The sequence below is a fragment of the Mastigoproctus giganteus genome, chromosome 11 (genome assembly GCF_048544385.1).
Source record: "Mastigoproctus giganteus isolate SK-2022 chromosome 11, ASM4854438v1, whole genome shotgun sequence".
In the NCBI taxonomy this organism is placed as follows: Eukaryota; Metazoa; Arthropoda; class Arachnida; order Uropygi; family Thelyphonidae; genus Mastigoproctus; species Mastigoproctus giganteus.
Window position 1 is genome coordinate 89,616,941 of NC_143585.1, and position 121,896 is coordinate 89,738,836.

The 121,896-nt window shown below is 37.8% G+C and overlaps 1 protein-coding gene across 3 annotated transcripts; it reads right to left on the reverse strand.

Annotated features, from left to right (window-relative positions):
• Positions 1-43,472: 43,472 nt before the first annotated feature.
• On the reverse strand, positions 43,473-120,119 carry LOC150078244 (protein FAM204A-like). Of its 3 annotated transcripts, none has more exons than XM_090384774.1 (7): positions 119,807-119,909; positions 115,426-115,631; positions 106,351-106,508; positions 96,233-96,347; positions 78,283-78,372; positions 50,007-50,113; positions 43,473-43,960 (listed from the first exon to the last, which is right to left on the reverse strand). In XM_090384774.1, exons 2-7 carry the CDS (start codon positions 115,618-115,620, stop codon positions 43,918-43,920), a joined length of 708 nt encoding a protein of 235 aa, XP_090240900.1. In that variant the 5' UTR covers positions 115,621-115,631; positions 119,807-119,909; the 3' UTR covers positions 43,473-43,917. The 3 variants fall into 3 exon arrangements, with proteins under 3 accessions (XP_090240900.1, XP_090240899.1, XP_090240898.1); XM_090384773.1 differs by lacking the exons at positions 43,473-43,960; positions 119,807-119,909 and adding exons at positions 48,196-48,296; positions 120,049-120,119; XM_090384772.1 differs by lacking the exon at positions 43,473-43,960 and adding an exon at positions 48,196-48,296.
• Between the last annotated feature and the right edge of the window lie 1,777 nt (positions 120,120-121,896).

A 121,896-nucleotide genomic window follows, 5' to 3' on the forward strand; every position in this document is an offset into this window, starting at 1 on the left:
TTCTGTGACTCAAAAGGATACAGAACAGAGAAACTACTGGAAAATTTCAAGTGGGTAGAGCTATAACATTTACTCCACCAGAAAGGCTGTTTTTAAATTTGTAAATTTGTTTACTGTTAAATCGGCTACTGAAATTTATAAATATTTCATATTTATGGCTGTTATTTATGTAAAATAATAATAATTATAATTATATACTGTACATCGAATGGCATAATTATATACTGTACATTGAATTGAGTAAGAAAATACTTTTATCTAGACTCAAGTTATAATAGTGGTGGCTTTGGCCACCCACTACAGAGTATTCTTTTTCTATATTGTCGATCCTGACTAAACTTGTTGAAGTCGACATCTAGATCTTGGACGCGTGATAACATCTGCTGAGGAAGGAACCGAACCGACAGATGAAGGCGTGTTTGAAGAGGAAATAGCTTAGGATTTGCTCGCAGATGCACCACTGGGATGCTCCATGCACAGTTATCCCAGAAGGAGGGAGAGGAGATGAGACCATTAATGAATTTGACTATAATGATGATTCTTCTTTCATCAGGTTAATAAAAATAATTATTTACGCGGTTGCTAAATAAAATGATTATGTACAAATTTTATATGTGTATATTAAGCGTCCCTATATTAACATCGATATAAATTTTGTTGTCTTAGTCAAAACATCTTGCAACTCTAAACACAGAGGAACACAAACTTACAGCCCAGTGCTCATAAACGGTACATCTCATAACAATATTGTTAATTTTCACTTTTATACGTAATTTTTTTCTTACATTTGATGGATAAGATTTTAAAAAATGCTGAATCCAAATATGGCAACCATATTGCTGTAGCATCCACCAATTTTACGGGAGAAGGGATTAAAGTCAAAAGTTCCTAGTAAAAAAGATTCCAGGGTGTTTCAAAATTTATATTTAATGAACGACACGCGCCAATTTAATTTTCCTAAACTCATTTTGTAGATTAAAAATAGACATTTTTTTACAATAATTTAATTTTATAGATACTTCTAAAACGATGGAGAGTACCCAATTAAGTTTTGAAGGAAGAAAGGCAATTATAAAATGGTATAGGAAATATGAAAATGTTAATGAAGTTCAGCGTTCTTGCAAATCACGATACGGAACAAAAGCGCCCACACGTTTAACAATTACTCGTTTGAGAGATAAATTTGAGGAGCATGGAACCATTCAGAATATCAATAACTTAACATGTGCCAGGAAGAGGACATCAAGAAGTAATGAAAACGTTGAAGTTGTAAGAAATGCAATCTTGTGCATCCCAAGAAAATCAACAAGACGGTGTTCACAAGAGCTAGGTTTAAACCATACAAGTGTTTTTAGAATGATGAAAGAATTAAACTTTGTCATTTATACTTCGATTAGTGCATGCAATCCAAGAAGATGATTCGGGTCGACGATTGCAATTTTGTGAGCAGTACATTAAAAAAAATGGTGAAAATCATGCTTTTCAGGATACAATTGTGTGGTCAGATGAGACCATATTTTAAATGAATGGCCATATAAATCTCACAAATTATGTTTACAAAATCCACACATCACTCTGCAGAAAGATGTCAATCTACCAAGCATTACTGTGTGGATGGGGGCTCTCTTCACGTGGAATAATTGGTCCCTATCGATTGAACGTCACTGTTAATGGAAAAAATTACTTGGATATGGTGAGGGATTGTGCTGTAACAAACATCAGAGATGTTTGCAGACAAATTGGCATATTTTCAACAAAATGGTGCACCTCCACATTATTATACAGCAGTGTGAGATTATCTTGACAATGAATTTCATTATCACTGGATAGGTCGTCGAGGGAGTGCATTTGAATATCCTCCAAGGTCCCCAGATCTCACCCCCTTTAGATTTTTTTGCTTGGGGATACTTGTGGGTTTACAGTCACAAACCGCAAACATTGGAGAAATTGTGGATGAAAATTCAACAAGATGCAGAAAACATTTCGCCTGATTTGTGCATGCCAGTATGTAAATCTGTTGAAGATAGATGCCGCTCATGCATTAATGCTGATGGAAGACAACTTTAACAATTAAAGTTTTATTGTTGTAAAAAAAATAACGTGTTTTGTCTTCAAAGTATCAAAAAAAATTAAATTTGTGTATATTGCTCATTAAATATAAATTTTTAAAGTGTGTGTACGTAATTTTGAAACACCCTGTATTTAAAAAAATATATATTTAGACTCCATTTTCCCTGGTATTTTTTTCTATTTGAGAAATATCTTGGTGAAACCTTTCACGTGTTAATCGGAGACTGCTCCCAAGTTTTCAAGAAAAAAGTCTAAATGGGAATGTAAGAAATGAAGCTTTAACGACAGGTTTTAGTTTTCGGTCATTAACCTACGATATTTGAAAACTAGGGGTGATTAGAACTTTTTAAGCACATATCTGAGTTTTTCAACATATTTCCTACGAGAATCTTTTTTTTTTTAGTTCAGAAATATTTTGGAATGTTTAATAACTTTGCGTAACACCAAATCAATGTAAATTTTACTTCTTTCATTGATTTAAAGTATAAAGCTAAAAAAAACTTTGTTTTCGTGACTTGAAACAAAATATTTCAAATTAATATTACATCGCGAGAATTTTGTTAGTACGGGCAAATCGAGCGTGTTTCCTTTTAATATTTAAATGCATCAAAATATCGAACTGTAGATAAATACTAATTGGTGGAAAATTCTGCGGTACAGTTCAGCATGCTCGCGAAACATTGGTTTTGACTCTTCGTGGCTTTTCTATTGAAAGAGGACGCCTTGACAGGAGTACAAAAACATGTTTAGAATATAAGGAAATAAAAGAAATTTTTGCAAAAGAATTTTAAAATCCAGTCTCTTTCGCATCAAAGGAAGGGTGGCGGACAGCCGGGTTCTCACTTTGATGTGACACACGTGCGCCACGCAATATAACACGAGCAGAAACGAGCAATAACATCCCGGGGGATCTCACCGCAGTTCGATGAGCGGCCTGTAACATGATAGAGAGAGAGAGAGAGAGAGAGAGAGAGAGAGAGAGAGGCGCAAGCAATGACAAATGAGGAAAAAAGAGCTCGCATTGCTATGAGTGAGGGGGAAGGAGTACGCGAAAGGCTTAAAAAGGCTATTTGAAAGAAAAGATGAGGCTATTTGGAAACTTAATGAAGTCACATGCATCTCTCAGAAATCCTATTCGCTGATTTGGTAACAACAAATAACGCATAACTACGAAAACAGAAACTGCAGCTGTTGAAAAGTCTGTTCGTGTCAAAAAGCTGTTAGCAGAGAGTATAAAAATATCTACGAACGATGTGTCTATTCACGGAAAATTTTTTTTCATTCTCTTTCAATAATTGAGACGAGTTGCATTAGAAAGATGCTGAAATATTCATCAAAAGGGTATCCTGCTCTTTTGATCAATATATCCTGGAATTAGAATGGCGTGACTAAAAGATAATCTGCGTAAGTAAAAGAATTTCGGTGAATTAGACATAAACAATTCAAGTGTAAAAAAAAAAAAAAAAAAAAAAAAAAAAAATGCAAAAGAAATATAAATAGAAAATAACTTCAGCATTCTCTTCATATCTGAGTTCGGTGCATTTACCGTTGTTTAATTTTTAATGTTACGGCTTTAGGAACAGACCTGACCAGACCAGACCAGATCTACTTTAAGACCAGAATACCAGACCTGACAACATTTCAGTTTTCATGTGTATTTTCCAGTAATTTTGCTTTAATTTCAGATTTTATTCTTTTTTTTTTTTTTTTTTATTCTTCGAATAAGCTCATGAGTTTATGATGTGATGAGCTCAAACGGACCCAAAACGAAAAATAAAACTGTCATAGTAGAGTTACCCAAGAACAATCCCATTTACCCATGTATATTATGTCCATAAATTGCGTGTTTTCTTTTTCTCTACTCGGTTTGTCTGTTCTGCTGGACGAAAATCCCGAATTTCGGGGGGGGGGGGGTTAATCTTGTTATCTCGCCTGGGTGAGACAACTTAGCCACGGAGTGAAAAACGCCCCTAAAAGTTCCTCGCGTCACTAACAGCATTTAACCAGTACCTTTTTCTATACGGTGTAGAGAGGATGGCGTTTATAACCACTGAGCTACAACTGGCTAAGACAAACGAAAAGAGAAAAACGAGAAAGTTACATTCAAAAATTACTTTGCACCAGGCCTATTCTCATAATGATACGCCATTACACACACCGTTAAACCGTCGCCACCAGCCTGTATTGATAACTGGCAAGATGGGTCTATGGACAATATGCTGTTTTTGCTATATCCTGGTCCGCCTATAAGCAAGAAAGAGCTGCAGCCACATTCTTCACACCAAACGTTTTTCCAGTCCTCCAGTGTTTGTGTCCCTAAGCCCACCGTAACCATCTTCTTGTTTCTTTGCTGATGGAATTGTAACCCACTTCAGCCGATAGCGGCAACATCCCATCCAAGGTACGACGAAATGTGCGTCCTGAAATCCCTCTTGGGAATGAATCTTCTTAGTACTGGGTTATTATTTGACCGACTGTTAACCTGCAGAAGTCTTGTTAGTCTCTCGCATCAACGAGCTGTTTCCGACCACAGGATCTGTAGGCTGGATGTTACCTGGTTTTTGGACCAATCTCAATACGCCAAGACACAGTCGTAGGTGAAAATCCTATCAGGGCTGCAGTTTCAGAGATACCCATACTGGCGCCAAACGCTTAATACGATAGTTATAGACAAACTATCTCCACCGGCCAGGAATGGAAACTAGCGGGGGTATATTCTTGCTGTACTGAGCTTAGAGGTTGATCGTTTAACACGAACAACACAACACAACATCGCACCACGCAGACACGTTAACCACTTCACTCATCGGCTTTTCTGGGTACAGTACCTCAACATATATACCGCCCTCGCGGTAGCGCAGTTGGTAAAATCGCCGACCCCCGCATATTGAGTGCAAAAGATTTGAGTTCGAATCCAGTCATTGACATGAGGAATTTTTACTGGCGTGTTTCACAACATGGCTGAGTTAGTTGGTCTCAGACGAGGTTAGCATGGTTCTTTCTTCTGGAAACTCTGGTTTTTCGTCCAGAAACAGGCAAATCAACCACAGAACATACGCAATTTGCACACATAATATATACAGCGCAAATATGGCCTAAGTCGCTGATGCACCTAAACCCTACAGTAAACAAATAAACATACGCATGACCAGATTGCCATGGTCTGGCTCGGAAAATAAAAACGTCTTCAGAAATTAAATTTAAAAAAAATACTCATACCGGCGAATCTGGCTCCGACTACCATGCCACGTTCAAAGACACTTAAATCATTCTTCTTGTACTTTCTCTTACTGGATTACACATACATACGGAACTTTCTGCCCACCTCTTTTATAACACATATCATGAACATCTGATGCCGTTACAGAAGGAGCAGCACTCCATTTCACGAAAAGGTAGGTGTACCAAATAAAGTGGCCAGTTAGTATAAACTACCACTTCAGTTTTTTGTGGTATAGCAACCAAAAGAGCGTTTAATTGCGGACAAATTCTAGATCATAGGGATTTATGGGTGGTCCGATGGATTTATTGAAGCTAATACTTCTATTTTGTTGCAGTTTATGATGTTGATGGGTAGGGCCCATTTACACAGGCTCATTTAAGAGCTCTCGAGGTCCACGTCTGGGCACAATTTTGTAGTCTCAAGCTAGTTGCAATTATAGTACTTTAGTGTTGGGAGTGATTTTGGTTTTTATGGCGCATGAGCGACTAGCGCCAAGATGCGACAAGTCCATTAATCTTAGGATTTATCACGCAGTTAGTACACATGATACTATAAATCTCAGGTTGGAACGAGTTTTGGGTTAAAATTCACATCGGCAAAAGAATTTCCCTTTCGATCCTTGTGTATATTGCACTAATATATCCGATCACATTTTCCTGTGTATTTATTTTTTATTTAAATATTTTTCTTTTGCTCATAAAAGTTTCTATTCATTTATTTTTTTGTTTTTTGTAATGTAAATAATCGCAGTTTGGAGCCAGAACTACAGCTCCTAGTTCCCCTCTCAAATTTAATAGGCCCTGTTGATGGGTGTAATTATTTTTCAAATTTCAATTTTAAAAAAAATAATAATGTTTAGAAATGTACGTAGGTGTCGAGAGATGGCACCACTACCTCATCGAATATCTAGCTAGCTGATGCACAGCGTCGATCCCTTTTGTAATGCCGATTGCGACGATGACGTCGTTAATGCTCTATTACATATTTTGTAGAGTTTTAGGCGAATCAGCAACTTAGGCCATATTGCGACGTATATACACTGAGTGATTACCGCATTATGACCACCTACCTAATACTTCGTAGGTCCTTTTGCCCTCAGTACAGCAGCTATCCGAAGTGGCATTGATTCAACAAGATGTCGGAAGCGTTCGGGAGGTATGGCCAACCAAGCTGTGTGTAATGCGGCTAGAAATGCAAGTATGGAGGTGATTGGTGTATCTAGACGTCTGGTATGACTTTCCATAGTGTCCCACAAGTACTCTATGGGATTGATATCAAGGGAGTTCGGAGGCCAATCGATATGCCGGAAGTCAGAACTGTGTTCCTCAAACCATTCCTGCACAAGTGCCCGATGACTCGCGCATTGTCATCTTGGAAGACACCATCGCCATTCGGGAAAAAGTGTAACATAGCAGGGTGTACACAGTCAGCAAGCAGTTGACGATAGCGGAGACCACTGATACGTTGTTCCACATGCACTAGGGATTCAAGTTCCTGCCAGTGAAACATGCCCTACACCATACAACCACTTCCACCGGCCTGCACCATACAACCACCTCCACCGGCCTGCACTTTTCATACCATGCACGATGGATGAAGAGCCTCATGTTGTTGACGCCAAATCCGTATACGACCATCCACGACGGAGTAAATAACCTGACTCATCCTAGCAGCACACCTTGCAGTCTTCAAACGTCCAACTTGCATGCTCTTTGCACCAGGATAGCGTTTTACGACGATGAACCTTGGTTAGGAGAGGCGCCGTAGAGGTCGTCTGCTGGTATAGCCCATACGTGCGAGGGTGCGGTGCATGGTCATGCCAGATATTGTTCCGGCTTAGTCCTATTGTATTGGGTCGTCAACTCTTCAACAGTGCTGCGCCTGTTCGCCTGTACGAGTCGTCGGACCCGGCGCTCATCACTAACATCAACCTTTCGCTGACCTTTGCAGTCTTGCCGTCGGGTCGTTGTTTGACTATTTTGACGCCAGTTCTGGTACATTTTAACTATGCCGGCTCTCGAACACCCCACCAGTTCAGCCTTTTGGGAAATCGAGGCACCAGCTCGTCGAGCATCCACAATCTGTCCTTTATCAAAGTCCGATATATCTTTCCTTTTGCCTATCACGCTCGGAATTTTACTGCCTACTAAACGACTGACATGACACCTTATCTATTCTACGTAGGTCAACTAACTGCGCACTCTCGTACTTCACGTGGTCAACGGGTCTCATTCAGTTTTCATCATAGGGGTGGTCATAATTCAGTGATCACTCAGTGTAATATGTCTATAAATTTCGCGTGTTCTGTGGTCGATTTAATGATTTACTGGACGAAAAACCCGTGTTTCCAAGAGAGAAAAAACTATGCTACCTTGCCTCAGACCGACTAACTCAGCCACGTTATGAAAAAGGCTCATAAAAATTCCTCGTCATTGACGGGATTTTAACTCAGATCTTTTCCACCCAATCGGGGAGAACGGCGATTCTACCAACTGTGCAACCCACAATGGCACATATTTTGTGGACATTCAACAACGTAGCGCTTGCTTCCTTATTTAATGTCCACCTCGCTGACAGTTTTCTGTGATACAACTTCTCATTGATAATGTAGTCTGACCCATAAAAATACACTCGGTTTTGTGGTTTCATGTGGTATCAGCTATTTGGTGGCATTATTTGTATTAAATGTTTACAGAATGTTTACACTTACACTGTGCTGCCGCTTTATTAGGTACACCTACCTAGTAACATGTTGAGCCTCGTTTAGCCTTCAAAACAGCCTGACTTGGTCTAAGCATGGATTGAACAAGATGCTGAAAACATTGTGCAGGAATGGAGTACCATGCAGACATGAGTGTGTCACGCAGTTCCTTGAGATTAGACGGAGGTGCAGGCCTGCAGCGAACAGCCTTTCCAGCTCATCCCAAAAATGTTCAATAGGATTAAGATCCAAGGGACTGAGCAAAGCACTGAGCACTGCAGTAAAGAAAAGTCATTGTCATGTTCCTGGAACCATTCCATAGTGATTCGGGCTTTGTGCACCGGCGCATTATCTTGCTGGAAGTAACCATCTGACTGAGGATAAACGATCAACATGAACGGATGCACTTGGTCAGCAACGATGTTTAGGTACGATGTGGCATTCAGAAGTGAATCAATGGGTATCAGTGGACCCAACGTGTGCCAAGAAAACATTCCCCACACCATAACACTGCCCCCACCACCTTGCACAGTAGTCGTCAGACGTGATGGGTCCATGGATTCATGTTGTTTTCGCCAAATTCTGAGCTTTCCATCAAGAGGTCCCATTCAGGAACTTCGACCCGTCAGACCAAGCAACTGTTTTCCAATCCTCGATAGTCCAGTGCTAGTGTTGCTGTGCCCACAAGAGGCGTGCTCTCTTGTCCTTTATTGATAACAAAGATATGCGATGTGGCCGTGGGCTGTTGTAGCCCATTCGCGACAAAGTGCGACTAGTGGTCCGTTGCAATATTTTGTTCTGCACACCAACTTTGTATTCTGACGTGATGTGCGACATTGTGGCCCGTCTGTTTGCTTGCACAATCCTAGCCATCCTCCTCTGACCTCTTTCGTCAACAAGCGGTTTTCTTCCACAGGAGGGCCGTTGAGAGGATGTTTTCTGTTCATTGCACCATTCTCGATACACCCTTGAAACTGTGGTGCGCGAAAAGTTCAGGAGAACTGCCGTTTCAGAGTTGCTTTGTCCAGCACGTCTTGCACCTACTACCATGCCACATTCGATGTCCGTTAGATCACTCCTTTTCCCCATTCTTGCTACAGTTCGTACGCTTAACTGATACTAGAAAGGTTGTTCTACTGCATTTATATCCAGAACTATGGTCATGTGACTTGCAATGTTGTGGGGGGACAAACCATTTGTGTGCACGGCAGTACTTTATTAGGTACACTGGGTGTACCTAATAAAGTGGCAGTACAGTGTATGTCGGCATCAGTATTTTTCGTCCGTGAGGCGAAAACAAAGGAGGAGGAGTTTGAGTGAGATTTCAATTAAGGAAAGATTATTGCAGACTGCATATAAATAAATATGCCCTTAGTCAAATTAGAAGATATCACCTAAGCTTGTAAAAAAACTAAGCTTGCAAAGAACTTATGTACATTTAAACGAAGATTAGATAAATATTTGTAAGAAGTAGATAAAATATAAAATCTTTTGAGAAACATTTTATTTAATCTCATTTTAATTTTATTAGTGGTTTTCACTTATTTATTTTCATTATTATTTTATTTTATTTATATTTTTAAGGCACATGCTAAATAGCTTTGTTTCTTTGCACCATACTAATACTTGACCACTGCATACTTCGCCATTGTGTTCTTGTCATAGTCTTTCGATTGACGAAAGATTATGACTTTTTCTAGCGTTCGCTGAGGTTCTAGTTTGCCGATCTCAGGCGGAGGGAGTAGGGTTTCCCAAAAGTTATTCCGGGTTTTTTAGTTCGCACAATATGCAAATCGGTCCTTTAATACACTTAAACACACAATGGCGCAACACAAAAAAAAAAAAAAAAAATTCAAATTATTATATTATGGCTACCCGTAATTTCTTACATATACACACGCAATTTACAGACATATGTATTATGTCTATAAATTGCGTGTGTTCTCTGGTCGATTTGCATGTTTTGCTGAACAAAAAAAAACCTTGCTTTCTACGCCTGAGACCGACTAACTCAGCCATGGAGTGAAAAAGGCCCATTAAAATTCCTCGCGTCATCGACGAGATTCGAACCGGGCCTTTTCTACCAGGTGTGGGAAGGACGGTAACGATAACACTGTGTTACCCGCGCAGAGAATGGCGCAACACACGTGGACATGTGTTTTTGTAAAGGTCTTCTGGCCATCGGATTTCCAAATTTCATCATGACATAATGATGTACCTCAGCAACAAGACTTGCAATCAGCTTTTAAGAAGCTGTTGGTATACTGACAATACTGGCTGCCTTTTCTTTTATCTTTTGTACCTGATTTTAGTATTTCATTCTTTATTTATTTCTGGCGTTTCTTTAAACGAGTTTACCAACTGATGGCCACCTCCTTTTTCGTTAGCAATCGCTCATATTTTTCTTTTATTAGGCCTAAAATTTATGCATCTCTTAAATCATTCTTGTCGATTTATGTCTCCTACATCAATACTGTAGTCACTTTAGTTAATATTACGGTGCTTATTATGGTCACTTTTATTACGTTCCTGAATACAGGATACACTCACCAAAAAACGCAGGTCTCTGGTGGGTGTATTTTGTATTCCGGAACGTATAAAAATTATAATCACCAGAAATATGCATATTTCTCCAATAAACTTCCATGTCGCTTCGCTGAGGCTTAACTTTTATACATTATACATTCTGTTTTTTCCTCTTCGAAAACCATGCATGTTCCAGAATCCGATCCTAACTTTCTACTTGGGAGAAGATAACTGCTGGCATACATAGTAAGACCCCAATCTGGACTTTTATTAGGAACAGGGCTGGAAATGGAGGAAGAAATATGGGTGGACGCAGTTCCACACATTTCTCCATTTCCAGCCTTGATCTAAATGGGATCAAAATTCACCCCCCCCCTCCCCGGCCTCCAGTTCCAGAGTTGTCAACGCGTAAGCAATATTACTAGAAGTTTGTTCTATCTTACTAAGAGCTATATAAATAAACCTAATTTTGAAAAGAGAGTCCACATAGACCTTAAAAGCCATTTTTGATATTTCCACCCCCTGGTTTAGATGTGTATTCTCATTTGTCAATTCACCTCTTTCTTTTGAATTTCCTCTATTTCTACAAGCAGCTGTACTCTCGGTTTTTCTTTAACAATTTTTGCTCGTATTGCGTTAATTTTGGCCTCAACTACTGTATAATCATTCTTTTCCTCCTGCTAGCACTTTCTCAATCCGACTTCGGACCAGCAACCACAGAAATCACACAAAGATTCTATACATATTTCTATACCATACACGTTACTTCACAGTTTTCAAATAAAATTTGAGAAAACTATAATCTCTCTTTGTATAGCAAGTTTTTTCTGACACTACCAAATTTTCTATTATTAATTAGATACGTAGCATATAAAAGATAATGTTTGTTATTTTAGTGCATTTAATCAGGAGTAAGTCATAACTTACATCCTGTACATACTCCTCCAGCAACTTTAGATGTTTATTTAATGGAAGATGGAAAGTGCACGATTTTCACAAAGATCGCAAATTAAAAATCTCTCTCTCTCTCTCTCTGCACTACAGATGCGAATTTGATTAACTAATTATACGACCTTTGTTGTTATTCTGGGGACTGTTTAAATCATCCACTCTTTAATCATTTCCGGCTAGTTAATTTCGGGTCCCGATATTGTTCTATAATTAGGAGCAGATGAATGCAAACTGTGAATAAATTAAATTAGCCAAATTAACATGAAAATGAAATGAAGCGACCATTGTTATTATTCCAGTCAAGAATTCAAAAGGAGGGGTGGGTTCAGAGTTAAAATAAATAGAATGAAGAGAGCAAATGTACATCGTTAGTTTAGAGACGGGATTGCTTCTATCATGTAGATCTATTAAAAATTAGAAATATTTTTTTAAATTAATATCTTGAATATTAATATTAATTCTTAAGTAAACTTTCGCTGTGTACAGGACAGACAGCGTAATTGCCTTTTAGACATATGCAAGGCGAATTTTTTGAAAGATAAAATTTACATCAATAACCCAGCTTCGGAATTAAATTAAACTTGTGCCGTTACATTAAAGCTTGAACTTATAACCGTCTTCCGAAAAAAGTTTCTAACAAAAATCAAAGTTTAACATGACAAAAGGCATGTTTTATTCAAGCGAAAACTCAAATGGTAACAAAAAAGGGAAGAAAAAGTAATTAGTATAAGGGCCGTTTCTTATCCAAAGTTTATACTCATTTCACTCGCCTCCCTAGGTCTTTATTAGATCACAGGGGTTATACCGCCCTGGCGTAGTCACCTCCAGACGATTAAGGCAAGGCAGTAAAAACGTGTGGAAACGTTGACACGCAAACAAAACAATCAGCGAATGGCCATGTCAGAATTTGCAATGGCTTTAACACTGGTTCGTGATGCTGGAACGATCGGAGTTGCTCGCAACTGGCAGAGGTACGAACTCGGACACAATGCCAGGGCTCTGGTGGTATCAAAAAAGTGGCATAATAATGTTGTAAATATAGCGAATTGCGATATATCTGTTTCCGGTCGCTAGTCGGCAACAAGAAACAGTTCTGTCGCATGTGTCGAGGCTGACGTTTTTCTGGTTCCTGTCCGTTCCCATGTCGAGGAGCATTAGTAGCAGACAAGAAGTGTAGCTGCACTCACGCCGTCCGTTGCTTCATTTCTCTGGCGCCATCCCATTATTGTTAATGTCGGCACTGGCACAAGAACAGACCTTCTTGGTATCCAGTCGTGTTTAGTGAAGAATCAGGTTTCTATTTGGGATCCAGTGACGATGCACATCTGGAAACCTGTCGGTGTTTTTCCAGTAAATCTTATGGCCAGTCCGCCTCTGCACACAATGCTCCTAATGGTGGCAGGCACCTTATCTATTTATGTGATAAAAGTGCTGCTTCATCGGGTCTTGAGTTGGATCTATTTCACGCTGGGATATATTCGGTTCACTTTCTGGCATCGGACAGAACCATAAACTCTGATGTCAGAAAAATATGTGCTTGACCGAATTCTCTCAAATATTCTGGTGAATTAAAAAAAATACATAGTTTCATGAAGCATAATTATGAGATATGAAAACCAAAAGTTAAGGGCTTGTCTGTCCCAATTCACTGAGGCCTCCGTAGCCGAGTGGTCATGAGCGAGAGTGCAGTAGCACATGCTCTTCAAGTAGACCAGGGTTCAAGACCATGACTGCCTAATATGGTCGATCTGCCAACCAGCACTGAACCAGCATGGCAGATTATGTTCCACTTCCCTCAACATGAATTGTTGAGGAGGCTTCCATCCTGTAGTGTACAGTATTGATAATGGCTACAATTTGACTACCCTGATAGTCAAACCTTCACAATAACTCTCAACTTGTTTTCAAGGCTGATGTCTTTGCAGTAATAAATCTCTCCTCCACAAGGGCAGATCTCATAACATGATGGGATCAGGGAAGCCAGCATGCTCCACTTTTTCCTTACACCAAAGAACCCTAAGCATACGCAATTGAATTCTGGTGTGGAGATGTCTCATTCAACTGATCCCCATATCAAAGAGTATTATTTTTTAAAAAAAATGAATTTTCGTAAACTAAGGCTTCTTCAAAGCTTTAGTGTTAGTATTATGGCTAAATGATACAAGGAATTAGGATATTTCTGCACCCACCAAAAAACAAATTTTAAAAAATTAGAAAAAAAATTTTCATTCTCATCATTTACCCATTGCCAAAAAATAGCTATCCAATTCCACTTCAAACTTTATCAAATTCTGAGCCTCAACCAGTGCCTAACAATTGATTCTAATGATTTCAACATGCTATCAAAAGGTAAACTTCATTAGGTACAGTCTTTTGTTTCCCCCAGAAAACTTATATGCGACTCCTAGTCTTTGATTCTTCGATTAATGAAAACATGGCCCCTCATTCATTTTGCTGATACCCTCTCAAGGCCTTATACACCTCAATCAAGTAGTCTCCCCCCCCCCAAGAGATGTATAGTTGGCAAACTTAGCAGTTTGCTAAGTTTGCCAACTATACACTGCAGGATCATTCTATTGGAATGAGAAGAAGCCTGAAAAACAAGATTCAGGATATTTCAGAGACTGCTGGGAGTCATTGCGGTACAAGTAAACACATGGGTTGTGTTAGGGTAGCTAAGAATAGAAATAGGTCCATGTATACTTGCGTGTACACCAATGCTAGGAGTTTAGTAAATAAATTTGATGAATTTGAGGTATTGCTCAAAACATCAAAGGCAGATATTGTTGGGATATCAGAGACTTGGTGTCACACAGATATAAGGAATGCAGAACTGGAATTAGGGGAGTACAACGTCTACAGAAAGGATAGACTGGATAGGAAGGGAGGAGGGGTTATGCTATTAGTTAAGAAATACATAAAATCCAAGGAAGTGAAGCCAGTGGACATCACTGGACAGTGCAGTGTCGAGTCAGTTTGGTGTGACATAAGCACTGGGAGATCAAAATTGAGAGTAGGAGTGTGCTATAGGCCTAATGACTCTGATGAGTATAATAAGAAACTCTACAGGGAAATAGAGTGGGCCAGTAAATCAGAGAGTCTTATAATGGGAGATTTTAATTTCCCAGATATTGACTGGAATTTGGGGGCTGGTCACTCACACACTGGCAAGGCTTTTGTGGATTTATTGGATGATTGTTTTCTACATCAGCATGTTCGGGAGGCAACTAGAGGGAGAAATACTCTTGATTTGATTATCAGCAGTGATTCTTCATGCATTAAGAATCTGCAGTTAAATGAACCACTAGGTGGCAGTGATCACAGTGTGCTGAAGTGTGATTTACTCAAAGAGGTAACTACCATTAGGGGTAAAGGGAAGGGTTATTGCTTTCGTAAAGGCGACTACGATGGACTGAGACAGTATTTAAATTCTATACAGTGGGACCAACTGATGATGTTACCAACAGCAAATGCAAAATGGGAAGCATTCAAAGAACTTATCTTCGAAGCTACTAGGCTTTACATACCAACTAAGAAATATTGTTCAAGGTTTAGGCCTAAATGGATGTCAAATGAACTGATGAGGCATATGGCAGAGAAGAAACATGCATGGGATACATACAAATTAACACATGACACAGAAGCCTATGATAGATACAAGTTGATCTGTAACCAAGTTACAAAGAAGGTTAGGCAGGCGAAGGCAGATTACGAGAAATCTTTAGCAAGGGATGCAAAGAAAAACAGCAAAGAGTTCTTTACTTACGTAAACTCTAGAAGGAAGGGGATGAATCAGATTGGTCCACTTGATATCGATGGGTCAACTGTTGATGATCCTGCTCAGGTAGCTAACAAACTAAATGAATATTTTGCATCGACATTCACACATGAGGAGTTATTTAGCGAGGGGAAAGCCAGAGGTGTATTCAACTCTAGCAGTAAGCTAGAGAATCTTGTAATAACTGAGAGTAAAGTGGAGGAGAAATTGTTGAAGATAAACACAAGAAAGGCACCCGGGGTGGATGGGATCGAACCAGTTATATTAAAGGAGGCAGCAGAGGAAGTAAGCAAACCCTTAGCCATAATTATGAGAGCTTCCTTGGACTCAGGGGAGGTACCCACAGACTGGAGATGTGCAAATGTGACCCCAATTCACAAAGGAGGATCAAAGGCTGACACAAGCAATTATAGACCTGTGAGTTTAACTTCTGTTCCAGAAAAATTAATGGAGCATGGTTTTGTTAAGGGGAAGTCTTGCCTGACCAATTTGATTGGATACTATGATGCAGTCACAAAGGAACTGGATGCAGGGAATAATTTTGATATTATATACTTGGATCTTAGAAAGGCTTTTGATACTGTTGCACATGGAAGACTGCTGCACAAATTGGAGCAGTGTGACATTGGAGGCAAATTGCTGCTGTGGATAAAGGGGTGGTTAAGGGGGAGAAAACAGAGAGTGGTAATCAATGGACACTGCTCATCGTGGACTAATGTTATTAGTGGAGTCCCTCAGGGCTCAGTGTTGGGTCCATTATTGTTTTCTGTATTCATAAATGATATTGATGATGGTATATCAAGCTTAATGTCGAAGTTTGCAGATGATACAAAGGTAGGCAGGGTTGTCAAGGACACTACCGACACTATGCTGCTGCAACAGGATCTGGAAAGGTTCAGCAGATGTGCTGAGAGGTGGCAAATGAAGTTTAACACTGACAAATGTAAAGTACTACACATGGGAAACAGCAACCCCCAGAGCAACGTATCAACTCTGTGATACTACACTGACAGTGGTAGAGAATGGAAGGTTGTGCAGGCAGATATGAAGTTCTCTGAGCAGTGCAGACGGGCTGCAAGAGTAGCTCATGGTGTATTGTCAATGATATATAGGAATTTTTCTAGCAGGGATAAGGAGGTGATTATTCCCTTGTATAAGGCAATGGTCAGGCCACACCTAGAGTACTGTATACAGGTCTGGAGGCCTCATTTCAAGAAGGATGTAGAGCTGGTGGAACGAGTACAGAGAAGGGCAACAAGATTAGTGAATGGAACAAAGGGGTGCTCTTACGAAGAAAGCTTAAGTTTTGCAAATTACAGTGTCTGGAGACTAGGCACCAGCGAAGTGATCTGATAGAGGTGTATAAAGCATTGAATGGTTTGAGCATGCTCAATGCTGATGGGATTCTTCCTCTCACTCAGAATAATCACCTGAGAGGGCATAAATTCAAATTGAGGAAAGACAGATGTAGGATAGACATGCAGAAATTTGCCTTTAGCCAGCGAGCGGTTGGTTGGTGGAACAGACTTCCATCCCTTGTCGTGGAAGTTGATAGCCTAAATAAGTTTAAGGCTCAGCTGGACAGGTATTTTGAACGAACAGAGGGGTGAAGTGGAAGTGGTTTTTTTTTTTTTTTTTTTGGCTGATGCTGCATAAGCTTGCTTTCTTGCATCAAATGCCTCTACTAATGCTAATGCTAATGATTTCAACATGCTATCCAAAGGTAAACTTCATTAGGTACAGCCTTTTGTTTCTCCCAGAAAACTTATATGCGACTCCTAGTCTTTGATTCTTCGATTAATGAAAACATGGCCCCTCATTCATTTTGCTGATACTCTCTAAAGGCCTTATATACCTCAATCAAGTAGTCTCCCCCCCCCCAAGAGATGTATAGTTGGCAAACTTAGCAGTCCACATCTACATCATATACACCGATGAGCCAAAACATTATGACCACCTAGCTAATATGATGTTGGTCCTCCATGTGCAGCCAAAGCAGCTCGTACCCGGTGAGGCATGGATGCTACAAAATTTCTAAATGTGTCTTGTGGTATCTGGTACCAAAGGGTAACCAGCAGATCCTTTAACTCCTATAAGGTCTGTGGTTGAAACACCGCAGATGAGAGTTGCTGTTCCAACACAAACCACAGAAGCTCGATGGGATTGATGTCTGGAGAATTTGGAGGCCAGGGCAATATCTGGAAGTCTTCATGTTCTGCAAACCAATCTCGAACAATCCAGGTAGTGCGGCATGGCTCATTATCCTGCTGAAAGACGTCACTGCCAGAGGGGAAGACCATTGCCACAAAAGTGTTTTCATCCCACGGTACATCCAGGCGGAATCACATCCCCAGGTAAACAGCATCCACATGGTGTAACAGGAAACGTGATTCATCGGAACACATGACCTCCCAATCACTCAAGGGTGTTTCAATGCTCACGTGCCCATTGTAGGCACTGTCACTGATGAACTGTAGTTAGCATGGGCACTCAAAGCAGCTTGCGGCTAAATAGCCCCATTTTCAGCAAGGTTTGATATACTGTCTTGTGACACATTACTCCCATCACCAGCATTCCAATTACCGGCGAGTTGCACCACAGTTGCCCTTCTGTTGGCATGTACCATCTGGGAGAGCTTTTACTCACCTCGAGCAACAATGAGCTGTGGTCGTCCAAAACCACGCCAGCAGTTCGTGGGTTCCCCCTCCTGGGACCACTTTCAGTAAGTACTAACCACGGTTGATTGTGAGCATCCCATCAGCCATGCGGTTTCGGATATGCTCGTCTGCCCATTACAATTTGGCCTTTGTTAAACTCGCTTGTCCGCTGCCTTTCCCATCTGAAGAACAAGAGTAACATTGATTAACGGATCTCAGTATTAGGTGTTTTTTATTCCATGTCCCAACCCGCACATGTGCTGTAGTTCACCTACAGTTGCTTCGATCTGCATGACGACTTGCTGGTCATAATTTTTTGGTTAATCGGTGTAGATATCAACTTCAGTCCACTAACTGCATGAAAAATTTCTGTCTAATCGAATTGTAACCAGTCTTTTCATGAAGAACCATTTTAACTCTTCTCTCCCTTATAACTAACTCCTGAATTTCTGTTCCCTAGGTGAAAAACCTTACATTTTGAACAGTAAAGTTCAGTTGCCATTTTAAGATCATTTGTGCAACTAATCCAAATCATTTTGAAGAAAAATGGCCAGGTTCTGGTAGTTAACTGCCCTTTCTATTTTTGAATCAGCAAACTTCGACAACTTCCTCTACACTTCATTAGTATCATTCAGGAAGATGAGAAACAGAAGAGCTCCAATACTAATCCCCTGTAGGACTCGACTCACTAATAGTCCACACTGAAGAAAGCCCATTTATGGTTACTCCATCCTATTTTTGGCTAGCCTTTGATCAAACAAAGGATTTTACCAATAACCCATAGGTTTCAGGTGACTTGATTACAGACAAAATTAGTCTGTAATCAAGTCACAAAGGAGGATAGACAAGTTAAGGCACATTATGAGAAGTCAGGGGCAAAAGAATGCAAAGAACAACAGAAAATACTTCTATTCTTAAATTAACAGTAGAAGGAAGAGGTTGAATTACGTTAGACCACTTGATGTCAATGGGTTATCTGTTAATGACAAATTGAATAGGTATTTTGCATCTATATTCACAGTTCTTTAAGGAAGAGAATGCCAGAAATTTATCAAATGCTAATGGGGAGCTAAATGATTTTGTGATTACTGTAAGGAAAGTGGAAGAGAAATTGTTGAAGATAAACATACAAAAATGACTAGTGTGGGTGGAATAAATTTAGTTATATTAAGAGAGGCAGCAAAGGAGGTAAGCAAACCCTTAGCCATAATTATGAAAGCATCCTTGGATTCTGAAGAGGTCCCTATGGACTAGAGATGTGCAAATAAATCTCCAATTCATAAAGGGGGATCAAAAGGTGACTGAATAATTACAGATCTGTTAGCTTAATATCTGTTCCCGAGAAAATAATGGAGCCACTGGTTCAAAACGTAATGCAGAATCATCTAGACAAGAATGGAATTATACTGCAGTTGCAGCATGGATTTATTAAAGATTGGTCTTCTCTGATTGGATACTATAATGGGTGACCAAGGAACTGGATGCAAAAAAATAATTCTGATATGCAAACTATGGCATTAACATATCACATTGCTATATTACACTCAGGGTAGTGGAAAATGAAGACCTGGGGGTAATTGTAGGTGGTAGATGACTTTCATCAACCGGTGAAATACCACCACTTTGCTTATTGGAGGCTTGAAGAGGTGAAACCCATGTTTAGTCTCTAGAGCAAAGTTTCCGGCATCCCCCTCCCCCCATACTTCTCCTTCAACCCATGCACGGTACTAAGTACTATAGGTTTTGATATCTTTCGTGTTTGGGGTTTTCATAAAAAAAAAAATTGTGCAGTCAGATATGAAATTCTCTGAGCAATGCAGACAGGGTGCCAGCACAGCTCATGGGATTTTGTCAATGATCTACAGAAACTTCGCTAGCAAGTATAAGGAGGGAATAACCATTTTAACATAGTTCTGACCTCTTGTCACTGTTTCTTCATAGTTAGAAAGTCTTTCAGCTATAAAGATCATCACAAAGTACATTCCCACTCTCGTTAGTCTATTCCCTCTGTCTTTATTACAGAATATATTTCCAGTTTCCCTTGCAATGGAAACTTCCTGCTAAATCTACCTATGGAACCAGAGCTTTCTGTACTGAAAGATCATCCTGGGGTTGGATTCAGGAGAGTGACACCCAACAGAGAATTAGCAACTTGGGAATTGGAAATTTTTCTTTAGTGCATCAACTTGTGTTCTCAGAAACTGAATTTTGCCTAACAATAGACTGACTTGTAATTTAAGGTTGTCACACTCCATACATCTAACACGCACAAAAAAAAAAAAAAAAATCACCAGCTAAAGGAAGTTCTGCATACATGTGACAGCCAGTACAAGAAAAAAGGCCATAACTCATAGGTGAACTGCCAGCAACAATTTCTCCATCAGTCATGATATCGTGACATGTTATGCATATCTTAGTTCTGTTTAGGTAAAGATTTTTAAATGACAAAAATATCAAAATAAGCACTAATGTAATACCTTAAAATTATGACTAGTGCAGCATCACGAGTACTGTATAGAGTGCTATTAGGCTGCATCATGAGTACTGTATAGACTGCATCATGAGTACTGTATTAGGCTGCATCTTGAGTACTGTATAGATACCTGCAGGCCTCACTTGAGGATGCAGATCTGCTAGAATGGGTGCAGAGAAGGGCAACCAGATTGGTGAAGGGAACAAAAAGGTGCTCTTATGAAGAAAGGCTCAGTTCTGCAAATTGCAGTGTCTGGAGACTAGGCACCTGCAAGGAGATCTGACTGAGGTGTTTAAGGCCTTGAATGGATTAAGTAAGCTAAATGTTGATGGCATTCTTCCTCTTTCTTAGACTACGCCCACACACAAGGTGGAATCAATTCATAATGAGCAAGGACAGTTGCAGGATAGATGTGTAAAAATTTGCCTTGACAGTGGGTGGTTGATTGTCAGAACAAACTTCCATCTGTTGTTTTGGAACTGTGTGGTTTGAATAAATTCAAGGAAGAACTAGACAATTTCTTAGAGGGTATGGATGAAGTGTGTAATCATTTTTTTTTTTTTTCTGATGCTTTATAAGCTTGCTTTCTTGCATCATTTGCTAATACTGTACTAATACTAATACTTAACCCCAAGCTGCTCCAGTTTGTATTCATGGAGAACCATCTCAAAGGTTGACTAAAGTTAAAGTAAAGAATGTCAAAGTTGTTTCTTGCATGTAACTGTTCATCATAATAATTAACTAGGGTGGTCAGACAAGGCTTTCCCTTCACAAACCATGTAATGCAGTGGTCTCAAACTGGCGGCCCCCGAAGCAATTTTTCACGGCCCACAAATACATTTCAATTATGTATTTGTTATAAATACAATGCTTATATTCACTCTCATTTTGTTATAAAAAAAAAATCCGGCCTGTCAGCTGCTTTCAGATCGTGCATTCGGCCCACATGCAATTTGAGTTTGAGACCACTGATGTAATGCATTAAAGATACCATTCCTAGAGAGATAGTTCTACTTGTATACTTCACCACAAATTCCATGCTCTTTCTTACCACTGAAGTCAAACTCACTGGACGACACTTGCCCATAATGTCTTTTGTACTTCTTTGTGGATTGCAGACATTAGCACTTGTTAAGTCCAGAAATATTGTGCCATAGTGCAATGATAATGTAATTAACATTGTAAATGGATTATAATCTCACATGCAGCCTTTTTTAAATATAATAGGAATTATATATAATTCCTATTTAAATATAATGTATGCTGTCCACTCTTAGAGAATTAACTCTGCTCAGCTTCTGTAGTTTTTCTCAAAGTTCTGACCTCTTGTCGCTGTTCCTTCATAGTTTTAAAGTCTTTCAGCTATAAAGATCATCACAAAGTACATTCCCTCTTTCATTAGTCTATTCCCTCTATCTTTATTACAGAATATATTTCCAGTTTCCCTTGCAATGGGAACTTCCTGCTAAAATTACCTACGGAACCAGAGCTTTCTGCATTGAAAGATCATTCTGGAGTTGGATTCAGGAGAGTGTCACCCAACAGAGAATTAGCAACTTGGGAATTAGAAATTTTTCTTTAGGGCATCAACTTGTGTTCTCAGAAACTGAATTTTGCCTAACAATAGACTGACTTATAATTTAAGGTTGTCACACTCCGTACATCTAACACACACACACACACAAAAAAAAAAAAATCACCAGCTAAAGGAAGTTCTGCATACAATGTGACAGCCAGTACAAGAAAAAAGGCCATAACTCATAGGTAACTGTCAGCGACAATTTCTTCATCAGTCATGATATCATGACATGCATATCTTAGTTCTGTTTAGGTAAAGATTTTTAAATGACAAAAATATCAAAATAGGAACTAATTTTAAAAAATTTAAAACCTTAAAATTATGACTAATGCAGCATTTTGTCATAATCCCATCACAGAGTCTCCTTCCTGATATAAAAGATACAGGAGTGCTTCACATCCTCCCCAATGAGAATGCACACAGCATCAGTTTCAAGACAATCTCATGTCTCACACAGAGGTCCCTTTCCTAATGTCTTCTATGCAGTTTGTCTTGTAAGTACCATATTTATGACTCCTGAAAGCCAGAGGTGGGGGAGAGATTCCTGTCTGTCATCTCCCTGCAACATCTCCATTGTTAAGGACAGACAGCAATTATCCTGTGATAACTCTCAATTTGACTCTGAACTTGTTTTAGACTCCTTTCCTGTGCTTTTATTTGTTGTGCTGAAATACATATTGAAATTACCATTTTGACACATTTAAGGTTTTGGGCACCTCTGCTTGTAACTGTTTGCCATCATCTAGCCAATGGCCATCCACAACTCTGAATCTTCCAAACAGCTACATTACATTCTACAAAAAAGGAAGTCTAATTAGATGCATTTATATTATGTTAGATTAGGAATGGTGCTGAAATGACATTATGAATTATATTAAATTACATTAGAGTGTCAAATTTAATGCAAAAAATTAATTATTTAAAAAAGCATGGTTCTAGCTTCGACTTCTGACTAGCACATATTTCCCACAAATTTGTGAAAATATTCACAATTTCATAGGTTCATTGGTTCATATGTTCATTAAAATTCTCACTACATTGTAATTAGAATCTCACATACTTATTTAAATCATATATATAGATATCCACATAAGAAAATTGGCAATACTGGCAAGTATAGCCAATTTTCTGGTCAACTTTATCTACACCTCCCATAGAAAAGTTATAGTCACAAACTACTTTGGGTCTCTTAACTACTCCTGTTCAAGTTTCTATTTCACTGTGCTAATTTCCTTCAGAATATAAGCAATGTGAATTTTAATATGGCTTCTCATGAGTAACAAATACAGTATACACGATGGTAGCGAGTCAAAAATCTGTTAGACACCAACTTTGGGTAGTCCAATGCCTATAGGCCACCTACCAAGTTTGCAGTTAACTAATTATGATAGTCTCAGTTAAAATACTCCTGCAAAATTTGCCCTATTCAGAAAGTTTGAGTCAAAGGTTTGTTAATAAAAATAGCCTTGCTATCTAGATTTGGTTGTCAAGAGCTTTTCCAGTTTCACCAGAAGAAAAGATCTCAAGCATGGTATTGTTTCTTCATCTGGCTTAATATCCTCTCATACTCAGCATTTCTGTGAGGAACTAAAAGTTCCTCACAGAAATGCTTTCCTTGAGTTCATTAATTTGCCGTGTTTTCTAAACTTATTTTGGACCATGAACACTGGATCTCTACAAAAATCAGTGTTACTCACTAGTGGTTGCCTGTTATACTTTTCAATTTGGAAACTTTGAAAAGTGCTCATATGGCTTTTCTCATCACTTTTAACCTCTTCTTTAAATAGACCTGTCAGAGGTTGCCAATGTTCTAAGTCTAGGGAAATTTATCCAAAGAGAGCCAACATGTAAACACATGGGTCAAAATCTTTTTTTATTTCAATGGCATGCATTAATTGAAACTGTTTCAATCTGTCTTTCCTCTTATCATTTCTTTCTCAATAGTAGTAAATGTCCAAAAAATATTCATCTAGTTTCAGATGAATTTCCTCTTTTCAGCACACAAATTAGCCAAATGATATGGGCAGCCTATTACCAACCAGTGTTCTATCTCCTCTTTTAACCTCTTCCTGGAACATTTTATCCCTGAAAATGTGCCATAACGAATTGACTATTATTATTTTACAGATTAAAAGTATGCATCATGAGAATACTCATTGTATAGTGTTTTTTTGTGTTTTTTATAATTTTTTAATAGAAAATACATGGGAGTAATTAACCCACTTGGGCTAACCCAAACGGGTTAAGTTGTCTCAAGTATGCCAAAAAGTGTGAAAATTATACAGATTTTTTTTTAATAAATTAGCACTTGAGATAAAAAGAAAGGAACAGAAAAACACAAAAAAATGCAAACTTACTTTATTCTCTGAAAGACAAATTGAATTCCATAAAGGCATTCCATAAAAAAAAAAAAAAAAAAAAATGGCATTTCATGAAAAACAAACAGTAATTTTACTTGGTGTGGCAGGTCTTGAAGCAAGGAGTGATGCAAAGGCCAATTTCACATGTTTCACACATGTAGCATGTCTCCTTTCGAACTTTCTTGCCATCTCTGCTCCGCTTTTTGGAGTATACCCGACAAGTTCTAGTTGGAAACTTTTTCTTCTCGGTGGAATATCAATGGGGTAGTGGCCTGGTGAATAGCAAGTTGGGTGGGATGTTGAGGACAGTCTTCCCTTTCTAACTGGTGGAATTTGCAGGTGATATTTCTTGATAATTTCATTAATCAGGTCCAATCTGAAATCAAATATGAAAGAGCTTTTTGGCCATCTGAAATCGTGGCTTTATACAGTAGAAATGAATTCCACACAGCTAGGTCCATTAGGTAAAAGAAAACCTTCCTGTATTATTTTTTAATCCGTTTCCTGGGCAGGGGATAGTTCGCCAAATGCTGGTCAACTTTATCTACATCTCACATGGAAAAGTTATAGTCACAAACTACTTTGGGTCTCTTCACTACTCCTGTTTGAGTTTCTATTTCTTCCTGAGAAGGATTATGGACCATAGATAAAAACACTACATCTTTTTATCTTTCCAACGTAAGGCCATAACTTTCCCTCTCTGAAAAGCAGCAACCTGTTGCCTTTTCAGCTTTTCCATCTTCAGAATTTCGGGCATTTCCTTTCTGTTTAGTCTCAATGTACCATAAACATCAGTTTTCTTTATGATGAGAATATCAGCTAATTGGGGACTGGTATAATAATTGTCAACTGTGAGGTAATATCCTTTTCGAAACAGAGGCTTTATGAGAGTCAAAACCACTTGCGTAGACATTGGAAGACCAATAAAGTCTGAATCCATTTCTGTGCCTTTTCCTACATATATTATGAAAGTCCAAACATAGCCACTTTTTGATTCACACAAAATATAATACTTTATGCCAAACTTTGACTGCTTTAATGGCATGTACTGCACCCAACCAAGTCTTCCTTTGTACAGCATCAAGCCTTCATCTATTGTTATGTCGCTTTTAGGAACATAGAGACTTCTAAATTTATTAAAGAAGCAATAGACATCATAAATCTGGTTTAGTTTTGGATTTGGATACATATTTGCATCATATGACTCTATCTGAGAAATGAAGGCATTGTTTTATCTTTTTATAATGCCTAAAAACCATTGTAGTTCCAAACACTGGTGTCTCAAGTAATGGCTTTTTTGACAGTGCATATATTCTTCAGGCTTTACACAATACCTTGCAGCATTTTCAGAGCAAAAAATACTGTTATTTCAGCATGCATCACTGGAGTCCAACTAGAATCATGAGCACCACTTTGTTTTGCAAATTTATTAGTCTCAGAGAACACTAGATTGATTAGTTCTTCATCAAAAAATAAAGCAAAAAAGTCTATGGGAGTCATTTCATCTGTATTGCTTTCGATGCGCAAACCTGGCTATGCAACAAATGGAAATCTTGGAGGTGGCAGGGGGAGGTCTTTAGTGCAATCAATTTTGCAGCACTGTCTAGCATCTAAAACACTGACATCATCATCTTCTTCATCTGAATCAAAACCTGAAACAGATTTATCAGAATCGGATTCACCAGACGTTTCCAATTCACTATATGAATTGTCACTAATCTCTTCTTCACTACTCAATATATGTTTGTTATTTGGTTTTTAGGAGCATTAGCAACTAAAGCCATATTGCTCCGAAAATATGTGGTGGTCATTCCCTGACCTTTCCACATCCTCCGTATTTAGTGGTGACGGGCTTGAACCCCGGTCTGATCAAGAAGCAAGTGTTATGCACTGCTGCTCCTTCCCACCTGGCTACAGAGGCACCTACTCAATATATTGTCAGGGAAACGGGGAACATGCTTTGTAAAAAGGATAGGTGGAATAGGACCAGGGTATGTCTGCCAGGGGCAAAGGTTGATGACGTTGTAGAGCGGATATCATCTTTTAAGGGCACAAAAGGTGATATAGTTGTACATGTTGGCACTAATGATATTAAGAGTAGGAGACCGGCGGAATTACTTAGCAAGTACAGGTCACTGTTGAAAAAAAGCCGTGAATTAGGGTTGAACTTGAAAGTGTCTGCAATTCTGCCCAGACACGATAGGAGGGAGTATATGATGAGAGCCTTGTCGATCAATTCGGCCCTGGAGGGATTGTGCAAGGCTCAAGGGGTAGAATTTTTTTCAGCCTGGACTGTACTTGTTAACAGGAGAGATTGCTTCTACAGGGATGGGATACACTTAAATAGAAAGGGTGCAAGAATTTTTGCTGATGCTGTCGAGGCAGTGTTAGGTGGGTCGGAAAACTGCTAGTTGGGGGGGATACAAGGACTAATAGATTAACAGTAGCCACTGGCAGAGGTGGAAGTGATTCTTGCACTGCTTCTATTCAAATGAGCAGAAGTCTGAAAAACAAGATGCAGGATATTTCAGAGACTGCTGGTAGTCATTGCGTTACAAGTAAACACATGGGTTGTGTTAGGGTAGCTAAGAATAGAAACAGGTGCATGTATACCTGCGTGTACACCAATGCTAGGAGTTTGGTAAATAAATTTGATGAATTTGAGGTATTGCTCAAAACATCAAAGGCAGATATTGTTGGGATATCAGAGACGTGGTGTCACACAGATATAAGTAATGCGGAACTGGAATTTGGGGAATACAATGTATATAGAAAGGATAGACAGGACAGGAGGGGAGGAGGGGTTATGCTATTAATTAAGAAACACATAAAGTCAAAGGAAGTGAAGCCAGTTGACATCGATGGACAGGGCAGTGTCGAGTCAGTTTGGTGTGACATAAGCATAGGGAAATCAAATTTGAGAGTAGGAGTGTGCTATAAGCCTAATGACTCTGATGAGTATAATAATATATTGTACAGGGAAATAGAATGGGCCAGTAAATCAGAGAGTCTTATAATGGGGGATTTTAATTTCCCAGATATTGACTGGAATTTGTGGGTTGGTCACTCGCACACTAGCAAGGCTTTTGTGGATTTATTGGATGATTGTTTTCTACATCAGCATGTTCGTGAGGCAACAAGAGGGAGCAATACTCTTGATCTGATTATCAGTAGTGATTCTTCATGCATCAAGAACCTGCAGATAAATGAACCACTAGGTGGCAGTGATCACAGTGTGTTGAAGTGGGATTTACTCAAGGAGGTAACTACCATCAGAGGTAAAGGGAAGGGTTTTTGTTTTCGTAAAGGCGACTATGATGGTCTGAGACAGTATTTAAATTCTATACAGTGGGACCAACTGATGATGTTACCAACAGCAAACTCAAAATTGGAAGCATTCAAGGAACTAATCTTGGTGGCTACCAGGCTTTACATACCAACTAAGAAATATTGTTCAAGGTTTAGGCCTAAATGGTTGTCAGATGGACTAGTGAGACATGTGGCAGAGAAGAAAAATGCATGGGATACATACAAATTAATGGGTGACATGGAAGCCTATGATAGATATAAGTTGGTCTGTAACCAAGTCACAAAGGTGATTAGGCAGGCAAAGGCAGACTACGAAAAATCCTTGGCAAAGGATGCAAAGAAAAACAGAAAGGAGTTCTTTACATACTTGAACTCGAGAAGGAAAGGGATGAATCAGATTGGTCCACTGGATATTGATGGTTCAACAATTGAGGATCCTGCTCAGGTGGCTAACAATCTAAACGAGTATTTTGCATCTACATTCACGCATGAGGAGTTATTCAGGAAGGAGAATGATGTAGGTAAAGTAAACATTGGCAGTGAGCTGGATGATTTTGTAATAACTGAGAGGAAAGTGGAGGAGAGATTGTTGAGGATAAACATAAAAAAGGCACCTGGGGTGGATGGGATCTATCCAGTTATATTAAAGGAGGCAGCAAAGGAAGTATGCAAACCCCTAGCCATAATTATGAGAGCTTCTTTGGACTCAGGGGAGGTACCCATAGACTGGAGATGTGCAAATGTAACCCCAATTCACAAAGGAGGATCAAAGGCTGACACAAGTAATTATAGACCTGTTAGTTTAACTTCTGTTCCAGATAAATTAATGGAGGCACTGGTTAAAGAAGCACTGCAGGATCATCTAGACAAGAATTCAGTTATAGCTCAGACGCAGCATGGTTTTGTTAAGGGCAGGTCTTGCCTGACCAGTTTGATTGGATACTATGATGTAGTCACAAAAGAACTGGATGCAGGGAATAACTTTGATATTATATATCTGGATCTTAGAAAGGCTTTTGATACTGTTGCACATGGAAGACTGCTGCACAAATTGGAGCAGTGTGGCATTGGAGGCAAATTGCTGCTATGGATAAGGGGATGGTTGAGTGGCAGAAGACAGAGAGTGGTAATCAATGGACACTGCTCAACGTGGACTAATGTTATTAGTGGAGTTCCTCAAGGTTCAGTGTTGGGTCCATTGTTGTTTTCGGTGTTTATGAATGATATTGATGATGGGATATCAAGTTTAATGTCTAAGTTTGCAGATGATACAAAGGTTGGCAGGGTCGTTAAGGACACTACTGACGCTATGCTGCTGCAACAGGATCTGGAAAGGTTGAACAGATGGGCTGAGAGGTGGCAAATGAAGTTTAACATTGACAAATGTAAAGTACTACATATGGGTAACAGTAACCCCAGAGCAATGTATCAACTCTGCGGTACTACACTGACAGTGGTGGAGAATGAAAAGGACCTGGGGGTAATTGTGCAGGCAGATATGAAGTTCTCTGAGCAGTGCAGACGAGCTGCAAGAGTAGCTCATGGTGTCTTGTCAATGATATACAGGAATTTTTCTAGCAGGGATAAGGAGGTGATTATTCCCTTGTATAAGGCAATGGTTAGGCCACATCTTGAGTACTGTATACAGGTCTGGAGGCCTCATTTCAAGAAGGATGTAGAGCTGCTGGAACGGGTACAGAGAAGGGCAACAAGATTAGTAAATGGAACAAAGGGTTGCTCTTACGAAGAAAGGCTTAAGTTTTGCAAATTACAGAGTCTGGAGACTAGGCACCGGCGAGGTGATCTGATAGAGGTGTATAAGGCTTTGAATGGTTTGAGCATGCTCAATGCCAATGGGATTCTTCATCTTTCTCAGAATAATCACCTGAGAGGGCATAAATTCAAATTGAGGAAGGACGGATGTCGAATAGATGTGCGGAAATTTGCCTTTGGCCAGCGGGTGGTTGGTTGGTGGAACCGACTTCCATCACTTGTTGTTGAAGTTGATAGCCTAAACAAATATATAAATAAACTGAAAAAATAAAGTGGAACACACAAGCAATAATCATGAACTAACTACATTCTGACACACGGCCGCCGCAAATGAATAGGCTAGGTAAGTGTCGCTTACGGGCGGCAATTCAAGAGGGCACTGAAATATTTTTCAATATTGTTTTCTGATTGGTTCACGCTTATCAGTATTTAGGACGGCAAATTTTATTTTTCTTACTGGCGGCACATAGGAACACGTACTACTGTTCTGACATTGCAGTACAATATAAGTAAAATGAAAGCCAGTCATCTGCTGCGAGCCATAAGAAAATCCCGAGAAATCTCAGGCATTTATCTGGCTAATTTTGCATTAATTAGATAAATGCCCGAGAAAATATGTTTCAGTCCTAAATTTTGAGGTATTATTGTTTGCTTTTATCCCGAGATATTTCGTGTAGTTCTGAATAACTTTTAAAACTAAAAATGAGGTATCTCAGGATAATCTATGAAGGGGTTAATACCCTTGCTACTCTAGTCTTTAGGCCTATCATAATAGGGGAATTAACAATATTAAGTGCTAGACAATTTCCTAAAAGAATCCCAGGCTATCCAATACTGTAACCCAGTGGTTCTCAAAGTGGGTGCTACAGCACCCTAGGGTGCTGCAATCTTTATAGGGGTGCCACTATAAAGCATCAGTTGATTACATCGTGATTACATTGATTACATCAAATTTAGCATCGGCTGATTACATCGTGGCTGTCGCCACAAAAGGTCATTGAATTTCATGCAACTGTGTAAATTAGAAGTTGTCATGAAATAATTGCTGACCACATCAGTGTTTATGTACATACACCTACATATACAGAACAGCCAAGCCATCCATCGCGTACACTGTATTTGAAACAGCACCACCTTACAAAATATTCTGCCAGCACCCATTGCACCTGGTGCTGGGGGTGCTGAGAATTTTTCATAATGGATTTAGGGTGTCTTCACATTAAAAAGTTTGAGAACCACTGCTGTAACCCATAGAGCATATATGTCTTATATACAGTATTGTGTCATACTTCATTTTTAATTGGCCTTGCACTACACAAAAAAAAATATGGCAAATACTCCACGTAACTTTGAAGGGTTTCACATATTTCACACAACACAGATTAGCACACTTGATGACCAATTTGTTAAACAGCCAATGTTAACCAATTCAAAATAAACAGAAACTCATGGAATCCTTAAAATATTCTGAATGTAATGGCAAAGCTGTAGTATTTACAGCTATACTATTTTCATAAGAAAATGGCAGAGGAAAAACGACGTTATGATGAGAAGGGGTAAAAATGAGTAGAAAATACAAAATTTCTATCATAAAACTGGATAGTTGACATGCGTGAGGGTGTTTCGAAATTACACTAACAATTATAGGGACAGTTCTAGATACCTAAACACGTGGTTTATACGAATAAAAATTTTGTCAGTAATTTAGAAACACCCTGTATAATGCAGTAGCACAAACATTTGAGTGGGCCCATGGTTTGCCACCCATGTGACTGCTAGATATAGTTAACAATCACATTCATTGTTCAAATAAATAATTATAAACTCAACTGATCTAGTCATCAATCCAGAGTATAAATGTTTTTTTTTTTTTTTTTTTTTTTTAATTCCAATGATACTGGAATTTATACAACTATTATTAGGGGTGTTCAAATAGGGATCTATATACTGCTAAAACTAATACATATAGATTTCTAAATTTGTTTCAATTATATTTAAACAAATTTTCTATCAAACTCAATGAAGTATATTTTTGATTGCTACTGCAGATAGTTTGCTGTAGTCCCATGCTAGAATACATACACTGATGAGACAAAACATTATGATCAGTGAGTCGTTATGCACATCGAAGCAAATGCAGGTGAACTACAGCGCATGTGCAGGTCAGGACACAGTATAAAAAACACCTGATACTGAGTTCCATTAATCAGTGTTACTCTTGTTCTTCAGATGGGAGAGGCAGCAGACTTAAGCGAGTTTGACAAAGGCCAAACTGTAATTGCCAGACGACTCGGTCATATCCAAAACGGCACCGCTGGTGGGATGCTCACAGTCAGCCGTGGTTAGTAACTACCAAAAGTGGTCCGAGGAGGGGGAACCCACGAACCACCAGCAAGGTGTTGGACAACCATAGCTCATCAATGCTCGAAGTGAGCGAAGGCTCTCCCGGTTGGTACATGGCAACAGAAGGGTGACTGTGGCAAAACTCATCGGTAATTAGCATTAGCATTAGTAGAGGCATTTGATGCAAGAAAGCAAGCTTATGCAGCATCAGCCAAAAAAAAAAAAAAAAAAAAACCCACTTCCACTTCACCCCTCTGTTTGTTCAAAATACCTGTCCAGCTGAGCCTTAAACTTATTTAGGCTATCAACCTCCACCACAAGGGATGGGAGTCTGTTCCACCAACCAACCACCCGCTGGCTAAAGGCAAATTTCCGCACGTCTATCCTACATCTGTCTTTCCTCAATTTGAATTTATGCCCTCTCAGGTGATTTTTCTGAGCTAGAGGAAGAATCCCATCAGCATTGAGCATGCTTAAACCATTCAAGGCTTTATACACCTCTATCAGATCACCTCGCTGGTGCCTAGTCTCCAGACACTGTAATTTGCAAAACTTAAGCCTTTCTTCGTAAGAGCACCCCTTTGTTCCATTCACTAATCTTGTTGCCCTTCTCTGTACTCGTTCCAGCAGCTCTACATCCTTCTTGAAATGAGGCCTCCAGACCTGTATACAGTACTCTAGGTGTGGCCTGACCATTGCCTTATACAATGGAATAATCACCTCCTTATCCCTGCTGGAAAAATTCCTGTATATCATTGACAATACTCCATGAGCTACTCTTGCAGCCCGTCTGCACTGCTCAGAGAACTTCATATCTGCCTGCACAACCACCCCCAAGTCCCTTTCATTCTCTACCACTGTCAGTGTAGTACCACAGAGTTGATATGTTGCTCTGGGGTTGCTGTTTCCCATGTGTAGTACTTTGCATTTGTCAATGTTAAACTTCATTTGCCACCTCTCAGCCCATCTGCTCAACCTTTCCAGATCCTGTTGCAGCAGCATAGTGTCAGTAGTGTCCTTGACAACCCTGCCAACCTTTGTATCATCTGCAAACTTGGACATTAAGCTTGATATACCATCATCAATATCATTTATAAATACAGAAAACAATAATGGACCCAACACTGAGCCCTGAGGGACTCCACTAATAACATTAGTCCACGATGAGCAGTGTCCATTAATTACCACTCTCTGTCTTCTCCCCCTCAACCACCCCTTTATCCATAGCAGCAACTTGCCTCCAATGCCACACTGCTCCAATTTGTGTAGCAGTCTTCCATGTGCAACAGTATCAAAAGCCTTTCTAAGATCCAAGTATATAATATCAAAGTTATTCCCTGCATCCAGTTCTTTTGTGACTGCATCATAGTATCCAATCAAGTTGGTCAGGCAAGACTTCCCCTTAACAAAACCATGCTGTGTCTGAGCTATAACTGAAGTCTTGTCTAAATGATCCTGCAGTGCTTCTTTAACCAGTGCCTCCATTAATTTTCCTGGAACAGAAGTTAAGCTCACAGGTCTATAGTTACTTGTGTCAGCCTTTGATCCTCCTTTGTGAATTGGGGTCACATTTGCACATTTCCAGTCTATGGGTACCTCCCCTGAGTCCAAGGAAGCTCTCATAATTATGGCTAAGGGTTTGCTTACTTCCTTTGCTGCCTCCTTTAATATAACTGGATAGATCCCATCCACCCCGGGTGCCTTTCTTGTGTTTATCTTCAACAGTTTCTCCTCCACTTTACTCCCAGTTATTTCAAGATTCTGTAGCTTACTGCTAGAGTTGAATACACCTCTGGCATTCCCCTTGCTGAATAACTCCTCATGTGTGAATGTCGATGCAAAATATTCATTTAGTTTGTTAGCTACCTGAGCAGGATCATCAACAGTTGACCCATCAATATCAAGTGGACCAATCTGATTCATCCCCTTCCTTCTAGAGTTTACATAAGTAAAGAACTCTTTGCTGTTTTTCTTTGCTTCCCTTGCCAAAGATTTCTCGTAATCTGCCTTCGCCTGCCTAACCTCCTTTGTAACTTGGTTGCATATCAACTTGTATCTATCATAGGCTTCTGTGTCATGTGTTAATTTGTAAGTATCCCATGCATTTTTCTTCTCTGCCATATGCCTCATTAGTTCATCTGACATCCATTTTGGCCTAAACCTTGAACAATATTTCTTAGTTGGTATGTAAAGCCTAGTAGCTTCCAAGATAAGTTCTTTGAATGCTTCCCATTTTGAATTTGCTGTTGGTAACATCATCAGTTGGTCCCACTGTATAGAATTTAAATACTGTCTCAGTCCATCGTAGATGCCCGAGTATGTGTGCGTCGTTAATTGGAATGCTGGTGATGGGAGTAATGTGTCACAACACACAGTACATCGAACCATGCTGAAAATGGGGCTGGGTAGCTGCAGGCCACTCCAAGTGCCCATGCTAACCACGGTTCTTCAGCGACAAGCACCTACAATGGGCACGTGAGCATTGAAACTGGACCTTAAGTGATTGGAAGAAGGTTGCCTGGTCCGATGAATCACGTTTCCTGTTGCACCATGTGGATGGCCGGGTACATGTGTGGCATTTACCTGAATGGTAAATGCCGCACACACGGGGAAGTGATGGCACCTGGATGCACTGTGGGATGAAAACAAGCCGGTGGCGGCGGTGTCATGCTTTGGGTGATGTTTTGCTGGGATACCCTAGGTCCAGTCATCCATGTGGACAGCCGAGTATGTGTGCGTCGTTTTCCTGTGGAAGTGATGGCGAATGGATGCACCGTGGGACGAAAGCCGGTGGTGGAGATGTCATGCTTTGGGCGATGTTTTGCTGGGATACCCTAGGTCCAGTCATCCATGTACCGGGCACCCTGATGTCTACCACCTACCTAAACATCATTGCTGACCAGGTGCACCCTTTTGTGGCAACGATCTTCCCCTCTGGTGGTGCCATCTTTCAGCTGGATAATGCACCATGCCACATTGCCCGGATTGTTCGAGACTGGTTCGCAGAACCAGTCTCGAACAATCCCTGGCCTCCAAATTCCCCAGACATCAATCCCATTGAGCATCTGTGGTTTGTGTTGGAACAGCATCTGCGGCATCTCAATCACGGACCTTACAGGTGTTAAAGGATCTGTTGGTTACATGTTGGTATCAGATACCACTAGACACATTTAGAAAAGTTGTAGAGTCCATGCCCTGCTGGGTACAAGCTATTTTGGCTGCACAGGAAGGACCAACATCATATTAGGTAGGTGGTCATAATGTTTTGGCTCATCGGTGTATGCTAAAATAGTAAATGCACTGAGTATTTGAGCCCATAATTGCATAGCTCATGTTAACTGAGTTTTTTTTTTTTTTTTTTTGTTTTGTTTTGGTTTTTTTGGCGCATTAGCTACTAAGGCTATAATGCGCCAAGACCATGTCATTTATAAAAAAATTTAAACTTTAAACTTTCAGTGACCTAACTAGTTAGGTCACTATGTCAAGAAGTATAAGAAAAATGTAAATTTTATACACGAGTAAAAATATTTATTGATTTTAAAAATCTAAAAATAGCAGACACATTGTCATTGTCGGATAAAATCTGACTGAGTGTATACGGCTCAGTCAGATGATTAAAAGCAGTAAGACGGATATTGCTAAAATCTGGGCATTCAACTAAAATGTGTCTTATTGTTAAAATTGTGCCACAGGACACACACACATAGGAGGGTCATCAGCCCTCAGCAGAAATGAATGAGTTAAATGACTGTGTCCTATGCAGGTCCGGGCAAGAACAACTTCCTCCTTACGATTCCTGCGCAGACTAGACTGCCACGGTTCAATTACAGGCTTTATACAATATAGTTTATTTCCAGTCTGTCTATTCCACGAGTCCTGCCATTGGGAGTGTATGTTTTGGTGTATTATTTGCCTGTAGTCTGTATAAGGGACTGACAGGCAGCGGTTATTATTGGGAATTGCTGATTTGGCTGCGGCGTCAGCCAAATCGTTTCCCCTAATCCCAATGTGGCTGGGAATCCAGCAGAAGCGGATATCATATTCACGTCCGAGGAGGAAGTGAATCTTCTGCTGAATACTAGACAGAACTGGATGAGGATTATATCTTACAGATATTAAGGCCTGTAACACGCTGAGAGAATCAGAGTATAAAATGAACCGTTGGTATTGGCATTCACTAATGTGATCCAAGGCTAACTCTATAGCATGCAGCTCTGCAGTAAATATACTGCATTCAGAGGGAATCTGCTCCGATGTAGTGCTGGCTGTAAAGACAGCAGCAGATCCCACATATGATTCCGACTTCGAACCGTCTGTGTAAACTGGAGCGAAGTCAGAATGTTCAGCTCGGTGTGCTGAGTAAAGCTGCAGGTAGACAGACGATGGAGTGTCCGACTTTCGCCAATTTCTGAGGGACAAGTCACATGTTGGAACACGAGCATGCCAGGGTGGAAGGGGTTGCTTTGGTGTTTGGGCAACCTTGTCTACCTTAATATTAAGTTCTTTGAGTAGCTCTTGGAGACGAATACCAAAAGGACGATTGGCAGTCTTACGGGTGTTGTACAAATTTTCCCATCGTGGCTCAAAAACGAATGGACACGTAGGATGGTCTGGCAGGGATTTCAGTTTTAAAGCATACTTTAGAGACAACTGCTTACGTCGAAGCGATAACGGTGGTTCGTTTGCTTCGACGTATAAGCTCTGGACAGGAGATGTGCGATATGCTCCAGTAGCAATACGTAGGGCCTGATGATGGACGGGGTCCAGCCACCGCAGGACACTGTCTCGGGCTGAGGAATATACCTGGGACCCATAGTCTAGTTTGAATCGCACAAGTGCACGGTAAAGCCGAAGAATGGTACATCGGTCTGCTCCCCAAGATGTAGAGGAGAGCGAGCGGAGAATATTAAGCCCACGTGTGCACTTTGTGCGGAGTTGACGAATATGATCCAAAAAAGTTAGTTTTTTATCGAATATGAGTCCCAAGAATTTTGTGTTTGCTGCTACTGGAATAGCATTTTGTCCGAGCCTTAATTCGGGTTCAGGATGAAGATTACGCTTGCGACAAAAGTGTACGCAAACAGTCTTCTCCGGCGGGAACCTGAAGCCATTTGCAAGTGCCCAGGAATTCAGACTATCAATGGCTTTCTGCAGTTGTCTTTCAATAAACCTCATGTTGCACGACTGGCAAAAAATGCTAAAGTCATCAACATAGAGGGCACTGTTTACAGTTGGAGGAAGTTGTTCTGTGATGGAATTTATTTTTATGGCATAAAGCGTGACACTTAATACTGATCCTTGTGGTACTCCCTCCTCTTGGCTAAAGGAGCGAGAGAGTGAGGATCCCACACGAACTTGGAACGATCGATTGGCTAAAAAGTTTTGAATAAAAAAGGCAGATGCCCTCTTAGGCCTAGGCTATGTAAGTCTTTTAAAATGCCAAATCTCCAAGTTGTGTCATACGCTTTCTCCATGTCAAAGAACACCGACACCAAGTGTTCCCGTTTTAGGAAAGCATCAAGGATGGATGCTTCCATTCTAATAAGATGGTCCAAAGTGGACCGGTGCCTGCGGAAGCCGCACTGGATGCTGGAGAGAAAGTCATTTGATTCTAAATACCATATTAAACGAGAATTGACCATTCTCTCCAGGATTTTGCACAGACAGCTAGTCAGAGCAATAGGACGATAGTTGGTGGTGACTTTTGGATCCTTTCCTGGCTTAGGGAAGGCAAGAACGATTGCCTTTCGCCAGGAGTCCGGAAACTGCCCTTCAGTAAAGATTCTGTTATACAGAAGCAGCAGACAATCCATAGATTTTGGTGAAAGATGTTTAATCATTTCATAATGGATGCCATCTGCTCCAACAGCACTTGCTTTGGAAAGAGTGAGGGCTCTTTTGAGTTCCTCTATAGTGAACGCCCCGTTGTAGGGATAGAGGCCCTTGGTCTTAAAATTAAGTGCTTGTTTTTCCAATTTATGTTTCAGGACCAGGAACTCTGGGGAGTAGGAGGATGTTGCGGAGATGTTAGAGAATGTTTCCCCAAGAGCATTGGCTATTGCAGTTGGATCTGCAATAGTGCATCCATTATAATCTAGGATTGAAGAAGGGTGGGATGTATATTTTCCCTTCATTTTCCGGATTTTATCCCAGACTACCTTGGAGTTGGTAGACTGGTTAATAGATGATGTAAAACGGATCCACGATTCCTTTTAACTCTGACGACGGATGTAGCGTGCTTTGGCTCGTGCACGTTTGAAGGCTATAAGGTTGTTCGTGGTAGGATATCGGCGGAATATCCCCCACGCTTTGTTTTGAGCCTTTTTTGCTGCTGTGCATTGTGAATTCCACCAAGGTTTGGGAAATGGTGGAAACCGGGCAGATGTTTTTGGAATAGCATTTGCAGCTGCTTGGACAATATTTTCTGTGATGTACTTAACTGCATCATTGATAGGCTCTTGACTGACTGTGCTAAGATCAAAATTTGCCTGATGTTGGTAGGCAGTCCAGTCAGCCTGATCAATCTTCCACTGTGGTAACCTGAAGGGAAGACATGGTCTCCCGCTGTGTAACGAGGTTATCACAGGGAAGTGATCACTTCCGTATGGATTCTCCTCCACTTCCCAAGTGAGTGAAGGGAGTAGAGAAGGGGAGCAGATAGAGAGATCAATGGCAGAAAATGTACGGGTAGGCATGTGGAAGAAGGTGTTTATTCCAGTATTTAGAAGGGAAAGATCATTGTCATTGAGCATCCGCTCTATGACTCTTCCCCTTCCGTTGATGTTAGCACTACCCCACAGGGTGTTATGTCCGTTAAAATCCCCGAGAAGTAAGAAAGGGGGAGGCAGCTGCATTAGAAGATCATCAAGGTCTGCCTGGGTGATGTCAGTCCCAGGTGGCAAATAAATGGAGCGCACAGTTAATAAAAATCCCACTGAAAGGCGAATTGCAACAGCCTCTATGCTGGTTGTAATTAGCAAGGGATGCACTGGGGTCTGGTTACCCACAAGGATAGCCACTCCCCCATGTACAGAGCCATCCGCAATTCTATCCTTTCGAAAAACTGTGATGTTGTGCATAGTGGGATCATCATTTGCCTTTAGATATGTCTCCTGCAAGCAAAAGCAAACTGGCTCGTGCTTTTCCAGGAGGGCCTTGATGTCATCAATGTTTCGCCGGAATCCACGACAATTCCATTGTAGGAATTTAGCCATTATTTTGGCTTGGTGGGTCCATCAGGCGGCTTCCGAGGTGCTGAGGGCTTACTTTTATCAGTCTTGGATTTGTCTTTTTTGGGGAAGAATGGACGCTGTCCCGTGTCCATTTCCTCCTCCGCAAAGAGTTCCAAGACTGAATCTTCGGGTACCTCCTTCTGCTCCGCATTCATCTTTTCTTGGGTAGTAGGGGGGAATTCCCCTTTCTTATTCTTTTCTTTCATAATTATCTTTGTTACTTGTGGAGCATTAGGAGGTACCGATATAGGAGTGGCAGCTGATTGGTCCTTTTGTGCAGGTTTTTGAGATGTTAAGAGATACCGCGTGATGGGAGTGAAAGACTCCTTTGGAGGAATGGTCATGTCCGTCTGAGTTCCGACGGAACATCTCCCTGCTACCTTCTGGGCGTAGGTAGGTTTGTTGATATTCAGGGGTTTGACCGATTTCCTTGCCTCCTGGTATGATATATTTAGCTCTGCCTTCAGCCGTTGAATTTCTTTTTCTTCTTTACACCTCTGGCATGCTCGTGAGTAGGCCGGGTGTTCGCCCTCACAGTTAATACAGGTGGGTTTTGTGGCTGAACATGCTGCTGTTTCGTGGTCCTTTGCACCGCATCGAGCGCATGCAAGGACTCCACGGCAGGCCATTTGAGAATGTCCATACTTCTGGCATTTAAAACACCGCAAAGGGTTCGGAATGTATGGACGCACTGAACAGTTGATGTATCCAGCTTTTATCTCGTCAGGAGGTTTAGGAGAGTTAAAAGTCAGGATAACGCTCCTGGTTTTAACTATTTTTCCATCCCTTCGCGCAGTAATTCTCTTGACGGCAATAACTCCCTGGGGTTTTAATTCGGAGCAGATTTCCTCCTCGGTTACGTCGAGAAGGTCCCACTCCGAAATGACACCTCTCGATGAATTGAGTGTTCTGTGTGGTGTCACTGTTATAGGTATTCCTCCGATTGACGTTGTTCGGAGTAGATGTTCGGATTGCCTGTCATTTTTAGTTTCAATTAAGAGGTCTCCAGAACGGAGCCTCTTAACTGATTTGGGAGAACCTGCTAAACCATCTAACCCTTTTTGAATAAAAAAGGGCGACATTTTACCAATCGGTTTTTCACCGGTTGAGTGCATAATCAGGAACCTTGGAACAGGCCCTGATGGTACTTCTGTTCGCTGCCTCTTTGTACTAATAGTACTATCTGGGTCTTCGTCTATGTTTGCAGATAGGGACCGGGTTGGGGCCCCTGAAGAAATGAGTTTATCAGGATTCATAGAGTTTTTTTAATTGTTCAGTGCCCGGGCTCCCCACCCACCACGGAGCCCAAAGGGACGCCCACTACCCGGCATGCAATAAATGCGCTCAGGAGTGGGACGCCGGGGCTACCCAGACACTATACCCGCACCGCCGCCAGCCTGAATCCTGTCCCTCGGACCATGAGGGTAGGGGCGTGGAATTGACACGGTTGACCCTTGCAGGCGAGCCTACTAGCCGATTGATCCTAGCCGGGCCTTCCAGGACCACCCGTCTTGTCGAAGCAGGGGCCAAAGTGGTGTATTGAAGCTGGGCCCCTCAACCACCAGGATCCCCCTTTCCGAATTTCCACGGGTCGCAGCGCACGGCAAACATGCCGGATTCCATTGATGTAAGCCCGGAACCTAGGCTGTGGGCGTTGGATCCCAGTGATGCTAGTCTGGAAGTCCAGCAGCATCACTGGGAGGTCCCCTCACCACGTACAGGTGCCCACGTCGAGGGGTGTTAACTGAGTGCTAATGTAAAAACTGCTACAAAGTTATAAACTTTGGTGATGGTCGTCATCCCAGAGTAAATAAAATTTTAATTCTATGCGATTTGGAACACAGACAGCAAGAAATTATACATTCCTATAGGGAAAGTGTATACAGTCAGACTGTGTCTATTTAGGATTCTACTCTTATAGGGAAATAACAGAATGAATTTTTCTTAAATTAATTAGAAATAAAATGAAAATTAAATATAAATATTAGGTTTATTGATATCTATTTATTAGCAGCTATAAATTTTCACATAATTATAATATTTTTGAATTTACAAAAATTACAGAACAGAGTATCATTATCTTTTAAGAATACTTTATACAAGACAATGCCTCTTTTTCAATGTTTCTAGTTTCTTTATTTTTTCAATTCTGCCTGATTTCAAAACTATAAAAAAACTTTCAAGAAAAGCATACAGAAATTATATATCACATTAATCTAGAAGGAATTAATATCCATTTATTCATAATAATGAATTTATTCATTATTATAAATAAATGGATCCATTCCTGTAGATCCAACTTGAGGAAGAATGGATAAGAAAATATTTAAACAGTTAGCATAGTTTTTTATTACTTTAAGTTTCATTGTTTAGTCTACTATAACACAACAAGAGCTTATTGTTGATTCACAGTTCATTAAATTATCAGCTAGTTGTATTTAATTTTAAATTTTAATTTTTCTAAAATTCAAGTTTTCAAAAATCCAAATTTCCAATTTTTAATGAGAAACATATAGGGAATGAGTAAGAAAATCCTCTCAAGCTGGGTAGCAATGCAAGCTTAATTTTTAAATAGCAGAAAATAGGAAATTATTGCTAAAATCATTGCAAATAATTTCAAACATATTTCAAGACAATTGTTAGCATTTTACTAATCATCTCCTATATTCCACAGTTTGAGAATTGGAAGTCTGGATAATTACTAAGATAGTGGATTTCATGTGGTTTAAAAGGAAATACAAAACTGCAACATGAGAACTTTCTTTTATTATTATGAATTAAGGCTTTTTTAGATGAATTGGTTTGGGAGGCAGAATATTAATACCTGACTTTTCAGGAGCTGCCTTGCTCTCTTTGCTTATTTGAGCTATATTAAAGCATATGCTAAAACATACCTCCATGCAATATATTAAATGGATATTAAAAAAGTAAGTTATGCTATAAGGATTATTTGAATTAAAAGTAGTATGTATATATCTATACATGCATAAATAACTGCTGTGGTATAATGGGGATTAATGGAAATGGGGTTATATACTTTATACAGAACAGAGGCAATCTCATTAATAAATACAGTTCAAGAAATTCTTAATGTGAATCGAAAATCATCTAGCCCAGGATTAAAACTATTGGGGTATTTTAGTACAATAACACAAGAATATATATATTTCTAATATGATATAAGGGGGAATTTCAGCTTTTTCAAGATCTGCCCATAAGCGTAAATAGTATATAGTATTTGTAGACATACATCTTAAACTTCAATTACTCCGGTTACTGCCAAAACTCTTGAGGGGAGTGGAAGCATCACTGTGTACATGGGCAAATGTGGCCGTAACATAAAGAATACAAGAAATACCAAAACTCTCCACCAACAAGAATGTAAGACAGCCCCTGGGAGATGGAAGTGGCACCTTACCTGAGGATAGTTCTCTCCAGAGAATTCCCTATGACTTCCACATGATCCTCACTACAATTACCTTTGTTTCAGACATTCAAGGACATCAACATTCAAGCAGTCAGGCCTTCCCCCTAGATTCCTCTAGGTAAGAACTGTTCATATATCTTAATCAGGTCCAGCAGTTTTCCTTCCAACAATGTATAGCCTTCCTGTAGGAATACTATACATTCTAGCTTATCATCAGGCATGTTAAGAATTACTACCTACCCATGCAGGTAGTAATGCCAGGAATAAATGAATGCTTTCCATCCTCTATCAATAGCTGTTGGATTATTCAAATTTAAGATTTAGATCCATGAATACTTGAAATGTCTTTAAAAAGAAAATTTCCCTATATCACATTAGAAATATATCTCCATGTTATTGTATTTTAAAAATCCCCATCAGTCTGAGGTCCAGGCAAGTTTATTTTCATTCATATCATATTAAGAATTTCTTGTACTATATTTATTATGAGATTACAATACAGCAGTTATTTATGTTATTTATGCAAGTATATTACGTTATTACTTTTAATTCATATAATCATTCTATCTTAATTTGCTTATTAATACCCTTTAATATACTGAGGCCTCAGAAGAAGGGAGCCAGACAACTCTCAAAAGATGAGGTGCAAATAATCCCCCCCCCCATGTTCAAAATCAATTCATGTACAAAATCTTAGTTCCCAAATTTAAAAAAAAAAAAAAAAAAAAAAACTCCACTTAAACCATTTATACAATATATTTTATTGGATTTCTAAATTCTCCATGCCTTTTAGACAATAAATCCAAGGGGAAAAAACCACAAAGTTTTGTTTTTAATGCAAATTTATAAATTTGCATTAATTTATAAATATTTTTACCATTCACTGTAATTTCATCATTCACAGTATTTCTCTGTGAATTGTTCTATGCTCATGAAAGTATTTCCTAATACTTTTATTATTCTGGCAGCTATCTTTTGCATAAAAATTGCCATCATGGAAATTGTCAATTATAAAATATTAAGCAAACAAATTTTATTTCATTGGTTATTAAAATCTTTTTGAAGCCATGATATACATACTTATACAGCTACTCTTTCAAATAAATACTAATACTGTGAACTGTGTTCCGCTACAAGCAGTGATGTATACAGTAGATAGCCTTTCACTCTCACCAGTTTTCAACTTTGAACTTATTTGAAGTAATAAACAAATTTCACACAGTCAGAAAGAAGATAATCCACAAGAAAATTAAAGTATTTTTGTTTACATCTGTGAGTAATTGTACCAAAAGCCTTAACAAGGTAGTAGAGGAGGCCAAGGCTTCAAAAACTGTCTCACTATCTATCTTACCACTCAAATCTGACTTTGGAATTGCCTATGCAAGTTACAATGACTAAACAAAGTGCAAAGAAAAAAAAAAAAAACATTCATTATCTAATATTCAGCAACTGTTGTAAGTCAATACAAAAATAGAACTCAAATTTAATTCCTTAGATAATAAATTTGGAAAATCTTCACATATTTCCCTTCATTTCCCATCTTTGTTTGGCTTCAAATCTATAAAAAAAATATAAAAAATCATTCATTAACACCTATGCAAAATATTATGCTTCAGTAAGTTGTGTCCAATAAACTTTTTATTCTTTTTGAAAATATAAATGTGAAACATATACTTGCTTTATATTTCCATCTCCTGTTCCATTCATTATACTAAATGAACATTTTAGATCAGTTTGAAAATAAGGACAGACCTTCCATTTATAAACTTAACCAAATTCAACAAGTCATAAACACAGTTCTCAACTGAGGACTGTTGATCAATCTGCATTTACATCCCTAACAAACTACCATGTTATTATTTATGCGGTCTAACTCGGATTATTTTTATTATATTTCACCAAAATATTAGTTTTTGTTATTCTGCTAGCCTTGAAGTGGCAGTTATACAACTTTTTAAATCCCTTTCTCTTCATGGCTTGATTCCACAGCAAATCCAGAAACATCGCTCATTATTATATTTTAGTAAATCAAATCTATTAGGAAAAAAAAAAAAAAAAAAAAAAAAACACAAATCCCAAGCAGCATCTGTATACATACTAGTATGTGTGCGATAATTTTGCTTACTGATTATGCAAGTGATAACAACTACTGTAATGTGTTTGATGCTTTAAAATAACATTTATCATAAATAATAAAATATTTTATGCTACTTAAGAAGTTTTAAATGGAACCAATTATAATACAATTATAATATTAGTAACACATTACAACTATGGAAAGGCTTTCTGCAATTCGTATCCTAAGTCATTTGCATGACTTTTGCATTCTTGTGTCGTAGCCTGTAGTTTTATGTGGGGCTACAGTAAGAGAGAGAGAAAGAGGAATAGCTGAACTCCTAGCAGGAATATGTTGTGTATCATACTGCACTTAAAACAGAATAAAAATTAAGCTGCAAACAGAGCATTCCAGAAAGTTCTAGTTGTGTCTATGGAGACACGCATGACTGGAAGCACAAAATATCCAAGATAAATAAGCAGTTATAAAGCACTGTGCTTCAATGTCTACCAGGTGTCATGTGCATAATGTTGAGTAGTTTTTAATCTTCAAATTGACTGCTTTGGTATTTTATACATAGAAGTTCTACACTCATCAAATAAGGGATAAATAATTCACTGTGAATCTCACTATTACTAAACAACTGGATAGTTAAGTATTAATCAACGAATATTCCTATTATTGCAAGGTTAATCAATGTGAATAGAATTCCTGATTCTCTTAGTATTAGCATCTGTTTAGGACCTCCCATTAAAAAAAAAAATAGTTTTGCCATACCTATGTAATCTGTGATGGAGTGTTGTTGTTTTTTTTATATAGTGCCATTACCGTTTATTAAGTGAGGAAATGCTTTTGCCACATTGCAGTGTTCCGAATCATCACTTTCATGTTGGTTTTTCCACAAGACAATGCACTACTAGTTACCAGTACTGTGAAAACATTCACAGTGTAATCAGTGACCATGTGACTTTCATAGAAGAGAAGGTAATTATCAGGAATTTTTATAATTCCTGTAGATGTTTGGTTATGGGACTTTATTTGGAAAAACATTTATAGACATTGGCATTAGCAAAGGCATATGATGCAAGAAAGCAAGCTTATACAGCATCAGCCAAAAAAAACCCCACAAAAAAGCTACCCATTTCACCCATCCCTTCACTCCAAAAGTTTGTCTAGTTCTGCCTTGAATTTATTTAAGCTGTCAACTTCCATGACAGATGGAAGTTTGTTCCAGCAATCAAATATCCACTGGTTCAAGGAATATTTCTGCATATCTATTCTACAACTGTCTTTTTACAACAAAAATTTTTGTTGACATTCACTGGAAGACCTCATTTCCAAGTAATATTTCACTAAAAAAAAAACATTGCTCGATGGTATACGGCATGATGTTTTATCATCATCATCATCATCATCATCAGCATTTTCAGCCTCTCCAGCAACTTTCCAATTCCTTCTGCGAAATGGAAAATTTTTGTGAAATGGGCATCCATTTACTACCCACGAACTCAAGAATTTCACCTGTCCATCTCCGTTGTTGTCTTCCAGGTTTTATTTTAGCTCCTCCTCGCTATCATTCTGTTATTTTCTTAGTCCATCTGTCATCATGTCTATGAGCAATGTCTTGCCCCAGTCCATTTCAGTTCTTTAGTTTTGATAAGAATGTCCATTACTTGTGTTTGCTGCCTAATCAATGTGTTTCTCTTCTTATCCAACAGTCTGATTCCTAATATATTTTATTCCATTCTTCGCTGTGCAGTTTTCAGCTTCATTTCCATTCTTTTGGTGAGTGCCCAAGTTTCACTTCCATAAGTCATGGTGGGGAGTATACACTAGTTCATTATTTTAAGTTTCAGACAAATTGGGATATGAGTATGTGATTCTCATATCCCAATATGTGATTATATTTCCTGAATGCTATCCATCTGAACTTTATTCTTCTCTTGACTTCCAGCCATTTATCATTGTTACAGCTAATGACTTATCCAAGATAAGTATATGAATCCACCTTTTCAATTTCTACTCCTTCATTGATTAGATTCCTTTCTGTACCATATTTGTTCATCATTACTTTTGTTTTATCCATATTCATCTTTAGTTCAAAATCCTTACTACCTCTGCATAACTAATTAAGGTTTTCCTCTAATTTTTCGGGATCGTGGCTTATGATCACAACGTCATCTGCAAATCGTAAATGATTTAGTACTCTCCATTCACATTGACTCCTTTCCGTGACCAGTCCAATCTTCTGAAAGCTTCCTCAAGGGCAGCAGTAAACAACTTCGGAGATATTGTCTCTCCTTGTCTAGTCTAATAAAGGAGTCTTTGTCTAGTCTAATAAAGGAGGTAGCATTCTCATATATTTTCTTCAAAATCATAATGTGTAGGGTTTCTATGCCTTGTCTTTCCAGTGCCCGAAACAATACCTTATGCTGTATGGAGTCAAATACCTTTTTATAATCCACAAATGCCAGGCATAATGGTGTTTTATATTCATTTGCTTTCTCCGCTGACTGTGATATTATGTGAAGGTGATCCGTAGTTTTCTCATCATGTATTCTCATCAAGTATTCTTTCTAATCTGTAAGTAATGACCCTTGTGAACAACTTGTAGATGTGGGACAACAAGACCCATAATTTCCAATTTCTGATTTTCTTATGCGGCAAAATTATGATTGCATTATCGTCATGCCTTTCCTAATGTATTTTGTGAAGAGTCTTGTCAGTTTCTGTGTCACGTCTCTCTTCCTCCAAATTTTAACAACTCTAAAGTAACTTCATCTTCAACTGGGGCTTTCTGATTCTTCATTTTCTTCAATGCATATTCTATCTCATCAGGAAGGATATCAGGTATGTCATATAAGTTGCAAATTTGTGATTTCATCTTCTCCACTGCTGGCATCATTCCCTTGCTCCTTATACGCCCCAGGGGCTCACATCTGGTGAGTATGGGCTTGGCACACCCAGGGTCCTGAGCTGGATATCATCATTCTTCTCTTTCTTGGTCGCCAGATGTGAGCCCCTGGAGTAGAATAATATAATACTTTATAGTAGTCTTTTGGTATTCGAATTATGCCTTCTCTGCTATTTATAAGACACCATCACTATTCTTCAGATTCAGTATCATTTGTCTTTCTGTATTACTGCTCACAACTGCTGATTCAAGTCCTTTGTTTTTGCTTAATGCTTGTTCTGCTTTTCTTGTGTTAAATCTTCTTGTGTCCTCTCTGAGTCTCTTTCTAATGGCTTTGCATAACTCTGTATACTCAATTTTGTCCTTGTCGGTGTTTATCTTGCTCTTCGTCTTCGGTTCATCATGACAAGTGTTGTTCATTATTCCCTATTTATGCACTATATTATAAATTGTATTCCGTCTAAAGATGTCTCATTTGGTAGTATGGGAGGTGTTACAAGAAACTGACAATTCTGAAATTTTATTTTTTAAGTATAATATGAAACATTCCTGTTTAATATTTTTATTTTAAAGTACAGCATTATTAAAAACTACACTAATAGTGCATTCACCATTTAAGACATTCCATTTCATTCACTGATGTGAAATAGTAAAACTAAAAGAAATATGTGAAATAAAATTTGCTCATATAAAAATATTTGCTTAATAGGTTGTCTTTTAATCATTGTGTATTCATGTTAAAAAATTAAAACACACTGGCCAAATTTTATTTTTACCTATAACACACTTCACAATGTTGGTGTTAAAGGTGTCCATCGACACCTGCATTATGTCAAGGTGGCACTGTATCACAACTGAAACTTGAAGTAGGCAACCAATCTGTCAACAATGAAATCTGCATGACTTCTGGGACACTTGTAGTTACTGAAATGTAAATTCACTCAAAACTATTTTTCACAAAGACTGATTAAAAACTGTACACAACACCATTACAGTCAGGTATATAGTAAAACTTCATTAGTCTGAAGTATAATACAAGTTCAGAACATATCAGTATCAATCTAGAGAAATTTTTGGTCACTCTTATTAACACTGTGCAGAAATTTCATAATTGTCATTTAAAACAGACATTCATGAATATATGGCTAACAGGATAATAATTTAAAATGAGAAAGATAACAATTGTATTGTGAAGGAATTCAGTAAATTTCTTGCATGTGATAACAAGATTGCCAAGTTTTATTTTTATACATTGTACAGTTCAATGCATACAAGCTATGCATAAAAAAACAGTTTTATTTATCATGTATAATCTTACATACCTTCTAAAGAGAGAGAGAGTATCCATATTTTTGGATACTACCTGTACAACTTTCTGGGGGGGGAGAGAGAAAGAGAGAGAGAATCCATATTTTTGGATATTATCTGCTGTTTAATGCTTGCAATCCAAGCAAAAAGAAGTGACATCTTTCTTTTTTGCATTATCACTTTCAGTAAAATTTGTTAAGTGAAAATTGCTCTTACTATGGGAGCAAGTGATCAGCTGAGAACAGTAGAGAGAAAAATGCCCAGTCTGAGTACAGCTGAAAAATGTTTGATTACATTGGTGGAAGAGACTTCCATCTTTTGCTGTGGAAGTTGATAGCCTAAATAATTTTAAGGCTGAGCTGAACAGGCAATTGGAACGTCAATGGGAGTTTTTTTTTTTTTTTTTGGCTGATGCTGCATAAGCTTGCTTTCTTGCATCATATCCCTCTACTAATGCTAATTTCAGTTTCAAAAATAATAATTTCAGTTTCAAACATTGCAATTTACTGAAAAGATTAACCAAGAAAGCTGTGTGAAAGGAAAACACCACATGCAACTACATTAGCATTAGTAGAGGCACATGATGCAAGAAAGCAAGCTTATGCAGGAGGATCAGCCAAAAAAAAAAAAAAAGAAAAAAAAAACACTCCCATTTCACCCCTCCATTTGTTCCAAATACCTGTCCAGCCCAGCCTTAAATTTATTTAGGCTATCAACTTCCACAACAAAGGATGGAAGTCTGTTCCACCAACCAACTACCCGCTGGCTAAAGTCAAACTTCCGCACATTTGTCATACAACTGTCTTTCCTCAATTTCAATTTATGTCCTCTCAGGTGATTATTGTGAGCAAGAGGAAGAATCCTCTCAGCACTGAGCATGCTCAAACCATTCAAAGCTTTATAAACTTCAATCAGATCACCTTGCAGGTGCCTAGTCTCCAGACACTGTAATCTGCAAAATTTAAGCCTTCCTTCATAACAGCAACCCTTTGTTCCATTCACTAAGCTTGTTGCCCTTCTCTGTACTCGTTCCAACAGCTCTACATCCTTCTTAAAATGAGGCCCCCAGATCTGTATACAGTACTCAAGGTGTGGCAATATTTGGCAATATAATAGCGAAAAAAAGTTAGTGTTACATTCCATATATTAAAAATTTCATTATACTTCAGTTAGGTTCAACAGAACTAGCACATACATATGACATTAAGGAGTCTCAAGAAGCCTGGGGATTACTTACCTAGGTGTCTGTTACAGCAGGTTAAGAGAACAAAGTATTGGAACTGTTTATCAATGTGCATTAAAAGCATATAATTTATCATAACTCACCCCCAGTGAAGCTTTTTCATTTTCTTGGCTTTCAGAAAGGCTTCCTCTTCAGATTTTTTCTCTGCAGCTCTCTTTGCAGCAAAAGCATCTGCAATCTTAACTGCAAACTATAAAATGTTGATTAGATTAGCCCTGACTTTTATACAAATACAAATCCTTTAAAGTAAATTTAATCACTGTTTTAAGGAAAGGAGGTGAAGATTAAAAATAATAATAAGATATGCTTCCAAAAGCAATTGAGCAAAGAGAATGACAGTGTAGAAAGAGATGAATGTATGTACATGAATGAGAAGCAACCAGACTATAATGTACAGTACTGGACTACTTCTGGGCACATTATTATTTTATTCCAAATTTAAACATTTTTCTGACTTTTCAGTTATTTCATGTTTTGTACTTGACAGATATTATAATTGTAGTGCCAAATATATTTAAGGTTGATATTTACAACTATTATTTAAAAAAAAAAAAAAATGCTATTTAATGAAGCATATACAATTCTGGGTCAATATGTGTTAATTTACAATATTTTGTTCTGCTTGAAGTACACATTTAAATGACTGCAACCAACATAGCTACATGAAAATTGCCCATTTGTGCCATGATGCTCAATATCAAGCATACATAATTTACATTTGAGTGGTGCGCATTATTTTATGATTAGTTATGTGATATATCAATGCTACTGGCGTAAAATAATTCTTCAAATATTTTGACTGATTCTTGTGTAAGATTATAAAATGATACAAAAGGCAACTGAAAGCAGTGCCAGCCACAAGCACTTTCAACTGGTTCTGTAGAACAGGACCCCCATGCACAGATGGTCTAAATAATAATATCATCTGCATCCTTTCTGCGTTTCTATCAGCGAGTCTACTGCCATCTAAATGTCTAGTTACCTACATTTTTGCCATTCCAAGAGCACTTGTGCGAGTCAACTTGAAACTTGCTAGAAGTACAGTGTATACTTCATTCTCAATGTGAATGTTTTGCTTGATATCGAACATTTAAAAAAATTCCGTAGAACAAAGAAATTTCCATATAACAAATGGATTATGAGAGACTTAACTGAAAACGCATTGTTTGCACCTCTGGCCTTCAGGCAATTGAGGAAATTAGCGCTGATGCTGATAAGTATGAATTAAGAGTCAAAGGGATTAACATTGTGCAAGTTAGTCATATAGGCAAAACTTATCCAACCACCTGTCCCACATACCCAGAAGTCGCACTGGAAATCTGATTGGTTAACGTTTACCAGTATTCAAAACGGCAGGCAAATAATTCATTTGAAATAAATATAGTAAATGAAATTGAAGACTTAAGCTATTATGTTAATTGTCTTATTATCTAGACCTGTGTTTCATATTTATATTTTGCAGTTACAAAATTGTTTGTTTATACCATATATTCTAAGAGTGAAGTGGGAAATTACCGGCCAGTTAGTCTAACTTCAGTAGTAGGGAAAATGATGGAAACAATTATCAAGGGTGGAATTCACAATCATTTAGATAGAAATGGAATTCTGAAGGATACTCAGCATGGTTTTGTAAAGGGAAAATCATGGTTAACTAATCTGGTTAGCTATTTTGACACGGTCACTCGAGAGCTGGACTTAGGGAATAATTTCAACATCGTTTATTTGGATTTCAGCAAAGCATTTGACTCAGTTCCACATGAGCGGTTACTTTATAAGCTGGAACAAGTTGGAATCACAGGGAAAATCCTTAGATGGATAGCTGGATGGCTTCAGGGCAGGAGGCAGAGGGCTACAATAAATGATTATTCCTCAGATTGTGTTGATGTAAAGAAGGGGGGGGGGGGGCTCTTCAAGGATCAGTATTAGGACCACTGTTGTTTTTGATTTTCATAAATTACGTCAATGAAAGGATAGAGGGCATGATGTCTAAATTGCAGATGATGTAAAGATTGGTAGAGTAGTTAATGATCACTGCCAAACAGAGTTTCTTCAGAGTGACCTAAATAGACTTCAGGGATGGTCAGAAAAATGGTAGCTATGCTTTAATCCAGCAAAGTGTAAGGTATTACACCTGGGGAACAGTAATCCCAAAAGAACTTATACAATTGGTGGAGTTGAACTAAAGGCAGTAGTGGAGGAAAGGAACTTGGGTATTATGATACGGTTAGACATGAAGTTCTCCGAGCATTGTAGACTAGTTGCAAGGAAGGCCCATGGTGTCCTCGGAGCAATGATTTATCAAACAATTGTTAGTAGAGATAAGGACATCATAATCCCATTATATAAGGCTATTAGACCACACTTGTAATACTGTGTTCAAGTATGGAGACCACACCTAAAAGACACTGTGCTTGTTGAAAGGGTTCAAAGACGGGTAACTCGCCTGGTGAGATTGGCAAAAGAGCATCCATATGAGGAAAGACTTTGAATATGTGGGTTGCAGAGCTTGGAAACTAAGCACCTTAGAGGAGACTTGATTGAGGTGTTTAAGGCTCTGAGAGGCAGAAGCAAAATGAATGAGAACAAAATTTTCATGGTTATAAATGATTCTAGAACAAGGGCTATAATTTCAAGTTATGGGGTAGTTGTTTAGACTGGATTGCAGGTGGTTTTATTTTAGCCAGAGAGTGATAAATTACTGGAATAAGTTACCTACATGGGTGGTAGAGGCTGACAGTTTGGGGAAATTCAAAGGTCAGCTGGATAATTATTTATGGGAAGAGGGAAATGCATAGGTTGTCTATTTCCTTTTCTCTTATTAATTATTATTTTATTTTATTTATTTTTTGTTATTTTATTTTATTATTATTTTTTTTTTTTTTTGGGTGGTGCAGCATAAGACATAGGCACCTTCCTTGCACCACATGGCCGTTGCTAATACCAATACTTCATTTCAATTTTTTTTCAAGGTAAGTAATTTTTAAAATAAAAAAAAATAATAAAAAATGTGAAACTTATTTGTTAGTATATGCTTATATCTTCGATTCTCTGTACAATTTCAATTTTTTTAGCATTGCATATAAATATCACGAAACTTACCTCCTAACCTGTATGTTAAATATGATGAAGAAATTAAAATTGGAAATTTTTTTTCCCCATTTTAATTTCTTTTTCTCATGGGAAAAAAACTGCATTCTTTTACTGTGATTTAGAATATTAAGTTTATTTCCAGAATTTCAGAATGATTTTGTTATTTCTGTCTGTTGTTTCGTTATATTATATGTGAGATATGTTGTAATTCTTTTCTTTTTCTATAAATTAATAATTATTTACACCTTAATTTTATTTTTTTATCCAAATATTTTGGGACAGCAAATTTGATGGCAGCACATGTGTTTTGTAAAATATTACAATTGTTATAAAGAATAACAAGTCATTATCATTGTATCATATCATTTACTAAAGTGATATTATAAATACTTTTTTTTTTTTTTTGTTAGTTGTTGGCGCATCGGCTTCTGTGGCCATAATGCACCTCCCAAAGTTTTTGCATTTTACACTGATCCAAACTCGAGGCAGGATTTGAACCCGCGACCTCTGGATTGCCAGGCAGGCCCTTTACCCACCTGGCTAGCCCGGTTGGCTATTATAAATACTAAAATGTGTAATATTTTAAAATACTTTTTTTATCCTTACCACAATCGTCTGTTCTTATGCTACGTAGATACATTTATAATTTTTAAGAAATTAATATTTATAAAGACAAAAAAAATTTTTATGCAAATAATTTACATGACATAAATATCTTTAATAATAACGGAAACACAGACTTAATTTATATAATACGAAAATATTTTATTCTCACCTTAATAGCTTATAAATTAAATTAATTAGTTTTAAATTTAATTATTTCTTAGTTACTATAAAATTTTAAAAAATAAAAAATCACTATTATAAAAACACCCCGTATATAAGTTTTGCACAGGACCCCAGGGCCCCAAGTAATTTTTGAACAGGCCCCACAAATTTTTAGGGCGACCCTGAATGAAACAAATGGTTGATCAAAACAGAGACAATAAAAAGCATGAACCGAGAGCCTCAGACTCTGCACAACAGTGTATGTGCCTCCGTAGCCAGGTGGGCAGGAGCAGCAGTGCGTAGCACACGCTTCTTGATTAAACTGGGGTTCGAGCCCGTGACCACCAAATACGGAGGATGCGGAAAGGTCAGGGAATGACTACCGCATATCCTCGGAGCAATATAGCCTTAGTTGCTAATGCTCCTAAAAAAAAAAAAAAAAAAAAAATCAAACAACAACAGTGTATAGCAAGAACAAGAACCTAACAATATAAACCACATACTGCACCATAACCAATAACCAACAGATCCTACAAAACTATCAGAAGGATAACAATTTTTACAGCTTCCCCTCAGACCATCCATAATTAATATCCCCTATTTACATTTCGTCCAGGAACAGGAGAAAATATAGAACATGAAAAAAATCATAGAGTGAATGTGAAGTTTAGAGTCAACGGGGATACATGAGCACCTGCAATAGACAAAGCAAAGAGACATCACCCAAAGTGAGGAAGCACATCACACCATTTCTGAAGACCATGCCTTCTGTGGCACGGACCCAAAACTGTTGAATGGTTCACACATTATCAAAGGATAAGAGACACGATCAACAAAGAACAAATTAAAACCAGAATCAATCAGCAAAGCAACAGTCAATTCAATAACACAAAGAAAAATCACAGCCTTCAAGAGTCTCCAGCCATTCAGTTCGGCACAGACAACAGCTCCATCAGTGTTCTCCACAGCACCTATTGAATGGGTGCACCACCCGGTCAATTTAACTGACTGCCCAGCTAAAATTTAAATGATTCTCATGGTATCATATGGTACTGATCTCAATCAATAATAATTCAAACATACTATGCAATCGAGGTCAATACAAGCAAGCCAATCCAGCTGGAATTGTGATTGGATGCCAAAAGATCAGTAGAACTCAGCTTACCGGTACGTAACCTACCTACGCAGTTATAAGACTTGCCACTATTCGACCACCACGTAGTTCGATGCTGCGAATCCAGATTACCGAGAACATTGTCGTGTACTTTATATTGAGCTATCAGATTCCAGTCGGTTGATGGCATCGATATGTTGGTTGAATTCTGCGATTCACTGAGTCGACTCAGATTCACTTTTGTTATTCAAATATTTCAGACACTCTCTGAGTTTAGCATTAGTAGAGGCATAAGATGCAAGAAAGCAAGCTTATGCAAAAAAAAAAAAAAAAAAAAAACCACTTCCATTTCACCCCTCTGTTCGTTTGAAATACCTGTCCAGCTGAGCCTTAAATTTATTTAGGCTATCAGCTTCCACGACAAGAGATTGAAGTCTGTTCCACCAACCAACTACCCGCTGGTTAAAGGCAAATTTCCGCACATCTATCCTACATCTGCCTTTCCTCAATTTGAATTTATGCCTTCTCGGGTGATTATTCTGAGATAGAGGAAGAATCCCATCAGCATTGAGCATGCTCAAAGCATTCAAGGATTTATACACCTCTATCAGATTACTTCGTCGGTGCCTAGTCTCCAGACACTACAATTTGCAAAACTTAAGCCTTTCTTCGTAAGAGCAACCCTTTGTTCCATTCACTAATCTTGTTGATTAGTGAATGGAACTTCCAGCAGCTCTACATCCTTCTTGAAATGACGTGTCCAGACCTGTATAAAGTACTCAAGGTGTGGCCTGACCATTGCCTTATACAAGGGAATAATCACCTCCTTATCCCTCCTAAAAAAATTCCTGTATATCATTGACAAGACACCATGAGCTACTCTTGCTGCCCGTCTGCACTGCTCAGAGAACTTCATATCTCCCTGCACAATTATCTCCAGGTCCTTTTCATTCTCTACCACTGTCAGTATAGTACCACAAAGCTGATACGTTGCTCTGGGGTTGCTGTTTCCCATATGTAGTACTTTACATTTGTCAATGTTAAACTTCATTTGCCACCTCTCAGCCCATCTGCTCAACCTTTCCAGATCCTGTTGCAACAGCATAGCGTCAGTAGTGTCCTTAACAACCCTGCCAACCTTTGTATCATCTGCAAACTTGGAAATTAAGCTTGATATACTATCATCAATATCATTTATAAATACAGAAAACAATAATGGACCCAACACTGAACCCTGAGGGACTCCACTAATAACATTAGTCCACGATGAGCAGTGTCCATCGATTACCACTCTCTGTCTTCTTCCCCTCAACCATCCCTCTATCCACAGCAGCAATTTGCCTCCAATGCCACACTGCTCCAATTTGTGCAGCAGTCTTCCATATGCAACAGTATCAAAAGCCTTTCTAAGATCCAAATATATATAATATCAAAGTTCCCTGCATCCAGTTCTGTTGTGACTGCATCATAGTATCCAATCAAATTGGTCAGGCAAGACTTTCCCTTAACAAAACCATGCTGTGACCGAGCTATAACTGAAGTCTTGTCTAGATGATCCTGTAGTGCTTCTTTAACCAGTGCTTCCATTAATTTTCCTGGAACAGAAGTTAAACTCACAGGTCTATAATTACTTGTGTCAGCCTTTGATCCTCCTTTGTGAATTCGGGTCACATTTGCACATCTCCAGTCTATGGGTACCTCCCCTGAGTCTAAGGAAACTCTCATAATTATGGCTAAGGGTTTGCTTACTTCCTCTGCTGCCTCCTTTAATATAACTGGTTCGATCCCATCCACCCCGGGTGCCTTTCTTGTGTTTATCTTCAACAATTTCTCCTCCACTTTACTCTCAGTTATTACAAGATTCTCTAGCTTACTGCTAGAGTTGAATACACCTCTGGCTTTCCCCTCGCTAAATAACTCCTCATGTGTGAATGTCGATGCAAAATATTCATTTAGTTTGTTAGCTACCTGAGCAGGATCATCAACAGTTGACCCATCGATATCAAGTGGACCAATCTGATTCATCCCCTTCCTTCTAGAGTTTACATAAGTAAAGAACTCTTTGCTGTTTTTCTTTGCATCCCTTGCTAAAGATTTCTCGTAATCTGCCTTCGCCTGCCTAACCTTCTTTGTAACTTGGTTACAGATCAACTTGTATCTATCATAGGCTTCTGTGTCATGTGTTAATTTGTATGTATCCCATGTATGTTTCTTCTCTGCCATATGCCTCATCAGTTCATTTGACATCCATTTAGGCCTAAACCTTGAACAATATTTCTTAGTTGGTATGTAAAGCCTAGTAGCTTCGAAGATAATATAACTGGATAGATCCCATCCACCCCCCAGGTGCCTTTCTTGTCTTTACCTTCAACAATTTCTCCTCCACTTTACTCTCAGTTATTACAAGATTATCTAGCTTACTGCTAGAGTTGAATACACCTCTGGCATTCCTCTCCCTGAATAACTCCTCGTGTGCGAATGTCGATTCAAAATACTCATTTAGTTTGTTAGCTACTTGAGCAGGATCATCAACAGTTGAACCATTGATATCAAGTGGACCAATCTGATTCATCCCATTCCTTCTATAGTTTATATAAATTAAGAACTCTTTGCTGTTGTTTTTTTTTTTTTTTTGCATCCCTTGCCAGAGATTTCTCGTAATCTGCCTTCGCCTGCCTAACTTCCTTTGTAACTTGGTTACACACCAGCTTATATCTATCATAGGCTTCTGTGTCACATGTTAATTTATATGTATCCCATGCATTTTTCTTCTCTGCCATATGTCTCATTAGTTCATCTGACATCCATTTAGCCCTAAACCTTGAACAATATTTCTTAGTTGGTATGTAAAGCTTAGTAGCTTCCACGATAAGTTCCTTGAACGCTTCCCACTTTGAATCCCCTGTTGGTAACGTCATCAGTTGGTCCCACTGTATAGAATTTAAATACTGTCTCAGACCATTGTAGTTGCCTTTACGAAAGCAAAAACCCTTCCCTTTACCCCTGATGGTAGTTACCTCTTTGAGTAAATCCCACTTCAGCACACTGTGATCACTGCCACCTAGTGGTTCCTTTATCTGCAGATTCTTAATGCATCAAGAATCACTACTGATAATCAGATCAAGAGTATTACTCCCTCTAGTTGCCTCCCGAACATGCTGATGTAGAAAACAATCATCCAATAAATCCACAAAAGCCTTGCTAGTGTGTGAGTGACCAACCTACAAATTCCAGTCAATATCTGGGAAATTAAAATCCCCCATTATAAAACTCTCTGATTTATTGGCCCACTCTATTTCCCTGTAAAGTTTCTTATTATACTCATCAGAGTCATTAGGCCTATAGCACACTCCTACTCTCAATTTTGATCTCCCAATGCATATGTCACACCAAACTGACTCGACACTGCACTGTCCAGCGATGTCGACTGGCTTCACTTCCTTGGATTTTATGTGTTTCTTAACTAATAGCATAACCCCTCCCCCCTTCCTATCCTGTCTATCCTTTCTCTAGATGTTATACTCCCCAAATTCCAGTTCTGCATTACCTATATCTGTGTGACACCACGTCTCTGATATCCCAACAATATCTGCCTTTGTTGTTTTGAGCAATACCTCAAATTCATCAAATTTATTTACCAAACTTCTAGCATTGGTGTACACGCAAGTATACATGAACCTGTTCCTATTCTTAGCTACCCTAACACATCCCATGTGTTCACTTGTACCGTAATGACTCCCAGCGGTCTCTGAAATATCCTGCATCTTGTTTTCCAGGCTACTGCTCATTCCGATAGAAGCAGTGCAAGAATCACTTTCACCTCTGCCAGTGGCTACTGTTAATCTATTAGACCTTGTATCCCCCCAAGCTAGCAGTTTTCCGACCCACCTAACACTGCCTCGATAGCATCAGCAAATATTCTTGCACCCTTTCTATTTAAGCGTATCCCATCCCTGTAAAAGTAGTCTCTCCTGTTAACAAGTACAGACCAGGCTGAAAAAAATTCTACCCCTTGAGCCTCGCACAATCTTTCCAGGGCCGAATTGATCAACAAGGCTCTCATCATATACAGTAAACCCCCGCTATCCGCGGGGGTTATGTCCTGAGAAATGTCACGAATACCAAAAACGCGAATACTGAGTTATGGCTCCCATAGTAATAAAGGGGTTCCATTCCAAAGTATGAAATACAGTATATAAGAAAAACTAGTCTAAAAAATTTTGTCTGTGTATATATTATATGTAGGGCGCCTCCGTAGCCAGGTGGGAAGGAGCAGCAGTGCGTAGCACACGCTTCTTGATTAGACCGGGGTTCGAGCCCGTCACCACCAAATACGGAGGATGCGGAAAGGTCAGGGAATGACCACCACATATCCCGGAGCAATATGGCCTTAGTTGCTAATGCTCCTAAAAACCAAATAACAAACAAACAAACAAACAAACATATTATATGTACCTTCATAATATGACTATGTACATAGACAATACATAGTGAAATGCAAGCATATGGCATCAAAATGAAAATAAGAAACAATTTAATATTAAATGTAATATTTATTTGAAATTTCAAACAAATCTTTCAAACCAGCACCTTTGCTAGCAAAAAAAACTTATCCCGCCTGTGCTATCACCAGTTTCACTAGTGTTGATAAAGGAGTTTTGCCTTTTCACAAATGATGAGTGAACTTAACGGAGTTTTATTTTGAGTTCGGTCTTCTATCCACAGATTTAAAGCTTTTCCATTTTTTCTAATTTAACATCACGAGTTACAGAGCAAATTTTTGAAGCAATTAGCGCGTTTTCACGGACACCACGGCGGATTTTTTCTTCCGATTTCTTGATTGATCGTACCATTGACTCATTGATTTTATAATGTTTTGCCACTGAGGAGACACTTTCACCATTAGAAATTTTATCTAATAACTCAATTTTATTCGCTAATGTCATCACCTTCTTTGATATTTTCACATTTCCTTTGTTATTCGTAGCCATATTTTTGTACGGGTTAGAAAGAACTTGTCCACAATAAAGTCACTTTCTTCCGTTAACACACTCGAAAAAGTCTGTTTTACACTGCAAAACGGTAGATTTATCACTTTTGTAACCATATCAATTTATAAATTGATAAAATTATTCAATTTATAAGCGTATAAACCTCCCATGGCAAGCGCATAACACATGCTGAACAAGGATTAGCGAGAAACATCCACGCTCGCGATTTTGTCACCCCCCCCACCCACTGAGCGCTGTTTTGACCGGGAAAGATAATTTTAGCCACGCCCATGTTTTTTTATGGCGGAAAATGTTCACGGCACTTTAAAATTCACATTTTTTTAGGTTTCATTTTATATTAAATCGGCGATCGCGAATACAGATACCGCGAATAGTGGGGTTTACTGTACTCCCTCCTATCGTGTCTGGGCAGAATTGCAGACACTTTCAAAGTCAACCCTAATTCACAGCTTTTTTTCAACAGTGATCTGTACTTGTTAAGTAATTCTGCCGGTCGGTCTCCTACTCTTAATATCATTAGTGCCAACGTCCACAACTATATCACCTTTTGTGCCCTTAAAAGATGATATCCACTCTACGTCATCAACCTTTGCCCCTGGCAGACATACCCTGGTCCTGTTCCACCTATCCTTTTTACAAAGCATGTTGCCCGTTTCCCTGACAATAGAGTCACCAACAACTACTAGCTCCTGTGGGACCAGTGCATTCTGCCTTGGGGGTTGCCGCTGTGTAGTGTGATGACCAAGTGCAAGCTCTGGCATTGATGTGGGCATCTAAGAGCTTGATGGGCCCCTCAATTTAGATCCTTTGAGGGCATCCACCCTGTCCTTCAAGCTCTCATATAGGCCCATAACAACACTGAGTTGTTGCCTGATTTCCTTACACTCCTTACATCGCGCACACACACAAAGACATCCCCCATGGCAATATCATATCCCATACCCATTACTCCACAAATATCATGCAAGCAGTGCATTTTAAAAGGCTGTGATTCAGAGGGCAACTGCCCCCCTCAGTTCTCCACTGAGCCACAGCCCTCCCAGTAGCTTGAGCCTTTTGCTTTGCTGTTCTGGTCTGAGTCATGATTTCAATTTAATTTCAATAAAATTTCAATTTCGGTACAAAATTATAACCTTAAACTTGTATCTCAACACAGTTATAACGCTATATATATTTTTCAGTATCAAGTATTATCTACGAGTTCCATTTATATAACTTCCGTATCAAGTTATGTATTAATTAATTATGTTATGTTTGTAATCTAAGTCGTTATATGTTTTTAGTTAAAAGAACAATTTAATTGACAATGAAGTTTAACAAGAGTAATAGATTTTACTGATTAATTGACAATATTATATTATATACTATACTAAGCTTACGCTATCTAGTTCGTGATATAACGTGTCGTATAACAATGGCGGCAAGTTACAAACGGTAAATCTACGGACACTTAAGTATTAATTAACTTCCAAATCTCGCTGTCTCAATTCAGAATAAACTAAGGATCCTGACTAGGTCTATAAGCTACTTATAGAAAATAATTTGATGTAAAAATTTGTCAATAAAGTGGCTAAATATGACTAAATAACTTCTCGTTCAGTGGAGCTGCAACTTGTAACATGTGGATTTGATACCCTTACCGATACTTTTATGCAATTACAAGGCCAAGTAAAGAATAAATACACCAGATTAATCAGAAAATCACAAAATAATGTTATATTACTAAATTTAAATCAAAAGTTTTAGACAAACAATAATTTCAAATCAATAAATAAGAAAATCCACTTAGCGGCTTTGAACACTTCTGACTCCCAAGTCTATAATTAAACTCACAGGTCTATAATTACTTGTGTCAGCCTTTGATCTTCCTTTGTGAACTGGGGTCACATTTGCCCATCTCCAGTCTATGGGTACCTCCCCTGAGTCCAAAGAAGCTCTCATAATTATGGCTAAGGGTTCGCTTACTTCCTTTGCTGCCTCCTTTAATACAACTGGATAGATCCCATCCACCCTGGGTGCCTTTTTTACGTTTATCCTCAACAATTTCTCCTCCATTTTCCTCTCAGTTATTACAAAATCATCTAGCTCACTGCCAGAGTTGACCTCACCTCTGGCATTCCCCTTCCTGAATAACTCCTCGTGTGTGAATGTAGATGCAAAATACTCATTTAGTTTGTTAGCCACCTAAGCAGAATCCTCAACTGTTGAACCATCAATATCCAGTGGACCAATCTGATTTATCCCCTTCCTTCTAGAGTTTACATAGGTAAAGAACTCTTTGCTGTTTTTCTTTGCATCCTTTGCCAAAGATTTCTCATGATCTGCCTTTGCTTGCCTAACCTCCTTTGTGACTTGGTTACAGACCAGCTAATATCTACTGTAGGCTTCCATGTCACCCATTAATTTATATGTATCCCATGCATTTTTATTCTCTGCCACATGTCGGGGGGGGGGGGGGCTCACATCTGATGAGTATGGGCTTGGCATACCCAGGGTCCTGAGCTGGATATCATCATTCTTCTCTTTCTTGCTGATTCCTTTCTACTTTTGACTCTCTCTCTCTCTCTCTCTCTCTCTCTCTCTCTTAGGATAACTCAGGATTTTTTTTTTTTTTTCCTGGTGCTGCACAAGCCTCAGGTTTCCTTGCACCATATGGCTATTAATAATAATGTCTCATTAGTTCATCTGACATCCATTTAGGCCTAAAACTTGAACAATATTTCTTTGTTAGTATGAAAAGCCTAGTAGCTTCCAAGATTAATTCTTTGAATGCTTCCCATTTTGAATTTGCTGTTGGTAACATCATCATCAGTTGGTTCCACTGTATAGAATTTAAATATTGTCTCAGACCACTGTAGTCACCTTTACGAAAGCAAAAACCCTTCCCTTTACCCTTGATGGTAATTACCTCTTTGAGTAAATCCCACTTCAACACACTGTGATCACTGCCACCTAGTGGTTCCTCTATCTGCAGATTCTTAATGCATGAAGAATCACTACTGATAATCAAATCAAGAGTATTACTCCCTCTAGTTGCCTCCCGAACATGCTGATGTAGAAAACAATCATCCAATAAATCCACAAAAGCCTTGCTAGTGTGTGAGTGACCAACCCACAAATTCCAGCCAATATCCGGAAAATTAAAATCACCCATAAGACTCTCTGATTTACTGGCCCACTCTATTTACCTGTACAGTTTTTTATTATACTCATCAGAGTCATTAGGCCTATAACACACTCCTACTCTCAATTTTGATTTCCCAATGCTTATGTCACACCAAACTGACTCAACACTGCACTGTCCAGCGATGTCAACTGGCTGTACCTCCTTGGATTTTACGTGTTTCTTAACTAATAGCATAACCCCTCCTCCCTTCCTATCCTGTCTATCCTTCCTGTACACATTGTACTCCCCAAATTCCAGTTCTGCATTCCTTATATCTGTGCGACACCATGTCTCTGATATCCCAACAATATCAGCCTTTGATGTTTTGACCAACACCTCAAATTCATCAAATTTATTTACCAGATTCCTAGCATTGGTGTACACGCAAGTATACATGCACCTGTTCCTATTCTTAGCTACCCTAACACAACCCATGTGTTTACTTGTACCGCAATGACTCCCAGCAGTCTCTGAAATACCCTGCATCTTGTTTTCCAGACTGCTGCTCACTCCAATAGAAGCAGTGCAAGAATAACTTTCAGCTCTGCCAGCAGCTACTGTTAATCTATTAATCCGTATATCCCCCAATCTAGCAGTCTGTCTCAACAGCATCAGCAAATATTCTTGCATCCTTTCTATTTAAGTGTATCCCATACCTGTAGAAGCAGTCTCTCCTGTTAACAAGCACTGACCAGGCTGAGAAAAATTCTACCCCCTTCAGCCTTGCACAACCTGTCCAGGACTGAATTGATCGACAAGGCTCTCATCATGTACTCCATCCTATCGTGTCTGGGCAGAATTGCAGACACTAACTGTGTTGATACGGTGCTTGTAAATGATATGAGTATCAATAAAAGCAATTTTGTTTTTCCAATCCACCTGGTATAAAAATATCTTGTGGTTGTTATGAAGTAGCTTAACAATGTTAAACTTTTGTAAGGACCATAATTTTAGAAACTGAGGGAAGACAATTATATCAAATTAAAGTGGAAAACCTAATGTTTTGATCAATTATAGCTACAGCTACAGATTTCTGATTTGGGCTCCAGCAGTTATTCAACAAACATCCTACCAAAAACCAAGCTCCTTCCATACTTTATGCAGTGTTTCAAGGGTTACTTTTTGCTAGAGCAACACTGAATCTGACCTTCAGTTCAACCACATTTCTTGGTAATGGTGGTCAGCAGATGTTAATGTTCAGAAAACCCAAAAAGAGAGAAATAAATTAGTGTATTAAGTCTGAGGGAATCGTGGAAGCCAATGAATGAAAGCCAAATGACCGATCCAAACATGCTGTCACTTATCGATGATAACCAGGTGGAGTGCCATCTTGTTGGAAGAACAACTGTCCATTGGGGACATTATCATTGATTTGTGGTATCAGAGAATTCTCAAGAATGTCAAGATAAACAACTCCAGTGATCGTTTTTTCATAAAAAAGCCCATAAACTTTCTATCAACTCAAAGCACAGAACACTGACTTTCGGGCTGTCACAAACATGTTCAAGTAAGCACCTTACCTAGTTTTTCTGTGCTCCAAACACAAACCTTATATGTGTGTTAATACAGTTACTGACATGAAATATGAATTCATCACTGTACACAATATGCTCTAGCTGGTTGTTTTCATCATCCTGCTTTGCCTACATTTCCACACAGAAACTGGTATGCTTGACTTGTCTTGATGATGACATCTTTTGGCCACTGTTACCAAGGGATGAAGTTGAACTGAAGGCTACAATCCCTGCTGCCTTCACAAGAGTAACACACGAAACATTACATAAAGTGTGAGAGGAGCTTGATTTTCAACAGAATGTTTGTCAACTAACTGCAGGTGTCCATACTGACAATTTGTACCAGTAGCTCAACTAAACTTTAGATGTTCCTCTCTTAATTTGATGTATTTTTCTTCCCTCAGTTTCTAAAATGACAGTACTTACAAATGTTTAAAGTTGTTAGGCTACTTTGTAATAACTCTATACATTAATGCCATTCCATTTTTGAAAACAATATTTACCTGCTTAGGTCATACAGTACTGATGACTGCATTTGAAGTAATGCAATAGTATTATTTCACAACCACAAAAAAAAGTACTGAAAATGAACAATATGTTTAGAATTATATAAATGAAGAATGTTTTCTTTACGTAAGATGGAAAAATTACATATTATATTATGGAGTAGGTTTCCTGACACTTGATATACTTATAGAAAATAGCATTCAGAAAATAAATCAATCTCTACAGGTAAACTGCCCATTCCCAGAAGTTCTTGTGAAAACTTTTGAATATAAGCTTAAGAAGAAGGCATGAAAAGAGGTGGTACAACCTCAACTGTAATCAGCTTATACCATCCCAGTCAATTTTACAGGTACAACTCAGCCTCTCACCAACTCACTGCATCAGTACTCAAAATGTTACTAACTAAATTGTTAAAGTTTAGCACATTCACTATACCAACTAAGAAATTACATTAGCATTCACCAATTTTATCTGCTTCTACTCACTGAAACTTGTCTTCATGAGGGAAACTATGATAGTGACATTTCTATTCCAAGCTATGCTGTACATTGTAGAAACTGTGGATTGAGGGGGGAGATCACAATTATACATAAGAATCACTATATGTTTGTGCATATGTTTCTTTACTGAAATTGAGGGAATCCATGTGATATTTTTGATTACATAACATAGCCTTACTCATCATCCTTATATACCTTCCTTCTCCAGTTAAACATGAATCTCTTGGTAAGTTTGAAAATAGTATACAAGAAATTCAACAGCAAATCCCTGCTAGCAAAGTTTTGAATAGTGGGTGCGAGAGTATATGTGAACAGGCAAAGTGTTTATGGCCCCAGCAAATAGAGAAATTTTTGCTTTTTTTATTGACTTAAATTGGCATATTAATTTATTATTTAGAGTTGCTTTATTTCCTAGTAACAATACTTTAGTTTAAATTGAATTTAGATAGAGATTTTGTAGGTTATTACTTAGTATTGATAAGGGTATCAAATCCACGTGTGGACAGGTTTTGCAGCTCCCGCAAACGAAAAGTTTTAATTATACTTAGCCGCTTTATTGACTTAATTGTTAGATTAAATTATTTTCTATAAGTAGCTTATAGACAATTCAAGCTCCGTGGTTCATTTTGAATTTAGATAGTACGATTTGGAAAGTAAATAATACCTCGTGTCCATAGATTAACCATTCGTAACTTGCCGCCATTGTTATACGATACAATGTGTACACCGAACTAGATAGCAAGTATAGTAGTATCAATTAATCAGGAAAATTTATTAATCTTATTAAATTTCATTGTCAATTGAATTGTACTTTTTTAACTAAATAAATAAAGTGACCTAGTTATTACAAATGTAACATCATAAATTAATACATATAAGTTGACAGGGAATAAGAAAGTCATATAACGTAACTCGGAGATAATATTCGATACCAAAATACATATATATACTGTTATAACTGTATTGGAATATAGGTTTGGGGTTATATTTTGTATTGGAATTTTATTGAACTTGAATAGAAATCATGACTCAGACCAGCAAAGCAAAAGGCTTAAACTAGCAGAAGTGCTGTGGCTCAGGGGAGAACTGAGGGGGAGGCCGTTGTCCTCTGAATCACAGTCTATTGAAATGCACTGCTTGTTTGATGTTTGTGGAGCAATCAGGTATGGGACATGATATTGCCAAGGTGAATGTCTTTGTGTGTGCACAATGTAATGAGTGCGAGGAAATCAGGCATCAACTCGGCATTGTTATGAGCTTATATGAGAGCTTGAAGGACAGGGTGGATGCCCTCGAAGGATTTAAATTGAGGGCCCATCAAGCTCTCAGCTGCCCACATCAATGCCAGAGCTTCCACTTCAACATCACGCAACACAGCGGCAATCCCCAAGGCAGAATGTGCTGGTCCCAAAGGAACTAGTTGTTGTAGGTGACTCAATTGTCAGAGAAACGGGAAACATACAAATTTGTATTGTGCAAAAAGGATAGATGGAACAGGACCAGGATATGTCTGCCAGAGGCAAAGGTTGATGACGTTACAGGGCAGATATCATCCTTTAAGGGCACAAAGAGTGATATTGTTGTACACGTTGGCACTAATAATATTAAGAGTAGGAGACCGGCAGAATTCTTTAACAAGTACAAGACAATGCTGAAAAAAAAGCCGTGAGTTAGGGTTGAATTTGAAAGTGTCTGCAATTCTGCCCAGACACGGTAGAAGGGAGTATATGATGAGAGCCTTGTCGATCAATTTGGCCCTGGAGAGATTGTGCAAGGCTCAAGGGGTAGAATTTTTCTGAGCCTGGTCTGTGCTTGTTAACAGGAGAGACTGCTTCTACAGAGATGGGATACACTTAAATAGAAAGGGTGCAAGAATATTTGCTGATGCTATCGAGGCAGAATTAGGTGGGTCGGAAAACTTATAGCTTGGGGGGATACACAGACTAATAGATTAACAGTAGCCTCTGTCAGAGGTAAAAGTGATTCGTGCACTACTTCTATTGAAATGCAATTGAGCAGCAGCCTGGAAAGCAAGGCAATGGGAATTTCCAGCACTGCTGGGAGTCACAGTGGAACAAGTAATTACATGGGCTGTATTAGGGTAACTAACAGTAGAAACAGGTGCATGTATACTTGCACTTCAACATCACACAAGTGCTAATCAAGACATCAAAGGCAGATATTGTTCGGATATCAGAGACATGGTGTCACACAGACATAAGCAATGCACAACTGGAATTTGGAGTGAACAATGTGTACAAAAAGGACAGGAAGGGAGGAGGGTTATGCTGTTAGTTAAGAAACACATAAAATCTAAGTAATTGCATCCAATTGATGTTGGTGGACAATGCAATGTTGAGTCTGTTTGGTGTGACATACTGGAAAAGGCAAAATGAGAGTAGGTGTGTGTTATATGCCTAATGAATCTGATGAGTATAATGAACAATTGTGCAGAGAAATAGAGTGGGCCAGTAAATTAGAGTGTCTTATAATGGGGGATATTAATTTTCTGGATATTGATTGGAATTTGTGGGTTGATCAATGACACACTAGCAAGGCTTTTGTGGATTTATTGGATGATTGTTTTCTACAGCAGCATGTTCGGGAGGCAACTAGAGGGAGTAATACTCTTGATCTGATTATCAGTAGTGATTCTTCATGCATCAAGAATCTGCAGATAAAGGAACCACTAGGTGGCAGTGATCACAGTGTGCTCAAGTAGGATTTACTCAAGGAGGTAACTACCATCAAGTGTCAAGGGAAGGGTTTTTGCTTTTGTAAAGGTGACTACGGTGGTCTGAGACAGTATTTAAATTCTATACAGTGGAACCAACTGATGATGATGTTACCAACAGCAAATTCAAAATGGGAAGCATTCAAAGAATTAATCTTGGAAGCTACTAGGCTTTTCATACCAACAAAGAAATATTGTTCAAGATTTAGGCCTAAATGAATGTCAGATGAACTAATTAGGCATGTGACAGAGAAGAAAAATGCATGGGATACATATAAATTAACATGTGACACAGAAGCCTATGATAGATATAAGCTGGTCTGTAACCATGTTACAAAGGAGGTTAGGCAGGTGAAGGCAGATTACGAGAAATCTTTGGCAAAGGATGCAAAGAAACACAGCAAAGAGTTCTTTACTTATGTAAACTTTAGAAGGAAGGGGATGAATCAGATTGGTCCACTTGATAACAATGGTTCAACTTTTGATAATCCTGCTCAGGTAGCTAACAAACTAAATGAGTATTTTGAATCGACATTCACACATGAGGAGTTATTCAGGGAGAGGAATGCCAGAGGTGTATTCAACGCTGGCAGTAAGCTAGATAATCTTGTAATAACTGAGAGTAAAGTGGAGGAGAAATTGTTGAAGATAAACATAAGAAAGACATCTTGTTTGGATGGAATCTATCCAGTTATATTAAAGGAGGTGGCAAAGGAAGTAAGCAAACCCTTAGCCATAATTATGAGAGCTTCCCCGGACTCACGGGAGATACCCATGGAATGGAGATGTGCAAATGTGACCCCAATACACAAAGGAGGATCAAAGGAGACACAGGTAATTACAGACCTGTTAGTTTAACTTCTCTTCCAGGGAAATTAGTCAGACAAGACTTCAGTTATAGCTCAGACACAGCATGAGTTTGTTAAGGGGAAGTCTTGTCTGACTAATTTGATTGGATACTATGATGGAACTGGATGCAAAGATAAACTTTGATATCATATATTTGGATCTTAGAAAAGCCTTTGATTGTTGTTGTTGTTGTTGTTGTTAAATTTGTTGGTGCATCAGCAACTTAGGCTATAATGCACTGGTTACTGTCTAATATCTTCTTAGTTTGTCTTACACGTGATATGGTTCATACATTGTGATATTTATTTATCAATTTTAGAAAGAGAAAAATGTCATTCATGTCCTCACGATCTCCTAGAACATTCTGTAATGATAACCGGCTGGAGTTATGAAAATGAGAGAAGAAAGCAGATTTCCGTTCTTGCAGATATAGCGGGCATTCCAGGATGATATGTTTTACTGTTAGTGAACATAAGCAGTTGCTGCATTGTGGAGGATCATCGTTTGTTAGTAGGTAGCTATGTGTGAGGAATGTATGACCAATGCGTAATCTGGCTAGGATGGTTTCTTCTAGAAAAGCCTTTGATACTGTTGCACGTGGAAGACTGCTGCACAAATTGGAGCAGTGTGGCACTGGAGGCAAATGGCTGCTATGAATAAAGGGATGGTTGAGTGGGAGAAGACAGAGAGTGGTAATCAATGGACACTGCTCTTCGTGGACTAATGTTATTAATGGAGTCCCTCAGGGTTCAGTGTTGGGTCCATTGTTGTTTTCTGTATTTAAAAATGATACTGATGATGGTATATCAAGCTTAATGTCCAAGTTTGCAGAGGATACAAAGGTTGGCAGGGTTGTTAAAGACACTACTGACGCTATGCTGCTGCTGCAACAGGATCTGGAAAGGTTGAGCAGATGGGCTGAGAGGTGGCAAATGAAGTTTAACATTGACAAATGTAAAGTATTACATATGGGGAACAGCAACCCCAGAGCAACGTATCAACTCTGTGGTACTACACTGACAATGGCAGAGAATGAAAAGTACCTGGGGGTAATTGTGCAGGCAGATATGAAGTTTTCTGAGCAGTGTAGCTCATGGTGTCTTGTCAATGATATACAGGAATTTTTCTAGCAGGGATAAGGAGGTGATTATCCCCTTGTATAAGGCAATGGTCAGGCCACACCTGAGTACTGTATACAGGTGTGGAGGCATCATTTTAAGAAGGATGTAGAGCTGTTGGAACGAGTACAGAGAAGGGCAACAAGATTAGCGAATGGAACAAAGGGGTGCTCTTATGAAGAAAGGCTTAAGTTTTGCAAATTACAGTGTCTGGAGACTAGGCACTGGCGAGGTGATCTGATTCAGATGTATAAAGCTTTGAATGGTTTGAGCATGCTCAATGCTGATGGGATTCTTCCTCTTGCTCAGAATGATCACCTGAGAGGGCATAAATTCCAATTGAGGAAAGACGGTTGTAGGATAGATGTACAAAATTTTGCCTTTAGCCAGCAGGTGGTTGGTTGCTGGAACAAACTTCCATCTGTCATTGTAGAAGTTGATAGCTTAAGTAGATTCAAGACAGAATTTGACAAACATTTGGAGCGAGTGGATGGGTGAAATAAGGGGTTTTTTTTTTTTTTTTTGGTTGATGCTATATAAGCTTGCTTTCTTGCATCACGTGCCTTTGCTAATGCTAAAATTCATGTGCACTTATCAAATAAAAAGGATAGTGCTACTTGGGGTTAAATGTACCTAGCATTCATTACAACAGCTCTAATAAGAGAAAACACTGAACAAGTCTCCTGACAAAACCATTATAGAGAGCTAGTGTTATAAAGTTGGAAAATTGCATGCAATTTTCTTCAAAATGCAAGGTTCACTAGAGAATTTAGTTATAGCAAAGTTTATTAGCATCAGCAGTGGCATATGATGCAAGATGCATTACACCTATCCATTCACTCCAAAAGTTTGTCCAGTTCTTCCTTGAATCTATTTAAGCTATCAACTTCCACAACAGATGGAAGTTTGTTCCAGCAATCAACTACTGGGTAAAGCTGCTGGTTAAAGGCAAATTTCTGTACATCTACTCTGTAACTGTCTTTCCTCAATTTGAATTTAAGCCCCCCCCCAAAATGCATAATCTGAGCAAGAGGAAGAATCCCATCACCATTGAGCTTACTCAAACCATTCAGAGCCGATAAGATCACCCTGCAGATGCCTAATCTCCAGATGCTTTGCAGAACTTAAGCTTTTCTCGATAAGAGCATCCCTTTGTTCCGCTCACCAACCTTTTTGTCCTCTCTGTACTTGTTCCAGCAGCTCTACATCATTCCTAAAATGAGACCTCCAGACCTGTATGCAGTACTCAGGTTGCAGCCTGACCATTGCTTATCCCTGCTAGCAAAGTTCCTGCATATCACTGAAAAGGCTTCCTGAGCTGCTCTGGCAGCCTGTCTGTACTTCTCTGAAACTTCATATCTGACTGCACAATTACCCTCAGGTCTTTTTCGTTCTCCACTACCCTGAGTGTAGTACCACATAGTTGGTACATTACTCTGCGGTTACTGCTACCCATATGGGTGCCTCCGTAGCCAGGTGGGCAGGAGCAGCAGTGCGTAGCACACGCTTCTTGATCAGACCAGGGTTCGAGCCCGTGACCACCAAATATGGAGGATGCAGAAAGGTCAGGGAATGACCACCGCATATCCCCGGAGCAATATGGCCTTAGTTGCTAATGCTCCTAAAAACCAAATAACAACAAGCTACCCATAGGCAGAACTTTTTTCATTTGTCAATGTTAAACTTCAGTTGCCACCTCTCAGCTCATCTGCCCAGATTTTCTAGATCCTGTTGTAGCAGCATACTCTCATTACTGTTATTGACAACCCTGCCAACCTTTATATCATCTGCAAACATGAACATTAAGCTTGATATACAGGGGATCCTCGCTATCCAAGGATACTTGGTTCCAGAAAATTCCACTTAAAATGGGGAATAAATTTGTGCAATGTTTATTGTTTAAATAAAATTAAATGCAAACTAGGCATATTTTAAGTTTAAGATTCAATATCTATATAATACTGGTGTAGGTACACCATAGACAACTCTTAAAGAAAAACTACGGTAGTAGTGTGAAAGGCATCCTTTCATCTGTATCCCATATTGTGTTCATCCTTCACAACAAGTTGCCCATGTATTGCACTTCCTCAAATAAGTAATGCTTCACTAACAGAGAAGACTATTGTTACTTATTCTCAGTGGGCACCACCACCCAGATGGCACCATTTCAAAGCTAGTTGGCTTTTCATCGGTGGGTGAAAAGCTGATGAAAAGTCAACTACCTTTGAAATGGTTTGTTATTGAATAAGTAGCAATAGTCTTTTCTATTAGTGAAGTGTTGCTTATTTAAGGTAGTGCAATACATGTTTGTTTGAGAATTTTTTAGGCACATGGGCGTCTATGGCCATAGTTGTTGTTGTTTTGGTTTTTTAAGGAGCATTAGCAACTAAGGCCATATTGCTCCGGGTTATGCGGTGGTCATTCCCTGACCTTTCTGTATTTGGTGGTGACGGGCTCGAACCCCGGTTTAATCAAGAAGCGTGTGCTACGCACTGCTGCTCCTTCCCACCTGGCTACAGAGGCGTATGGCCATAGTGCACCATGCAATACATGATAACTCATTATGAATTATGGAGAAACATTGCCTATTTGGGGGATTCGTGAGTGAGTGGGAGTAACTGTTACTCTTTTCTTTCGATGGCATTTCTTCCTCTCCTACTATTACTTTCCTACACTTTTTTGGTTTCCTAAGTTTAATAGGAATAGTATATGGATAACACAGTTTCTTATCCCATACCATTTTGCAAGCGGTGCCATCTGGGTGATGATACCCACCAAGAATAACTAAATTAGTCTTCTCTATTAGTGAAGTGTTACTTATTCGAGGTAGTGCAATACATGGGCAACTCATTGTGAAGGATGAGCACAATATGAGATACAGATGAAATGATGCCTTTCACACTACAACAGTAGTTTTTCTTTAAGAGTTGTCTATGGTGTATCTACATCGATATTATATAGTAATGTTTATTATATACTTGTACATAGTACAAAATGGATGAAGGAACTGAAAAATTAGAAAATTATTTTATTAGACATTTTTTATTATAAATATGTTGCACAATGTAAGATTAAGTAAAGTTTATTGAAGTTACACTATTTTTCAGTTGTATGAATAAAGAATGAATCCAGAGATGTTCACATCTTTTTTTGTCATATTTTTTCAGATAAAATTGTGTCGTAGCATTTAGTTGTCTTTAACTTCGCACTTAACTTTTTTTTGCATTATCATGAAGAAGATCGTTCTTACAAAAAATATTCAAGCACTTGGTCAATTTTCTCAAGGGTAAAAGCTTTACTACTTTAATTTTCAAATCTTTGTAACTGCAGGGACTCAGATACTGGGGACCCTCTGTACCTTCATCAATATCACTGATAAATATAGAAAATAATAATGGTCCCAACACTGAACCATGGAGGACTCTACTAATATCATTAGTCCATGAAGAGCAGTATCCATTGATTACCACTCTATCTTCTCCCACTGAACCGTCCCTTTATCCATAACAGCAACTTGCCCTTAATGCCATACTGCTCCAATAGCTTTCCTGAAATCCAAATGTATGATATCAAAATTATTTTTTTGCATTCAGTTCCTTTGTGACCACATCGTAGTATTCAATCAAATGGTCAGGCAAGATTTCCCCTTAATAAAACCATGCTGTGTCTGAACTATAACTGCAGTGTTGTCTAGATGTCCTGCATAGCTTCTTTAACCACTGACTCCATTATTTTCTTCAAAACAGAAGTTAAACTAACAGGTGTGTAATTACCCGTGTCACACTTTGATCTCCCTTTATGATTGGTGATATATTTACATATCTCCAGTCCGTGGGGACCTCCCCTGAATCCAAGGATATTCTCATAATTATGGCTAAGGTTTGCTTACTTCATTTGCTACCTCCCTTAATATAACTGGATAGATCCCATCCATCCCAGGTGCCTTTCTTATGTTTAGCTTCAACAATTTCTCCTCCACTTTCCTCTCAACTATTACAAAATCATTTAGCTCCCTGTTAAGAGTTTGATAATTTTGGCATCCACTTCCCTACAGAATTCCTCATGTGTGAATATTCATTCAGTTTGTCAACTACCTGAGCAGGATCATAAACTATTGAATCATCAATATCAAGGAAACCAATCTGATTCATCCCATTCCTTCTAGAGTTTACATAAGTAAAGAAGTCTTTACATCCTTTGCTAAAGATTTCTCGTAACTGTCTTCACTTGCCTCACCTCTTTGTGACTTGATTACAGACTAGCTCATATCTACCATAGGCTTTGTGTAGCTGATAATTTATATTCTTCCCAAGCATTTTTATTCTCTGCCATGAGTCTCATTAGTTCATCTGACATCCAATTAGGCTTACTGCGAGGAAGAGGAGAATTTGACTGCATTTGCATGTTAAATTAGCATTGTTCTTAAGTATAAGTTGCCAAATTCTGAGTGAATCTTGAACTGCAAGGATTTTTCACTTAGCGGTAAACAACACTGTTATGCTGCCATCTTATATTTGCAGAAATAAACTCCAAACAGAATACATTATCAGGGATATCTGAAAATCTAATAAACTTTAGATCTACTTTTTCTGTAAAATTACCTTCCTGTTACACTCCTTCAACAAGGCAATACAAAATCATTACCAATATAATGTAAATATATTGGTCAAATGTTTAGTGGACATAAATTTACAATCTTGCAGGAGATGATTGCTAATTTTGAACGAACATATATAAATGTATATAAAAATGTTAATTATTTACTTGATCTATCTTTTGAATAATAATTGTATATTGAGGGTTATGCCTGGTTTGTTGTGCAGATTCACCTTGTCTGTTATTATAGCACAGTCCCAATATAGCTTGTGAGTAAGCATCTCTAGTATGGCCTAAGGTCCGTACTTGTAATATGGAACGTGTTCTTTGATCAACTGGTATTTTTCACTGGCTTCTCATATTGTGATCTGGTCATGTCAGTGAGTGTACTCCATCTGGATGATCGCCCTGCATCCAGTAGTGATGTGCTGGATTGTTTCTGGGGCCAGGTGACGTTGTCAACGTGTCATCTGTCACTCTGGTGTCCTTGGCGATTTATTTCCTGTAGCTCCTGGTGTTGATTACCCAGTCTTGGATGGCGAGCATGGATTTTTTGGTCTCAGGAAAGAGCCTCCCACTTGTCAGCCATGGGTTGTGCCATGTGCACTGGTAGGAAACAAACAAACAAGTTACATTTCCAAAGGAGTGAAGATACCTATTATGCAGTTGAACACTGAAAGTTTGGTGCAGCAAAAGCCTGGCTTCCTAATGTTATATGGACAAAATTATTACTAATTTGTGCTTTACTTTCTGTACAGAACACATCTTCAAATTTGAAAACCTGTAACTTAATTAGTAGTAATTTCTCAGCTAAATAAGCACAAATTACCATGAGATACCAGTGAACATTTATCCTCATGAAACTATATTTGCGCAGAACTTTGAATCACTGATACTCACTGGTAGTATGCAAAAACCACTCAGCAGCAGCCAATGGTTTTAACACTCCTTCAACAAGGCAATACAAAATTATTACCAATATAATGTAAATATATTGGTCAAATGTTTAGTGAACATAAATTTTTCTGCACCATTCTGTGACTCACTTGTCATAGAATGGTGCAGAAAAATTTTAGAATAACAGAAACTAAGCAGCACATCTGAACCAAAATGAATTTTTTAAACCTTCTGGAATCAAATTTTTTCAAATCATCAAGAATTTTTTACCTGAGAATGGTCATGTTTTGGATGCTGAAAGAGTATCTGCAGTGCATAGTACAGAACATAATGTCAATTTTGGATGGAATATGTGACTGTTCTATCTGTAAAGACAGATATTATTTCTGTAATAATGTTATTTATTACAGAAATAAAGACTAATTAAAAACAGCTACTTAACATGATTTTATTCTGAATCTCACTTATTAAAATAAATGTAAGTTTATGCTTGGTACAGCCCAATTACACAGAAGCTTACAGTTTCATTAGCAAATGTTTTATCGCAGCTGATATACCAGTGCAATAACTAAAATTGGGCCATGCATTTTTTTTAGTTGCACACAGGCTTTATCTCACAATGTACATACTCACGTCAATGAATGTTACCCTGAGACCATGGCTGACCTTTAATGATAAATAGTTTTCTATCTAAAGTTCTCCTATAAAGTTTTCTATCATCATGCTGACTGTTCAGGTTAATAGATAGTATTGCTACTACTACTACCAAATACAAAATATACCAAAATATATCAATTAATATATCATTGCATTAACACAGGTGTGAAGCATACCAACTTTATAATAATAAAAAAATATTCAAATAGGCGTTCATTCTGAAGAAATGGTATATATGATTTCAACTTTATGTGATAAGCAGTTTGTATTTAAATTAATTTATATGATTAAAATTTCAATGAGTTTCTTCAAATGAAAATGTATACAAGGACTTTTTTTAGCACATAACTTCAATTCCACATCCATGTTATCAAACAATTTAAGCAATTTATAAGATTTATTATTTAGTTGTGCTAGAAATTTATTCAATATCTACAGTATTTCTATTATACTTGCTCATACTGAATTCATATTTTCCTTGCCAATGCTGCAGTTAAAGTTTCCTAATCGGAATCTTTCCTTCTATGATCGCCCTTTTGCTGATCTGACCATGAAAATTACCCATCTTTGTACCCTTTCAAGAAGCTCAATACCATTTTTCAGATGAGATCTCCATATCTGTGCATAGTATTCCAAGTGCAGCATTACAATTGCCATATACAGTGGGATTACCTCCTATCTTTACAAGATAATGTTCAATAAATCATCAATAGGACACTGTGGGCTTTCCTGGCCACCTGTTTACACTGCTCAGAAAACTTCATATCTGCCCATATCATAAATCCCAAATCCCTTTCTTCCTCTACTGTTTTAATTCAACCCCACCAAGTATACCTTACATTCTGCTGCATTAAAACACACAGTTGCCAGTTTTCTGACCATTCTTGAAGCTTTTACAAGTCACTGTGAAGGAGCACTGTTTGACACTGATCATTAATGACTCTCCCAATCATTACATCATCTGAAAATTTTGATATCACACCCTTTATCCCTTCATCGATGCCATTTATTAAAATCAGAAACAACAGTGGCCCAAGAAATGGAATCCTTGGTGGATTCCACTTCTGACGTTACACCAATCTGAAGAATATCCATTGATCACAACCCTCTGTCTTCTACCATGCAGCCACCTGCAATCCACCTTAGATTCTTTCCAGTAATCCCAATGTGTTCCAGCTTATAGAGTAACCTCTTATGAGGGACTGAATCAAATGCTTTGCTAAAATCCAAACAATGTTGAAATTGTTCCCTACATCACCCATAAGTATCTGTGTCAAAATGGCTTACTAAACATGATTTTCCTTAAAAAAACTACGTTGTATGTCCTTCAGAATGTCACTTTTTTTTTTTTTTTTTTTGTCCCCAGATTTCACTCTTAATCATTGCTTCAAAGGTTTTCCCTACTACTGAAGTCAGATTAACCGGTCTGTAGTTACCAACTTCATTCTTAAAACCTCCTTTATATATTAGCAATACATTGCCTTTTCTCCAATCCAAAGGAATCTTTCCCAAAACTAAAGATACCCTCATAATTAACCTTAATGGTTCAATATACTCTCTGGCTACCTCTCTCAAAATTTTTGGATATGTGATATCAACTCCAGGAGCCTTACTTGCCTTTAGGCTTGAAAGTTTTTCTAATTTTTCTAATAAACTATACCATTAATAATAATTTTCCATTATTAATACTGTAGTTTACAGAATGACAGAAAAATTTCTTTATGATTAAGAAAATATGAGATATTTAATTAATATTTCAATTTTTAATGATAACCATATATAAAATAATATCCCACTACGACAATCTAGAAACTTTTTTTTTACCTTAAATACTTACCTCTCTATTAGACAAATGGTCACTAAGCATCTCAGCCTTTTCAAAATCACCATCATTAATAGCAGAATTCACCATTTCTTCTAGTTCAGTCTGGAATAATGTGCAAACAAATACACAAATTGAACATGATATAAATACAAGAAGAGAAAGATTACATTTAATCCACTGATCAATGATCATTTGGGGAAGGGGTGAAACAGCATTTTTCCTCACACTAGATGACTGAAGCATACAAAATAAATGAAAAACATACAAGGAATAAGAGAGTTAAATCTACAAAATCTGGCAATCCTGGAACCTGAGCATTGCCACATCTTGGAATTTACCAGATTTCAGCTGGTCATCTTAAAAATCACATACATTAATTAAGAGGAAAAAAAAATTGAATTTATTGTGAAGAGTTGATAAATTAATATAAAAATACTCATATGTAATGTTTTGATGTAAACGTATTAATCCACAAGCAAGAAAACTTAATGATCAAGTTATATTAGAGGGCTTTAAAGGAAAATGAAGTTTAACATTGACAAATGTAAAGAACTACATATGGGAAACAGCAACCCCAGAGCAATGTATCAACTCTGTGGTACTACACTGACAGTGGTAGAGAATGAAAAGGACCCGGGTGTGCAGGCAGATATGAAGTTCTCTGAGCAGTGCAGATGGGATGCAAGAGTAGCTCATGGTGTCTTGTCAATGATATACAGGAATTTTTCTAGCAGGGATAAGGAGGTGATTATTCCCTTGTATAAGGCAATGGTCAGGTTACACCTTGATTACTGTATACCGGTCTGGAGGCCTCATTTCAAGAAGGATGTACAGCTGCTGGATCGACTACAGAGAAGGGCAACAAGATTAGTGAATGGAACAAAGGGTTGCTCTTATGAAGAAAGGCTTAAATTTTGCAAAGTACAGTGTCTGGAGACTAGGCACCAGCAAGATGATCTGATAGAGGTGTATAAAGCCTTGAATGGTTTCAACATGCTCAATGCTGAGGGGATTCTTCCTCTTGTTCACAATAATCACCTGATAAGGCATATTTTCAGATTAAGGAAAGACAGATGTGCAGAAATTTGCCTTTAGCCAGCGGGTAGTTGGTTGGTGGAACAGACTTCCATCCCTTGTTGTGGAAGTTGAATAGCCTAAATAAATTTAAGGCTCAGCTGGACAGGTATTTCAAACGAACGGAGGGGTGAGATGGAAAGTTTTTTTTTTTTTTTTTGGCTGATGCTGCATAAGCTTGCTTTCCTGCATCATATGCCTCTACTAATGCTAATGCTAAAAGGTGATACGAATAATTACAGACCTGTTACCACCTGAAGGCTAAAAAAGGTGACACAAAAACATGCAATTAAGGAACATGTTAATCCGGAGATTCTCAAACTATGCAATATCACAATTCCTTTAAAATGATAGATGAATCTGTGTGATGCCCACCTACCCATGAATGATTTCTTTTGTGTTAGAGCTAGGCAAGAAATAAATATACCACATACTTTTAATAATTAAATTTTAATCTATACAAATATAGCTTGTATATCAAATAAAACAATGATCAAATCTTACAACTTTATATAATAAAAGATTTCACTGGAAATAAATAACAAGCTTAATAGTACTCAAAAGTCTGATCTCAACCATCATTCCTGAGAAAAAATTTAAAAAAAATGTTGCAACTCCCTCTAAATTCCTAATAAACTGCTGTGGTATCATCAAGCATAGTTTCAGAACATCTGCATTAATCAATAACATGCAACTTTCACATTACTAAAACTACTTTGTCAAAGGTAAACAACATGTGCTATGGTTCCTTTATAAGATATGAGAATGAGAGGTAAAGCAACAAAATTCAATTGGCAGAGTGATGATCTCTTCTTTAATTCCATCCTTAAAGGCACTGATATCAAAGTCTGAACAGATTCATCTGTTACTGTTAAAAAACAAGAAGGCAGTCCCTTACATGCAGAAACTGTTGCCAAGGTTAGCTGAACAAACTTTATGACCGCCTTGTAACAGTACTGTACAGCATATCTTATATCAAGAGAAAGTAATATACAGTATGCTTTGTCATTCCTTGCTTTGAATTACTGTCTGCAAAGAATTTAACCCTACAGTGGTAATGTGATAAAATTTACATAAGTGGTAGTGTGAAGTCAATATGACCAAAATTTTAATTAAAATAAAAACAGAAGCAAAATTAATCTAAAATTTTTTTTACGTCAAGCACACAAAACAAGTATTTTTAAGCTATACAAGCCACAGTATTTAAAATTTTATGAACATCTATCATTATTGAAGTTTGGAATGTTCGGGGCATACAAAATATTTACATTGGCTACAGTAGGTATTATATTTTGTTTTTTGATCTTGTACAAAGGAAACAATGGTTTCTTTTCTTGAGTAATATGATATTTTAAGAAAACCACAAAAATAAATTGCAATCTTTATAAATTTTGGTATCTAAGGCAAGAAATATCACTGCTCTGTTAAAGTTATATTAAGCTAAGGGAGAGTTGCTTTTTTGGGAAAAAAATTATAAAAAGAAATAATAATAATAATAATAATAATAACCATCAGAGCGTGAAAAGCCTGCTAAAATCAAAGCTGAATGACAGGAACATGGTTATAGCCATAAATACTTATGCAATCCCAGTACGGTGGTACCTTGGTCTGCGAGTGTTTTGCAAGACGAGCAAAAATTTTTAATAAATTTTAACTTGATAAACGAGTGAGGTCTTGCAATACGAGTACAGTCAGTCCTCGTATAACACGTGTTTACACTACACAAATTCAATCATACACAATTTATAAATATGGAAACGATATCGTATATAACACGAACTGAATTTGCTTATGCACGATTCGCCTTTGTGTTTAGAAATGGCAGTCGAATGCAGAATCACCCCAACCGAATGCAACACGATAGGAATGAAGAGAAGATTCTGAAAATGTATTTATGTTTTTTATATGAGTGAAGGGGAAACACATTTCACCATAATAATGTAAAAACCAACACAATTCCGGCTATCAGTATAATCACAAATGCAATTAGATCGAGTTTACTGCCAGTTTATAACAGATTCCACTAGCAGAAACACAACTGGAAATTGTTTTTATTGTTTTATGGTAGTAACCTCTAGAAATGTGCTTTAGTACAATGTGAGGTGTTAATAGTGTATCTCTGCCTTTACGGTGTTGTTTATTCAGTTGCTACACACGCGCGCAGCTTTGTTTATGTGTATCAAGCGTGCCTCCTCATTTTGTAATTGTGCTTTATTCCCTAAAAATTGTCTGCCGAGCGTCACGTGATCACATACTGATTGGGATTGTGGGTAATCGTCTCGCATGCTCAGTCTCAGTCGGCATACCTCATTCGTATACAGTCAACATTGTAGTCAACATTCGTGCTAGCGTTGTGACCACGTGTATGTGCGTAAAGCATTTTTTTTATTTTGTGTTCAAATGTAGTGACTGTTCTTTATTAACTGTACACTACGAAAATGGTCCCAATGAAGAAAAGGGTTGAAAAGGAAGGTGGTAAGAAGGAGATGATTACTGTAGAAGTTAAGAAGGACATCATTGGGAAGCACGAACAAGGTATGAATGTGGCCACCATCGCAAGATTTTATAAGAAGTCTACGTCAACGATTTGCACAGTATTAAAGAAAAGGCCACATCCGTAGCCGAGTGGTCATGAGCAGGAGTGCAGTAGCACACGCTCTTTGAGTAGACCGGGGTTCAAGCCCCTGACTACTGAATACGGTCGATCTGCCAACCCGCACTGGACCGGACCGCGCGGCAGATTATGGTCCATTTCCCTCAGCATGAATTGTTGAGGAGGCTTCCATTCTGCAGTGGGTTGATAATGGCTGCACTTTATTTTTTATTTTTTTTAAAGAAAGAAGAACTAAGGGGACTAGATGTAGCAAAAGAAGTCACGAGAATATCAAAGCAACAGCCACTTATTCTGGAAGATGTAGAAAAGTTGCTTTTGGTGTGGATAAACGAGAAGCAACTAACAGATGATACTGTGACCGAGAACTTGATCTGTGAGAAGGGAAAGGCCTTGTACGCCAACCTCGTAAGTAAACTGCCAGGTACGTCTACAGAAAACAAAGAAGGCTTCAAGGCGAGCAGGGGATGGTTTAATAACTTTAAGAGGAGAAGTGGCATCCATAGTGTTGTGAGGCACAGAGAGGCTGCGAGTTCGGACGATAAGGCAGCTGAGACATTCATTGCCGAGTTCCAGAAGCTCATGGTTTCCAAGTGCTACCTGCCGCAACAAGTTTTTAATTGCGATGAGATGGGGCTTTTTTGGAAAAAGATGCCAAAGAGGACCTACATTATAGCAGAAGAGAATGCAATGCTCGGTCACAAGTCTGTGAAAGACCGTCTCACCCTCTTGCTGTGTGCGAATGCAAGCGGTGATTTCAAAGTCAAGCCCCTGCTCGTGTATCATTCTGAGAATCCACGAGCCTTCAAGAAATGCAAGGTGCAGAAGAGCCAGTTAAACGTTATGTGGAGGTCCAACAGCAAGGCTTGGATCACTCGTATCTTGTTCGTTGAGTGGATCAACGAGGTCTTCGGTCCTGCAGTGAAGAAATACCTTTTAGGAAAAAAAACTGCCACTCAAAGTCTTGCTGGTTATGGATAATGCTCCTGCTCATCCTCCAGGCCTTGAGGACAACTTCTGGAAGAATTCGAGTTCATTAAGGTCAAGTTCCTTCATCCCAACACTACTCCATTACTCCAGCCCATGGATCAGCAGGTCATTTCGAACTTTAAAAAGCTTTACATCAAGGCACTATTTCAGCGATGCTTCGAGGTGACCAAAGGAATAACCTTACCCTCCGAGAGTTTTGGAAAAATCATTTCCACATTGTAAACTGCCTCAAGATCATCGATAAAGCCTGGGATGGGATCACCAAGAGAACACTCAATTCTGCTTGGAGAAACTGTGGTCTGATTGCATTGAGGGGTTTGCTCATGAACAAGAGCTGCCAGTTGTCGATGAAATTGTGTCCTTGGGGACGACCATGGGACTGGAGGTGAATAAGGACGACATTCAAGAGCTGGTAGAGGAACATGGCCAGGAGTTTACCACCAACGAACTGATGGATCTGCATCGCGAGCAACAGCAAGAGGTTATGGAGAATATCTCGTCTGAGGAGGAGGAGAAAAAAATGGAGGCATCCCTCTCTTCAAATGAGATTAGGGAGGTGTGTAAAATGTGGAAAACTGCAAAATTTTGTAGAAAAGCACCACCCGGGTAAGGCTGTGGCAGTGCGAGCGATGAATCTGTTTAACGACAATGCAATGTCATATTTCTGTGAAATCTTCAAAAGGAGGCAAAAGCAAGTGTCATTGGATAAGTTCCTTGTTAAAGTCGCACAAAAAGAAAAAGTCAACAGATAGCAGTGATTCCGTTAGTGACAGTCATCCTACCCAATAATTAATAAATTCGATTACTTTATGTATATTAAATTTAAATATTAAAAATAAAAAAAGGTATGTATGTATTTTGTATTAATCATTTTTACAGTATATGAATATTTTTGAGTTTTGGAACAAATCATCTGGGTTTCCATTATTTCTTATGGGGAAATTCGCTTTGATATACGAGTGCTTTGGATTACGAGCACGTTTCTGGAACGAATTATGCTCGCAAACCAAGGTACCACTGTACTAACATACTCTTTGGGGGGGGGGTCATAGATTGAACTAACACCAAGCTGGAGGAGATTATCAGATTGGCCAAGATAATGATAACCAAGACGCACCAACATCACCTGAAGTCGACCATCGAGAGACTGACCACACACACAGAGAGAGAGAGAGAGAGAGAGAGAGAGAGAGGTAAATGACTGACCTCACTGAACAAGAAAAGAAGGCGATTAAGAACCTGCAGCGTTACTTCCAGGAAAACACAGCACCAATTTACCGAAGCCATAAGAAAGATACACAAACAATAAGGGGACCACACTCACACAGACAGAAAAAACAAAGACAGAAAGATGGGCAAAGAAAACACTCCATGGCAGGAACTACAATGACCTCCAACAAGACTACGCAGATAAGATGGCTTTCAATGCTTGGCTCACGAATGGAAGGCTCTTCCCCAAGACCGAAGGATTTGTGTTCGCCAACAAAGACCAAGTACACCAAGACACTGGGAACTACAGGAAACACACTGTCAAGGACCCTGGAGTAACAGATGACACGTGTCAACAATGTCACCTGGCCCCAGAAACAATCCAGCATATCACTGCAGAATGCAGCGTGATCACCCAGATGGAGTACATACACTCATAGACATGACCAGGTAACTAGGATAATACATCAGAAGCTAGCACAAAAATACCAGCTAATCAAAGAAAGTTTACCGTATTATAAGTATGAGCCTCAGGCAGTACTAGAGACCTCTACTATACTGGGATCATACTATCATAACAGACAAGACGATCCCACACAACAGAGCAGACATAACCCTCATTGACAAGAAGGAAATGGGTGTGTACCTGATCGACAGAGCAATGTCCAACACTAGCAACCTACAGAAAACATACAAGGAAAATATCCGGAAATATGTACTCGAACCTAAAACAAGAAGTCAAAGATATGTGGCATATGGAACAAGTAATAACTATCCCAATCAACGTTTCAACTAATGGCATGGTACCACAGAGCCTCCATAAGAACCTAGCAACAACAGGCCTCCCAGAGAACATTTATATGGAACTCCAGAAAGCCACAATCCCAAAAACCTGAAGGGCAGTAAGAGAGTTCCTAGAACAACAGTAACAATAATAATGATAGCAACCAACTACCCCATGCAGTCGATACCAATAACCGTCATGGGGCAGAAAAATTCCCATAAAAAAGGAGAAAAGGTTTTATAACAATAATAATTGTTAGGATAAATTCAAAGCTAGCAGACGCTGGTTTATCAGGTTTAAGGAAAGAAGACATCTCCACAACATCAAAGTGCAGGGTGAAGCAGCTAGTGCTGATACAGTAGCTGCAGAAAGTTATTCAAGTGAGCTTTCTAAGATCATCAAAGGCGGTAGATATACTAAGCAGCAAATTTTCAATGTGGACAAAGCAGCCCTATATTGGAAGAAGATGCCTCTAGGACTTTTATTGCCAAAGAGGAGAAGTCAATGCCTGACTTCAAAGCTCCAAAAGACAGGCTAACTCTCCTGTTAGGGGGTAATGCAGTTAGTGATTGCAAGTTAAAAGCTATGATGATTTATCACTCAGAAAATACTAAGGCCCTTAAGAACTATTCAAAAGCTAGACCTCCAATTCAAAAGCTTGGATAACTGGCGAACTTTTCTCAAATTAGTTCACAGACTATTTTAAGTCTACAGTTGAGGTTTACTAGAGGCCATCCTAAAGCTCTAACTGGTTTGTTCCAGGAGATAAATGTTATTTTTCTACCTGCAAATAGAACTTCATTGGTGCAGCATATGGACCAAGGTGTAATTGCAGCATTTGTTGTTGTTGTTATTGGATTTTAGGAGCATCAGTAACTAAGGCCATGCTCAATGTATATCGTTTGTAAATTACATGTGTTCTGAGGTCGATTTTTTGTTTGCTGGGCAAAAAACCCAAGTTTCTGAGAGAAAAAACCATGCTACCCTCACCTGACAAACTCAGCCACGTTGCAAAAAAGACCCATAAATATTCCTCCCATCATCGACGAGATTCTAACTCAGGCCTTTTCCACCCGGTGAAGGGAGGACAGCAATTCTACCAACTGTGCTACCCACAAGGGCATGCAGCATTTAAATTGTGTCACCTAAGAACAACTTCTGCTATGGTAATAAATGCTTTAGACAGTGATACAGTAGCTGGGCATAGACAAAATAAATTAAAAGCGTTTTGGAAAGGCTTCATGATTTTGTATAGTATAAAAACTATTAGAGATGCATGGGAGGAAGTTAAAGAAAGGTGTTTGGAATAAACCAATTCCCGCACTTATGGACGATTTTGAAAGATATGAGAATCCAATGGAGAAAGTCACTATAAACGTTATGGAAATGGCAAGGGAATTAGAATTGGAAGTCGAGCCCTGGAAATGTGGCAGAATTGTTTGTCTGTCATGATGAGATCCTAACAGACGAAGATGATCTTCTGATTGAAGAGCAAAGGATATTTTGTGAAGCGGAGTCCCACCCTGATGATAGTCCTGCTGTCCTTAGAGAAATGACAACCAAGGATTTCGAAGAAGCTATCAACTGTATAGAAATGGGAATGGCAGCTTTTGAGAGGATTGGTCCAAATTTCCGAAGAAGGTCTAAAGTGAATGCAAGCCTTCTAAACAGTATTGCATGCTATAAAGAAATCAGGGCCGGCTTCAAGGGCGATCAAGAGGTGCAGCCGCATATAAAAAATAACAAATATGGACAAAATGGAACAAGTACTGGAGGATGAACAGCAAGTAGAAGAACTACAACCCAGAGCAGCTGAAGCAGAAACAGATGAGTTCACAATATCCATATTAGAAGAAGAGTGGAAGAAAGCCCTAGCAGAACTCGAGAGAATGGAACCCACAAAGACCCACACCATATCAAATCAGAGACCCAACAGAATACTGTGGCAAGTCACAGACCACCTCAATAGGCAAATAATACCAATATCTTGGCATACCTGAGAGAATGTCTATTACAACATCAAGGACCAAATTTGGTCCTTGAAGCTGTAACAAATGTTCTCCTGCAGATCACCAATGAGTTCAACAGTGACATCAGGATGTAACTTGACCTAGACAAATATAAGACCCATGGTTTGCATCAAGGACATCCGCTCAGATGAAACTACCACATGAAGACCAGTGAAGAGATTGAAGCCACGACAGAGAGAGAGACACATACAAATATCTGGGGATGATGGCCTACCAGTTAGAACACAAGGAGATCAAAGCCCGTCTGACTGAGAAATACCATCAAAGACTGAGAAGCCTGCTAGAATCAAATCTGAATGGCGGGAACATGGTCACAACCATAAACACTTATGCAGTCTCAGTACTAATGTACTCCTTCGAAATCACAGATTGGACCAATACCAAGCTGGAGGAGATTATGAGATTGACCTGAATAATGGTGAACAAGAGCCGCCAACACCACCTGAAGTCAGCCATCAAGAATCTGATTTTTTGGAGGTAATCCTGCAGGTTCCTGCTTAAGAACCTGCAGGATTACCTTCCAGGAAATACAGTACCAATCTACTAGGCCATAAGAAAGATATACAAACAGCACACAACATCCAACCTTGACAAGGAGACCACACTCACACAGACAGAAACATGGGTGAAGAAGACACTCCATGGCAGACACTACAATGACCTCCATAAAGGCTACATAGGTACGATGGCATCCAATTCTGGCTCAGGAACGGAAGGCTCTTCTCCAAGACCAAAAGATTCATGCTCGCCAACCAAGACCAAGTAATCAATACAGGAACTACAGGAAATACATTGCCAAGGACCCTGGAGTAACAGATGACACAGGTCAATGATGTCACCTGGCTTTAGAAACAATCCAGCACATCACCGCAGGATGCAGTGGGATCACCCAGACAGATCACCCTCACAGACATGACCAGGTGGCCAGGATAATACATCAGAAGTTAGTGGAAAAATATCAGATGATCAAAGAAAGTTAACTGTATTACAAGCCTTGGGCCGTACTAGAGGCCTCTACTCACAGACTATACTGGAACCATACCATCATAACAGACAAGATGATCCTGCACAACAGACCAGACATAACTATCATTGACAAGAAGGAAATGACTATCTATCGATTTGACACAGTGGTGCCCAACACCAGCAACCTCCAGAAAACATACGAGGAAAATATCAGGAAATACTCAGACCTAAAGCAGGAAGTCAAAGAATTGTGGCAGCATATGGAACAAATAATGACCATTGCAGTGAATGTGCTAACCACTAGAATGGTGCTAAGGAGCCTCCATAAGAACCTAGCAGCAATATTCCTCCCAGAGGAATATTGCTGCTTACTATCCTACAGGCGACGATCCCAATCGCCTGTAGGATAGTAAGAGAATTCCTCGACAAGAAGTAATAATAACAATGATAACAGGACAAACCAAACATCTCATGCACGTAGTACCAGTACCTAATACACAGCAGAAAAATTATCATAAAGGAAAAAAAGGTGTTTATAATAATATAATAAGCACAGCATTGTATGCAGCTGAATCTAACGTTCTGCAGAATAATCGACCAGGCCAACCTAGTTGGTTTTCAGAGAAAAGAAAGCCATGAGTTTCATTCCTCCATTCATTGTGTTTTAAATTACATTATTTCTAGTTTACTTGTACTTCTTTCAAGTATGAATCAAGTTCTTAATGCATATTTGAATCAATAAAATAATTTTACTTGATTTTGGCAAATTAAAAAGAAGGGTAACACTGCAATTGTCAGACCCATAAAGTAGCTCTCCATTTCTTGCAGACAAAAATGTGTAATGCAATGTTTATTTTTCTTTAGTTATCCAATTAATGACAGTTTTTCCTTTCAAATTCAGTAGCTAATTCATATGATGAGTACAATTAACCATTATTTTGATTTGTATTTCTATTGACTTTACTAAATGAAACACAACATTTCATTTGAGGGAACAAATTAGTATTAGTATTAATAGTGGCAAACGATGCAAGAAATCAAGGTTATACAGCATCAGCCAAAAAAAATCCCATTTCACCTATCCATCCTCTCCAACAGTTTGAGAAATGATGATTTAGAGTTAATAAAGAAAATATGAAGCCATGATCCAAGCATTTATATAAATGTAATTTAAATTTATACTAGTGGAACATTATGAAGAGGACGTCAAAGAACACAATGGAGTGATACCATAAAGCAGGACACTGGGCTGAATTTACAAAAGCTCAAGGAAGCCATTAAAAACAAAGGATTGTGGAAACAATTTGACTGTAGAGTTGCTAAGATTTGGACCAGATTAAGTGGCAAAACAACAAACAAATTTATACTTGGAGGGAGGTATGTAAAGGAGAGTTGGTTTTCTTGTTTAATAAAAAATTTAAAATATCCACTACCCTAGAGGTTTATAAATTACTCTCCCCCAGTGAGGCAAGTCTAGATTCAACAATTAATTATTACCTGCTCGCACACATCAAGTCACACCATGATTTTATATGCAAGGTAGCCATTAGTATATCACTGTATAATAACACTTTTAACAGGGCATAATTTTTTATTATTATTAGTAGTAGTGGCATGATGTAAGGAATCAAGCTTATAAAGCATCAGCCTCTCTGCACTTCTCAGAGAACTTCACATCAGACCGCACAATTACTCCCAGGTCCTTTTCGTTATCCGCTACCCTTGAGTTTAGTACCACATCAAGACAGCTGATTATGGAAGCTCAGCCATAGCCAAACATGCTTGGGAAACAGGGCATGATATTTCAGCCAAAGGAGCATTGGTTGTCGACAGAGCTACTCGTTTCTGGAACCGGAAGTGGCTAGAGAGCTTATGGATATGTCCAGATGCTATAGTATTAATAGGGATAAGGGCTGTCGCATTCATCCACTTTTTGCGTCCTTCATTTTAGGGAGGAACGAGTGATTTAGAATGATGCATACCCGAGCCGTTTCCAGTTCCAATGTATGGGAAGTTAGTAGTGCTCATGTCGTAGTGGACGTTGCGGACCTGCTGGGATATATGTAGGTATATATATTGTGGATAACCTGTAATCATCTCAGCTGATGAAGGCAGCTGTTGCTGCCAAAAGCTATTGTATAGTGGTTTTAAGTGATTTCAACCTTTAAATTTAAAATTTTTAATCAGTGATTTTATATTATCATAATATACACTTTTATTTTACTTTATTTCGGTTTTGCTTTAATTATAGTATAATGCAGTTTTGAAGATTTTATTTTATTTTAAAGTATGTTATATTGTAAATAAAGTTATTTATGCAGTTTTGAGTCAGTGGTTAGTGACATTATATATGAATTATCTGCAACCATTCTTCCTCAATTTAATTTATGTTCTCTCATGTGCATAATCTGAGCAACAGGAAGAATCCAATCAACAGTGAATTTGCTCAAACCATTCAAATCGTTAAACACCTGAAGGTCACTTCACAGGTGCCTAGGCTCCAGATGCTGCAATTTGCAGAACTGAAGCCTTTCTTGGTAACAGCATCCCTTTGTTCCCCTCACCAATCTTGTTACTCTTCTCTGCACCCATTCCAGTAGCTCCACAGCCTTTCTAAAATGAGGCCTTCAGTACTCAAAGGCGTGGCCTAACTATTGCCTTAATACAAAGCAATAATCACCTCTTTATCCATGCTAACAAAATTCCTGTATATTATTGACAAAACCCTATGAGCTGTCCTGGCAGCCTCTCTGCACTTCTCAGAGAATTTCACATCAGACTGCACAATTACTCCCAGGTCCTTTTCTTTATCCACTACCCCTGAGTTTAGTACCACACAGTTGGTATGTTATTCTAGGATTACTGCTACCCATATGCAGTACATTGCATTTGTCTATGTTAAATTTCAATTGCCATTTCTCAATCCATCTGCCTAATTTTTCTAGATCTTGTTGCAGCAGCATACCTTCATTACTGTCATTACTTACCCTGCCAACCTTTGTATCATCTGCAAACTTAATGTGTACATTAAGCCTAATATATCCTCATCAATAACATTAATAAATATAAAAAACAACAATGGGCTCAGCACTGAACCCTCCACAAAGAGCACTACCCACTGAATAACCACTCACTGTCTTATCCCACTCAAACATCCCTTTATCCACAGCAACAACTTTCCTTTAATGCTACACTGCTCCAATTTGTCCAGCAGTCTCTTATGTGCAACAGTATCAAAAGCTTTCTTGAAATCTAAGTGCATATAATATAAAAATTATTTTTTGCATCCATTTCCTTTGTCACTACATTATACTATCCAGTCAAATTGGTCACACAAGATTTCCATTAATAAAACCATGCTGTGACTGTAGTATAACTGCACTTCTGTCTAGATGATACTGCATAGGACCAGAAGTTAGGCTGACAGGTCTATAAATACTCATGTCACCCTTTGTTCCCTCCTTTGTGAATTGGGGATACATTTGCACATCTCCAGTCCACAGGGATCTCCCATGCATCCAAAGATGCAATCATAATTACAGCTAAGGGTTTGCTTACATTCTTTGCTGTCTTCATTGATATGATTGGACAGATCACATCCACCCCAGGAGCCTTTTTCATGTTTAACTTCAACAATATCTCTTCCACTTTCCTCTGAGATCAGAAAGTCATTCCACTCCCTATCAGAGCTTGATAAACTTCCGGCATCTGCCTCCTAAAGAATGTCTTATGTGTGAATATAGATGCAAGATACCTATTCAGCTTGTTAGCATCCTGAGAAGGTTCATCAACAGTTAAACCATCGATATCAAGTGGACCAATGTTAATCAATCCCTTCCTTCTACTGTTAATATAAGTAAAGAAGTCTTTGCTGCTTTTCTTGACTTTCTTTGCCAGAGACCTTGTAATCTGCCTTGGCTTGCCTAACCTCCTTTATGACTTGATTGCAAACTAGTTTATATCTACCATAGGTTTCTGTATCATCACCTGATAATTTATATACACCCTATGCATTTTTCTTCTCTGCCACATGTCTCAACAGGTCATCTGACATCTGTTTAGGTCTAAGTCTTGAACAATACTTCTTAATGAAAAGCCTAGTATCTTCTATGATTATTTCCCTAATTGCTTTCCAGTAGAATTAGCTATTTTTAACATTAACTATTGTAACACTGGTTTTTTTTTTTTTTTTTGGTAGTTGGCGCATCGGCTTCTGTGGCCATAATGCACCTCCCAAGGTTTTGTTTTTTCAGTACAGTTGGTCGTCGACTTACGACCGACTTCTGTTCTGACTGACAGGTCGTAAGTCGATCTGGTCGTATGTCGGCCATATATTTATTAACAGTATTTTTTAACCTTTCTAATCTTTTTATAATTTGTTTTTATAATCTTTTAAATTTTTATCATCTTTTATTTTTCATTTTAAATACAGTAATGCTTTTATCTTTAAAAGATAAAAGGTCTCTCTCTAGGAGGTTAAATTCAAACGCTCTGTACATTTTAATTGGTTTATTATTCATACTGTTTATAAAAAATACAAAACTACGATCTATAATTACATATACAGTATTGTCATAATTTGAAAAATAATACTGTACATAATGTACTGTAAACACAAAAATACAATCTAAAATTAATGTAAAAATTAATACAAATGAAATTTACAAAATCAAATTTTAATCTTTGCTTGTGCTGGGTTGTGGATCATCAGGGTCATTTTCTTGAGTTGAGGTAGGAGATGTTTTCTTGATGAGGAACATGCTGAGTTTTGTTTGAACAGTTTGTTTCTTTTTTTCTTCATATATCTCATGATAGCAACGCACAGCGTCTTGAATGATACGTTCAACCTTTGTAAATCGTTCGACATTAGCGTCCATTGCTTCGAAACTGGCGAGAGCTTTATTTAGTTGCGAAAAAGAATCTGATAAACCCTTTGCAGTGAATTTCTTTTCTGGCTTCTCTTCTTCTTTCTCTTCTTCCTCCCTCGCTTTTTCTTGTGCCACTCTCTGTGCTTCCAATTCAATCAACTCTTCATCCGAAAGTTCTTTTGTCTCACAGGCTAGCAACTCCTCTACGTCTTCTATTTCACATTCTAATTTAACATTTTTTGCAAGTTTAACTATTTTTTCTGTAATCGCTTCCAGCTCCTCTCCTTTTTCAGATCCTTCAAATGTAGTATTCGCATAACATTTTAGACACTTTTTCCAAATTCCCGACATACAATTCTTTGATACACATTCCCATGCGGTCGAAATATTCTTGACACACTGAAGAATGTTGTACTGCTTCCAAAAGTCTCGCAAAGATAAATCAGCATCAGAATCTATCGCATCGATGGCTTGTGCGAATGTCGTTCTGAGATAGTGAGCCTTGAATGCTGAAATAGCACCCTGATCCATGGGTTGAATAAGAGCGGTTGTGTTAGGTGGCATAAAAACCACTCTAACATCATGATGAAGGTCATCCAGATGAGGGGGGTGGCCAGGAGCATTGTCTATAACCAATAAAATCTTGAAAGGGATACCTTTCTCCGCACAATATTCACAAGCTTGGGGAATGAAGCAGTTCATGAACCAGTCTTCGAACAGTGCTTGAGTCATCCAAGCTTTACGGTTTGAACGGTAGTAAATGGGCAGTGTGTGCTTGTTGATGTGCTTAAATGCACGAGAGTTTTCTGAATGATAAATGAGAAAAGGCTTCAGCTTAAAACCCGCGGCATTCCCACCAAGCAACAAAGTTAATCGATCCTTAAAAGCTTTGAATCCTGGCATCCTTTTTGCTTCTTGGTGTATGTACGTACGATTAGGCATGCGTTTCCATTGCAAGCCGGTTTCATCTACGTTGAATATTTGTTCCAGTAGATAACCTTCTTCTTTGATTAAAGAGTCGAAACTATCAACAAATTTTTTGGCTCCATCTTCATCTGCACTTCCTGCTTCTCCTGTGACATGTACATTATGCAAAGCAAATCTTTTTTTAAAACGCTTAAACCACCCAGTACTAGCCTGAAAATCTTGTGCGTAATCGTCTCCGGCGCGTGATTTTAAACTCTGAAACAAACTTCTAGCCTTCGCTTGCACTGTGTGAAGGCTCATGGGTGTATTTTTTTGTATTAAATCTTCCATCCATATAAACAACAATTTCTCCATTTCATGGATGGGTCCCTGTCGTTGTTTGGTTAAAATTGTACACTTAATAGGTGCAGAACCTTTCACAGCTTCCCGAATTCTTTCTTTGTCCTTAAGTATCGTCGATACCGTGGAATGTGATAACTTCAAGTCACGGGCTATCGTATTCACTTTCTTTCCATCTTCATACTGCTGGATAACTTTCATTTTACGCTCTAAATCAATAGTTTTCCTTAACTTCTTAGCTGGCGTATATGTAGATGAAGGCATTTTCCTTTTACTAAACATTTTATGGGTACAGTATTTCAACAGAATTTGAATTAATACACCACACACAACAGATGCTTGAAAGCGACTGAGTGTATGTGACAGAGGACTCTAAGAAATTTTATTGCTCGCAGTTTACCGCCAGCAATTAATCGCTAGCAGTTTACCGCCGCATCAGTTTACCGCCGCATCAGTTTATCGCATAAACAATTTATTGCCTACAAATATCGCCAGGCAATACTGTACATATAAAATTTATTTTTAACTTAAGTAGCATAGCATGTTTTAGGAGAGTGGGGGTAGGGCGTGTCGATTAGGGAGGTACTTATAATTATCCCAACGTGACTGATTCTGAAGATTGCATAAACATTCATTTTGAATTTTTGCAGTGTACTATGACATACATAATGTTATAATTAGTTTAGTTTAAAATTAACCAATTGTTATATTGTTTAAATAATGGATTTTTTACTATTTTTGTGATACATGTAACTATGATTTATTATTTATTTATTATTTTTTTTTTGTGGTCGTAAGTGCGGCCGGTCGTAAGTCGCATAGGTCGTAAGTCGACGACCAAGTGTACTTTGATCCAAGCCTGAGGTGGGATTCGAACCCGCAACCTTTGGGTTGCCAGGCAGGCACGTTACCCACCCGGCTACCCCTGTCGACTTTGTAACACTGTAACATTAACTATTATAACTATGTCACACTGTACAGAATTCAAAACTGTCTGAGACCACTGTAGTCTCCTTTATGAACATAAAAACCCTTCCCTTTACTCTTGAAATAGTAAACTACTGGAGTAAATGACATCCAACATGCTTTCATAAAACATAACAAGTACAATTTCAGTTACAGTTTTGGATTTGAAGTTTTGCTTTTGGATTTAAAATTTCATGTGACTATTCTTAATCATTTGAAATAAATATAATCTCATTATGAACACACAAAAAAAGTTTCAAAAGTGGAAACATGGAATCAATATGATCTCAGTTCTCTTTATATCAAAAATATTTCAAATAATAAAAGTATAGAGGGGCAATTATATTGTTTTACTGCTTATTTCAATGAAATTTTCACTTTTATAACACCACATTGCCACTGTAGGGTTTTTAACAAGTGGATTTTTAACACTGCCAAAAACAAAAACAGCAGATAAGCTTCACTCTGAGGTAACCAACAAACTTCTCCAACGAAAACATGACTGCAAACCAAAACTGAATATCACAAATTAAACCAAACAAAATCAGTTTTAATATTTTTAACAAATCATCAGAAATAAAATAAAATAATTCCAGTAATTTAACTAATATAGACATAACTAAAGAACTGAAGGTCGCTACAATTTCCAAAATATAACAAAAGACACTGACTCCAGACAACACTTAGAAAACTGACAAAACTAATTGAAAAAATGAATTCTTAGTAATGGAAGGGAATCCTTTCTATAATTACTGATTGTATCTGCAAACATATCAGTAATTAAAGAAAGTAGTAGTTTATTTAATATTTTTTTAAAATCTTCTGAAATGTTGTTACTGAGATGGCAATATCTTTTATACTATTCCATGTACTGTCTATGGGTAAATTCATATTATTGATAATATGAACATATTTAATTTAAAAGAAAAATTAAGATACACACATATTAGTACCAAAAACCACAACTTTTATAGGAATATATGACAATAAGTGGACTAAAAAGATTTAAATAAATTTACCTAAGAGAGATACAATGATCATAACTTTAAGCCCATTCTACATTGAAAGATGGTAAAAATAAATGCCAGTAGCTATTTGTTGACTACTACAAATGCACTTCGTGAATACATGCTAAGCATCTTAACTGTGCAAAACTATTAGCATCTTTTTTTATTATAAGTATATAAAAAATTATTACCTTTGGACCATATCTGTTATGAGGTATTGGTCCAGTCAGATGACTATTTATTGTCAAAAAGGGTTTAACTTCCTTCCACTGTTCTGTAGGATCAGGCTCATTAGACGCATCCTCCCTAAAATTGGTACAAAAAAAATTAAAATTCTGTAATGTTTTAAAATAATAATACCCTTATTACACATGGTAATAGTATGATGACAAGAAAGAAAACAGATCTCTCCCCTCCAAAACCAAGCATCAAAACCAGTGAGGCCTTTACAAACAACATATTGATACAAAAGCACAGGTGAAATAACAGGCAATCATACTAAAGGAACATCAGGTTTTACCAAGTTCACAATTATTCTCTTACACATGAATAATAACAAGTTCACTGCTTCCTTAAGAAAATATGTAGCATTGGGTTTTTATTCCATTTGGAGGGGGAACCGATCAACTTTTTCATCCAATTTGACAGAAGGAAAACTGGATATTTTTGTAAGCAACCTTCACCAGAGCTGATTAATTCAGCCATAGTGAGAAGAAAGCCCAAAAATGGCTATGCCCTTTCCAATTCAGACTGATTCAATCCTTGACTGATTCAAGACTGATTCAAAAAAGTCATTGGAAAAACCTTTCATATCAGCAGTCATGAAAGAAGTACCAGAAATCCAAATCAGTATTAAAATTTTTGTTGTTTTTATAGTTTACTGAGAATCTACCAATTTCACTAGCCTTTGAGGAAATGAAATGAGAAAAGTGGCTACAGAGCTTGTAAGCAAGCTGCATCCACTCTCTGGACCATAACCTAGATGTCAACATGGTCTAATTTGTCAAAAAGCTGAGAGGCAAAGAATTTGAATTTAAATAAACCAAATTGATATGAAAATAGACTGCTCTCACGATCCTCACCAAGAAGCTACCCACAATGCTACCATCCATCTACCCATGATGTCCATTATTGCATCCACATTTCAATTGTTATAAGACGAGCAAAGCAAGAAAGTTTCAAACTTCAGATGTGTATTAAACCACACAGATATTAATTAATTTATTTATTTACTTATACAGGGTGTCCGGGGAGGAAAGGTCAATATTCCAGGAGGTAAAAGGATAGGTCATTTTAAGCAAAAAAGTTCATATAAATGTATGCCCTATCCCGAATGGTTTCTGAGATAGAGATACTTTAATGTACATTTGTTTTGAAATTGGCGTGCAATATTTTCCTTCCTTCCCATCAGGCTGTGCCATTTGATTGTCAGTTGCCAGTTATTAGTTGATTGTTGTGACTGTAGAAGTGAATCAGACTGTGAGTGAATCAGTGAGTAGCATCAGTTGTCAGTTCTAATTGTAGAAGTGTTTGCTAAAAATGCCGCACATTTTTACTAATGCCAAATATGCAGATATGCTGTATGTTTACGGCTTCTGCAATGGCAGTGCCCCTGCTGCTGTTGAAGAATACCGTTGGCACTTTCGTACACATCGAATTCCGGATCGTAGAATGTTTTCCACAGTTTTAAACACATTGCATGAAAGTGGTATGCTTCCCAGTGCTCATGTTTCATCTGAATGAGGACGTCAAGAAAATGTGCAGAAACGGGAACATTCTGAACATGGTTCAGCGTATTCCTACAATTAGCATGCAAAGACTTTCTGCACGTCTCGGTGTTTCATGAACACGTGTATGGCGAACACTACATGAAGAGAGTTTATACCCATTTCACCCACAGCATGTGCAAAATCTTCACACAGGGGACAGTGCCACGCATCTTGAATTTTGTCATTGGTTAAATGCCAATCATGAAGTGCTTCCATCAATACTATTTACTGATGAAGCCACGTTTACCCAGAATGGAATCAACAACACACATAACACTTATCGATGGTCGCACAAGAATTCACATGGTACAGTGGAAACAAATTTCCAAGTTTGTTTCTCAATCAATGTGTGGTGCGGTATGATCGATAACCTGGGAGGTTCTGTTATTTTAGAACATCAAATGACAGGACACAATTACCTTCAATTTTTGCAAAATACATTAGGTGAACAACCAGAGGACTTTCCTTTGGCCACAGGTGTGCTATGTACTTTCAGCATGATGGGGCCCCTTCCCGTTCTACCAGATGTGGGAAGCAACCAAATCTGGACCGAATTTTCTCTAAACGGTGGATTGGTCATGGTGGTGCCATTAACTGGCCACCAAGATCTCCAAACCTAACCTCATTAGATTTTTGTTTATGGGGTTGGATGAATAGTGAAGTGTACAGAAGAAAGGTGGATACAAGAGATGATCTTCTAGCTTGCATAATGGATGCTGTTGCCCATAAAAAGGAACACAAAGATACACTTAGACAAGCAACATGCCATGTTCTCATGGCATGTTGAAAAATGCCACCATCGAAGTTGATGGTGGCATTTTTGAAAATTTATTATAAACTGTTCTAAATTTGTCACTTGAAAAATAAATATTCAAATGCCTCTATCTCGGAAACCATTCAGGATAGGGCACATGTTTATATGAACTTTTTTGCTTAATATGACCTATCCTTTCACCTCCTGGAATATTGACCTTTCCTCCTGGGATACCTTGTATATTTGGAATAATGTATACATTATAGTGCTTAAACACTAATTAACCTGTATGAAAAAATACAAAATAAGAATTAACACTAATACAATAATCAATAATATGCAACTTTTTACAGCTAGAATCAACATAATTTTAAAAAAAAGTTACTTTAGCACACCAAGAGTCAGCTTCCTGAATGAATTTTTGAGAACAAAAATATCAATCTTGTGAGAATTAATCAGTTTCATAATATAGTTTCATTAACATATTTAAAGATTACACTGACTTTGTTTAAATTCACTAGATAAAATTTTTAACATCTTTTCTTTAAGTCTTCAATATTAATTTGAAAAGTGAGAAAGTTTTATATCCAAAAAAGAAATCAAAAAATTTCATATGTTGGGTGGGAGATCTATGCAAGAGAAAAAAATGATACATTGTATCTTCTTGAGATTTAAATTATTAAAGAACTTTAATGTAATTTAAATCCCAAGAAATGCTGCATGTTCCAAGTCAAAAGTAGGGATCATGAGCAAGGGACATACCAATATAATAATACATCACTGGGATATGACAAGTACCAGAGTTTGTTGATTTAAAAAAAAAAATTAACAGAACACTAAAGAGATCAGAGAAGCATTTTCCAGTATTAGCATGCCTAATCTCATTTTAAAGAAGTTCAAAGAAATATGAGACCCATCCTTTAATATGGTAATATTCTTCTTAAAGCCAAAAAGATACTATATAGAAACAGCATCAAATGTGACTGAGATATGAAGCACAACAGGCAAGTTCCCTCCCGAAACATGAAGAGCTTGCAGGTAGAACTTAAATTACAGGAGGGGAGAAGTAATTTCAAGCATAAGGGAATTCAGGTATGTGAGAAGCGAATTGCCTGATTTTAAGTTGTAGTAAATTTCAAGAGGAACGTTAAAAAAAATTTTGGCAGTCAGGTATGCATTTTTTTTTTATATGAGTTTTAACCAAGTTGGAGAAACTGAAATTGAGTGAAAATCTTATCGATGGGAGTCACTCTGTACTTTAGCCAGCCTGAAGGCAACCAAGCATCTAAGAGGATTTTATTAAAAAGGAAGACTAAAAGTTTGATACGGCAATAACTCAAATCAAGCTTTTAATCAGAAATACAGGATGCTCATCAATTCCAGCTGAAGAGTTTTTGCTCAGCTTATTAATTATATCTAATAAGCTGAGCATTATTCATGGAGTTTTATTAAGAATTGGTTTGTTAACTGCAGCACTGCTGTCCATTGCACCACCTCCTACCAGAAAGTATCTGAGTAAGCAACTGACCTATTCTAATAACTTCTTGGGATTACAGGGTGCAATGCATTCAACTTTATCAGCTTTATAATTAAATAATATTAAATTGCAATCAATGTTTAATATGCCGTAGAACTTATTGTGGGGTGGATATGCCTAGGGTGTTTGTGTCTTGGAGCTTTGAATGTCACTACTCATACTTCAGACAATTAAAAATCAGGAAAACAGCTTTCCCACTAGCAAATACTAGAAAAGGAAGTTATCAAATAAACTCAGAGTTCATGTAAGTCTAGTCCTAAATTCTAAAGTCAGTTTTACTGGAACTGATGCAATAGATTAGCCAATGCAGCAAAAGCCTGTGGCTTCCTTGCACTATATGGTGAATACTATTACTAGGGGCACTATTATTTCAAGACAGACAAGGGAAATTATATGCTGAAAATTTTGAAAATACAGTTATTATTAAAGTTTAATAATTGTAAAATAATAAGAGAAGTTTACCTCACTATTATATAAAGTTTAATAAATAAGATATCTCTGTTCCAAAAATAATAAAAATAAACATACTTTTCATTTCACATATATTTATTTCTCTAGTGCAGTAATTCCCAATCTTTTGTCATTCAAGGAAGTAAGCAAACCCTTAGCCATAATTATGAGAGCTTCCTCATAATTATGGCTAAGGGGAACAGGGGAACATTGCACATCTCCAGTCCATCTCCATGGACTGGAGATGTGCAAATGTGACCCCAATTCACAAAGGAGGATCAAAGGCTGACACAAGCAATTATAGACCTCTGAGTTTAACTTCTGTTCCAGAAAAATTAATGGAGGCACTAGTTAAAGAAGCATTGCAGGATCATTTAGACAAGACTTCAGTTATAGTTCGGACACAGCATGGTTTTGTTAAGGGGAAGTCTTGCATGACCAATTTGATTGGATACTATGATGCAGTCACAAAAGAACTGGACACAGGGAATAACTTTGATATTATATACTTGGATCTTAGAAAGGCTTTTGATACTGTTGCACATGGAAGACTGCTGCACAAATTGGAGCAGTGTGCCATTGGAGGTAAATTGCTGCTATGGATAAAGGGGTGGTTGAGGGGGAGAAGACAGAGAGTGGTAATCAATGGACACTGCTCATCGTGGACTAATGTTATTAGTGGAGTCCCTCAGGGTTCAGTATTGGGTACATTACTGTTTTCTGTATTTATAAATGATATTGATGATGGTATATCAAGCTTAATGTCCAAGTTTGCAGAAGATATGAAGGTTGGCAGGGTTGTCAAGGACACTACTGACACTATGCTACTGCAACAGGATCTGGAAAGGTTGAGTAGATGGGCTGAGAGGTGGCAAATGAAGTTTAACATTGACAAATGTAAAGTACTACATATGGGAAACAGCAACCCCAGAGCAACGTATCAACTCTGTGGTACTACACTGACAGTGGTAGAGAATGAAAGGGACCTGGGGGTGGTTGTGCAGGCAGATATGAAGTTTTCTGAGCAGTGCAGACAGGCAGCAAGAGTAGCTCATGGTGTATTGTCGATGATATATAGGAATTTTTCTAGCAGGGATAAGGAGGTGATTATTCCCTTGTATAAGGCAATGGTCAGGCCACACCTAGAGTACTGTATACAGGTCTGGAGGCCTCATTTCAAGAAGGATGTAGAGATGCTGGAACGAGTACAGCGAAGGGCAACAAGATTAGTGAATGGAACAAAGGGGTGCTCTTACGAAGAAAGGCTTAAGTTTTGCAAATTACAGTGTCTGGAGACTAGGCACCAGCGAGGTGATCTGATAGAGGTGTATAAAGCCTTGAATGGTTTGAGCATGCTCAATGCTGATGGGATTCTTCCTCTTGCTCAGAATAATCACCTGAGAGGGCATGGATTCAAATTGAGGAAAGACGGATGTAGGATAGACGTGAGGAAATTTGCCTTTAGCCAGCGGGTGGTTGGTTGGTGGAACAGACTTCCATCCCTTGTCAGGGAAGTTGATAGCCTAAATAAGTTTAAGGCTCAGCTGGACAGGTATTTCGAACGAACAAGAGGGGTGAAGTGGAAGTGGTTATTATTTATTTTATTTTATTTATTTATTTATTTTTTTTTTGGCTGATGCTGCATAAGTTTGCTTTCTTGCATCAAATGCCTCTACTAATGCTAAAGTCACACTTGAAGTTAAAAGACATTCACAGCACATCTAAATAATAACCATTGAACATGGAGTTTTTCCTAACCTTATAGCACACTTGAAAAGGGTTGCCAGCACACCTTTGGGAACCACTGTTCTAGAGGCTTTAGTATTCCTTGTTTAAAAACTTATTCAATGTAAAGTGGCAGATATAAATTTCATAAATTAAATTATTTTATTCGTGAAGTGTAACTTAGGTTACTCTTCATAAAATAACTGAATGAGTTACTTTTTTCTCAGAGTAATTTCAACTTAAACTTAAACATTTATCCACCAATTAACTTAATTTAGTTAGTTTTAAACCCATTAAAAACCATTTGATACAGCATTAACTCAAATCAAGCTTTTAATCAGAAATACAGGATGCTCATCAATTCCAGCTCAAGAGTTTTTGCTCAGCTCATTAATTATATCTAACCAGCTGAGCATTATTCATAGAGTTTTAGTAAAAATTGGTTTGTTAACTGCAGCGCTGCTGTCCATTGCACCACCTCCTACCAGAACATGTCTGAGTCAGGCCACACCTTCAGTACTGTATACAGGTCTGGAGGCCTCATTTTAAGAAGGACGTAGAGCTGCTGGAATGAGTACAGAGAAGGGCAATAAGATTAATGAATGGAACAAAGGGTTGCCTTACGAATAAAGGCTGCAAATTAAAGTTTTGCAAATTACAGTGTCTGTAGACTAGGCACCTGCAAGGTGATCTGATTGAGGTGTATAAAGCCTTGAATGGTTTAAGCATGCTCAATGCTGATGGGATTCTTCCTCTTGCTCAGAATAATCGCCTGAGAGGGCATAAATTCAAATTGAGGAAAGTCAGTTGTAGAATAGATGTGCAGAAGTTTGCCTTTAGCCAGCGTTTGGTTTGCTGGAACAAACTTCCATCTGTCGTTGTAGAAGTTGATAGCTTAAAAAGATTCAAGGAAGAACTAGACAAATATTTGGAGCAAGTGGATGGGTGAAATGAGAAGGGGTTTCTTTTTTTTTTTTTTTTGGCTGATGCTATATAAGTTTCTACCTTCCATCATGTGCCTTTACTAATGTTAATCTCTGAGCAAAACACTGAGAACTGCATTAGCATTACTGATGAATGTATTTTTCACATAATTAATCATCAAACACACTGAAAGTAGGGAATGCATGTCTATAGAAGCAAGGATTCTTCCAGCACAGTAGTGGTAGTTTTATTAAATTCTCCATTTTTAATAATATTTTGTTATTTTGCAAGCTGGGTTGCATTTTAATTGGATAGTCATATATTATTTACAATTACTGAAGCAATTATTTCCAAAATATCCTAGTATCCCACATGCTTTATGATAACTATACATAATAAAGATATATTGATAGTAGACCCTTATAGCTACTATAGTAGTAAATATAACCGATAAGAGCAATGTGGTTACTATCACTATCAGTAAACTAGCAAGGCAGTTTGTTACAGCCAGAACCTGAGCACTTATTAAAGGCCCATGATCCCGAAATCGCTACCACAAAATGGAGTGCAGCTTTACTAATATTTTTACTTTTATTTGTTACTCAGGAATGTTCCTAAAGGTAAGTGATATGCTGTAACTGTTGCAGTGGCAAACATTGTTTTGCCACTTCACTTGAACACCATAAGACAGTGTTGGATAATAATGTTGCCATTGTTGTTATACTTGAAAACTGTATATGCAACAAAAAAATTCGACTACATTTAAGTCTTTCTTATTTGTATTTTATGTGCTGAATCCAACTGCATGTTTTCTTTAGAGTCAATATGTTGCTAGAAATTGAAGGTTTTATGTTTATGTGACATTCATATGAATTAAACAATTCATATGAATTGTTTAATTGTTTAATTCATATGAATTAAACAATTAATCAATACTATGATATGTAAGAGCTTGTAGAATCTGTATAATACAGTGGATTCCGGTTATTTGGGTGATCGGTTAATCGGGGCAGCCGTTTATTTAGGGCAAATCTTAAAAAAGAAACCAATCGAGAAAATAGCCAGGGTTTACTTTGCTTAAGTGGGACAGCATGCCGTTTAAACGGGGCAGGAGACTGCAGCACTGGAGATTACCCTACGATTGTTTCCGACGGTACCACATAATTCGGTCGAAATTCTGGAGGTCACAACCATAAAACAATAAAAACAATTAGCAGTCACCTGTTTATTGGGCTTTTCTGTTAGTGAAATCTATCATAAACGGACAGTAAACTCGATCTACTGAATTTGCGATAATACCGACAGCTGGAATTCTGTGGTTTATTATGATGAAATGTGTTTACACTTCCATGAAATCTTCAATCATATAAAAAAATTAATTTTCAGATCTTCTCTTAATTCCTATTTTTAAAGCTTTGTAACTCATTACTCCGTTCTCACTTGCACGTATTGTGTTACTTGCAATTTGTGTGTGCCGTGTTCTTTGTTATTGATTGCTTAATCTTTTTACTGTTTTAAATTTTAACCCCCCACCCACAAATGTCGGCAAACAGAAATATCAACTAGTTCGTATGTACATATTACAGTACATATTAATTATTCTGATTATCACGTATATTTTTCTGATTTTCATGTATCATTTAATTTTTTAATTGGTAAGATAATAAAGGGTAAATTTTTGTTTAATATATCTTTGCTTTTATAGCCTGTGGATAATATTCCTCCTATTTTCGCTAATTAGAATCGCTGTTTAATAGAATTAAAATTCAATTCACAAACGTGATCACAATGACCTGCACATCGTATAGTGAACGGTACTTTAATATGTTGAGTTCGTCGTAATGTGATTTGATTGTACATTTACAGTGAACCAATTGTAAGGGGGAGGGGGCACATTGTATTTTTAACTATTTACATGAAACTTTGGATAATTAGTGCAGCCGCTTAATCGGGCCAAAACGCACTAGTCCCGATGTGTCCCAAATAACCGGAATGGACTGTATATATATATTTTTTTGGCAGTTTACTATGGCTACCAAATGAATGTGTAAGTTTAACTAGTGCCCACCCCAATCCAAAATGGTTCTGCTGAGAAGGTCATGGTCTTTTGGAACAAGGGATGGATTTTGTTTATTGGCTACCTGTATAAGGGAATGATAACTGCTGAGCATTATTCATCGCTTTTGACTAAGCTGAAGGAGGAATTGAAAGCCAAATGCAGGGAAAGCTCACACAAGGAGTGTTATTTTTACAGGATAATAATCTAGCACACACACACAATTTGTTTATTGGCTACCTGTAAAAGGAAATGATAACTGTTTAGCATTATTCATTGCTTTTGACCAAGCTGAAGGAGGAAATGAAAGCCAAATGTAGGGGAAAACTCACCCAAGGAGCACTATTTTTACAGGACAATAATCTAGTAATGCACAGCACATCAAACACATGCCAAATTGGCTGAACTTTTTTCAAACTAGGCTTCCGGCTTCTTCACCATCCCTCATGTCGACCAGATCTTGCATCCTCCTATTACCTCTTTACAAATCTCAAAAAAAAAAAAAAAAAGGGGTATCAAATATGCATCGAATGATGATGTGTCATACAAGCACCAGAAGCCTAGTTTGGGGAGCAGTCTTCTAATTTCTACTTAAGAGCTTTATAAATGTTGGAACATTGTTGCATTAAAGTTGAAAGGTGAATATGTTGAATAAACTACATATATAATTGCATTATCTTGTTTCTTTCTACTATAAGCCAAGAACTTTTCAGCACCTCTTGTATATGGTGCTAATCTGACATTCAACCAGCTGTAGTCAGCTAAGCATGAATCAATGCACTAAAGGTCAAAACATATTAAGTGCACAGTTAAAACCGAGTAAAAATCCCAACAGCAAGCCAATACTTCAGCAAATAAGCTGTTCTCAATTAAGCATAACTATATATCTTTCCATAAAAACTGTGACAAAATATTTCCTAAGTGGTTTTAATTTTAATTTCTAAAAAAACAAATAACAGAAAGTGCAAACAAGTGCTATAACTATAAGGTATTTTAAGAAAAAAGATGTTATAATTTTAATAACTATCATTTCTAAAGAATTTCCAAAAATTACCAATTCCATTTGAAAGCAGAAAAAAAAAACAGTAACTTACTCATTTTCTTTGGATTGCTCTTCAAGTGCCTGCCTTATAAAGACATCTTTCATGGCCCTTTTTAATAATCTTTCAGTTTTCCTCTTTTCAATTTTTTGTTCTCTAACTGCAGACCGTTTTCTTAGTTCCTCTGATTGTTTTTTCAAATCATCAAACTTCTGTCAATAAAAATGAATAAATAATTACTTATTTATTATTATTTATCATGAAACTTTTCAACATTTCAAAACTCTTATTCAAAATAATGATAAAATATGTAATGTGATTAAGATAAAGCAGTGAGTTGAAGAATATACCTCAAACAACAGTTTAGAGTATTCCATGGAAGTATTCACTGTTGAAATCTTAAAATTTTCTAGTGCAGACAATAAAACTGAATGATAAGTGCAAGCAATATTAGTTTTCAAAGCAAAAGAGGATGGTACAGCAGCACAGCTTATTTTCAGTGGTGAAGTCATACTTTTCACTTTAACAAGAAGTCAACCACCCCAACATTCAGGTGTGGGATACTCCACCTGACCAAGTCATCAAATAAGATTCTTCAAAAAGAAATCTGTTTATTGTTTTTGCCATTTGACATCACAAAATTTAGGGACCTGAACTTTAATGCAGGATTACTGCATTAAACTTCCACATTAACATCTTTGACACCTCACTTCATCCATCACTGAGGCAGTGTGTGTGTGTGTGTGTGTGTGTGTGTGTGTGTGTGTGTGTGTGTGTGTGTGTGTGTGTGCGCGCGTGCGCACACGTGCAGGTTATTAAAATATTCTAGCATGACCATATGAAAGTGGTAAATACCTTAATATTTCATACACATATGGTGCTTTTAACCCCCTCCCCCAGGTTTCCATTAACCCCAGGGGCTCACACCTGGTGAGTATGGGCTTGGCAAACCCAGGGTCCTGAGCTGGATATCATCATTCTTCTCTATCTCGGTGATTCCTTTCTACTTCCGACACCCACTCTCTCTCTCTCAGGGTAATTTTGGAAATTTTTTGGCTGGTGAGCATAAGTCTCAGGCTTCCTTGGATCATACGGCTAATAATAATAATAATGATGAACATCATGTGACTTCTTTTTTGTAGAGATATATAAAGGAAAATTTATATATCTCCTAAACCTTAATGCAGGATTACTGAGAGTGGTATCAATTACCTTTTACAAGACATACAATAATTACAATACATGCAATTTCAGCTCACTGTTCCCTCTTCAATACTGCTAAAAAAACAGCCCTAAGTGAATTTATCGATTCTCAATCTCAAAAAGGAAAGAGGATCTTTTCACAAATATTCACATCCATCCCTCCAGCTACAGGCCTGGGCAGATGTTGTCAGATCTAGTCTTCTCTCATCCACTGATGCAATGCCTATGTTCAAGGACTCTTCATGTTGTGACATGCTGTCTAAAATCTCAATTTCATCTTCAGAATGGAAGTGGCTAATCAACTCCCTTCTGAACTTCAACTAAAGTGGCTAATAAACTCCCTTCTGAACTTCTCTGCAATAGGATCGGATGGTATCATCAATTGCTGCCTCAAAACTGGCAGTTTTTTAATTTCTAGACATCTTGGTGACTGCGCGGGTAGCACAAATGGTATTTTCACCATCCTCCCCCACAACAGGTTGAAAAGACCGGATTTGAATCCCGTCACTGACATGAGGGACTTTTATGGGCTTTTTTCACTCCATGGCTTAGTTAGTCAGTCTCAGGCGTAGATAGCAAGGTTTTTTACCCTGGCAACTTGGGTTTTTCATCCAGAAAAAGGCAAATCAGCCATAGAACACACAATTTACGAACATAATACACAATGCACAGCAGATGAATAAAAATATTCAGGTGGCCTAATATGATAATTTAGACATCTTGGGAAATCTTTACAACCAAACTCACACTGAAGCTAGTGCACTTCCAGACTGGAAATGCTATGGAGTTACTCTTGTCCCCAAGCATTTGCTGCAAAGCCACAGGAGTCAAATGGCGTCAGGCTTAACTCTATTTGCTCCCCTTTCCTAAATCTTTGAGACAAAATCTCTTGAAACAACTTTCTAGGCAAATTTTTTCTTCTAGACCAACATCAATTTACTATGGCATCTTAGCATGTTCCATTGAAATATCTTCTTCCACTCATTTCCACAATTTATGCAACTTGGAAGAAAAAGGAAAATCTGCACTGCTTCTCCCTTAACATCACTGCTGCCATCGACTCCATTGCTGTTGGTCTTCTGATATCTCTACTCCAGAACTATTACTGCATCTCAGGACCCTGCTGAAAGTGGTTCAATGGTTACTTTACAATCGCACTCTTATCTTCTGATCATATATTAAGGATTCCTTATGTGCTGTGATGTAACAACTAGATCATAAGTATCATCATCAGCCATTTTCAATCCACTGCAAGATGAAGGCCTCTCCAGCAACTTTCAGTTCCTTCCATTTTGTGCAATGGCCATCCATTTACTACCCACAAACTCTTGAATTTCATCTGTCCATCTCCGTTGTTATCTTCCAGATTTTCTTCTAGCTCCTCTTGGGTACCATTCTGTTATTTTCTTAGTCCATCTCTAATCATGTCTTTGAGCTATGTGTCCTGCCCAAGACCATTTTAGTTCTTTAGTTTTGATAAGAATGTCCTTTACTTGAGTTTGCTGCCTAATCCACGTGTTTCTCTTCTTATCTAACAGTCTGATTCCCAATATAATTCCTTCCATTCTTCGCTGTGTAGTTCTCAGCTTCTCTTCCATTCTTTTGGTGAGTGCCCAAGTTTCACTTCCATAAGTCATGGTGGGGAGTATACATTGATTCATTATTTTACATTTCAGACAAACTGGGATATTGCTCTTCAGTATGTGACTATATTTCCTGAATGCTATCCATCCAAAATTTATTCTTCTCTTGACTTCCAGCCATTTATCATTATTACAGCTAATAACTTGTCCCAGATAAGTATATTGTGTCTCCTTGTCGAACTCCTTTCTCAATTTTAAATTTACTACTGTCTTTGTCTAGTCTAATAAAGGAGGTAGCATTCTCATATATTTTCTTCAAAATCATAATATAAGTATAGCGTAGCTCAATTTTCAGCACTCACCTCATAATAATCTGCTTGGTTTGATGAAACTTATAACAGGTATATAGTAGTTATAAAACTTTTAAATTCCAATTAGTAGCTATTCGTAACTTAGTGTAATTATGAAATTTAAAAATTTAAAAATTTACTAAATTATGAGCTTTAAAATGTGTTAAAATTTGCCTAAGAAAGGAAAGTGCACATTCCATTCTATAGTTGTCTTATTAAATTCCTGTATTAAAAATTAATACATGAATTTATACACTCTTATCTTCTTTAACAAATCTGCAGCCTGTATTTGGAACATTAACTTAGGCTTGTTCTTCTCAGCCATACTCTTATTTTCGTTCAAGTTACCGAAACTTCACCACTTATGCTGATATTTTCCTGGCATTTCCAGCTCCTTCCGGCAAAGTCAGCCTTTTCAATTCATCATTTAGGACTCAACAAATGATTGATAATTTCATGGATTATAACGCATTTTTGTTTGCATTTTTTACTACATTTTTTTCAGTCCATTGAAGACCAAATATCTACTATTTGCTCCTTCAACAATCTCACCTTTCCTAGAAGTTAAAAGCCTACCTATACTAATTCCTCCTATAAACTAGATTAAATTCTTAGGAATATGTCAGGAGTACATCAGGATTCTAAACTTCTCATCACAGTCTACTCCACACAGCTTCAATCTACCATTCTAACATCATTTTAGTTTATGAAGTGTGGCCTCACTGTCATTCATAATCCAAACACTATACAGAAATGTTTTGCTATCTACATCCTACTTCTTTTCCTCTATGTCACTAATCTGGTCTTTCATCTCTAAGTCCACCCTTCAGCCTATTATGTCAGCCGAATATTTTCTCATCAGATGGTTAAATGCCAAGCTTAGACACCCTATTGTGTCATCTCAACCTCAACTATACCAACAAATTGAAATAGTGCCTGTTACTTTTAGCTGGCAATACAAAGCGATTCAATGTTTTGTTTTGTTACTCTGATCACTAGCCACAGTGACTGCCTTAACATCTGGGAATTTCTTTGACAAATCCACCTAGGACTACCAGAGCCTCTCCATCTCTTCAGTCTAAACTCTCCAAAATCAACAGACTTGAAACTTCATTCATCAACAACTCCATCAAGTTAGCCACCTGCTTTGGTCGTGAATCTGCTGTCTGAATCCATGGCACAGTATACAAAAAGTATTTCAAATTCTCTCATATTTAACTTTTAACTTTTGCAGATTTTTATCTGCTGTTTCATTGAGCTTATTACATTTTTATTTTATTTTATTATTTTGTTAAAGTCACATTTACCAATTTTATATGTTATTATTATCACTTAATTTATGTGATATTATAAGGGGTGGGGCCACAGAGGTGAATGAAACTCAGAAGTGGGCCAGTAGCAAAAAAAACGTTGAGAACCACGTTCTAGAGCACCCTTTAAATTCTATAAGATGAGTAATAAGCCACCCAAATCCACAAGAAGGATGCTTTCATCCGTATCAAGACTGCTTAACACATCACTCATTTTCTAAGCTCTCAACCTGGCAGTGGTCACACAGAACCTGGCTGGTGCCAGTCAAAAATATTGATTATACAATAATTTGGCACATATGTTAACAAATATAGCTGTTCTATATCTATTAACACGAGTGTTAAATGGTCTTTGCAGCTTTATATTTAGTCATATTATTCATTTTATGCATATTACTAGAGGGCTAAATCATTGTTATTGTTTTTTTAAATGCTAAAAAGTCTGCTTGCTGATACTGAATATATGAATGCAACAGAAATCCCCATCAAATACTCTATCACATGATAAGTAACTAAAAATTATGAAATTCTACTAAAAGAAAAAAAAAGGATGAAATTAGCACAAGCACATAACAAACCAAATTAATGAGAACTACAGATGAAAACAACTCAAAATTAAGGTGAAACAGAACAGCTAAAGGAATTTCCTGAATTGAGGATCAATAATCTATAAATTATTCATATTTAATTGAAAGCTTCCTGTAAATTGCAGAATTTACTTTTGGAGTACATTGCAGGGGAACAACTTTTTAAAAATGATACAGTAATTTTGGCATTATTATAATAATAATTTTAAATCATAGCTGTTTGTTAATATTTATTCCATCTTCACTAACTATTATTGTCAAAAAAAATAACTAAAACTAATGACAAATTCTAATTTACTGTATAGAAAATATTTTATAAAATATATACAGTAAACCCTTGATTTTATGGACCTTAATTTAACAGACCTTAGAAATAACAGACAATGTCCACTGTACTTAGCTTTTTGTCCAATCAGAACATAGTGATGAATGATGAATGTACCTTGGTTTGATGGTATTTAACATTAGTTAAAATTTAAATTAAGAATAAAGCAAATTTAACTTCCAAATAATGAGGAGACTGACCTGGATTTCATTTATAAATACAGCATCAGATAGCAAACCCAAAATAGTGCACAAAGCATTTTTTTCTCTTTTATGATCACTGGAGCAACCTGTTAAAATGCTACACTAAGTCATGTTTAGAGTTCTTACCATTATTATGAAATTATAAGCAAAACCAATTATTGTGTCTTCTGCTCTTTATATGATTCATATTGTGGAGAGTACAAGAGGTCAAGAACTGCCTAATCATCATCATCACCTTCCATCAGCCTTTGAGTGCACTCGATATAATGGCGGGGAGATGACCCCCCCCCCCACCAGAAAGTGTATTCAAAAGTTCAGCCTCTGCATAAGCTCCAGTTTACTATTCACTCACCACATATCATGGCTTTAGTTCATTATTAAGTCATTATATAACAAGGAAAATTTTCAAGCTCTTCAGCAAGATACAGCATTACAAAATTTTGATTTTATTTCATAGTAAAACAGGTTTTCATAACATTCTAAAAATTTCAGCAAAAATATTAATTTCTTTCAAATGTAATCGGCAATCGGATTTAGCAGGCCTTGATCCCATATAGTCCATTAAATCAAAGTTCTTACTGCATACAGAAACACTTAAGTGTAAAATATTTTCTAAGATTCTTCAAAAAAAAGTAGCCAATTTTGAAATACCTGTTAAGAATTAGTAATCCACTTGAAAATCAGAGGTTTTTTTTTTTTTTGTTATTTACAAATAAAAAAATATTTTTTCTGTTTATACTCAGAGTGAGAGCAGTTAGTACTGATAAAATTATCCAAGGAAGCATGCTTATACAGCATCAAACAAAAAAATTTATAGACTTCATTTGCCCATCTGTTCTAATAATTTAACCAATACTCTAAATTTATTCAATCCCCTTACATCTACAGCACTAGATGGAGCTTTATTCTGACAATGAGTTACTCTCTCTGGCTTAAGGCAAATTTCTACTTATCTATTCTGCAACTGCCTATGCAAATTAAATTTATGTCCCCTTGTGCATATAAGCTAATAAAAAAGTCAACATTACATCAGAATTTGGCTCACTTAGACCAGTTAAAGCCTCAATTCACCCTGCTAGCAGTGTTCCAGTCCACTGACAGAATCTGATTTACTATCCTAGCAGACTGCACTGCTCACAGGGCTTCACTGTGGTGATAGTAGTAATGGCAAATGATGCAAGAAAGCAAGCATGCACAGGTATCAGCCAAAAACAGTTCACCCATCCATATACTCCAAGAATTTGTCTAGTTCTCCCTTGAATTTATTCAACCCATCCACTTCCACAACAACAGATGGAAGCCTGTTTCAACAATAAAGTGCTTGCTGGTTGAAGGTAAACTTCCACAAATCTATCCTGTAACCATACATCAGCCATACTGCAACCCTACACAAAGGGATAATCACCTCCTTATACTGCTAGCAAAGTTTCTGTATACCATTGACAAAACCCCGTGAGGTGTTCTGGCAGCATGTCTGCACTGCTCAGAGAATTTCGTGTCTGACTGCACAATTGCCCCAGGTCTTTTTCATTGTCCACTACCCTAAGTGTAGTACCATACTTCAAACCCACAGAACCAACTTTTCATCTCCTCTTTTATTCATTCAACTGCCGTTTTCTGGAACAACCTTCCTTCATACATATTTCCTGAAAATTACAATCTACAGAAGTTCAAGTCCAATATCAACAAATATCTTCTTTCGTCTTCTCAACCTCCAACCCAAGCACGGTACTAAGTACTATAGGTTATAATACCTCTCGTGTTTGGGGTTCTCATAAAAAAAAAAAAAAAAAAAATACAACTGATAAGTTACTCTGGAGTTACTGCTACCGATTTGCGGTACCTTGCATTTGTCAATGTTAAACTTCAACTGCCATTTCTTAGTCCATCGACCCAATTTTCCTAGATCTTGTTGCAGTCGCTCACCCTGACTACTGTTAGTAATCATCCTGCCAACCTTTGTATCATCTGTAAACTTAGACATTAAGCCTGACATACCTTCATCAATATCACTGATAAATACTGAAAACAACTATGGCCCCACCACTGAACTCTGGGGAACTTCAATAATAACATTAGTCCATGAAGAACAGTGCCCATTGATAACCACTCTCTTTCTTCTTCACTTAACCATCCTTTTATTCATAGCAATAACTTGCATAGGATTGATCGAGTGTATGCTTCACCATACACTCAATCAATCTCTCCTAGAACTTTTTCATTATTAGCATTAGTTGAGGCAATATGATACAAGAAAGCAAGCTTACACAGCATCAGCCAAAAAAAACCTTTTCCAATTCACCCATCCAGTCACTCCAAATATTTGTCTAGAATTTATTTAAATTTATTTAAACTATCAACTTCCGCAACAACAGATGGAAGTCAGTTCCAGCAATCAACTACCCACTGGCTAAAGGCAAATTTCTGCACATCTATTCTACAACTGTCTTTCCTCGATTTGAATCTATGCACCCTCGGGTTTATAATCTAAGCAAGCAGAAGAATCCCATCAGCACTGGGCCTGCTCAATCCATTCAAGGTCTTATACACCTCAATCAGAACACCTCGCAGGTTTCTAGTCTCCAGATGCTGAAACTAGCAAAACTTAAGCCTTTCTTGGTAAGAGCACCCCTTTGTTCCTCCCACCAATCTTGTTGCCCTTCTTTGTACTCATTCTAGCAACTCTGCATCCTTCCTGAAATGAGGCCTCTAGACCTGTTCGCAATACTCAAGGTGTGGTCTGACCACTGCCTTATACAAAGGGATAATCAATCCTTCTCTATGCCAGTAAAATTCCTGTATATCATTAACAAGACTCCATAACCACCTCTGGCAGTCTGTCTGCACTGATCAGAAAACTTCATATCTGACTGCACAATTACCCCCAGGTCTTTTTCATTCTCCACTTCCCTAAGTGTAGTACCACACAGTGGTATCTCTTGTATTACTGCTACCCATATGCAGTACTTTGCATTTGTCAATGTTAAACTTCAATTGCCACTTCTCAGCCCATCTGCCTAACTTTGTATTATATCACCTTTGTATTATTCACTACCTTGTAGTAATAGCAGTAGCAGCTTGTAGAGTTTGGAGTTACCCAAATGGTATGTTATCCTGAAATTAGTACTATTCACATACAATACCTTGCATTTATCAACATTATCCCTCAATTGCTATCATTACATCCATCCAAACAGCTTAATCTTGATCTTGTTGAAGTAGCATAGTCAGATTATTGTCACGAATCACCCTGTAATCCTTTGCACCGTCAGTAAACTTAGATATTGAACTTGGTATACTTGCATAAGTATCATTAATAAATATCAGAAATGACAATGAACCAAGCAACAAACCCTATGGGATCCACTCATAACATCAGACCATGAAGAGAAATGGCCATTTATAACATTTAACCATCACACAGCACAATATTTGCTTAACCTTCCCACCTCACTCAATTTTAATAATTCTCAACAACACCTTCACATAAAACCTTCAACTATATGTTAAATACCTTACTCTCATGTATATACAGATACACACATACACAAAGTTACAATTACCTTACCTTTTTGAATCCTATAAACCTTGAATCAGACTGCACCTCATATGAAGAACATGAATTTGCTGTTGCTGTAAATTCTGGATTCTTAGTGTCACCTTTTCCACTATCACTTTTCAAATTTTTTTGTTTTTTAACTTCCCATATATTGATTTCAGTGTCACTGACATTCCCATCATCTGAAAAAGAGTTGCTACTCATCTTAAAATAACCTGTAACAAAATTAATGCTTGAGAACAAAATAATGCAATCATTTATACCTTAATTATATGTAAATAGTATCTTACATTACAGTACTTTAAAAGTGATTCACAACAAATTAAATCTTTATAATGGTATAAATATTATTTATACCATTATAAAGATTTAATATATAAAGATTTATACCATTATAAATATAAAGAATTTTATATTTCCAACTTTCCTACACACCAGGTTGCTTCTATTGTCATAATTACATGTTAAGGGGAAAAAACAAAAGACTGGTTTCCTTACCTAATGTGGAGTAATGATTAAGCTAAGAAAATTATTTGTATACAGTGGGCATTTGATAAAAGTTGTTAATTGGGTCCTTAAAAGTGTGATGGACAGAAAACAACAGATAAGAGTGTGCATATTATAACAAACTTGCATATTAAAAATGATAATTAGTTGCAGGGAGGTTAAACTTTGGCAGTAAACTCATTTTTCAGATAAATTAATACCAATAAAACTAGTTTAATGATAATTTTAGTGATTAAATATATAATATACCATCAATTTACTTCTTTAAGGAGTGAATCATCCTCAATGTACACACCAGGAACTTAAAACCCAAAAGTTGAGTTGCAAATTCCTGGAGGCATCATAATAATCTGCTTCTCCATCTCTTCATCTGGTAACTCCTCTGAAGTCATGAATTCATTCAATTAAGCCAAATGGGCCTTGAGTGTTGAGCTTTTCAATGCATGTCACCAACAAATCTTCAACATCACAGGGCTCTAATTCCAAACCGAACAATCCATTCCTGCATTTCTTCAAGTGTCTGCTATTGAAATATATGTTTAGGCCATAAGTTCCTTCATGTAGCATTTGTACAATAAAAACTAACTTCACCATAGGCCACTGTAATTCTGTCTGTTGCAATCTTGACATTGAAGAGTTTTCAATATTCCCTTAAAGTAGGCCTCCAAGTAGTTACTGAATATGATACAATATTATTGCTTGAAATAGCAACCCCATTCTGGTTCATAGGCTGCAAGAGTGATTTAACAATGGGGGGAGGGGGGAATGGTTTTCTTCATTTCATCTCCAAGTATCCTATTTAATTCATCCCATCAAGGTCATCTCATTGACCTGGAGCATTTTCAAAGAACACAAAGCCTCCTCTAAAAATCCGTTCTTGATGAGGTAAATCTTTACAGAGGAAAGGATGGCAAAACCATTCTTGAAACAAGGCATTGTAAACCCATGCTTTCTTGTTTGACTTCAAACCAAGAAGCCTAAGCCTTCCAAGGCTCTTGGCACTTGTAGTCGTAAACAAGTCTGTTTCAACTTTAATTCCAAGTGGTATTGCCTCCCAGAAGAAGTCAGTTGATTCTCAGATGATTTATTATCTAGCAAGTACTTTTTCTTCCTCCATGATAAAAGTTCTATTTGCCATTTTCTTCCAGAACAGACCCATTTCATCAACACTGAACACTTGTTTAGAATCTAAGTTCCCCAAAATTGGACAAATTTGTTGACATTACTCCCTACCAATTGGATATCAGCACTTTCTGACTCGTAACAAAACAAATTGCTGTAGTATTAATGTAGGGAATAAAAATAAACCTTGTATGTACAACTACATGCACTCTTATTGTACTCTTCCCCCCCCCATACTAACCCAGCTACTCCTTAAATTTCATCAAATTCAGCATTACCCTTGTCCTTCTCACCCAGAATGGGAAGGGTCTCTCAAAAATTGATGTTTCTGATTTTTTTACATGCCAGTGATGATGGGATAAGGGTGTGATGTCAAAATCTGTTGGTTATGTGAAGAATAGAAGAGTGATTAATAACCAACATTAAGGAGCACTCCATCAGGGATGGTCAGACTAAGTAGTAACATTTTAATGCTACACAATGAAAGGTTTTACACTTGTAAAATAACTCCAAAATAATTTATATGCTATGAGAGGTTAAATTAAAAATAGTACAGGAAGAAAGGAATTTTGGGATTATGGTACAGACAGATATGAACCTCTCTGTTCTAGATATAAACAGTATGTTAGTCTACAATTTAAAAAATGGCCAATAAATGGATTTGAAGTTGGAGGCCAACTGCCAGTTTTACTGTTTAACTGGCCATATGGAAGCCATTCTTTTATTATTATTTAAAACTACTTGGAATTTAAAAACAAAAAAAAAAAATTCAAAATTTAATACAAAAATGCCACAATTATATCAGTTTCAAATCTGCTGTTATACACAGATGTGACAAGACGGTATCAAGTTAACGTTATTTTTTTAAAACAATCTTAACTTTTTATACATTTGCAGAATGAGTGATACCAAAGTTGAACATATCAATTTTAACAAATCTCTTCCTCATAAAAGGTTAACAGTTGCATCATTATCTTTATTTTTAACAAATGGAATATTAAATAAGCTACTTTTCATTGAATTCATAAATGATCTTCCTTCTTTCATCTGCTGGCCCATTATAGCCTTAGTTGCTAATGCGCCAATAAAACCCAACCAACCAACCTTCTTTCATCTGCACCTCCAATGTTCAAGTTTCTCTCTATGCAAATGACCTTAAGATCTACTCAGCAGTGAAGGAGATAACTGATATGGTACACACAGATATTGTGACTTGCCTGCTAACCCCTTGAAGTGGAAAAATCTCTTTCTCATCCTGCAGATCTCCATAACTAATAAATACAGAGTCAACTATTAACTCTGTGATCATCAAAAGGTGTGACCAAGTTAATGATTTGGGGATTCTCTTCTCAAGCAGTACTAAATTTGATGCCCATGTCCTTAAAATCACCAACAAAGCATTCAAAACACTGGGATTTATCAAACAGAACACCTACAAGTTCAAAAACTACAGATATTCTGCCATCCTTTATAAAACTATAGTTCTTCCAATCCTTGAATTCAGCTTGCCCATCTGGAATCCTCACACAAAGACTTTGATTAACAAAACTGAAGCAGTCCCAAAAATTCTGTCCGTTACCTTACATTCCATAATCCTCTATTTTATCACTGTGATAAATATAATATTATAAATCGCTGTGTGATTACTTTCATCTGAGGCCTCTGTGCACTAGAAGGTTTATTGCTGGTATCACCCTTCTAGCCAAAGTAATCGTTTGTTATTTGGTTTTTAGGAGCATTAGCAACTAAGGCCATACTGCTCTGGGGATATGCGGTGGCTATTCCCTGACCTTTCCGCATCCTCCATATTTGGTGGTCACGGGCTCGAACCCCGGTCTAATCAAGAAGTGTATGCTACGCACTGCTGCTCCTGCCCACCTGGCTACTGAGGTGTCCACCAAAGTAATCACTGGAACTTTAGTAAAATCAACTTCAATACTCCTTGCAGACAAGTGAGGAATCTTACACTGTTTCATCTTGACTTTGCTACCACTGACTTTAAGTTCAGTCCACTGAACAGAATCAGCAAATGACTCTCTCTGACTTTTTTGACAATTCCCAATCACTGATGAACTCCATCCACAAGTTTGAACTGCAAAGTGACTAGCTCTCATCTAATTATTGTAGTTTATGACTATTATTTGTTCTATTATTTTCCTATTCTCTAATTAATTTATTTATTATTTGTTTTACCGGTAACTTAACTTAATGCATACCTCTTTTGTACATATGATTTTAATGTTTGAATCTATATAAATGTTTATCGTACTGTGGCATATCTTATTATTGTTATCAATTGTGTTCACTGTTCTCTCAGATACACTGTTAATGGTTACCTGTTGTGTATCTTGTTATTAATAAAAATAAATAAAAACTATTGAAAGTGTAACCTTGCGTTTGTCAAATGTGGAAACCCTACTTCCTTTAGCAATGCTGATGAAATCTTTGCAGGGACAAATTTAATTCCTTGTGGCAAGAAACACTAGTCTGCCACCAAGATATTATATTTTGTTGGAATAAGTTGTTGTTGGTTTGTTGTTTAATGGCACAAGGGCTGCTAAAGCTATATTGTGCCTGCTATACGTTGTGTGCGCGCGTAGCTCACTTTATTGGAAAGCCGTTAACAAGTATGAAAATATCAATTGTTCTTTTGTTATTTTTTCCTTTCTTATTCTTTCCAAAAACTACTCTATTCATTAACATGACAAAATTAAAAGTATTCGCGGTAAATTAGAGGACTCATAACATTTAATTCTCTCACAATTTCATGACGTCCACATTTCCTGCGATAAAATGTTGAATTAAAAATCGTGGAACAAAAAAATGCATGAAATAAACGGGTGATTCGTCAATCTATATTATTTATTAAAAACTTAATTAAAATAATCCATTCATTCAAATTTATTGCGCAGATAAGCACAAAAGTAACCTCTCCATGCTACAAAATTTCACGCTAAATAAAAATAAAAAAATTCCATTTACATTGTTACCAACGTTGCAAACCTTGAATTCGTATTAAAAATCCGCCAAAACATAATGAAATCAGCCAGATTACAGTTTACAACGAAAGTTGGCATTTCACCTTGGAATACGTACACAGTACAGCATTTGAGTCAATTATTAATCAATTCAGGAGTATAATTAAAATAATGGTACAATTAAACGATAAATTAGCATTAGCATTAGTAGAGGCATTTCATGCAAGAAAGCAAGCTTATGCAGGATCAGCCAAAAAATAAATAAATACTTCACCCACTTCTTCCACTTCACCCCTCTGTTCGTTCGAAATATCTGTCCAGCTGAGCCTTAAACTTATTTAGGCTATCAACTTCCACGACAAGGGATGGAAGTCTGTTCCACCAACCAACCACCCGCTGGCTAAAGGCAAATTTCCGCACGTCTATCCTACGTCTGTCTTTCCTCAATTTGAATTTATGCCCTCTCAGGTGATTATTCTGAGCAAGAGGAAGAATCCCATCAGCATTGAGCATGCTCAAACCATTCAAGGCTTTATACACCTCTATCAGATCACCTCGCTGGTGCCTAGTCTCCTGACACTGTAATTTGCAAAACTTAAGCCTTTCTTCGTAAGAGCATCCCTTTGTTCCATTCACTAATCTTGTTGCCCTTCTCTGTACTCGTTCCAGCAGCTCTGCATCCTTCTTGAAATGAGGCCTCCAGACCTGTATACAGTACTCTAGGTATGGCCTGACCATTGCCTTATACAAGGGAATAATCACCTACTTATCCCTGCTAGAAAAATTCCTATATATCATTGACAATACACCATGAGCTACTCTTGCAGCCCGTCTGCACTGATCAGAGAACTTCATATCTGCCTGCACAACCACTCCCAGGTCCCTTTCATTCTCTACCACTGTCAGTGTAGTACCACAGAGTTGATATATTATTCTGGGGTTGCTGTTTCCCATATGTAGTACTTTACATTTGTCAATGTTAAACTTCATTTGCCACCTCTCAGCCCATCTGCTCAATCTTTCCAGATCCTGTTGCAGCAGCATAGTGTCAGTAGTGTCCTTGACAGCCCTGCCAACCTTCGTATCGTCTGCGAACTTGGACATTAAGCTTGATATACCATCATCAATATCATTTATAAATACAGAAAACAATAATGGACCGAATACTGAACCCTGATGGACTCCACTAATAACATTAGTCCACGATGAGCAGTGTCCATTGATTATCGTGGACTAATGTTTAATGTTAATTTAATGTTTAATGTTAAATTAAAATACAGTAAAAAAAATTATTATGGCGAACAACCGAGTATGACAGAGAGAGTACTTCTCAGTTCAGGGGTGGAACAAGACTAGATTTAAGAAAAACTATACATCGTTTGTGCAGGGACAAAACTATAAGTTCTGCTCTACTCCCATCCTCCACCCTCGTGGGTAGGACAGTTGGTAAAATCGCAGCCCTCCCCACACCGGGTTGAAAATACCCGAGTTCGAGTGCAGTCGATGACATGAGGAATTTTTATGGGCTTTTTTCACAACGTGGCAGAATTAGTCGGTCTCAGGCGTGGTTAGCATGATTTTTTCTTCTGGAAACTCGAGTTTTTCGCCCAGCAAAGAGAAAAACGACCACTGAACGCACGCAATTTACAAACAGTATATACGGAGCAATATGGCATTACATCCATTGCATCTGATGAGTACTGGCTTCTTCGGTGGATCCTCTTCAAGCATAAACTGCCACCACTCATACATACTTCAGATATCACCCAACTTCTAAATTACAGAAAAGTCTCCAAACGGATATTTGCCCTCCGCTTGCTTGTGTCAATTAAAATGATAGCGGGTGAAGTCAATACACCAAATTTTTGGCAGA

What these genes read in the sequence shown, in the direction of transcription:
- LOC150078244 (XM_090384773.1), bottom strand. Translation starts at nt 115,620, where the DNA reads ATGAGTAGCAACTCTTTTTCAGATGATGGGAATGTCAGTGACACTGAA. An exon ending in ACCATTTGTCTAATAGAGAG is followed by an intron (nt 50,114 to 78,282) that starts GTAAGTATTTAA and finishes AACATTTTATAG; the next exon opens with TTTGCAGTTAAGATTGCAGA. An exon ending in ATGAAAAAGCTTCACTGGGG is followed by an intron (nt 48,297 to 50,006) that starts GTGAGTTATGAT and finishes TTTACATTTCAG; the next exon opens with TAACTACAAGTGTCCCAGAA.